The sequence below is a fragment of the Neoarius graeffei genome, chromosome 10 (assembly GCF_027579695.1).
Source record: "Neoarius graeffei isolate fNeoGra1 chromosome 10, fNeoGra1.pri, whole genome shotgun sequence".
Lineage (NCBI taxonomy): Eukaryota > Metazoa > Chordata > Actinopteri > Siluriformes > Ariidae > Neoarius > Neoarius graeffei.
This window is the reverse complement of record NC_083578.1, coordinates 56,663,533-56,807,711: the sequence shown is the minus strand read 5'-3', so window position 1 is coordinate 56,807,711 and position 144,179 is coordinate 56,663,533. Positions and strand designations below refer to the sequence as shown.

At 42.3% G+C, this 144,179-nt stretch overlaps 2 protein-coding genes across 9 annotated transcripts; one reads left to right on the top strand and one right to left on the bottom strand.

Moving 5' to 3' along the window:
• The first annotated feature begins 34,552 nt into the window (after positions 1-34,552).
• ercc6l2 (excision repair cross-complementation group 6-like 2) lies at positions 34,553-60,138 on the top strand. 5 transcript variants are annotated; one of them, XM_060931916.1, is made up of 18 exons: positions 34,553-34,668; positions 35,037-35,374; positions 35,477-35,593; positions 36,244-36,437; positions 39,987-40,148; positions 40,247-40,454; positions 42,203-42,460; positions 44,786-44,905; positions 45,403-45,474; positions 45,686-45,831; positions 47,302-47,397; positions 47,837-47,936; positions 48,177-48,329; positions 50,380-50,451; positions 54,126-54,888; positions 55,040-55,194; positions 56,271-56,443; positions 58,527-60,138. In XM_060931916.1, exons 2-18 carry the CDS (start codon positions 35,147-35,149, stop codon positions 59,383-59,385), a joined length of 3,876 nt encoding a protein of 1,291 aa, XP_060787899.1. In that variant the 5' UTR covers positions 34,553-34,668; positions 35,037-35,146; the 3' UTR covers positions 59,386-60,138. The 5 variants fall into 5 exon arrangements, 3 of the variants coding, with proteins under 3 accessions (XP_060787899.1, XP_060787900.1, XP_060787897.1); XM_060931917.1 differs by having other exon boundaries at positions 34,553-34,734; positions 54,129-54,888; XM_060931914.1 differs by having other exon boundaries at positions 34,553-34,734.
• An 11,915-nt stretch (positions 60,139-72,053) lies between these two features.
• On the bottom strand, positions 72,054-139,839 carry hsd17b3 (hydroxysteroid (17-beta) dehydrogenase 3). 4 transcript variants are annotated; one of them, XR_009655521.1, is made up of 13 exons: positions 139,624-139,839; positions 120,448-120,494; positions 120,295-120,370; positions 119,980-120,087; positions 119,781-119,848; positions 118,743-118,787; positions 118,562-118,596; positions 118,387-118,468; positions 85,445-85,510; positions 85,103-85,252; positions 84,692-84,890; positions 83,892-84,007; positions 72,054-72,898 (listed from the first exon to the last, which is right to left on the bottom strand). XR_009655521.1 is itself a non-coding variant. In XM_060931913.1 (11 exons), the coding sequence occupies exons 1-11, from the start codon at positions 139,763-139,765 to the stop codon at positions 84,854-84,856; spliced, it is 873 nt and encodes a 290-aa protein (XP_060787896.1). In that variant the 5' UTR covers positions 139,766-139,839; the 3' UTR covers positions 84,406-84,853. The 4 variants fall into 4 exon arrangements, 2 of the variants coding, with proteins under 2 accessions (XP_060787896.1, XP_060787895.1); XR_009655520.1 differs by lacking the exon at positions 72,054-72,898 and having other exon boundaries at positions 81,519-84,007; XM_060931913.1 differs by lacking the exons at positions 72,054-72,898; positions 83,892-84,007 and having other exon boundaries at positions 84,406-84,907.
• Between the last annotated feature and the right edge of the window lie 4,340 nt (positions 139,840-144,179).

Below are 144,179 nucleotides of genomic sequence, written 5' to 3'. Positions count from 1 at the left end.
TGGATAGAGCAACATGGTGAAGCATAGTTAAAAGCTCAGTGTCTGCAATTGAAGATTTGATAAGATTTCATAGTTAAAAGCTCAGTGTCCGCAACATCAAAGGGAGTATATAAGCTCTCACAAAACCAGACATTCCATAGCAGCTCAACCAGCCCATTCATGCCACCGCTGCGGGCAACTCTGTCGCTCTAGTGCGGGCCTGGCGGCCCATCTGCATTTCTGCACATCCTAATGAAGCAGTCGTCATCGCTAATGATGGACAGCCGATGACAATGACTATACTAGTATATTAAGTATAACCTATTTAAAGGTAAGAAGCGCTACTTTTCTTACTGTTGATGCTGTGAGCAGCAATGTTGATTTGACGGCACTTGCTGCACTTGGGGTTGAACAGACTGTCCCGAGTTTCCCAGTAGGAATTCCCAGTTGAGGGGGTAGGTTTTTGTTTTGTTTTATCTTAGTTGGAGGCCAGAGTTATGACTTTTAGTTGATTGAAGCACAAGATTGAAGTGGGGACCCTGTAGCTGAGAGTTGGCAAAGCTACCTGCTGTGGCACCAACCTGCCCTGGTTCATTCATTCATTCATTCATTCATTCATTCAAATCAGGTTCAGATTTGGGCAAAGAAGAGGCCCATCAAGACTTATGACTACAATGTTATAGTGGATGCCTGATGAGCTCAACATAAAAAAGCTCATTCTCTATGCGGTTTCTAAACAATGTTCTGTAGCAAACATGCTTTCTTTCCCCTCTCTGTGTTTCCATCTCAGTGCAGGACAAAGGTAAGGGCCCTCGCAAGCCAGGGCAGGCTTGAATTCATCGTTGTAGCTCACTGAGCTAAATAATTTGTCACCAAGGGTATTTCAAATACTCTGTCAAGTAGAGAATAATTAAAGCTGTATTACATGCTGTCCAAATTCTGAGATTTTTGTAATACCTCATTCCCAACAATTCAGAGTTTTGTGCTTTTCCATGACAAAGCTCACTTTGATGTGCTCTGTGACCGCTTTTCCAATGCATGCTTGTGGCTGTATAATTGAGAGTGGAGCTGGATGAAATTCAAAGCTGCTGGGAAAACATTCAAGAATTGTACAACTTAATTAAAAGGCATGTTTGCACCCTATTTGTCTTTGTCCTTGCTGAGGATGGTCACAGTAACAAATTTGCTAAATGAACTGCTAAATGTGTGTACTTAAATTTACTGTTAATCACCTCAGGCTCCATCTGGTCAGCATTACATCTATATACACTCACTGGCCACTTTATTAGGTACACCCACACACCTGCTGTTTTATGCAGTTATTGAATCAGCCAATCCCTTGACAGCAGCACAATGCATAAAATCATGCAGATACAAATCAAGAGCTTCAGTAAAAGTTCACTTCAAACATCAGAATGGGGAAAATTGTGATCTGTGACTTTCACTGTGGCATGGGTGTTGATGCCAGATGGGCTGGTTTGCGTATTTCAGAAACTGCTGATCTTCTAGGGTTTTCACACACAACAGTCTCTAGAGTTTACACAGAATGGTGTGAAAATCAAACAAAAAAAAAAAACTGAATGAGCGACAGTTCTGTGGGTGGAAAAGTTTTGTTGATAAGAGAGGTTAGAGAAAAATGGCCAGATTTGGTTTGAGCTGCCAGGAAGGATATAGCAATTCATAGCAACTCTTTACAACCGTGGTGAGCAGAAAAAGCATCTCAGCATGCAAGAGCAGAAGACCACATTGGGTTCCATTTCTGCCAGCCAACAACAGAAATCTTAGAATCAAGAACAAGTTCCTATTAAAATGGCCAGTGAGTGTAAGTGTCATTGTGGTGTACAGAACCATAATATTAAATAATATTTTGAATGTAATTTTATAAAATAATTTGAAGATATGGATGCAAAATGAACTTATTTATAAAATTTCAGTCTTGCAAACTGTCATAATATATAACCAAATTGAAAAAGCAATCAGTTTTATCAGTTTTAACAATCTTCTCCCATAAAATGCTGTTTAAGTTGACAACTTTCTGTCTAGCAGCCTAACAAAGCGTATTTGCATTGGGGTCAAGAAAGAGATTGTGATCCTACCAGGATAGGGTGACCAGACGTCCTGGTTTTACCGGGACAGTCCCAGTTTGGGGTTGTGTGTCCCGAGTCCCGACAAAAGTCTGTCGGGACACGGATATGTCCTGGTTTTCGCCACTCGCGACGTTTGCGACTGAGCAGCATGGGAATCATTAGCGGAGAAATGTCTGCATTTACTATTTAGATGAATTGACAGGAATCGCAAACTTTCCTGGTTACTGCCCCCTGGCCCTGTGGCATGCGTGTTTATTTAGCCACATTATTCCAGACAACAGAATGTGTTGCCATGCAACAATAAAATAAACATTAACTGGCGCGAATGTTTTTTTGTGTAGCAGCTAGCAGCAGTAATGCTGCAGCAATTATGCCGAAAAGAAAATGTACCTTTTCCAAAGATTTACAGGGCACCTACCCCTTCCTCCGAGAGGTGCAGAACAATGCGCACGAAGCCTACTGCACACACTGTAAGTGCTTTGTTCTTGTACTGAGTTGGGTAGCCTATGCTGCAAATGCTGCGCTCCTGTGGGGGCTTTCCTCGGGCTGTCGCCCCTCTCCTCCTTTACTGCTGTTTTGTTTGAGTGTATATTTACAGAAGCCGCGAGAGGCCCTTCATATAATCTTTTTTATTCACCTTGTTATCCCGAGATAACAACATAATTAATTCAGGATCTCGAGAAAGCAACACAACTAATTCGAGATCTCGAGAAAACAAAACCATTATTCCGAGATCTCGAGAAAACAAAACAATTATTTCATGATCTCAGCTGGATCACTGTATCTCCGTCGGCAGAGACGAAGCCGGGCCAGTCTTTTGCGGAGGTGCTGTGGACTAATTTTGAAATTATCCCTTATTAAAAGACTTAATGCAATCTCTCCCTGTGTCAACCCCTGATCAAAATATTGCCTTATTAGGTGATCGATTATTCCAGACATTCTAATGACCAAAGTTGCGTCTATACAGAATGAGAAATAGCCCCAAAGTCAGCATATCACAAGTCTCTTGGCGTATCTGAATGAACCATTTCTCAGCTGTTTACTCAAGATCTCGGAATAACGGTTTTGTTTTCTCGAGATCTCGAATTAGTTGTGTTGTTTTCTCGAGATCCTGAATTAATTATGTCGTTATCTCGGGATAACAAGGTGAATAAAAAAAAGGATTATATGAAGGGTCTCTCTTGGCTTCCGTAGTATATATTCTCAAATCACTTGTCTCTTTTTTGTTTCTGTTTAACATACCATTCTGACAGCAATATGGCCAAACTGTGTTGAACAGCTTGTTGCACCTTCCATTAAAGTGTTCACTTTTGTACACATCTTCTTGCTTTATTCATTCAGTTGTGGGGAATGGTTAGTAAGGTTGATTCTGACCTAGGCTATGTTGAGGTCACATATCTACTTTTTAAGTTCATGCTATAGTGCATACAATTTTAGAGATATAGCCTACATGTGCATATGCATTCTTCTTGGTGTTCTCACAAACAGGTGAAATAAATCAGTTTAAATTTGGCCTATGGACATAGCCTGGCCTATTCTCAGCCATTACAAAATCTGTTGCCTGACCATAATGTAACTGATCTGTATACCACTATGCTACTAGATAACAAAATGCCTGTTTGTTTTATTTCATGTGAGATGTTGATAAATGTGAGCTTCAACAAAATGATAAGAGCACCTCTCTGAGTGTCATGTTTACTTAAAAAAAAGGTGTGCGTGCACGAGCATGGTTGCGCGCAAAAATGTCCCGGTTTCAGACTAGGGAAATCTGGTCACCCTATACCAGGAGCATCACTTAGCACTGGATGTGGAACATTCATTTGAGTGGTTATGTTGCAGACCACACATACAGGGAATTAATGGCGGTATATAACTCATAAGTACGGTCAATTTAAGTACCAATTTATTAATGGAATATTTTCAGTGGTGTTTCTCATATAACCCAGTTTTAAAGTACTCTTTAGGGAATAAAATTATTTTCACACAGATTTCTCCTGTTATTGTGAAGAATAAATGTGATGTAATGCAATTTTAGTATAAATGTAGTGATGGGGCAAATTAATAGTCATTTTAAAGAAATTTTCTTGCTCAAATAGCACTTATCGGTTGTTATTACTGGATTGATAAATTGGCAGGAGACAAAAACAATGAGAGAGTGGCTTGTATTAATGCTCCAGCAAGCCATTCCACCAACACTGTTGGCTAAAAGAAGGTTGAAAAAGCAACACAAGAAATATCATCCTCATTTTCCATTTCTGCAATCGATGCTTATGAAGCTGAAACTGTCATTTTTGGCATGGCTGTAATTGGTTTTGGCTCCTTATGTTCGGGTGACTCATGGGAGAAAGTCTGTGGAACACATATGGAACGTTTCCTAAACTCGGGGAGGAGAAGACAAATCTCCCATTCAGCACGAATGAAGAAGCTTCAGCCGTTCATGCTCCATCCGCCACTGCCTGGAATCCTAAATGCCCCTTGTGCATTCTGTTATGCTTATACCCAGAGACATTTGGGGTGAGTTGGGATCAGTCATATAGACTGTGATACTCACAAGAATGTAAGAATTCAACTTCCAGGACAACCAGAAAGCCACTGCTGGGCCTGTAACCCTCAACTCCTCAGCTACATGCTTGGATAGCATTCCGCCTTACTTGTAAGTTGCTTTGGATAAAAAAATGTAATGAAATACATTATAATTGTAGCTTGTAGAATTACAAAACATCACAAATACAAATGACCATTGAGATACCAGTGGTGTAGGACCATAACAATACAGTATATCCCATCGTTCTGTTTGAAATAAGTCTCTTGAGTGGATATGTATGCGTATCAAACAATACATTCAACAAGCTGCAAAACAAAGTAGGTTATTTGTCATAAAATACCAATTACAGTATATTACAAACACCTACATGACTGGGAGCACAACTATCGAACAACATAATAAAAAAAAAAAGCCCTATGCTTTAGACACGTCACATAATAAATGCACACTGGTGAAAGCTTGCCCTGGTTAATTTTATTCCATTTTAATGTACAACCTATTTTCTGCTACATATTGCTAAGATGGGGCCTCAGATTTTAAGAAGTTAAATGTAGCCTATAGCAAATCTGCTGAAGTTCTGCTATCTGAGAACTAGACCACGCTGACAAAACAGGCCTGCTTTATTTGAAAGCTACTTCATAAACACACAGTTTACTGGCATAAACTTTAAGGCCCCGTCACACTTATTCAGAATTAGTAGGAATCAAGCAGAACCAGCCAGAATGAAAAATTTTTCAAAATTCGTGCCACATTCGGGCGGGAATTTCAAACTGACCAAAATTCTTACAGCTTTGTAAGAATGCCATTCGAATACTTTGCGCTTTGAACCTGCCTCGAATGATTCTTGCACAGTCCGGGTGTATTAGCTTTCGAATGCAGTTCAAATGTAGTTGGAACACAGTAGGAATACCTAAAATGCTGTTAGAATGCAGTAAGAATATTAAGAATGCACTTCGAATGTCGTACAAGTGCGGTTCGATTGCTGCCCGAATCCCACCCGAAGTCTGGTCGGAAGGTGCCTTGAATGCTGTACGAATTTGCCTCAAATACAGTCAGAACGCTCCCAGAATAGCCGCCGAATATGTTTCGAACGTCTAAGAATTCAAAGAGAATGTAGCTCGAATACTTAGAATGTACTTCGAATATCCCGGAATATACAAAGAATTTTCATTCCGGCTCATTCGAGACATTCTGGCAGGATTTGAAATGGCTTGCCATTTCGATTTTTCCCTCAAACACGATCAGAATGTTTCGAATGCTGTTGGAATGCCATAAGAATATTTAGAATGCAGTTAGAATACACTTCGAATGCCGTTCGATATTTCTCCTCTTCGAAATGCACCTTGAATGTTTTGAGCATGAGCAAAACATTTGGGCTGGCCACAAGAATGGGCCTGAATGTTTGGAATGCACTCAGAATGCAGTCAGAATTTTTAGAATGCACTTCGAATATCCCGGAATATACGAAGAATTTTTTTCTGATGGCAGAATGAGACGGAATGCCATCAGAAAGAAAATTCTTCGTATATTCCGGGATATTCAAAGTGCATTCTAAAAATTCTGACTGCATTCTGAGTGCATTCCAAACATTCGGGCCCATTCTTGTGGCCAGCCCAAATGTTTTGCTCATGCTCAAAACATTCAAGGTGCATTCGAAGAGGAGAAATATCGAACGGCATTCGAAGTGTATTCTAAATGCATTCGAAATATTCTGATCACGTTTGAGGGAAAAATCGAAATGGTAAGCCACTTCAAATCCTGCCAGAATGTCCCGAATGTGCCTCGAATGAGCCAGAATGCTGCCAGAATGAAAATTCTTTGTATATTCCGGGATATTCAAAGTGCATTCTAAGTATTCGAGCTGCATTCTCTTTGAATTCTTAGACGTTCGAAACATATTCAGCGGCTATTCCGGGAGCGTTCTGACTGCATTTGAGGTGAATTCGTACAGCATTCGAGGCACCTTCCGACCAGACTTTGGGTGGTATTTGGGCAGCAATCGAACCGCACTTGTATGGCATTCGAAGTGCATTCTTAATATTCTTACTGCATTCTAACAGCATTCTAGGTATTCCTACTGTGTTCCAACTACATTTGAAAGCTAATACACCCAGACTGTGCAAGAATCATTCGAGGCGGGTTCAAAGCGCATTCTAAGTATTTGAATGGCATTCTTACAAAGCTGCAAGAATGTTGGTCAGTTTGAAATTCCCGCCCGAATGTAGCACGAATTTTGAAAAATTTTTCATTCTGGCTGGTTCTGCTTGATTCCTGCTAATTCTGAATAAGTGTGACGGGGCCTTTAGAAAGGCTGTATATGAAAAGAATGCAAGCACAGCAATGCATGCTGTTTCTACTTAATATCAAGCTTTGGCTTTGATACAGAGCTGCCATTTTAGAAAATCCCTGTCTTTGTAATTTTTCCTTCTCTTACAAACAAACACCCTCTTTCCCTCCAATGCACCCCTCACCCTCCACCCCCGGAACAAAAAAAAAAGAAAAAAGATCTGGAGTGACCTGGAGGTTGCTTGAGATGTCTGTTCCGCCATGGTACACTGCAATACAAAAATGAAACTTTCTGCCTCTGCTCTCTCAACACTGGGAATTTATAGGGCAGCTGCTGCAGATGTTCCTATAAAGCAGCCCAAACATTCATGTCAGACCATTTACATAGAGCACTAGGCTACACACAACACTTGCTTCTTCACTGAATGGCAAGGGTCAGTGCTGGTCCCTGAAGGAAAAAGAATGACCCAAGATGGGTGGCAATAGTGAGGTCAGTCTAAATGAATGCATGGACCACCCAAGCTTTCAACAGTTAAAACCCAGATTCTTTGTTTTGTCATTATGCTATGAGAGCATTTCTGTTTGAAAGGTTGACATTTTTGCTCGGATGTTTCCCAGTAACACCCTCATTATCCAACTGCAAAAATGTGTGTGTGTGTGTGTGTGTGTGTGTGTGTGTGTGTGTGTGTGTGTGTGTGAGAGAGAGAGAGAGAGAGAGAGAGAGAGAGAGAAAATGAGAGAGAGAGAGAGAGAGAGAGAGAGAGAGAGAGAGAGAATGAGAGAGAGAGAGAAAATGAGAGAGAGAGTCATCTCTGGGTCTTTGTAGTTTCTGAATCATATCTGAAAACACAATGATAATAGTCAGCCACTTTAAGGAATGTCCTGAATGCAGGAAATCCAATGTTGGTAGGGTTTTTTTAACAGCAATTTTTTTATAGTAATTACAAATTTTATGAATTTACAATAAATGACAACAACATTTTTATTGATTTGGAGATGTTTTAGTTGTTTCCAGCAAATTACTGAATGGAAAGTCTTTTCCTAAAAAATTGGGAGATGGATTTTCAACTGTTTTCCCTCATTTACGCTGATGCCAAGCTGGACACAGTTTTACAACTGATGATATAAGTTACAGTAATATACATACAATTATACATCCATTCATTATCTATATCACTTATCCATCAAGCCAATGGCGGCAGTCCCAGCTGACTTCAGGCGAGAGGCAGAGTACACCCTGGACAGGTCGCCAATCTATCGCAGGACTAATACAGAGACGAACAACCATTCACACTCACATTCATGCCTATGGGCAATTTAGAGTAACCATTTGACTTAGGTGGGGTTTACATTAGACCGTATCAGCGGATCATCAGATTAATGTTTTTAAAACGATTAGCGTGCACACAGCAACACCAATACACGATTCGCGTGCACATAGCAACACCAATACACAGATACGCTCGGCTCCGCAGGCATCCTGTGCTCCAAATCACTCTGCCCTGAACAGCGAGTGCCCTCTGGAGGGTGCGCACTCCGGCCCTGCGCAGCTCACAGAGCGCGCGAGTATAGCGCACGAGCAGTGATTCGGGACTGAGCCGCTGTGTGTGTGATCCCAGTGCATATCACTTACCACTTGCAAGTGGAAGGATGGCAAGCCTAAAGACAATCATAACTACACAATGGGCAGTATTTGCATCAGTATTTGCAGTATTTTCATACTTTTATACTCTTTAATGAAAGGTGATACAAGGCGGAAGTCCGTGCCGTTTTTCAGCAGTCGCGTCACATGACCAACACCAGCGAATCAGGAAGGTGGATGTCACAGTGAAGTTGTCCAATGACGACGCCAGCTAGAGCTCAGCACAGCGTATCCGCGTATTCTCAATGTTTACACAGCACCGGACCAGACACGATCTAGATTGAATACGTGGACCCTGGCGGATTCCCGTTTCCCGGCGTTTCCAGGCGTTTTAATGTAAACGGACAGTGCATCCGCGAAGAAAAGGAGACAGATACGGTCTAATGTAAACTTGGCCTTAATCCACATGTCTTTGGACTATTGGAGGAAACCCATGCTCCAGGGAGAACATGCAAACTCCACACAGAAAGGGGCCCCAGTCGGCTGAGAAGACAGTCCTAACCACTGCACCGCTGTGCAACCCTACATAAAATTATGTGCTCAGTTATTGGCTTAACCCAGTCACTGGGCTGCATAGGTTGGGTCATTTAGCTGGGTTATTTCATACCATCATGGAGGAACTACTTAATAATAAAAAAAAAAATAATAATAATAATAATAATAATAATAATAATATTTTAAGGCACCATTTTTAATACAATGGTATGTACATGCATATTCATTATTACTAACTGGATAACCTGAGCTAACAAGATAACACAAACTGTCAGTAATAGCACGGAAGATCTCAGTTCACAGCGGCCTCCAAACATGGCCATGATGGACTACAATTCCCAAGTGCCACAGCACCCCTCCTCCCCTGAGTACTGACAACACACCTGTTCCTAGTTTCCCAGTAATCAACCCATCTAAGCATGACTCTGACAGACAGACTATGCAAAGTATCGCTCAGCATTCTACACCTGATCATACCGAGCCGTTTATTCCAGTGATAGTTTCCAGTGTATCTGACCTTGTTAGGGTCCGAGCACCGTAGGTGCAAAGCCTTATTGTTTTCGGCATGTTTTTTCTTATTAGGGCCCGAGCACCAAGGTGCAGGCCTATGGCCTGCACTATATATGAAAATTAGGCATACATCACACCATTAAGAAAAAAAAACATTAAAAAAAGCTGCTACTGTTATTGCACTTTATAAACTATGGAGGTGCATACACGACCAATTGCTGTCATAATAATCAAAAGAAAAAAGTAATTTGGAGAAAATTGAAGCTTATCTGGCATCTGAAGAGGGTGACCACAGTTTGAAACCTTTTTTTGAAAAATAAAATAGTACGGCCAGGGGTGCTCATCATCAGGTTCCTCTTCATTTGTAGCCGAAGTAGCTGCTGTCTCCGTCTCCTCTTCCATCAGGGCTGTTGATTGCGAAGCTAGCTTTCTGCTTACTGCATGAAGCCAACAGGTGTAGCCTATTGGTTGTCATGCGCAAGTGGTGAACAAGCCCAGGAACGTCCTGACTTCGTTGCAGTCAGTGGGGTTAAAACACTTTTTTTTTCCTTTCTTTTTTTGTAACGAGTAACTAAACGGCTCTTTGAAAATGTATCGGAGTAAAAGTATGCAATTAAGTTAAAAAATATAGTGAAGTAAAAGTGAAAGTTCTCAAAAATTTGAAAACTCAAGTAAAGTACAAAATCGCCCAAAATGTACTTAAGTACAGTAGTGAAGTATTTTTACTTCGTTACTATACAACACTGTTCGAGAGGCATTGAAACAAGGTTATATCCACCCATCCATTTCTCCAGCATCCACAAGCTTTTTCTTTATAGAAAAGAAAGGAGCAGGTCTGTGTCCATGCATTGATTACCGAGGATTAAATCGAGTCACCATTAAATGCCCCATTTACTTCCACTTGTACTGTCTGCCCTAGAGCAGCTTAGAGAAGCCTGCATCTTCACCAAACTGGACCTGAGGAGTGCCTATAACCTGGTCAGAATTCATGAAGGTGATGAGTGGAAGACTGCCTTCAGCACCACCTCAGGGCACTTCGAATATTTGGTAATGCCATATGGGCTTTCTTGTGCTCCCAGTGTATTCCAGTGTTTAATCAATGATGTCTTCTGTGACATGTTGGGACGATATGTTATAGCATACATTAATGACATCCTCATCTATTCCCCCGATGAAGTAACTCACTGCCAACATGTCACCTCAGTGCTCGCTTGGCTCCTTGAGAACCAACTCTATGTAAAAGCAGAGAAGTGTGAGTTTCATGTAGCTCGAATTTTTTTCCTTGGGTACATCATCAGTGCCAAAGGAGTAAGCATGGATGTCAATAAGGTGACAGCAGTCACTTCCTGGCCTACACCCTCCACCATCAAGGAGTTACAATATTTCCTGGGGTTCGCAAACTTCTACCGTAGATTCATCAGAGGGTTTAGTGCCATCGCAGCTCATCTAACCTCCCTATTGAAAAAGGGACCTAGACACCTACAGTAGAACCAAACTGCAGAGGAAGCTTTCAAGCATCTCAAGGCCAAGTTCATCTCCGTACACCGCAGACTTATGCTACAACTCAGAGCTGTGTCACATTCAGAAGTTTGCTGATGACACAGCCATCGTTGGGTGTATCAGTGATGACAGAGAGGAGGAGTATAGGAGCCTGGTGAGGGACTTTGCTCTGTGGTGCAACAGGAACCATCTGCAGCTCAACACCTCGAAGACCAAGGAGCTGGTCATTGACTTTGGGAGGTCCAGACCAAGGTCACGACCAGTTCTGATCGAGGGAGTCGAGGTGGAGGCTGTTGATTCCTACAAGTATCTCGGGCTGTGGCTGGACAGCAAGCTGGACTGGACTTGCAACACCAATCACTTATACAGGAAGGGACAGAGCAGGCTATACTTCCTTAGGAGGCTGTGGTCCTTTAACATCTGCAGGAAACGCCTGTGGATGTTCTATCAGTCTGTGGTCACCAGTGTCCTGTTTTACACCATGGTGTGCTGGGGGGGCAGCACATCCAAGAAGGACACATCCAAGCTGGACAAACTGATCAGGCGGGCCGGCTCATTGGTCGGCATGAAGCTGGACTCTCTGGTGACGGTGGTGGAGAAGAGGACTATGGATAAACTATTGAACATCATGGACGATGCCAGTCACCCTCTGCACACCGTCATCAGCAACCAGAGGAGCCTGTTCAGTGACAGAATGCTCCTTCCCAAGTACAGGATGAACAGACTCAAAAACTCCTTTGTCCCTCATGCCATCATGTACATCATCATGTACATCATGTACATGCCATCATGTACATCATCATGTACAACTCCTCTCTGGGGCGGAGGAGGGGTAACAGGAGGACAGAGGATGGGAAGGAGCAATAGCCTAGCCTAACAATAAGCAATACTGGACAATGTGCAATATAATGTGCAATATAAAGTGCAATATCTCCCTTTTTCCCCTCCTCTCTCTCCCCCTTCCTCTCTTCCCCATATCTTATTCTTTTTATATTTGTATATGTAAATACTTAATTTATTTTAATTTATCTCAAAGTTTTTCTCTATTTCTTTTTTCTGTTTATCTGTAATGATGCTGCTGGAATCTTAATTTCCCTGAGGGAACCCTCCCAAAGGGATCAGTAAAGTTTTATCTAATCTAATCTAATCTAATCTAATCTAATCTAATCTAATCTAATCTAATCTAATCTAATCTAATCTAATCTAATCTAATCTAATCTAATCTAATCTCAGCGCCCATCTCCCGACACCCTGATCCCAACAAACCTTTCATTGTTGAAGTGGATGCTTCGGAGACTGGAGTAGGAGGAGTATTATCCCAGTGCTTTGGGGAAAAACCTAAGCTGCACCCCATAGCCGCCTTCTCCAAAAAAAATGTCACTGGCACAACAAAATTATGACATTGGCAACAGAAAACTTCTTGCTATCAAGCTGGCCCTAGAGGGTGCCAACCATCCTTTCACTATCCTTATGGACCATAAAAATTTAGAGTACTTCAAGACTGCCAAATGACTGAATTCCTGTCAAGCCAGATGGGCACTGTTCTTCATTTGATTTCAGTTCACCATCTCCTACCACCCTGAGTCAAAGAATACTAAGGCCGACACACCCACAGAGAACCTACTCCCATCTTAGCCGCCAACTGTTCTGTCAGTGTTATCACCTGGGAGATAGATAAAGCTCAGGCCCAGCCCCGTGGCCTCCCAGACACCTGCCCTCCGGGTCTCATGTATAGTGCTCAGTGTAAATGAGTACACCCCTTTTGAAAAGTAATATTTTAAACAATATCTCAATGAACACAAACAATTTCCAAAATGTTGACAAGAAAAAGTTTAATATAACATCTGTTTAACTTATAACGTGAAAGTAAGGTTAATAATATAACTTAGATTACACATTTTTCAGTTTTACTCAAATTAGGGTGGTGCAAAAAGGAGTACACCCCACTGAAAGTCTCTGGAGCAAAGCTAAATTGTAGACTACAAATGTCTAATTTAACAAGAATATAATCACATGTGAGTCTAATTAGTCATTACACAGGTGTCCAGCAGACAGTTGACTATAAAAGGGTGTTACTTAAAGAAAACCCCTTCTCATTTCATGCTGTCAGCAATGGCACCACATGGAAGAGAAATGACACAAGACCTGAGAAAGAAAATAATTTCTTTACAATACAAAGGTGAAGGCTACAAGAAGATCACCAAAGCTTTACTTATCAGTCAGAATACTGTAGCAAAAGTGGTACAAAAATTTAAGAAAGATGGAACTTCAACCATCACACAGAGACATCCAGGTTGTCCACGGAAGTTAACACACCTTCTCTGATGAGAAGGGTTGAAGAAAATCGGCATGCAAGTTCATTGCAGTTATCTAAAGAAGTAGAAAGCCAAACTGGGGTGACTATTTCCCGTGACACAATACGGCGTACACTGCAGAGGAATGGCATGCATGGATGCCGTCCACGAAAGAAGCCTCTCCTAAAGCCCAGGCACAAAAAAGCCCGCCTAGAGTTTGCCAGAGCCCATGCTGACAAAGATGAAGACTACTGGGACACTATAGTCTGGAGTGATGAGACCAAGATAAATGTTTTTGGAACTGATGGCTTCAAAACTGTATGGCGTCGCAAAGGTGAGGAATACAAAGAAAAATGCATGGTGCCTACAGTGAAACATGGTGGTGGCAGTGTCCTTATGTGGGGCTGCATGAGTGCTGCTGGTGTCGGGGAGCTGATGGCATCATGAATTCACAGATGTATTGCTCTATACTGAAAGAGAAGATGCTACCATCACTCCGTGCCCTTGGTCGTTGTGCACTTTTCCAACATGACAATGATCCTAAACACACATCTAAGGCCACTGTTGGATTTCTGAAGAAGAACAGGGTGAAAGTGATTCAGTGGCCAAGTATGTCTCCTGATCTGAACCCAATCGAACACCTATGGGGAATTCTGAAGAGACAAGTTGAGCATCACTCTCCATCCAGCATCCAGTCTCTAAAAGAGGTCATTGTTGAAGAATGGAAAAAGGTTGATGTTGCAAAATGTCGCCAACTTGTTCATTCCATGCCTAGAACACTTGGTGTCGTCATTAAAAATCATGGAGGCCATACAAAGTACTAGATGTAGTAGTTTTTGTTCTGGGGTGTACTCATTTTTGCACCACCCTAATTTGAGTAAAACTGAAAAAATGTGTAATCTAATTTATATTATTAACCTTACTTTCACATTATAAGTTAAACAGATGTTATATTAAACTTTGTCTTGTCAACATTTTGGAAATTGTTTGTGTTCATTGAGATATTGTTTAAAATGTTACTTTTCAAAGGGGGTGTACTCATTTATGCTGAGCACTGTATGTACCTCCACAGTTCTGAGGACAGCTCATTACCTGGGACCATTCATCCCCAGCAACAGGACACCCAGGTAGTCAGTGGACTCATCATCTCTTGCAAAATAAATATTGGTGGGAAAATGATAACTGACATCAACCAGTTTCCTCCTGTTCTGCCTGTGCCCAAGCTAAGGTGCCTAAAGCTCCACCTGCTGGCAAACTCTGTCCTCTGCCTACATCTCAAAGTCCATGGTCTCACATTGCCCTAGACTTTATCACTGACCTACCCAAGTCACAGAACAATACCATAATCATGGTAACCATTGATCAATCAATCAATGATTCTCCAAGGCAATCAAACTCATTCCCCTGCCTGGATTACCCACAGCATTTGAGACCACAGAACTCCTCTTCTCCCATGTCTTCCAGTACTATGGCATCCCAGAGTTAGTGACATAGTTAGTGACAGGGGCCCTCAGTTCACATTCAGGGTATGGACCGGCTTCATGAATAAACTTGGGATCTGAGGAAGTCTGACCTCGGGATACCATCCACAATCCAATGGCCAGGTGGAATGAGTGAATCAGGAGATTGGGTGTTTCTTGAGAGTGTATTATATGGAAAATCCCAAGGACTGGTCACGACTCTGCCCGTGGGCCGAGTATACCCAAAACTCAATCAAGCACACAGCCACCCAGCTCACACCTTTCCAGTGTATCCTTGGTTATCAGCCCCCACTGTTCCTGTGGGAGGACTCACCCACACAGACTCTGGCCACTGACTCCTGGTTCTGGTGGAGTGAGCAGATTTGGGAAGGAGTTCACCAATGCCTAGAACTGGTAGCCAGCAGGTACAAGTGCTGTGCAGACAAACACAGAAGGGACACACCTGTGTACTCACCTGGTGACCAGGTCTGGGTGTCCACCAAAGACTTACCTAATCCCGGTGCATGCCATAAGCTCCAAGCCCATTACATTGGTCCCTTCAAGATACTCAGCAGAATCAATGAAGTGTCCTACAAAGTGGAACTTCCTCCATGTTGCCACATAGCGCCCAACTGCCATGTATCATTCCTCAAACCCACCATCCAAGGTCCATTTGCCACCAACATACCAGCCAGTGAACCTCCACCCCGAGAGTCAGCAGGAAAACCAATCTACCAAGTCCACAAGATCCTTAACTCCCATCGCAGACAGGGTGGCTGGGAATATCTGGTGGACTAGGAGGGGTATCGCCCAGAGGAACAAAGCTGGGTACCTGCAAAGGACATTTTGGACCTGCACCTTACACAGGAGTTTCACAGCCAACATCCAAAAAAACCAGCTTCTAGGAAGAGAGGTTGCCCTAGGAAGGAGATTGCTCCCAGAGTGAGCGCCTCGAGGAGGGATGTTTTGTCAGTAATAGCACAGAAGATCTTAGTTCAGAGTGGCCTCCAAACATGGTTGCAATGGATTACAATTCCCAAGTGCCACAGCACCCCTCCTGCCCTGAGTACTGGTGACACACCTGTTCCTAGTTTCCCAGTAATCAACCCATCTATATAAGCAAGACTCTGACAGACAGACTTTGCGAGGTATCGCTCAGCATTCTACACCTGATCATACCGAGCCGTTTATTCCAGTGATAGTTTCCAGTGTATCTGACCTTGTTAGGGTCCGAGCACCGTAGGTGCAAAGCCTTATTGTTTTCGGCATGTTTTTTCTTATTAGGGCCCGAGCACCAAGGTGCAGGCCTATGGCCTGCACTATATGTGCAAAGCCCTATTGTTTTCATCCTGTTTTTCCTTCTTCTTCTTCTTCTTCTTCTTCTTAGGGCCCGAGCACTGAGGTGCAGGCCTATGGCCTGTCCTACTGTTTTCGTCCTGTTGTTTCTTCTTCTTCTTCTTCTTCTCTTATTATTATTATTATTATTATTTTTTTCTCTGTGGAAAAATTTGTTTTTGAGGCACTTGCGATGCTCAAAAACACACAAATTTTGGCACATTGATCAAATGTGCATAAAATCACAAAGTTACACTGAGCAAAGGACTGGGTATAGTCCGAGAGCTCTATAGCACCCCCGAGAACAAGCTATGGTTGAGACGAAGTTGCTTGGATCAGCACAAAATTTGGTGTGATCGATATTCTTGTGATACAGGACAAAGTTCACTCCGCCTAACAGGAAGTCAGCCATGTTGGAAGGAATGTGGGATTTTGAAATTTTCCTGCACTGTTTTGAGGGGCTTACGATGGCTAAAAACTCATGAAATGTTACATATACATTTGTCTTATGATACAATTTGAGGTGATATGGTAAAATAGTCTAGGTGGACTTCATTAACTCCATAGCGCTACCTAGTTCAAAAACACAGATTTGACACCTTGTACATGCTCAAAAACTCATGAAATTTCTTACACACATCAGTAATGCCCACCGAAAGTCATCCATAGGGGTTTGACCCCAGGACTCCATAGCACCCCCATATGTCATGGAGACTCCTGCCCGGTATATAGTTTCACCTGTCTGTGTAAAATTTGGTAGGTGTGTGGAGTGCCCCGACATGAACAAAATTGCATATACATTGCGTCAGCCATACTCAACAGAATGTGAAATATTTTTGGCTTTGTGCGTTTTGACACGTGTTACGTTTTAACGAATTCCTCCTAGGCGGTTTGTTGGATCCATGTCATATTTGGTATACATCATGTCAAGATGCTGCTGATGGTAAATTGCAAAGGGATTTGCAATATGTCACAAGATGTTGAAATGGGAAACTAATAAATTTATACGTTACGCCACGCAAATAGGAAGTGAGTCATAAATTTACCATGTATTGCCTGATACAGCTCAAACTTCACAGGTTATAGGATATCATGGTTCTGAAGATATCCACATGTCCAAAGACACCCTCTGGTATAGCGTCACCATTTGGACATGGACAGTAATGACTCTATTGCCAAAACATGTTACATTTTGATGTACTCTTCCTAGGCGGTTTGTTGGATTCACGACATATTTGGTATATGACCTGTCAAAATGTTGCTGATTTTAAGTTGTGAAAGGATTTGTGATATCTTGCAAGATGTTCAAATGGCGAACCAATAAATTTATGTTATGCCACACGAACAGGAAGCATGTCATAAATTCACCATGCATTGCCTGATATGGCTAAAAATTCACAGGTTATAGGATACAATGGTTCTGATGATATCCACATGCCCAATTTGACCCTCTGGTACAGTGCCTCCATTTGGACCTGGACAGTAATGATTCCATTGCCTAAAAACTTTCATGAAATTTGGTATTCACATCAGTCCTGGCCACCGCTACTCAGGGATAGAGGCTTGACCCTGGGGGTGTCCACTGGACTCCATAGCGCCCCCATGTCACTGAGACTTCTGCCCGGTATATCGTTTGACCTATCAGTGTCAAAATTGGTAGGTGTTTGGGGTGCCCCAAGATGAACAAAACTGAAATGCACATTGTTTTAGTCAATTGACTTGTGACAGGATTTGCGATATCTTGCATGAGGTTGAAATGGCGAACCAATAAATTTGTATGCTTCACCATGCAAACAGGAAGTGTGTTATAAATTCACCATGCATTGCCTGATAGAGCTAAAACCTCACAGGTTATAAGACATCAGGGTTCTGATGATATCCCCATTCCCAAAGTGAGCCTCTTTTGTAGTGTCACCATTTGGACCTGGACAGTAATGATTTCATTGCCAAAAAACACTGACTCATGAAATTTGGTACACACATCAGTCCTGGCCACTGCTACTCAGGGATAGAGGCTTGGCCCCAGGTGCAATACCCTATTGTTTTTGGCATGTTCTCATGTGCAAGGGACCTTTATTGCCGCTAGCGGCTATATTTTCTGTTTGTTTCCGACCTCAACTTTTGTTGACCCTCTGTCACGTTAGCACATCAGTTGACCCTTGCCTGACACTGACTACGACTTTCGGATCACGATTTGGATTTGGCTGCCAGTTTGCGACACATCTGCTCTCCCCTGCACATGAATCAGTAACTGCCTACACTCTGATAGGATACTTCACCATTATGGATGCAGCAGAGGAAGTGAAGCAAATTGCTCTGAATGCACAGGGACGACTGTTGGGAGAACACCAGCAGATGTGAAGTGAACTAAATACCTGAATGTCACAATTAACTGCTGTTGTCTCGCAGGCCCTCCTGACATATTCCACGTCATCAGCCAGTGCCGCAATGATGGTTGCTCAGCCAGATTGCGATGCACCCACTGTCTCCTGTGCATGCATCAGTAAGTGCCTGCATTCTGACACAAACTAGCTAAAAGTTATTATGATTGAAATTTACATTTTCTAGCTAAAAAGCCAATCAACAATCCTGTCAAGTTCGTTTATGTTTAATATCAGGCTAGCAGACTGCACTACCCTGACTTGAGTGTGCTGTGGCAATATACACTATATGACCAAATGTTTGTGGACACCTGAACATCACACCCATATATGGCTCTTCCCCAAACTGTTGCCACAAAGTTGGGATAACACAATTGTCTCAAATATCTTGTATACTGTAGCATTAAGATTTCCTTTCACTGGCACAAAGTGTCCAACCCAAACACGAAAGCATGGTTTGCCAAAGTTGATGTGGAAGAACACAATTAGCCTGCACAGAGCCCTGACCTCAACCCCACTGAACACCTCTGGGATAAATTGGAATGCCACCTGCACCCCAGGTCTCTTTTCATGACATCAGTTTCTGACCTCACTAATGGTCTTGCAGCAGAATGAGTACACCTCTACAGCCTCACTCCAAAATCTAGTGGAAAGCCTTTCCAGAAGAGTGGATGTTATTTTAACAGCATAGGGAGGAATTAAATTTTGAATGGAACATTCAAAAAGCATATATGGGTGTGATAAATAGGTGTCAGCAAACTTTATCTACATAGTGTATAACAGTTGTTGTGTCTACATTGTTATGATGTTATTAATAGTTTTTAACATTTTTTGTGTAAAAATGGTGATACTAACCAAAATCTCTTGAAATTTGAAAGCATTTAAATAAGGATTTCTGCAGTTAAAGTATAAAAGTATAAAGTATAAAAGTGCCTGCATCAATTTTGGGAGAAGAAAAGACTGTGGCAGAAAACAATAAAAGTAAACAAACAAACAAACAAACAAACAAACAAACAAATTTATTCATCATTATTGTCATTATCACTGAACAATTTCCCATCTACAGTGGTGCTTGAAAGTATTATACTTGGTCATTTATTTATTGAGGAAAATGATCCAATATTACATATCTGTGAATGGCAAAAGTATGTGAACGTCTAGAATTAGCAGTTAATTTGAAGGTGAAATAAGAGTCAGGTGTTTTCAATCAATGGGATGGCAATCAGGTGTGAGTGGGCACCCTGTTTTATTTAAAGAACAGGGATCTATCAAAGTCTGATCTTCACAACACATGTTTGTGGAAGTGTATCATGGCATGAACAAAGGAGATTTCTGAGGACCTCAGAAAAAGCGTTGTTGATGCTCATCAGGCTGGAAAAGGTTACAAAACCATCTCTAAAGAATTTGGACTCCACCAATCCACAGTCAGTCAGATTGTGTACAAATGGAGGAAATTCAAGACCATTGTTACCCTCCCCAGGAGTGGTCGACCAACAAAGATCACTCCAAGAGCAAGGCGTGTAATAGTCGGCGAGGTCACAAAGGACCCCAGGGTAACTTCTAAGCAACTGAAGGCCTCTCTCACATTGGCTAATGTTCATGAGTCCACCATCAGGAGAACACTGAACAACAATGGTGTGCATGGCAGGGTTGTAAGGAGAAAGCCACTGCTCTCCAAATAGAACATTGCTACCCATCTGCAGTTTGCTAAAGATCACATGGACAAGCCAGAAGGTTATTGAAAAAATGTTTTGTGGACGAATGAGACCAAAATAGAACTTTTTGATTTAAATGAGAAGCGTTATGTTTGGAGAAAGGAAAACACTGCATTTCAGCATAAGAACCTTATCCCATCTGTGAAACATGGTGGTGGTCGTATCATGGTTTGGGCCTGTTTTGCTGCATCTGAGCCAGGACGGCTTGCCATCATTGATGGAACAATGAATTCTGAAGTATACTAGCAAATTCTAAAGGAAAATGTCAGGACATCTGTCCATGAACTGAATCTCAAGAGAAGGTGGGTCATGAAGCAAGACAACGACCCTAAACACACAAGTCGTTCTACCAAAGAATGGTTAAAGAAGAATAAAGTTAATGTTTTGGAATGGCCAAGTCAAAGTCCTGACCTTAATCCAATCAAAATGCTGTGGAAGCACCTGAAACGAGCAGTTCATGTGAGGAAACCCACCAACATCCCAGAGTTGAAGCTGTTCTGTATGGAGGAATGGGCTAAAATTCCTCCAAGCCGGTGTGCAGGACTGATCAACAGTTACCAGAAATGTTTAGTTGCAGTTATTGCTGCACAAGGGGGCCACACCAGATACTGAAAGCAAAGGTTCACATACTTTTGCCACTCACAGATATGTAATATTGGATCATTTTCCTCAATAAATAAATGACCAAGTATAATATTTTTGTCTCATTTGTTTAACTGGGTTCTCTTTATCTACTTTTAGGACTTGTGTGAAAATCTGATGATGTTTTAGGTCATATTTATGCAGAAATATAGAAAATTCTAAAGGGTTCGCAAACTTTCAAGCACCACTATAAGATTTCCTCTTTGTTCATTCCTTCATGTTCATCACTGCTGTGCTCTGTGATGGTTTTGAATTCATCAGGAGTTAGCTTCCTCCTCTACCTTATAGATTCTGAACAAAAGAATAGTTTCAGCAGTATAACAGTGGATAAAAAAACACCCTAGCATCAGTTCATCATTTTGACATAACTTCTGATTACTTTATATATACTATTTTCTACATTGTAGAACAATACTGAAGACATCAAAACTATGAAATAACATATGCAACATAAATTGAATTATGAGGTAAACAAAAAAGTGTTTGTGGCAGCAGGGGCATGGTCAAGCGCCGGTCTGTGACAGGAGGGCGGAGTCAGGGAAGGTAAGTGGCAGAATCACTACACCTGACGGCAATTAACCTGTGTTTGTGTGTGTCTTCCCAGTGACCGCGCCCTATTTAGGTAGGGAGAGCGAGAGCAGAGGAGCTCATCCCCGAATTAGACGCCGGTTGTGTGTGTGTCTGTTGGGTGTTCCGATTGTTCACTGAAAAGTGTGGCAATAAAGCCTATTTTGAACCTGATCTCTGTCCTGCCGTCCTCTGTGCTCCACCCACGCATACTGAACTGAAGGTGGGCGTGGTGGTTCGGATCCCCGACGCGCCAGGAGCCGCCCTCGATCGGGCCGGAGCGTATCGCATACCGGTGAGTATTCAAGGGGATACATATCAGGCGTTGGTGGATTCTGGTTGTAATCAGACCTCAATTCACCAAAGCCTAGTGCAAAACGAGGCATTGGGGGGAGCACAGTGGGTGAAGGTGGTGTGTGTGCACGGGGACGTTCACAGCTACCCTTTGGTGTCGGTCCACATTTTTTTCCGAGGGGAAAAATTTATAGTGAAGGCGGCGGTTAATCCTCGCCTTACCCACTCTTTAATTTTGGGGACTGTTTGGCCGGGATTTCGGAATTTAATGACACACTTAATAAAGAGTGGGTCCTGGCATTTAACAGGGGGAGGTCCCGGTGTTGCTTTGGCGGGAGCAGCTGTCACAGAGCCGTCTACGTCATCTCCGCATCAGAATGAGGAGCCGCCGGCCCCTCCTCTCTCTGTTGGGGAATCCCTCGCAGATTTCCCATTAGAGCAGTCGCGAGATGAGACTCTGAGGCATGCGTTTGACCAAGTGAGAGTAATCGATGGTCAAACGCTCCAGCCGAACGCCACCCCGTCCTTCCCCTACTTCGCGATTATGAAGGATAGGTTATACCAAGTGATGCAGGACACTCAAACTAAAGAGTGAGTCACGCAACTTTTAATTCCGAAGAGCCGCCGTGAATTGGTATTCCAGGCGGCTCACTTTAATCCCATGGCTGGACACTTAGGGCAGGATAAGACACTAGCCCGAATAATGGCCCGATTCTATTGGCCGGGGATTCGCGGCAATGTTCGTAGGTGGTGTACGGCGTGCCGTGAATGCCAGTTAGTAAATTCAGCGGCCATTCCAAAAGCGCCTTTGCGCCCTCTACCATTAATCGAGACCCCGTTCGAAAGAATTGGGATGGATCTCGTCGGGCCATTAGATCAGTCAGCACGAGGGTACCGCTTTATATTAGTTCTGGTGGACTATGCAACGCGATACCTGGAAACAGTGCCTCTGCGCAGTATCTCAGCATGCAGTATTGCGGAGGCGCTCTTCCGCGTTATCTCCCGAGTTGGAATCCCAGAAGAGATTCTGACTGATCAAGGCACCACGTTTATGTCACGGACACTGCACGAACTGTATGGGTTATTGGGGATTAAGCCGATCCGCACCAGCGTGTGTCACCCACAAATGGACGGTTTAGTGGAACGGTTCAATCGCACCCTCAAGAATATCATTAAAAAATTTGTAAGTGAGGACACTCGTAATTGGGATAAGTGGCTCGACCCCTTGTTGTTTTCAGTACGAGAGGTCCCCCAAGCCTCCACGGGGTTCTCCCCATTCAAATTATTATATGGGCGTAAGCCGCATGGCGTTCTAGACGTGCTGCGGGAAAACTGGGAAGAGGGACCTTCACAAAGTAAAAACGAGATTCAATACGTTATGGACCTGCGCGTAAAACTCCACACGCTCACCCACCTAACCCAGGAGAATTTGCGGCAGGCCCAAGAACGGCAAGCCCGCCTGTACAACAAGGGTACGAGCCTTAGGGAGTTCACACCGGGAGATAAGGTACTCGTACTGTTGCCCACATCAAGCTCCAAATTGCTCGCCAAGTGGCAAGGACCCTTTGAGGTCACACGGCAAGTCGGGGACGTCGACTACGAGGTGAGGCGAACGGACAGGGGTGGGGCGCTACAGATTTACCACCTCAATCTGCTTAAACTCTGGAATGAGGAGGTCCCCGTGGCGCTGGTGTAGGTGGTTCCGGAGAAGGCGGAGCTGGGGCCAGAGGTTCAAAAAGGGGCATTGGCATCACGTACCTCTCCGGTCCCCTGTGGAGACCACCTCTCCCCGACCCAACTCACGGAGGTCGCCCAGTTGCAGACCGAGTTTTTGGACATGTTCTCGCCCCTGCCCAGTCGCACCAACCTCATAGAGCACCACATTGAGATGCCCCCAGGGGTGGTAGTGCGTAGCCGCCCTTACAGGCTACCCGAACACAAAAAAAAAGTGGTTCGGGAAGAACTCGAGGCCATGCTCGAAATGGGCATCGTCGAGGAGTCCCACAGTGACTGGAGCAGCCCGGTGGTCTTGGTACCCAAGGCCGACGGGTCGGTCCGGTTCTGTGTGGACTATAGAAAAGTCAACGCGGTGTCTAAATTCAACGCATACCCAATGCCTTGTATTGATGACTTGCTCGATCGACTCAGCACTGCTCGCTTTTATTCGACACTGGATTTGATGAAGGGATATTGGCAGATCCCCTTGACTCCACTATCCCGAGAAAAAAATGGCCTTTTCCACATCGTTTGGTTTACACCAATTCATCACACTTCCATTTGGGCTGTTTGGGGTGCCCGCTACGTTTCAGCGGCTGATGGACAGAGTCCTCCGCCCCCACGCCACTTATGTGGCCGCTTATCTAGATGATATCATCGTCTATAGTAATGACTGGCCGAGGCACCTCGAACATCTGAGGGCCGTCCTTAGGTCGCTGAGGTGAGCGGGGCTCACAGCCAACCCAAAGAAGTGTGCGATTGGGCGGGTGGAAGTACGGTATCTGGGCTTCCACTTGGGCAATGGGCAGGTGTGTCCCCAAATTAATAAGACCGCAGCAATTGCAGCCTGCCCGAGGCCCAAGACCAAAAAGGGGGTGAGACAGTTCCTGGGGCTGGCTGGCTATTACCGTAGGTTTATACCTAATTATTCAGACGTCACCAGCCCGCTGACTGATCTCACTAGAAAGGGGGCACCAGATCCGGTCCAGTGGACGGAGCAATGCCAGCGGGCTTTTTCTGAGGTAAAGGCTGCACTGTGTGGGGGGCCACTTTTACACTCCCCTGACTTTTCTCTCCCCTTTGTGTTGCAGACCGATGCGTCGGACAGAGGGCTGGGGGCGGTTTTGTCCCAGGAGGTGGAGGGGGGAGACCGCCCCGTCCTGTACATCAGTAGGAAGCTGTCGGTGCGGGAGGGGCGCTACAGCACCATAGTAAAAGAGTGTCTGGCGATCAAGTGGGAGGTCCTCGCCCTCCGTTACTACCTGCTGGGGCGCCCTTTCACCCTCTGTTCAGACCACGCACCCCTCCAGTGGCTCCACCGCATGAAAGATGCCAAAGCGCGGATCACCCGTTGGTATCTGGCACTCTAACCCTTCAATTTTAAGGTGGTCCACAGGCCGGGGGCGCAGATGGTCGTGGCGGACTTCCTCTCCCGTCGGGGGGGGGAGTCGGCTGCAGGCCGGACGGCCGCCCGGCCTGAGTCGGGTAGTGGGGTTATGTGGCAGCGGGGGCGTGGTCAAGCGCCGGTCTGTGACAGGAGGGCGGAGTCAGGGAAGGTAAGTGGCAGAATCACTACACCTGACGGCAATTAAACTGTGTTTGTGCGTGTCTTCCCAGTGACCGCGCCCTATTTAGGTAGGGAGAGTGAGAGCAGAGGAGCTCATCCCCGAACTAGACGCCGGTTGTGTGTATGTGTCTGTTGGGTGTTCTGATTGTTCACTGAAAAGTGTGGCAATAAAGCCTATTTTGAACCTGATCTCTGTCCTGCCGTCCTCTGTGCTCCACCCACGCATACTGAACTGCCACAGTGTTCAAAAACAAAAAAAGTTTCATAATTTAGATTCTTCAAAATAGCCACTGTTTACCTTGATGGCGCTTTGCACACCATTGGCATTATCTTAACCAGCTTCAAGGTGGGCGGCACGATGGTGGTAGCATTATTGCCTCACAGCAAGAAGATTCTGGGTTTAAGCCTGGCGGCTGACGGGGGCCTTTCTATGTGGAGTTCTCCCTCTGTTTGCGTGGGTTTCCTAAGGGTGCTCCAGTTTCCCCCACAGTTCAAAGACATGTGGTTAGGTTAGCATGGGGTGGTCTTGGGCTGAAGTGCCCTTGAGCAAGGCACCTAACCCCCAGCTACTCCACGGGTGCTGTAGCATTTCTGCCCACTGCTCTCTATGTGTGTGTGCTCATTGCTCACATGTGTGTGTTCACTGCTTCAGATGGGTTAAATGCAGAGAGGAATTTCACTGTGCTTAAGTGTACGTGTGATAAATAAAGTTCTTTTTCTTCATGAGGTAGTCACCTGGAATGCTTTTCAATTAACAGGTGTGCCTGGTTAAAAGTTAATTAGTGCAATTTATTGCCTTCTTAATGTATTTGAGATCAAACTGTAAACAGTAAATAATAAAAATACAGTAAATAGCCATATTCTACAACTGTAGTAATCCATATTATTTCAAGAACAGCTTAACTAAGTAAAGAGAAACGATAGTCCATCATTACTTTAAGACATGAATTGTCTTTTAATTAATAAAAATAAAGAAAAACATTGAATTAGAATTGACTGATGCTGTAATATATACAGTACATAACAGATTTTGCACACTGCCACTGTAATGTGTTGCACTCAGAAAATTATGATCAGATTCTGATTAAAATCAGAGTCGAAAATAAACCTAACAATTCAGTCATTATCTAAAATCTAGCCAGGTAGTTCTTCTTATCCAGAAATAAACGATAAAATGTTCCAGTTTTTTTCTTTTAATTCTGCCACAGTATCAGTGGTAAAAAACACATAATAAATAATCTTTTCATCCACCACCAGCTACTTAACCAAAAACATAGAATTTTCAGAAATGAAATCAGTGAGTGGACAGCTGAGAAATATCAGCTCTTTTTTTCTCTATAGGATGAAGTTTGGACTGCTTCCTGATTCCCACACTCAGAGACAGGCTTCAGATGCTTTTTGAAAAGTCACCCAATTAATGCTCACATGTAAACAGGGACGGACCCAGCCCAAGAATCTGACAGATGCACATTTGCAGAAATATTTTCACAAATTTTACAAGATCGCGATGGATTTTTTTAAGATAGGCTAATGTACATTATCAAGTCAAGACACTATGTTCGACAATGTTTCATTTATTAATATCATACTGTTTGAGCAATGTTTTTGTATTGCACACATAAGTCACATTTAATAACAATGGAACAAGCTCATATGAATTTTAAAAGTTTTTTGTTGAATTGTTAATTGTTAAACAATTAAAAAATATACTGACAAACTGGACTAGCGCTGGTGAGTAACATGAGTGTTTTTACCACAGAAATAAGAAAATCTACAAAAGACTAGGCACAACTACTTGATTATTCTACAGTATGCACCAGGAAGATACGTACACACAAATTCTCAGGTCATGCTATTCTTTGTGTGCAACCATGTGACAAAAACAGTGTGATGATATATAATGTTGGATGATATACAAATCCAGAATGCAAGGACATGTATATATACAGTATATTTTATTAACATATTTTGGTATTCTAATTATTCTTGTTTTTATATATTAACCCAACAAACCTTTACATTTTAAACAATAAAGATCTTTGACAGAGTACAAACACAGCCTAAAAGCATGCAATAAAGACATCACGAAGCAAGTAGTACTATTTTATGCTAATTCTATTTCCTTTTCATAGACAAAGTAAAATCGCTCTAATCAAAAGGAACAATTGATGGAGATTGCCAAAGTATGCTATGCCTTGTGTAATCTTATCAAGTTAAATCAGCTTTCAATATTTTTTCTTAAGTTCCACCAATTCACAAGTCATATCTCTACTGCACTGCTCCATTTGAGATATTTGTAACCCAGTGAGTTCTGTCTGGCAACCACTTTCAATATGCGTCTCTGCTGGGAGGGTTCCAGGCACAATTTCATTTGACTCTGGTATGTCTGTAAAACAAAAAGTACTTAAAAGAGATCCTTGATCTCAATGGGATTAACCTGGTTAAATAAAGGGTAAATAAATATAATTTTAAAAATAAGTAAAATGAAGGTACTGGGTTACTGGAGCGGCATTGCTAATCTCTCACCTGGCAAAGTTGACCCACACTGTTTTCCTTGTGTATCCAAATTTGCTAAGGTTTGCGCTGCTTCTAATCTGGCTTTCTTGGCAGATCTTTCATTTATCCTGTTTCTTCTTGATACTGTGAGACGAGTTTTCATCTTGATCTTATCGTGTCCTAATTTGAGTTTTGGTGCCCAATCTGGATTTGTTTTATTGGGTAGGTTTGCTGGTACTCCTGCAAAGTGAGAAGCAAAGTACAGTATTCGTGCTAAAGCTCAAAAGTTCAATTTAATCAGCAGAAAACATTGCTTTAATTAGCAATAAGCTCTTATATCTGGTCACCAAACATGTGGGTGTAATTGGCTCAGTTAAGTCCTTACGATGTATGTTTTTGAACCACAGTGCACGGTGTTCTCTGGACAGTTCTGTTTTGTCGCTGTTTTTAATTATTTGGGGAATTCCGAAGAACCGTTTCTCTTTGCCACAAATAGCATTATTACCACAATTATATCCTGCACACAAAGTTGCACTGTCTTTCTTCGAAGGCAGAGAAATCAAAAGAAAAATCACGAAGCGTTGCAGCAGCTCACATGTGAAGCGCTGGTTCCTGATTGTTGTTTATCATCCAACATGGCAGACTTCCGGGTTGGGATATCAAGCGTGACGTCACTTGCATGCTAAGAATACAAAGCATTGTGAGAATACAGGTAATTAGGTGAGGTAAGCATCACCGCTTTTCACAGGTGATCGGATCCAGAACCACTGGTCTGTTGGTTGAGCGTGGCTATAGTCCATGTAGCCGGCTAGCGGTAAACAAACGTCCCATGACTGATGCCAATGGTGCACATATATTTCTGACCAATGCACGTACATCGGTTGCATCGGTCTGGATCCATCCCTGCAGGTAAACACTTTCTATGGTGTGCCATATGTGCTCCACATGTGGCCCGCACCTGTGTGCTTGTCTGAGCCATATACGTCAATGGCAGTGGTGATCCAAAAGACAAGTTTTGTGGGTATAGTAGGATGACCAGATGTTCCCGTTTTCTGGAGACAGTCCCTGTTTTTGGTGGCCTGTCCCTGGCTGGAGTTGTCCCCAGAAATGTCCCCGTTTTTAACCATGACCAAAAAAACAAACAAACAAAACTAACCCAACCAGACCGAAACATTTATCAGATTTCAGCAGACGCCTCGTGTATTGTTTTGTGGATCACTTTAAGATAGGCTCAGGCCAACAGCAGAGATGTTCTAGAACTGTGTTTCTCAACCACTGCACCGCGGCCCAGCTTGAGTTTGGAGACCAGCAGGCGGTAGTCTGTCCAGCATTCTACACCACACATAGCTTTTGTGATCCTGATGTCTCTTCTGTCTCGTGAGGACGTAATCCAGCAGGTGCCAATGCTTCAATCATGGATGTTTCTAAGATGTTCTGTTGCGATGTGGGAGCTGCAAAAGTGAGTTTGTAATCATGAGTTGGTGTGTTGAGCATGTCTCCAGCAGAAGTTCACCATTACTGCTGAACTTTCCTATGCCGTGTTTGCCAATAATGCCAGGCCCGATTTCATGGTCAGATCCAGCATGTGCGTTGAAGTGTTGGATGACACTAAGACGATGAGTTTGTCTCTCTTGGGCACTGCAGCAATGGTAGCATTCAGTTCTTCATAGAACTTCTCTTTCACGTCATCAGGATTAGTCAAAGTTGGTGCGTAGATGTTTATGATGGTAGCAAAGCATTTGCTCTTCCAGGTTTTCATCTGTTTGTCTGTGTAGAATGATGTCTGCAGTACCAGGAAGTTTGAGATGTTGGGAAACTCAACGGATGGATAATTTTCCAACTCATAATGAATGAATGAATGAATGAATGAATGACTTTATTTAAACACGATAAGTTGATCAGCAGAGCTGGTGGGGTCATGCATGTACAGATACAAATAATTACAACTACAAGAGACTAAAAATATACACAATCTTTAAAAAAACCCTTAAAATCTGTTGATTATCTGTTAATTATCTTCACATTACGTTAATTAATAGTATGCATAACTATTGTCTTTGCATTTAGTTACAGCTACAATAAGATCAAAATTTATTCTACTAATGTCAAATTTAGCTAGTAAATTTTTCTTTCATAGGGAAAATCCTTCTTTGTTAATGTGTAAGGATCTATCCCACTGAGTGGTTTCTATATCCACTTCTTTTGAGTGTACTTCTTGGTTTTAATAACTTGTTTGTTTGCTGTATACAAACATGGCAATAAGTTCTTGTGTTAATTGACCAGACTCCACTTTTGGATCATTAACCCCTTTTGACTGAGAATGCCCTGCATGCAAGGTTTGGCTTCTGGTACATCCATACAGTTTTAAATACAATACCTACAATTAAAAAAAAAAATGTTTTTATTGCATTTATTTAATTCCCGGGCTCCCATCTCTAACAGGGACTGATGTTGCATTCCATTAATAGACTTAACAATAGATTATTAGATTCTAATAGATCCTCCAAAATAATTGGGGATCTTTTTTAATGGGCCCTGACTCTTTACAACTATGAATAGGTGGGCCTTAAAGTAGAAAAGGTTGAGAGCCCCTGTTCTAGAACACCTCTGCAGGCCTAGAAATTCATATTTTTTTTCACCAGCCAGCCGGACTAGTTACCTTCCAAAGTAACTAGCCAAACAGAAAATCAACTAGCCAAAATTTGTTCATGTATGAATTTTACTTCTGTCAAAAATAACACAAAAGAGAGTAGTTACCATTGTTCATGACTAATGTGCATTTATTTCAAGACCCGAGTATTTTGATACTGTTGTTAAATACATAAATGAGAACAACACAGAGCACCATAATATAATATCAACAAATAATAATATATTGGAAAACTTGGCAACTTGGTGTATGAGTATTGAAAACAAATATACTTACTATCATGACTATAGCACCCAAAATATGTCTAACATGCTTTCTGTATTTAACCATTTATGAGAAAGAAAGCATTAGGAGCTTCATACTGACTAGGAATCAACTTGAAAAAAATTAATTATTCCATAAAAATCGTATCGCAGCCAAGGCCTATCCTGCTCCCACGTTTGCTTATAAGTCCTTTGTCGTTTCTCCTTCTCGTACACTTTATCGGCAGCCTTTTTCTCCTCTTCAGACCGAGGTCGCTTTGTCCCTGTCTCTGGCGGTTTCTGTACACCTTTCAGAAAATTCCACATCGCAACGTAGCTTTGGCAGATGTAGATGTAAACAACAAAAACGTGTTTAAATGAGCGATAATGTGATATTCAACGAGACGCGTTAAATGCATGCGCAGTAGTGAAAAAAACGACAGCCTGACTCGTACACGATATGATTCAGAATTCTTCGGTATTTTCCGTCCTGCCGATAAACACATTGATTAACACAGACACGGCACATGCTTAATATGTGGCGGCTTTAGTTGACGGTGTGTCTGAATCTTCGCTTCATATATATTTTTTATTTTCAGCTAGCCAGCCAGGCTGGCTAGTGACAGGAATTACCTGCCAAATGACAAATTAAGTCGCCTCGGGCGACCGGACCACCGCGAATTTCGAGCCATGCCTCTGGCAATAGCCTTTCCAGTATTTTGACTGGTGGAGCTGAGGAACAATTTTTTAGTGGAATGCTAGAATCTTTGCCTAAACTAAAGTCATTCATTCATCTTTGACAGATCGCTTCATCCACTCCTGGACAGGTGAACCATAGTCTTTTCTTGTAGACCTAAGTGACATTGTTTGTCATCTATGTTATTTAGCCTTTAAAGTGAATATTCTGGACCAATTTCTTTTTTTTTATATGAAAGTATGTCCCTTTACACACTCATCCAGAAAGGTAATTTTGCACAAGGCCATCGGTCTACAGCAGAAAAAAATAAAATAACAAAACGCGTCTGGAAAAATCCCAAGGGAGTCTGGAGCCAGATTCGTGACGTTACCTGCCGAAGCGCCAGCAGGCTGCGCGAGCTTGCATGGTTTCAGTGCACAGCCTGTGTAGACCAAGCGCTCCCATTTCTCTCTCATTGTCCGGTCTTTTGGAAAATGATGAGTACTAATCCCATCCAGATTGGTGTTGCTACACCCTCCTACAATACATCTGTTAACCATTTTAATAATTACGTGATAACGTTGAAGAAATTTGCAGAAAACCACCAGGTCGTTTTCTCATAAACAAACTGGCGCTGATGTAGGATTCAGAGGGAGGCGTCCCGCACTTGACGTCACGAAAATCAATGTTTCCAGGGAAATCCAAATGACAAGTTTTTTCAGAGGCGGACCAATTCGCCTCAAATGGCTTGATTTCAACTGAATTTTTCTGGTATTGCGCAAGGTAAAAAAATTGCACAAAATGCAAAATGTGACAGATATTTGACCAAAGTTTAATATAAAATAGAATTACATTGATCTTGCTCCTGAATTTACCTGTGATATGCACTTTAAATGTGTAAGCTAAATTTTGCAATGTTGTATATGACATAACATTGCTTGTCACACTGCATTGACCTAACAAACCATAGCCTACTGCGGCCAATGCTAGCAGGAGAAAGCATAGTGCAGCACCAATCAGTCAGCTGAAGTTGTTGCTAGATGTAGCGTAGCTGTAACAAAAATCCAGCTGAGATAAAATTGTAACAATTCAATGGCATAAGCTAAATTACACACAAATTGGTGTGTAGCTGACTCTGGCCGCAGAGTAGCTGGCTATGTAAAGCTGTAGGATTATGGTAATGTTACCAAAGTGTCAGTAATTTGTATAATTTGTTGTGATGTGTAGCAGACTACACATTTTGATTAAGGCTACTCATTTAAGCTACAGTTGGTCATCAATTCAGCTATGGCTACAATTTAGGCTATGAGAGATCGGGAATCATTTGTATCCTCAATAATAATAACAATAATAATAATAATAATAATAATAATAATAATAATAATAATAATTGAAGTAAACTGTTAATTTAAATTGTGTGTTTTGTATATTCTTAAATACATTGTCCATTACTAGTGGCATATGTGGTAATTAGTTTAATATATTTACTTTCATGGGTCTAAAACATCTATTTCAGCTAGCCTACAATTTAAGAGTCTATAAATCTAAACTATGTACCCATACCAGAGATTTTCACATTGTCTTTAATTAATGTGAACCTAAAGCAGTTGCAGAATCGGCCTACAGTGCACTCAGTGAGGAAAATCCCACTTTTTATGCAATGCATGATCAAAATACATGAAAACCAGAAATGTCCCCCTTTTTTATTCCAAAGATGAAAATATTAGATGTTTTAATGATATTTTCACCGCTGAACCAAAAATGTCCCCAGTTTTCGTCTCAGAAATCTGATTACCTTAGTGTATAGCAAAACATATGTGGAGTGTACCAGATATCAGCCACACATGGCCCAAATGTGTATTCTAGGCTGGGTTCAGACTTTTATGTTATTCATTTAGTCTATTTAAAATTTTGCCTTATTTATTTTTGATTGTCTCATCTTCGACTTGTTCAACATCATGCTAGCTGAATGGAATATATCTGATAGACCATGAAAAAAAGCCAACCAATATTATTATTATACATACTCTCTTCATATCAGCATACTCGAAGGCCAATGCTAGCTTACCCACGACTCGGTACTGTTAGTGTGGCAGTCTGGTTACCTTCCAGCCAATGTAGTGTTAGCAAAGACCAATGCTAGTGCAGTCAAGCTGAATATTATTATTATTATTTTCCCTGTGTAATTTACTTATTTACTTTTAAAATCAACATTGATAACTACACACAACGGAGCGATCTGGCAACCAAAATTCTCTCAAAATCTTCCGCTTCTAACAAAGCAAACCTCGCGGCCATGTTTGTTTACAAATTGTCACAGTCGCTCGCTAGTGCGGAAGTTTTACATCTCCAACGTCTCTTTTCCAGTTTTTCGATATCTGTTGGTATGTTTTTCTCTTGTAAATATGCGTGAAGAATATATAATGAAGTTTTGGTAGCCTTTCGGGTGTTTAGCACATTTTCAGTTTATTTATTTGGTGCTTAATCCTAGCAGTAGCGCGGGATTAGCCTCATCTTCTCTTTCCCGGCAGACAAAAAAATGATTCTGCGCATGCACAGCAGAAAAGTTTTGCCATTTGATATTCGCATGAGCTCTGATATGGGATGTCTTGACAATGTACAATATTGTAACAATACTGCACACTCATTCTCCATTGGGGAGAGTGGCATAATACATGTAGGATAAGCAATATGATAACAATATTGCATGCTATCAGTAAACCCACTAGAAAAGAATAAAATACATGTTTCTATTCCATGGAAAAGTGGCCTGTATGTATAATAATTCTCGATAATCACCTTGAGCAACTCAGCAAAATGGTGGCCAATCGCTTTGTCACCGTGAGGAAGAATTACAAATATTATGAAAGAAAATGCTGTTCCTAAAAGCAATAAAGATGCTATGAAGTTTGGTCTAAAACTATTTAAACGTAAGGTGGAATTGTGATTTGTTTTATCTATTTCAAAACAAAGTATTTTATGTGAGTCGACATAGATAAGTGACACAAGTCTGCGCCACGCCGTTATTACATTTGAAAGACGCTTTTGAAGATTGAAATAAATTATATTACCGATATATTTATACTAAAACAATTATCCGCCTCAGGCTCAGTGAATATTCACCGATATTCATCTTACTTCCGGTGAATAACTGTTAAATATTCAGTCTTTTACTATATCGCTGGTCCACCATACAAGTCATTATGAATGAACTGTACTGCTGCGATAGAAAACTAATCAACAATTAGGACCAGTCAGATTCGAGAAAGCAGCTTTGCGGGATAATATAATTATAACTAAAATCTAATATACTTTTGTCTTTAAATATCTTTAAGTGTGTTGTCTTTAACTGTGCTTCGTTAAATGCAGTGGATTATTTTACTTTAAAACATGACATTGGAAATGGCAGTTGTAATAGTTATGGACTTTCAGGATCAGATTTTGGTGAAAGTGCTGCTCCGGTTGCACAGATGCACAAACAAACTGCAGGTTCCTGTCTTCGGTGCCCCTTATAATGATCTTTCATGTTAAATGCTAACCAGAAAACTGGATTCTGTTCTTCAAAACGCATTGGACCGATGCTTAAACGGTGAATATGAGGAGCGATATATCCTCTCGACCTGCATCGTATTTAATGTTCTAGCAGGAAGCTGCTGTAAGTTATTGAACATTAGCGAGCTAGCTTGTTCCCAAGTGTTAGTGCTAGATGCTATCCAGCTAAAACTGACAAGAGTTACTAAACGTTATGCTGTACATTTAATACTTGTTAACTGAATTCTAGCTTTACATAATTGAATAAACATGTCTGTCTCAAATCATGTGCTTGCTACGTCAGTGCGGTTTGATGCCTCGGTAACACCTAGCTATCTGACCAGAAGTTGTGTCACTTGCATTCTTATCTAGCTAACTAGCAAATCTTATATTAAGAGCTGTTTCTTTCTCTTGTATGTAAAATAGCTTGCACTGTATTCACCTCTGTATGAAGAAGAATCCACCTCTGTGTTTCCTTGTCTACTCTTGTGAAACCGGAAGATATTGGATTAATCCCTGTACCCCGAAAGCACAGAATGTTTAAGGTCCCATTTGAAGATGAGAAACCCGCCTTCCATACGAACCAGAATTCTCCTGGTCCCTCAGAACCATTTGTTTTGTCAGGAACTATTCAAGTGCCATACACTATTAACAGGTACCTACGAGACTACCAGCGAGAGGGAGTTAAATTTATCTATGACAGCTATTTGAAGTCCAGAGGTTGCATCCTGGGCGATGACATGGGCCTAGGAAAGACTATTCAGGTAGGCTTATACATATGTTTATTTATATCCACAGAGTTTGTGGATGAAAGGCAACCAGGAATGAATGTTGCCTGTATGATTGTAGCTCTTTTTGTTTGACAGGTTATCAGCTGCCTGGCTGCCATTTTGCAGAAAACAGGGACATGGCAGGATGTTGAAAATAACAGGCCAGAGTTTTTGCAGTCTCAGATGCCATCCAAACTATCCAAAGTTAAGAAGGTACTGTGATATAACTTCTTGTCATTAGGCATGCTGTAATTATCATATATGTAATTGCAACCAGTGCCGTGTCTTATTGTAATAACACGCGTCCACAGTTAAGTTTTTAACATTAAACATATAAATTAGTTAAAATTCTGTTTGCCTGTTAAGCTGTAAAAGCTTCAAAGGGGAGACCTCAGAAAATACATTATATTCATGAATAATAAACTGGATAATAAACAATGTAGGACAAATTATGTAAATAAATTATGTATTATTCTGTAATGATTCACTAAATGTCACCTGCAGTACAATTTAGTGATGGTGACTTTTAAGCTCTGAATTATTGTGTTCTAAGGAAAAACGTTATTACAAACCTTTTTTTTTTTTTAAGAGAAACTGAGAACTGTGATCATGTAATGGTTTGGCTATACTGTATCATGATCTGATATTAATTGAGAGTAAATTGTGTATGTACTGATATATTTATTTGAAATCTGTGATTGTGGACTCTAAAGCTCTGTTACAATCACCTCAGACACTCATGATCATGTCAAATAATTAATAGACCATTTTTTTTATAGCTGTGACAGGCCTCCTTATCATTTAATAATTTGTTCCATTGTCTCACTGTAAATCTGATAATTCTTTTTTAACTTAATGAATAGGTTTTCCTTATTGTGGCTCCCTTGTCTGTGCTCTACAACTGGAAAGACGAGTTGGACACATGGGGCCATTTCAAAACAGTGGTTGTCCACGGTGGGAGGAAGGAGGAGGAACTGGCCCGTGCAAACAGAGGAAGATATGAGATTGTCCTCACAACGTTTGAGACACTAAGACTCTGTGTAGATGAGTTCAACAGGTACACTATTACAGAGATCAGATTTATTTTTATTTGCTTCCAGAATGGTCACAAAGATTATATAGTACCAATCAAAAGTTTGGACACACTGACTCATTCATAGTAGTGCTATATCTTATTTTAAAAACTGGTCTGACCTGGTTTTTTGATAAAGTTGTGAATCGTACAACACTGCTCTATACAAAATACACTGCCTGGCCAAAAAAAAGTTGCCATTTGGATTTAAATAAGCAAATACTTAAAGGTGCTGACTAAAATTTTCAATTTTTTAAAAATTGTGCATGGCATTTTCCTATGTCTCACAAGAACAATATCATGCAGACGAGATGTGATCATTTTGATGTGCTGAGGGTCGCTTTTCTCCCTTTTGGGACCATTTTCCTACCTCTTGAAGTAAACAGTATGGCCCTACAGAAACAGCCGAATGTGAGGAGCTTTAACTAATTAACATAAATATGGAACTGTATCACATCAAGATGGCAACGCGTAGAAATCATCGTGACTGTGCATTGACCTCAGACAGTTTTGAGTCACAGGTCTGTAATTTGTGGTTGACATTCGTGAATAGATCTGTGAAACAAAAGACGAAGAGATCTTTTCTCTGTTACTGCTTTTGTGTTATTGTTTCTTTCTCTGTAAGATCAAAACATTTTGTGTATAACTCCATACTTGCTACTGTGGAGTCGAGGCCATGCATTCTAAGGCTAAGATAGCTAAACGCTAGCTAGATTGATTTAGTTATCTGTCCAGAAAAATGACATGCCATCTAACCTTGCGCTATCTTGTAGTTACACTCACTCGGCAGGCTTTCCTTTTCTTTTCTTCTAGCTTTTAGCTGGGAGGAGAGTGGAGTTCACCATATTTGCCCATGCCGACTTGTTTTGGTTAAAAGTAGGTCAAACACCCCACGATGGTCACGTGATATTGTTGCACACTTGCTTTGGCAATCTCCGGAATCGTAAAATGCGGGACGCTTTTTATCTTGGTAAAACGTTTACATGCAGGATACACAGTGTGTACAGCAGTGAAACATCTCGAAACTTCAACAACAATAGAAATAGAACATTTTGCCCAGAATTAAACTTTGCAATTAGAACCTTTTAAGAGCCTTTGATTGAATAATTACTACAGTGATGATTATGTACCACGTCAGAAGACGTATCCCATGGTTCCACAGTAAAAGATGTTACCGTGTTTCAGAAGGGTAAAATTATTGGCCTGCATCAAGCAAAGAAAACAACTAAGGAGATTCCTGAAGTGACTGGAATTGGGTTAAGAACGGTCCAACACATTATTAAAGCTTGGAAGGAGAGTGAGTGGTGAGCTGTCAACTTCATGGAAGAAATGTGGTCGGAAAAAATCTTGACTGACCGTGATCGGAGAGCACTTAAACACTTGAAGTCAAATTGTAAAAAAATTGACATTAAAACTCATGGCTATGTTCAATAGTGAAAAAAGGATTATTTCCACACAGACAATGCAATGAGAACTCACAGGTTGGGACTAAATAGCTGTGTGGCCATAAGAAAACCATTTATTACTGAGGCTAGTCAGAAGAAAAGGTTTTAATTTGCTAGGGAGCATAAAGATTGGACTCTGGAGTGATGGAAAAATGGCATGTGGTTTGATGAGTCCAGATTTACAGTGTTGCTTGAAAGTTTGTGAACCCTTTAGAATTTTCTATATTTCTGCATAAATATGAGCTAAAACATCAGATTTTTACTCAAGTCCTAAAAGTAGATAAAGAGAACCCGGTTAAACATATGAGACAAAAAAATTGTTTTACTGTATATTTATTTATTGAGGGAAAAAGATCCAATATTACATATCTGTGAGTGATAGAAAAAGTATGTGAACCTTTGCTTTGAGTATCTGGTGTGACCCTTTGTGCAGCAATAACTGCAACTAAAGATTTCTGGTAATTGTGGATCAGTCCTGCACACCGGCTTGGAGGAACTTTAGCCCATTCCTCTGTACAGAACAGCTTCAACTCTGGCATGTTGATGGGTTTCCTTACATGAACTGCTCACACAACATTTCTATTGGATTAAGGTCAGGACTTTGACTTGATCATTCCAAAACTTTAAAAAAAACAAAAAAACTGTTCTTTGGTAGAACGACTTGTGTGCTTTGGGTTGTTGTTTTGCATGTGCCACTTTCTCTTGAGATTCAGTTCACTGACAGATGTACTGATATTTTCCTTTAAAATTCACTTGTATAATTCAGAATTCATTGTTCATTCAATGATGGCAAGCCATCCTGGCCCAGATGCAGTGAAGCAGACCTAAACCATGATACTTCCACTGCCATGTTTCACAGTTGGGATAAAGTTCTTATTCTCCAAACATAACACTTCTCGTTTAAACCAAAAAAATCTGTTTTGATCTCATCTGTTCACATAATTTTTCCAGTAGCCTTCTGGCTTATGCAGGTGATCTTCAGCAAAGTGGAGATGGGCAGCAATAATGGTTTAGGTCCATCCATCATCCATAACCGCTTATCCTGTGCGGAGTCACGGGCAAGCTGCAGCCTATCCCAGCTGACTGTGGACGAGAGGCAGGGTACACCCTGGATAAGTACACCAGATCGTCGCAGGGCTGACAAATAGAGACAAACAATAATTCACATTCACACTTGCGGTCAATTTAGAGCCACCAATTAACCTAACCTGCATGTCTTTGGACTTTGGGGGAAACCAGAGCACCCGGAGGAAACCCACGCAGACACAGGGAGAACATGTAAACTCCACACAGAAAGGCCCCCGTCGGCTACTGGGCTCGAACCCAGAACCTTCTTGCTATCAGGCGACAGTGCTAACCACTACACCACCATGCCTCCCCTATGGTTTAGTTTATATTTATAAAATAGAAATACAGAAAATTCTAAAGGGTTCACAAACTTTCAAGTACTAATGCTCCCTGTTCCAGAGCAATGGGAGCGCCAATGTACGAAGGGAAGCACATGAAGCGATGCAGCCATCATTCATAGTGGCCAGTGTCCAAGCCTCTGGAAGCAGTGTTATGGTCTGAGGTTGCTTCAGTTGGCCAGGTTGAGGCTCAGCAACATTATGGGGCAATAAAATTAAGTCAGCAGGCTACCCTGAATGACCAGGTTATCTCATCAATTGATTTTTTTTTTCTTCCCTGATAGCACAGACATACCAGGATTCACTGATCTCAAATTGTGAAAGAGTGGTTCAGGGAGCATGAGGAATCGTTTTCACACATGAATTGGCCACCAAAGTGTCCCCATTGAAAGTCTTTGGGATGTGCTGGTTCAACTCTCCCATCACCTATACAAGCTCTTGGCAAAAAATTAATGCAACTCTGGATGGAAATAAATGTTGTTATTTTGCACAAGGTTGTTGAAACAATGCCACAGTGAATGCGCACTGTAATCAGAGCTAAAGGCAGTCCAATGAAATATCATTGTGTGACTTTTTTTTGGCCAGGCAGTGTATGTTAGCTGTTTGAGCTTTCTGCAGAAGAGATTATTGATTTCATATCCACTGATATTTCATCTGCATTTTGATTTCTAATCTCACCACAGTCTTGACTGGGCTGCTGTCATTGTGGATGAAGTTCACAAGCTAAAGAATTTCAAATCTCAGATCACTCAAGCAATGAAAGAGCTGAAATGCAAAGTGCGTGTGGGACTGACTGGTACAATCCTGCAGAACAACCTGGAGGAACTCTGGTGTGTCATGGATTGGTGAGTCATGGGTAGAACATCTCTTTTTGACCATTATTTACCTACTGTTTAGTTTTAAAATGTGTTCACATGTTTATTGCTTTGTTTTGTGGTTTCAGGGCCAACCCTGGATGCCTCGGGTCACTGGGTAGTTTTAAGAACAGGTTCTCAGAACCTATTGAACAGGGACAGAAACACAGTGCAACCAAGAGGGCACTGGCTGAGGGCCGCAAGGCCGCCCAGGCCCTGGCTAAAATTCTGTGCCGCTGGTTTCTCAGGAGAACCAAAGCACTCATTAGTGACCAGTTACCAAAGAAAGATGACAGGGTGAGTCTGTCAGTCCAGCTGAGATTTCTCGCATATTTTCAGATGTCTGTTCCCTTTGAAAACATGCAAAGACAACAACTAAAGCTTAAGCTTGATTTAACTTTAGTGTGCGCTCAAAAACTCAAAAGGCCTTCATGTATGTACATGCTAATCTGTAGTGCTTTTATGTATATAAAATGCTAGTGCATTTATTTCCATTATGTTGGAATTTTTTTATTTATTTATTTTTTATTTTTTTATGGATGACACCATATACCCTTATGGTAAAACCCCTGTTGGATTTGTAAATATTGTTTCAAATGCATGAGGTATTATTATGCATTTTGTTGTGAAATGGCTAAAATATATTTGCTGTCATAAAGAAAGTTCTGTATATGTTATACCTGGGCAAAAGCAGTTCATATGTAATTAATATGTAATTCAAGCAGTTCATAATCATTCATATAAATAATTATTGAATTGTATCTAAAACATATAACATCTTAATGTACAAAATGTGATATCTCCCAAATAGAACTGGGTCATATGACAATATAATAACATTGTGGTAAATTACACTCACTGGCCACTTTAATAGAAACACCTGTACAACTGCACATGCATGCAATTATTTGTCAATCATATAGCATAGCTCAATGCATAAAACCATGCAGATAAAGATCAAAAGTTTCACTGAATGACTTGTTGATGATCAAGGTCAGAGGAGAATGGCCAGACTGGTTTGAGGTGACGGTATGGTAACTACACTAACCATTCTTTATAGCCGTGGTGAGTGGAACAATGCATTGAGCCTTGAGGTGGATAGCTTACAACGGCAGACCAGGAATCTGAAGTTGCATGGGCATAGGTTCATTAAAACTGGACAGTTTAAGATTGGAAAAAAAACACCACCAGGTAATTTTTCAATCTTCAACTGTCTGCTCAAACCAGCCCTTCTAGCATCAACAATCATGTCATGGACAAAGTCACAGTTTTTCTCCATTCCTCATGTTTGATGTGATTTTAATTTAATTTATTTAGCTTTGCCATAGTGAGAAACATGCATTATGGCTGGGAAACAACTACAGCTTGTGCCAGTTACAGTGGTCCCATTGTACCTAATCTGCATGTTTTTGAACTGTGGGGGAAACCCACACAGACACAGGGAGAACATGCAGACTCCACACAGAAAGGCCCCTGGCCGTGAGGTTCAAACCCGGAAATTTCTTACTGTGAGGTGATAGTGATAACCACGACACCACTTGCCGCCCTGAACGTTAACTAAAGCTCTTGATATGTATCTGTATGATGTTATTTATTGCCCTGCTGCCCCATGATTGGCTCATTGGATGATTGCATAAATGTACAGGTGTTCCTATTAAAGTGGCTGGGGAGTCTATATCACAGTGCAATTTTCAGAGATATTGCTGGTATTGTCATATTACTTAACATGTAAAATGATTTTAATAACAATTACAAACTTTTAAGTTAATTTGTTAAATTTAAAATTTTCTCCTTTTCACTATTAAATACTTTATTTTTGAAGACATTTAATTTATAAAACTTTATACTCAGTTTTATAAAATGTAACATTGCTGTATTGCTGGCAGTTTGGTGACAAACCTGTATATCTGTCAATTTGCTAGCAATTCTGTATATCATGATACATATTGTTTATTGTAAAAATATTGTCTATTATCGAGATGATCTAATATTTTCATATCCCTCACCTCTACTATCAACGTCTTCACTTTTTTGTGCTTGCGTAGGTGGTGTACTGTTCCATGACGGATTTCCAGCAGGCAGTATACCGTGCTGTACTGGACACAGATGATGTGAAGTTGCTGTTGCAGAGCTCCGAGAAGTGTCCATGCAGCAGCAGACGCTCCAGGAAAAAGTGCTGCTACAAGCTCAATTCAGACGGTGTTCCTGTCAGACGCATGTACTTCACTTATCTGGCTATCCTGAGGAAGGTTGCCAATCATGTAGCCCTGCTGCAGTGTAAAGAAGGAACCAGTAAACAACAGGCATGTGTTTGTGTGTGCTGGAGAAGTGCTGATGCCATATTCTACCAAAACCTATTTGTTATACCTCCGGTACTAAGTGGTGGAGGCTTTATATTTTTGGGCTGTCCATGAGAAAGATTGGGTTGTAGGATTTAAACGAAATTATCGTTGTAACCAGCAAATGAATCAATCACATTCTGGAATCGATCCAAACAGAGTCAAAGTTACAGCACGGTCAAAATATCTACAGTAGTTTACCCTCAATAACTTTCTTCCTGTTTGAAGTACAGTACTGTGCAAAAGTTTTAGGCATTTTATATTTTTCATACAAACTTTGTTATAGATTTCTGTTTTATGACTTCTACATTATCGAGTCAGTACAAAACATTTTAGTGTTCCAAATGTTCATTTTCCAGCACAAAATTAAATGTTACAGAAAAAAAATTTTTGTAGTTGAGCAGCATATTACATAAGAGACCACTTTGCAGATTAAAAAAGAAAACATAACGAAGGCTACTGGGTTTTGCTGAAAAATTAAGAAGCAAGTGTGACCATCAAAGTGTCCAGAAGAACTGTGGCTGGTTCTGCAAGATGCTCAGTGAAACCTACAGCTCATTTCCTTATAAAACTGCACTAATTGTACCTGAGACTACTTTTTCTCTCGCTCTTTTTTTTTTTTTTAAAGCAAAGAGTCGTCTCACACCAAATATCGACTTACTTTCATTTATTATGGCTTACTGCTGTTTATAGTATTTTTATGCCTCCGCCACCTTAAGGTGCAGGAGGCATTATGTTTTCGGGTTGTCCGTCTGTCCATCCGTGCATGCATTCGTCCCGAAACCTTGTGAACGCAATATCTCAAAGGCTAATGAAAGGAATTTCACCAAACTTTCACCATTTGTGCGCTTTGGGACAAACATGAACTGATTAGATTTTGAGGTTAAAAGGTCACAGGTCAAGATTACTGTGAGGTCAAATGTCCATTCCCAAGCTTTGTGAACACCTTATCTCAAAGACTAATGAAAGTAATTTCACCAAACTTTCACCATTTGTGCACTTTGTGACAAAGATGAAATGATTAGATTTTGAGATCAAAAGGTCTAAGATCAAGGCCACTGTGAGGTCAAATGTCTGTCCGAAAACCTTGTGAACACTATACCTCCAGGGCAAATCAAAGGAATTTCACCAAACTTTCACCATTTGTGCACTTTGGGACAAACATGAACTGATTAGATTTTGAGGTTAAAAGGTCACAGGTCAAGATTACTGTGAGGTCAAACGTCCATCCCCAAATCACAACTTAATAAGGCGTGTAGTCTACCAGGCGGGAGTTCTATCTAGTTTTTAATGTTGAAACATTTAATTTCATTACTTTTAAGCCATTTTTGTCTACAGCATTTCTTTACATGTGCCTAAGACTTTTGCAAACTGCTGTATATTTTAAGGATATTTGAAGCTCTATGAAGTTGGTGATATGTTGCATTGCAAAAAAATATCTTAGCAAGTGAAAATATCTTGAAAATAGTTGAAACGATCTAGCATTTCCTATTAGAAGAATACAAGGCACCAATTCTGAGGTTATTAAACCTAGTTCTAGATTGCAACCAACTTATTCTAAGATGTCTTATCAAGTATAAACATCTGTCCATGCAGCAAGATAATTTCAGTAGTATTAAGTAATTTTCTCTTCAAATTCAGTTTTCAATTTTTTGCAGTGTGGTGATGGAAGCATCAAGTTCTACTTGTTTTCTAATTATTTTAACCCCACAAATGACATTTTTGTGGTGCAAAAATAGAATATCAAAACCAAAGCAGAAGCGATCTCTAGAAATCAGCAGCAAAATAAAATCAGTATATTAACATTTGAACAGAGCTATATAAATGTATAAAATTAAAAATGAAGTTATACAAGATCAAAATTATGCTGTTGTGCTCCTCAGAAAATGACCGACCTTCAGGAAATAGCTTTGAGTACGAGTCTGCTGAGTCATGGAGTCACATGAGATCTTATTAGCCTTAAAAGCATTAAAATCAAACCATTACCTGCATTGTATTCAATCTGTTATCTTCCAAGACTGAAATGGTATCATCATGTTATCCCTTTGCATTTTCAGAATGAAAATCTAGGTTGTTAGTGAAATGAATCACTTTTGCATGCAAGGCCTCTTTCCTTTATTATTATTATTATTATTATTATTATTATTATTATTGCTGCACAATGCACAATACTATTGTTATTTGTTATTATTATTTTGATTGCAGTCCTGATTATGAAACCATTCTGAAATAATCACCATGGGTTTTTCTCTGAGATTATTCTCTTATAATCTCCATCCTCTTTATCAGGAGAAATATGTCACTGCTATCTGTGAACAAGTCTTCAAGAAGTTTCCAGACTTCACAGAAAAATGCAAGCAAGCTGCATTTGAGGCCATGTCAAACCCCATCTACAGTGGAAAAATGAAGGTTAGGCATGTATATTTTGCTTATTATTTAATATGCCAGAGTTGTGCATGTTTTATAACCCTCACCAACCCATCCACTAAACCACAGAACTGTAAATCTGAGTTCTCATGCACTCCAGATTTTGTTCTGGTGTTAAGGGTGGGAATAATCCAGCCTTTGGCCCGGTGTGGCTTTGCCTCGCTTGCTATGGACACACTTCTTTGGGAAATAACAAGGGCGGTATTTAGTCGTTCTTAAAGTCTATCCAAAGAGTCTTCTTCCCCCATGTGCAGAGCCTTACTGGTGCTGTTATTGGCAGATGCCGCGTTTCTGGTGCTTTCAGTACAGTAAATACTTTGCACATTTTCCCATGTCAGATACCAAATGAAGAATATCAATAGAGCCAGTGTTTAATGTGACTCGCTTCATCCACCTTTTTCTTACTGCTTAACTGAGAAAGCTATTTAATTTGTCATTCTTGTTTGAAGCCACATTTAGGGTCATCTTTTGTGTTACAGATCTTGCAAAGGCTGCTTGGTCACTTCAACACAAGGAAAGACAAAGTTCTCCTTTTTTCACTTTCTACAAAGGTGAAGTGTTTATAATGTGTTTTATTAATGCATTCTTTTGTGTCTGTTTTATTTTGGAGGGCTGGTACTTTAGACTGTTTTGCTGAAGTTTTTGTAAAAAATGAAGCAACGATATAGGCAGTTACTGATTTAGTCATATCAAACCTGTGGCAGTTAAACACACTTTAGATTTTTCTTTGCTGATATGGAGAATAATCTGAATATTTCCTAGCTCCTGGATGTTTTGGAGAGCTATTGCATGGCTGAGGGTCTGGAGTACCGTAGGCTGGATGGAAACACCAAGTCGAAAGATCGCATCCACATTGTCAAGGAATTCAACCGTGCCTGTGATATTAACTTGTGCCTTGTGTCTACCATGTGAGTGCTGCTACTGCATGATAAGATCTATAATTTCACATTTTATTTGATTTTCTGCATGTGGTAATTGAGTATTTGTATTGTTTATTTTAGTATTTTGGTGTTAGGTTTTGATCAAGTGAAAGCATTCTGTTCTTTATTCATCACTCTGAGTCTGCTGACTTCAGTGCCATGGTCAGTGTCACGGTGAATAGAGACTATCCAGATTTTTCCAGAATTAAAGCTACTACTTTGTCTCTTGGCATAAAAAAACCTCATCTCATTATCTCTAGCCGCTTTATCCTGTTCTACAGGGTCGCAGGCAAGCTGGAGCCTATCCCAGCTGACTACGGGCGAAAGGTGGGGTACACCCTGGACAAGTCGCCAGGTCATTACAGGGCTGACACATAGACACAGACAACCATTCACACTCTCATTCACACCTACGGTCAATTTAGAGTCACCAGTTAACCTAACCTGCATGTCTTTGGACTATGGGGGAAACCAGAGCACCTGGAGGAAACCCACGGGGAGAACATGCAAACTCCGCACAGAAAGGCCCTCACTGGCAATGGGGCTCGAACCTGGACCTTCTTGCTGTGAAGCGACAGCGCTAACCACTACACCACCGTGCCGCCCCATAAAAAAAAATAATGATCATAAAGTTTCTTTTAATTTTCTGGCCTTTTCTCTCAAACTCACATGTGGCAAAATTATTAATACCCCTAAAATAGTTAAACTGAAAGACAATTTTGAATAAATTGTATTTTTAATTGCTCTCAGTATCAGCTCTGTTGCTGCCTTTGCCCCAGTTGAAATGGTCAGGAAGCTGAACGCTGATCACAGTTTCAAAATTGCAAGGTTTAATTGATTCCTGGTGTAGACAAGTTTCAAAATTAGTTCTTAGACTAAATCGCCATAACAATAACATAAGCTGTTCTTGAGAGCATAGGACAAAAGGCATCATCAGAACTTCACCAGGAGTCACTGGAAATAAAATTGGAATCATTTTTTACGGTCAGATGAGACCAAAATCAAACTTCTTGGCAATGCGCGTCATTGGCATCTTTGGTGAAAAATCTGGAGTGGATACTTGGAAATCCACATATCCAGTGTGAGTTCTGGTGGATCATTGATACTTTGGAGCTGTTATGTAGCTGCTTCTCTGGGCGTGTTTGAAAAATGAATGACATAATGAATTCTGCTAAATGCCTATATATATATATATATTCATGCATTATATACATATTCATACATTCATTTAGCAAAATATATTCTGCTAAATGCTAGGATATTTCAGTCCTAAACTTGATCGCCAAGGCCAAAGATCCATCTACAAAGGGAAAAAAACAGAAAAATTACACTATTTAAGAAAATGTTTTATGTTTGAAAAAAAGAATGTAATGCCACATATGTTTAAGTATAAAATATGTGACGATATCATTACACATGATATTGAATGTAATTGTAATTGAATTAATTTTCCTCAAGGGCTGGTGGTCTTGGACTCAATTTTATTGGGGCTAATGTTGTTATCCTGTTTGATCCAACATGGAATCCAACAAATGACCTTCAGGCTATCGACAGGTGAGGCAGCACATCTACAGGAGAGGGTTTTTTTTTTCCCCTTCCTTTCTTCAAAAATGTAAAATCTGTAAGGAATCCTGTGTGTTCCTCTGTATCCTGATATCATCCAAGTAGGCTCTCTCTGTTACAAGCATTGGCACTCTTCAGGCCTGAGATGCAGCTATGCAGTGTGCTCTCTATGGCTGTGAGTCCTTTATAATGCAGCTCCCAAACCATCACTTCCTCACTGCCGTATAACAAACCATCCAGCTGGCATTTTTAGTCTTCTCCTGCAAAATAAATTGAATCACTTGGCAATCCTGCTGGCCAGTGTTGGCAGACTTCATATTATAACTGGGATCTGATTCAGCTAAACTGGGAGTAAACAGTTCTGATCATAATATTTGTGTCATGCATTGTTCTGTTTAAGTACTTCACGCTTTTATTGTTCAATTTGCAGAGCATATCGCATTGGACAGTGTAAGGATGTGAAAGTTTTTCGGCTCATCTCTCTGGGCACAGTAGAGGAGATCATCTATTTGCGCCAGGTTTACAAACAGGTACATCACTCGTAAAAAATGGAGAAGTGCTGAGGTCCTAACCAGTTTCTACTAACCAATCAAAGTCATTTTCACTCACTTTTACATTCTCAGAAGTCCTTTGTTTGAAACCTTCTTGTACATGTACTAATATTTGATATGATGCAACATGTTAAACTGTAATGAATGAATACCAATTTAAATACCAGTGTAAAATGAGTTGGACCTGATTGGCATTCCTTGTTTCACTGGGTGATATAGCAATTGCAGTCCTCAGTGATTGGAAATGAAAATGCAAGACGCTACTTTGAGGCAGTGCAAGGTGTTGATGGCCAAACAGGAGAGTTATTTGGGATCAGAAACCTCTTCCGTCTCCAGACTGATGGAACTTGTCTTACACGCCACATCCTGGAAGTTAGTGCACTGAATCTCTTCATCTGTTACAACGTGATGTTATTGTCTTGGGCAAGAAATTCACAGCTAAGTCCATCAGTCACTTGTCTGTTCAGCTGTCCTAGTTATATTGAAATGTCTAGTAGTCAGTCAACACAACTGGACTTGTAGTGTGATCTTGACTATATCTCACTCAGCTGTGGGCGTAAAAGTGAAAAGTGCCTGGGACAAGTATGATGATTTTAAAAAAAAAAACCTTGAGAATCGGGCCAATTTGTACCAAAAATCTATCTGAAGGGCTTTTTCTCATCTGCATCAAGCACAATTCCATTTAAACCACTATTTAAATCTATACGGCCTTTCGATTTCATAAAATCAGTGAAATTTAGTTCCCTCTGAAATTTGGTCTTTGTGATATATTTATTTCTGCAATATCTCAGTAAAAAAAAACCCAGACCATTCTGTGGTCCGGAACTTATAAAATTTGAGGGGATTCCCTCGCAAATAATGTGTATGAAATTGCTCACTTTGTGCGGTCAAGCAGACAGATCAAGTCCAGTGTGCGCATGCGCAGGTTTACCCGCTGCTTCTTCTTTATCTTCTTCTTTAGGGTTTTATGGCAGCTGGCATACAGTGTTGCATTACTGCCATCTACAGGTTTACCCTTATCGTGCACTGACAGTTACATCATTCTGTCGCTAAACGAACAGCTGATCACACCGAGGCACTCACTGACTGCCGATATTTACTAGTTTGGTCCTGTGTTTCCTTTCCTTCACAACATAACCTCTTTTCTTCTCGCTTTTCGTTACTGTAGTCTGTCTTTCATGTTTCTTTCATGTCCTCCATTTTCCTCTCCTGTTTCAAATTTGTATCCCATAATGCCTTGTGTGAATGGGGGAAGCCCACACCTCGTGATGCATGACGTAGTATCTTGAATTGGATCACAGTGAAGCAAGAAAAAATAGCGGAGAATTTAGGGTCACGTGTCCCTAAATTCATTAATTGTTCTCTTAAAAAAAACATTGTTAAACTATTAAAATTGGAAGTCTGTGATTCAAATTCAGTAGCTTTCGGTCCACTAAACAAGAATGTAATGCCACATTACATGTTTTTTTTTAAATAATTGGGTGTCAAGATAATTGGGTGTCAAGGAAAATTCTTTTTATGACATAAATTTGAAAAATCTGAAAGGCAGTGCACCTTTAAACATTTCCAGTAATCGTGGAATCATGGATGCTTTCGGAAAGTCTTTTGAAAACGTATATGGTGTACATAACTGGTATTGTCTTCACTTGAAGTTGGTTAGAATAAAAACAGGAAATAAAGAGCACTATCATGCACGCTGATTAAATTGTCCACCTACACATATGCTTTCACATATTCCACAATATCTTAATAGTGGTTTTGTAACACTGGTGAATAATAGTAGCACGGGCACCCAGGACAAGCAGATGAGATCGAGTGTCTGAGTAATTTTTATTTTTATTCTTAGTTGCCCAACAGACACACAGGTTTAAAAAAAAAAAAACTAAACAAGAAAAAGGGGAAAAAAAAACAACTCCTTGTTGATGGTCACAAAATAATGTTTCATTTGGTTTGTATGTAATGATGAATAAGACAGAGAAAATTATTTAATTTATTGAGAAAATAATACCATGAGTAGGGCTAAACTGAGATATATAATTTTTTTTTTTTAGAAAGCGTCTGGCTCAGTATCTAGTGCAGGCTAAAAATGTGGACCTTCAATTTTTCAATTCAATTTCATATAAGGTCAAAATGACTGCACAATATACTGGAGTTTCTAGAATGTGCTGACATTTTTTAATTTGGCAGACACTTTGATGCAAAATGATAAGCAAACTATAGCTGCTGTTTAAGTTTTACTTATAATGTTTTTTAATTAAACCTTGTGGTGTGTATAACCTGCTTATGTATGGTATGTCTACTAGATTGCAGCTTGAACTTTTCACAGCTGTATACTGAAGAAGTCAGATGTTTGATGTCCTCAATGAGCCATGACTATAAATTCTTTCTCACTGAGTTGATGGAAAATGCATGTATGTCACAGAGGGAGGGCCATGTTGAGGCGGGGATCATGACAGCCAGCACACAGGCAACAGATGAGAGGGTGCAAGAGCTGGTGAGTAGCCGCCCTTCCCTAGAGCCGTCACGGGAATGCTCCTATTCTCCATCTATCTCTCCTCTCCTCTTTCTGAGACATCTCCCCATCCATTCATTCCCACGGTAAAGATGGGTACGAAGGCCAACACATGGCTGTAATTAACCCCCTCCCCAGCCCACGGGTGAAGACCACACGGAAGCATGTGTTATCTTTCGTGAGTTTATTTACTCAGCAGCACTTATCTAACTGTCTTTTCTTGAGAAGCTTCTCACATGTAGGTCCCATTAGAAGCTAAAAACAAAAAATTCTCAGTTTAAAACTTGACGTTAACTGATCATAAACAAAGTGTTGGTGGGCAAGTCATGTCATAAAGAAGTGACTTTTGTTTTTAAACAGGGTGGTTATAGAGCTGGGGTTGACAAATCAGTAGCTCAGGCTCCTAAGACAAGCTGGTTTTGTGTCCAGTTTATTTATTTATTTATTAAAGGACATGGATTTTTTTCTGGGTATAATTATGTATAAAGGACATAAGAAATGCCATCTAAATCACTGCAGGGCGTCAAAAATGTGAAAATCATCACATTATTCAACTTTTTTATACATCAGCGTAAAACAATGATTCGTTAATTAGTTAGGTGGTCACGTGACCCTGACGTCACAAAAACTTTCCAAGGAGCCAGCGCTTGGGAATCTAATGTAAACAGGTTACCGAAATGGACACCATCGACAGTGACATTCCCGATGTTTCACAGAGATGTGACGTTAGACCCTATCAATTCGAACCGATAGCTGGAAATTCACATGAACATAGATCTTGTCTTTACTCTGACGGGTCAGATGATTCTGAGAGTGAGAGTTCATTCAATCCCCATGAAACTGAAAGCGGTCGGCTCGATAACACTTCCTGGTAAGTTAAAAACAATTCTGCTCAAAGGCTAATGATCTGTTGAAAGAAGTATTATTTTTGTATCATACATTGAAAGTTCATCATAGATCTAGCTAAAGTCCGTTGCAAGCTAGGTTTTTTTTGCTGATATTTTTCGAGATTGATTGAGATACAATGCTTCCAGAGTCCGAGATGAAAACATTCAAAATGGCGAAACGAGTCAGAATTATGATAATCAATAATTGATACACCCAAAATTATAATACTAATCCTTACCTCGGCTTTCAGTCGCTTAGTGAATGCACCTCAGCATTTTTCCGCCTAAGGCCCATGGTAAAACCACACTTCCAGGAGGGGCTGCCGTCTGCCTCCCAAGCCGGCCGAGAGCGCTCCTCGTCGGGCACGGCCAGGCAGGCGAATGCCCTGGTCCGTCCGCCCTGTCTAAAAAATAATGGTACAACTCCGAGTGAAGGTATCAATGCGCTGTCGAAGCGCACAGAAGGTGTAGTACGCCTGTCATTATAGTGCGGACTTTCCATAGCATAGAAAATTGCTACGTTTCAATTTGTGTAACTGAACTTGTTTCATATCACTGGTCATATAAACCTATGTAAACAGGAAAAACGCGGAAGAGTTTGGTCGCATCTAACTACAGCCCCAAAAAATACCGTTGGCCATACTGAGCCTAGCTACATTGCTAACAGGAGTGACAGCGCGTCTGACTGACTGGGAGGTCGCACAAAGCTCGGAGAGGTACGGAGCAGCTCGTCTCAATTCAGATAAGAGCATATTTCATTATGGAAATACGGTGGACTGTTCCTATTTAAATGTCCATTAATGTTACAGGATTTCTTGACTGTCTCTACAGTTGTAGGAATGTTAGGCCCTGTATATTATGGCGCTATCACTGCCTCCATGAACCCGGCTATACGGCCTCTTAAATTTGGCTTGGCAATTAATATCGCTCAGTACCTGAGTATTTAATGTTGAAAGAATCCTCAGTGAAATGGTCCGAACACAGTTTGTGGGAAACAGTAGGTGCAAAGTTTTTTCTACGGCAGTAGTGAGCCCACACTTTCCTCAGCTTCGGGTCCTTGGGGAATGCAAAAAAACTTACTCCAGGGCATTTCTCATTGGAATTATTGCAACCATAAGCAGCACAATACACCATGATGTTCAATGTACATTAAAGACTATAAAAACAAATTTCTTGTCATTCACTTCTCCATTCATCTACCCGCTTGTGCTGTGCCCGAAAGTTTTTGTGACGTATGATCACGTGACAGCGGCTCTTCCGGTTGTAAAATATGCATATCGGAGCTCGAGCAGAAATGCCATATAATCATCACGAATATAACGATTTTGCTGAATTTAATAGATGATTTTGTATTTGTTGATGCAATTAATTCATATTTTTAATGGAAAGAAACTGATATAGCGTGCATTTATGTTTCATGTCCCATGTCCTTTAAGCCCAGTTTCCAAATGCATTTAACAACCAGAGAAGGAAAATAAATCTTACTTCCTATTGGCTTTGCAAAACAAAAGTTTTGATTTGGTATGTACACTCACTGGTCACTTTATTAGGTACACCCATACACCTGCTGTTTTATGCAGTTATCTCATGAGCCAATCCCTTGGCAGCAGCACAATGCATAAAATCATGCAGATACAAATCAAGAGATTCAGTTAATGGTCACTTCAGACATCAGAATGGGAAAAATTGGGATCTCTGTGACTTTCACTGTGGCATGGGTATTGGTGCCAGATGGACTGGTTTGAGTATTTTAAAAACCTCCTGGGGTTTTCGCACACAACATTTTCTGGAGTTTACACAGAATGGTGTGAAAAACAAAAAACACTGAGTGAGCAACAGTTCTGTGGCTGGAAACGTCTTGGCGAGATTGTTTCGAGCTGCCAGGAAGGATATAGCAACTCTTTACAACTGTGGTGAGCAGAAAAGCATCTTCTGCAACAGCTGAAGACCACATTGGGTTCCACTCCTCCCAGCCAAGAACAGAAATCTTAGAATCAAAAACAGGTTCCTATTAAAGTGGCCAGTGAGTGTATGTTTAAATGTAATCCACTTCACAGTGGTATGAAACAACTTGATGCTATGAATATACCATGTGTTAATCACTATGAAGCCCACCATCTGCTGCGCTACACTATCTGACTGACAATAGAATGACATTTACTTAGTGGATTAATTAGCATGCATGTATGACGGACAATCTTTTCCGAATCAGAAACGCACGGCTATGTAGGGAAAACAAAGCCAAGCAAATTAAAGTACAGTGCAAAGCTTGTCGACTCTTCTGCTAGTACAGCATGTCACCACCTAGTTAAACTTAGAAAAAGGAAGAACTTAGACATTTTGAGCCAGGGTCAAAAATATTTGTACATATGAAGACTAAACTCTTTCAACTACTTGGTGATTTTTATTTATTTAATTTTTTTGTCTAAGTGCTACAGCAAACTTTATTAGGAGAGACTTCTAGGAGTGGCTACACAATCGTCCTCTCCACAGGAACTCATATACTCAGTCATTTCCTTAGTCTGTATTAATTCACTTCACTGGCCAGCTTTAGCTTAGTCAGTTAGGTTTCTGGGAAATGAAAACATGAAGCTAGCCAGCACATTGGAGCTTTTAATTGCCTGGTAGGCTAGCTACTGAATTTATCCTTACCCACCCTCTGCAAAGTCATTTTCATGTGTAGTTTCCATGATAGTTGATGTTGCTATTGCATAAATTTGCAGTGTTATTAAAAACTTTGTTATAATCTGTGTTACCCATGTGCCACAGCAGGAACCAGTGTTTGTATCAGCAGATACCTCTGCACAACAGGAAAATGAACCAGCAGCAGCATATGGTACCCGTGCCTGGCTCCCTAATGCAGACGTCCTGGACTTTAGCAGCGCTAGTGAGGATGAGGATCCATGCAGCTCCAGACCAAAAGCCACATACCCAAATGCAAGAGAGGAGTTTGGACCCAGCACCAGCTCTGCTGCAAATATGGATCTATCTGCTCTGCTGATGAAGCATATGACTAGTGGGATCCAAAGGAGCTCAGAGAGCAGTGAGGACAGCCAGTCTGATACAGACTCAAAGGACTTGAACCTAGAGGTGGCCAAGATAGCGAAGGGAAAAACAGAATGTTTCCTATCTAGTGACTCAGATGAAGAAAAGACTGAAGCTCCAGCCATAAGCCCTCATGGATCTCCAGTAAAAATGGCCTGTGACCATCTTTTCATAGAAGACATTCTTCACCACCACAATACTAAAGCACAACAGAGAGATAGAGACAGTTCTAATAGGGAACAGAGGATGGATTGGGCAGAATTGGCAGTACAGAGACGGAGATGTACTGAGGAGGTTGAGAGTTGTGACTCCTCAGAAGATGAAGCTCCAGTGAGAAGGGTGACCTTTAAGAAAAGTCTTCGACACCCCTTGAGTGCACAGAATTCAGCTCAAAAATCGGTTCAGTTTACAGGTTTAAAATGTCCAACCATGCATTCCAGAAAGCCACAAATCATAGAGGGCACCGGCACCATAGACACATTATTAGGTATATTTTCAATAAAGCACATCGTGAATTGTAGTGACTGAATTTGAAGTAATTTCAAAATGGCTGTACAGTAGACTGGTGTGTCTAGAACATGCTGTGATTTTGCAAAACAAGAAGCCTTTTATTTTCGTTCTTTGTTTTGTACTTGCAGGTGGGCTTCAGGAAGTGAGTTACACACACTCCAATCAGAAAGTGGTCGGGTCAAGCAGGGCAGAGAACCACCTAAGTCGTGCTGCAGTACAGGATGTGTTTGAACTGAACAAGCATTCACAGCTCCCAGCAAACTACCTCCATGACGTATCTCAAGTATTTACAGTTACAACAATGAAATGTTATGTTAGACAGTACATATTTGGGTTTATGTAGTATTTCACTCGTTGAATTTTCAGAATATGGATTCATCACCAGCTCATAGTTCATTTTCTTGATTGAAACATAGCTATATTTAAGCAATATATTGCACAAGCAAGAGTGTGGTTACACTGTGGCATTGGTTAAATATAGCTGGATTTTCAGTCAAGAAAATGAAATCATTTGAGCCCTGAACTGCTGATAAATCCATACTTTGAAAATTAAATCATTGGCTTCTCTTCTTCCTATGAGCTTTCATATTTTAAACTTAGTTATATTCCTGGAAATATCATTTGCTATGTCCACTTACAATGTCTCTAACATCGTCATCAAGATTTAAAATTAGGAAGTCTCATCTCATTATCTCTAGCCGCTTTATCCTGTTCTACAGGGTCGCAGGCAAGCTGGAGCCTATCCCAGCTGACTATGGGCGAAAGGCGGGGTACACCCTGGACAAGTCTCCAGGTCATCACAGGGCTGACACATAGACACAGACAACCATTCACACTCACATTCACACCTACGGTCAATTTAGAGTTACCAATTAGCCTAACCTGCATGTCTTTGGACTGTGGGGGAAACCGGAGCACCTGGAGGAAACCCACGCAGACACGGGGAGAACATGCAAACTCCGCACAGAAAGACCCTCGCTGGCCACAGGGCTCGAACCCGGACCTTCTTGCTGTGAGGTGACAGCGCTAACCACTACACCACCGTGCCGCCCAAATTAGGAAGTGTGATTTTTTTTTTTTTTTGTGGGAAAAAAACAGACAAGCAGAGTGATACACATAATGAAATGTCCTAGTTATAGAAGATATATGCACTCTTGGAATGCCACTCGACCAATAAAATGAGTAGACCGGAACTAACTGTTGTATAACAGCATTTTGAGCACAGGATATTTCTGGGGTCATCAGTATGGTTATGCAATTCCTTCATACAGTTTATATTCCCAGATTAACGCAATAGCACAGATGGTTATGTATTGTGATTTTTTTTTTTTTGTATGTGTGTGTGTGTTTTTGTTGTAGACCCAATCTGGAATCCCCCAGTTATCTAAGCCCATAAACGGTAGAGAGGAAGATATGCCAGAAGGTCATGATAAGACTTGTCTGAAACCTCAGGTCACCCACACCATAGAAACTTTCCTCCATACCAAAAGTGCAGCCATTAGTGTTGGCGAGACTCCAGTTGCTGTCCGCAGGTAAGGCTGAGCTACCTTTTTTGTTCCTTTTGTATTCACTCATTTATATATAAAATTTTCCCATTTGCTGTTTTACTTTTGTCACACTGTGACAAAAAACTTCATAAAAGTATACAGTAGGGGGAATGCAGTGACATTTTGCCCTTTCCAACAGATAAAAGTAGGATGTTTTATAATCTGTTATATAATTAATGGTGTACTATATAAATAGGTTACACAATAAGACAATAAAACAGTTTTTAGAACTCAAAAGATTCCAGTTTTGCACCTCAGAAGGTTTTTAAAAGCAGGCTTCTCTATAGCAGTTAATGGTGTTGGTTAGGCTGAAAAAACACCAGAAGCAGTGAGAGGAAAGTCCTTATAGCATGGGGCTGTGTGCCAGTTCTGGCCACAGCTATGGCGTTCTGCGCCCTCACATAGCCTCTGTGGGAGGGGTAAGACCACCCCAGAGCCCTTTCACCCACCCCTTTCCCATGCAGAGCCAAAGCACATTGAGCTATGAGCAAAACTCCTCTTTGAAAGCCTTAGATTTAACCACTAGTCCAAGGACACACCCACCCAACTCCAAAACCATATAGTGTTTGCCTCTGTAATAAGGGAAAATGTGTTTATTTATACAGATTTTCCCCTCAATTTAGTCTCCTAATGATTTAATTCAAAGCTTTTTTTTTTAATCTTCCAATGGTTGCAGATTCTCATAAGAAGCCATGCCACCGACAGCTTTTTAAAACTGTATATACGTGTTTCTAAATGCTTCTTTCTTTTGAAAATTGATTTGAAATATACATCCATCCATCCATTATCCGTAACCACTTATCCTGTGCAGGGTCGCGGGCAAGCTGGAGCCTATCCCAGCTGACTATGGGTGAGAGGCAGGGTACACCCTGGACAAGTCATCAGATCATCACAGGGCTGAAACATAGGCTACGTTTACATTAGACCGTATCTATCTCGTTTTCTTCGCGGATGCACTGTCCGTTTACATTAAACCGCCTGGAAACGCAGGGAAACGGGAATCCGCCAGCGTCCACGTATTCAATCCAGATCTTGTCAGCTCCGGTGCTGTGTAAACATTCAGAATGCGCGGATACGCTGTGCTGAGTTCTAGCTGGCGTCTCATTGGACAACGTCACTGTGACATCCACCTTCCTGATTCGCTGCCGTTGGTCATGTGATGCGACTGCTGAAAAACGGCGCGGACTTCCGCCTTGTATCACCTTTCATTAAAGAGTATAAAAGTATGAAAATACTGCAAATACTGCCCATTGTGTAGTTATGATTGTCTTTAGGCTTGCCATCCTTCCACTTGCAAGTAGTAAGTGATATGCGCTGGGATCACACACACAGCGGCTCAGTCCCGAATCGTGGCTTGTGCACTTCACTCGTGCGCTGTGTGAGCTGCGCAAGGCTGGAGTGCGCACCCTCCAGAGGGCACTCGCTGTTCAGGGCGGAGTGATTTGGAGCGCAGGATGCCTGTGGAGCCGAGAGTATCCGTGTATTGGCGTTGCTGTGTGCACACTAATCGTTTTAAAAACGTTAATCTGATGACCCGCTGATACGGTCTAATGTAAACATGGGCATAGAGACAAACAACCATTCACACTCTCATTCATACCTACAGCCAATTTAGAGCCACCAATTAGCCTAACTTGCATGTCTTTGAACTGCGGGGGAAACCGGAGCACCCAGAGGAAACTCACGCAGACACCACACAGAAAGGCCCTCATTGGCCACTGGGTTCGAACCCAGAACCTTCTTGCTGTGAGGTGACAGTGCTAACCACTACACCACCTTGCCACCCTTGAAATATACAGTGAAGAGTAATAGATTTCGCAAGGGAGGTTGATAAAACGTCTGCAATGCAATGTAGTATTTTGAATATCACTTCAAATTAGTTTTTAATGCTGAATGTAACTTTCCTAAAACAGCACCTCAAATATTTACAATTTTAAATAGTATTAAACAAATTACCCCCCCCCCCCCCCCCCAAAAAAAAAATAAAAAAGAAATTTAGAATTATATGTAGTATGTCACACAGTATCTCTGGTATGCCCTTTCCTAATTTTTATTTTTACACACACAGGCAACAGCTGGAAGAAATGGCAAAGTTCTTCAGAGTGAAGTCTGTGCAAGAGTTTGCAGAAGAGCTTGTGAAGAGCAGCTCAGCACAGCGACTGAGCAAGCTATGCGAGTTCTATAGCCACAGAAACCCTGAGCTTACTGACATTATCCAAAACACCTTCCCTAAACCTGTCCCTGAGCTGAAACCGAGTATTTCACCTGTCACTGCTGCATGCAGTATGTCTGGACAAAAGCCTTCCTCAAAAAGAACCCTCTTAAACTCAGTTCACATACCTCACCATGAAGCAGAAACAGGAAATTCACAAAAGAAGAGAAGAACGAAGGTACAAAGTGGTAAAGATCTCCATCATCACTGTGTTGGTCAGACTGAGCTTAAAAATAACTCCTTGTCTTTGCCAGACTCAGGACGAAATCCAAGAGAGAAATCTTTTAGAAATTCTACAAACATTTATCCCCACTCCCAAAAAAACACTAATACATGCAATTCTTCCACTACGGAATTGTCACTTTTCTCTAGAGATGACCAAGCAGACAAAAACTCAAACACAACCCTTATAAGTGACCTCATAGGTGACACCTCCATTCTAGATGACCTCTTCAAGCAAAAGAGAAGTGCAGACCGGCCAAAGCCAGCAAAAACACCCATCCCTTCACTCACTGAGAGGACAAAGAACAGGGGTAAAGACTTCTGGGACATTTTGAATGAGGGGAACGAGGAGAGCATCAATAAACTAACAGATCTTTCTCAGGTAGAGAAGCTGTGCAGGACTGTTAATGTGTATACAAAGTCCAAAAGTGAAAGCCAACTTGAAAGCTCTCAACTCTGGAAGAAGAATGAGAAATTCCTTTGGAAAAGATAGAAGCTAGAAGTGTTTTAGTGAAATTACAAACAATGGTTTACAGAATATTTTCATTTTTGCACTGTAAAATTTTATTTAATTGCATTTGGTTTTATTTGATTTAATTATTTTAGAACTGTTACTAGTGTTTTAACTGATGTCTTAACATTTTACCTGGTTTTCTAAATCATTGCTGTTAATATGTGAGAATACACTACAGCCCATTTGAATGGTCTGAAAGACTTGTTTCTGTCTCTCTTCTCATTCTGGATTTATATTACAAGCCTCTGTAATTGTTATATTGCTATTCAAACACAAGTGTGATCAAAACATGCACCCTATGTGATCCCCAAGTCTCAAAGAAAGGTTTTTTTTGTGTGTAGTTGGTTTAACTCTCTGCTTATTGTTTTACTTTTTTAAGCACTGTTTAGCTTTTGATGCTTTTCTCTTGGCACATAATAGCCTTTTTAACGTATCCGCATATAACCTTCACTTTAGTAGAAGATGCCCACAAAGTCATGGTAGCGTGAATAGTGTATTAAGTGTCAAAGCAGTAATGTGTTTGTCGTACCGTAGATGGATTCTCATCTATACATGCACAGACCCCCATTTGAACAGCCTAAATAATGATCATTAATAACTGATGACTAATATGTGAATCAAACCTCCCTCCATAACACCACACACCCCACCACAGCCAATGTAAAAAGCTTATTAAAAATGGCAGGCAGCCATGTGGATCTTTCAGTGTGGCTCTGGTCCAGCCTGACTGAACTTGATATTGTGCTATGTATGTGATGGTGTTTCTGGGAATTATTCCATTACCACGCTGTAAGAGAGTGCTGCAAAAAAAAGTAAGTTAAGATTGACTTGGATAAAGACCCTTTTTGCACAATTTTACTTTGTATATTTGCCCATTCTGGGTGGGGACTGAGTGTGTGTGTGTGTGTGTGTCAGTTTGGCGACACAGCTGTGCCTAATGTTAGGCTGAAGTAAGCAAAGCGCCTGAGGAGGAGGAGGACAAGCTGATCTTTTTTTCATCTCCCAACATGGAATGGGAAAGTGTTGATAGCTATCAATAAACAGGAAAATAGTGCATGCTGTGACACGATTCCCCAACCATGCAATTTGGGTGGTAGAATGTGTCTCTGTTTCTAATATACCTGTTCACGAGGCAGCTCACAAACTGGAGACCACATTCACTATTGTGCAAAACACAGAAACATCAGAATCTGTTGGTTATCAAGAGATTTAAAAGATTGAAGTCACCAAGGCAGAATTAACCACTTATTTTCTGATGAACTCGTTTCCTTCTATAAACAAAGAAGTGATAGAAGGAATGTGATAAATTGCTGTACCCAGTATTTCCTCTGGAATGAAAATTATCCAGGGTCAGCATTGGCAGGATATTTCTCAAAAGGTTATTTTAAAAGGCTGGATATATAAATTTGCCTTACACAAGGATAATTTTAAAGTGAGACAAAAATAAACTTCTCTTCATCCTGAAAAGGGCTGAACGACATGAGTTTCTACAGGCTGTCCGAAAAGTCCGGAACTGATGAGAATAAGTCAAGCAAAATCTGCATAAACATAATACAGTGGCTGAGAAAATGCATAGAACGTAACAGTGAACATGTAGCGCATATGTTGTAAATAATAAATATAAAGTTAAGTATAATTTTATTCTCATTGGTTCCTGACTTTTCAGACACCCTGTACTTTTAAATCTACTTGTATAGCAGGTTTAACTTTGTCTAATGTTCTAATGTGTGCTCTAGTCCAGAATGTATAAACAATGTATTATTTCCAGATGATTCATTTGATGTTTTTAATTTTAAATTTGTGAATAATAATGTACACTTTGGATTAAGACAATGCCAGAGGGAACGAATTAAGTCTTAAAAGCACTTAAAAGCTCCAAATATGTGTTTGTCATCTAGTATGTGTATGACTAGACAGAATTGTTCTGTAGGATGAGTTTCTTTTGTAATCCTCCAAGTAGTAAATCTGTAGGCCATAGTAGAGCTGAGTTGATTAGTTTTGTTGGCCTATATTAATAAATGAATGTCATGGCCAGAGAAAGGCTTGCTGTTTCTTGTACTCCATGTATCACCAAGTAACTAAGAGGAGTGGTGGTACAAAAAAAATGAATAGATAAAAATGGATTTGTTTTGAAACTTCAGATTTACTTGAAAAAAAAAAACAACTTACAATCATGGCTGAATTGATGGAAGTAAGTACAGGGCAATGACATTCACTTCACCGTCTACCAGAAAGTTTAAAGTGCTACAGTTCAAACTGAGCAATTAATCCAAAACAGTACAAATTGGAAAATGACCAGGCGATGTTTTTCCAGTCTTCATCTGCTGAGTTTTGGTGAACTTGTGCCCACTCCAGCCTCAGATTCTACTTCTTGGCTGACAAGTGTGTAACCCAATATGGTCTTCTGCTGTTGTTGCCCATCCACCTCAAGGTTCAATATTTTGTGTGCTCTGGGATGCCTTAGTGGTTATTGCAGGGCCTGAGCCTGTTGATGCTGGCAGCCTCCTGTACTGTCTATCTGAGGGTAGGTAAACAGTCCATGGCTCGTGTCCTTTTCGACGTTCCATGCTCTGAAGGCATCGCTTGTGCTGAATGTCCTTAATGCTAGGGAATTGAGTGCTGATAATTCGCTGGCCAAGTTTCACAACTCATTACAAGACCTTCTGATCAAAGATAGAGCAGCTGCCATACCACAGTGTGATGCTGTTTGTCAGTTTGTGCTCAATTACACACATGGAGAGATTTACCCAAATTTGAGGATACAGATTAATTTTCCAGTCTCCTCAGGCTACATCATACATGAGTAGCAATGAAAAAGCATATGAATTAATGTCATTAGAAAGAACTATTGCATCACATTTTTATATGTATAATTATTTTGTCACCAAGACATACAGTAAGCAAAAAAAAAAAAGACAATAAATCAGGTGAAATAAACAAGCTATATACACAGCAATTGGTATCGTTTGAAAATGCAAATTAAAAAAAGAAAGCAGTGATTTCTAAATTTACTTTGACTTGTATTTCATTGCAGACAGTATAAACCCAGGATATTTCATTTCATTGGTTAATATACATCCATTCCTGTGTTTCAGATCTGCTATTCATTCCAAAACAAAGTTGGGACAGTGCAATTTAGGGCTAGTTATGAGGTAAAACAATTAAATAATGATGTGATTTGAAACAGGTGATGTCACCAGGTGATGCAATCATGATTTGGTGCAAAATCACTATCCAAGAAAGGCCTAGTCTTTGAGGAGAAAAGATGGGCTGAGGATCTCTACTTTGACAACAAACGTGTGAGAAAATTATTGAAGTGTTTAAAAATGATGTTCCTCAAAGAAAGATAGGAAGGGATTTGGATAGTTCACCTTCTACGGTGCATATCCTCATTAAAGGACTCAAGGAATCTGTAGGAATTTCGGTGCATAAAGGGCAAGGGCACAAGCCTAATCTGAACACCTGTGATCTCTGATCCCTCAGGTGGCACTGCATCAAGAACTGTCATTCATCTATAGCTGATATAACCACATGGACTTGGGATTACTTTGGCAAACCTTTGTCACTACAATATGGAGCGCTACAATATGAAGTTACAGCCACAAATGGCAGTTAAAATTTTACTGTGCAAAAAGAAAGCCTTATGTTAACTATGTCCTGTAGTGCTGCCGACTTCTCTGGGCTTGGAGACATTTGGGATGGACCATCACAGTGAAATGTGTATTGTGCTCAGATGAATCAGTATTCCAGGTCTATTTTGTAAGAAACATGTGCTTCAGAACAAAGATGAAAAGGATCATCCAGACTGTTAACAGTGACACATCCAAAAGTCGGGGTCTGTCATGGTATGGAGTTGTCAGTGTCCTTGGCAAAGATAACTTACACTTCTGTGATGGCAGCATTAATGCAGAAAAATACACTGAGATATTGGAGCAACATATGCTGCCTTCAAGATGACATCTTTTTCAGGGATATTTCAACAAGACAGTGCAAAACCACATTCTGCACACATTACAAAGGCATGGTTGTGGAAGAAGAGGGTGTCTGTCCCCTCTGTCCCCAATAGAGAATGTGTGGTGATTTTGAAACGAAAAATATGACAACGACGACCCTGTACTGTTGCACACCTCAAGACCTGTTTGCAGGAAGAATGGGACAAAATAACACCTGAAACGCTTCATCACTTGGTGTCTTAAGTCCCTAAACATCTTTTAAGTGTTATGAGAAGGAATGACAACATTATAAAGTGTTCAAAGATTACTTACAAATCATTGTTTTCAGTTTTAATTTCAATTTCAAGATACCATCCCGACTTTTTCTGATTTGGGGTTGCAAATCAATCAGAATTAGCAAAAGTGTATTAATTGAATGAAAAATCGCAAAAATAAAATGTCAATTCTACAACCATTTTCAAAAGATTACCTTTTAAATCACAGGCCTTATGATGGTCTTTCTGTTTATCAAAGAATATTTGCTACATCCATCTTTATACATGACTAAATTGCATGTTAATAGTAGCTTCATTGTAATAGTTATACATGAATAATAGCACAGTGAAAATCAAAACAACCTAATATTTTATATAAAAAATTGTCCATTTGAATTTGTCAAATCAAGAAAAACTCAGTAATTGTGTATGTACATTTTTACTATATATATTTTTAATCATTCATTTTTGTAGATTCTGACCTGACCACTAATGTTTTTTTAATTTAATTAACTAAATAATTAAGTTTAGGATTTTTTGATTGTTTAGCACACCTAGGGTAATACAATGGTCTTCATTTGCTTATGTAAACATATATTTTCTTCAATACATAAGGTAATAGAATATTAGTAAATAATAAAGGCTAATAAATAATAAAGTAAGAATAGTTGGATGTGTTGGGTTTACATGTACAATTACTGGGAAAAAAGGACCTTCTGAGTAGAATATTAATAAATAATAAAGGCTAATAAATAATAGAGTAAGAATAGTTGGATGTGCTGGGTTTACATGTACAATTACTGGGAAAAAAGGACCTTCTGAGTAATCCTCCACTCCAGTATATGGAAAAGAAAATCATGAGCTTGTCATGCAAATAACCTCACACTTAAATCAACAACAAAAAAATTAAGCATAGAAATTCCAAGGAAGTAAGGGTGACTCATTTAGCGTGTGTGTGGGAGAGGAGTGTATTGATGGTTCACAATTGTAACACTTTTAGACAAATTGGAAAATATCTGTTTTTCTTTTGTTAGGAAATTACAGGCATGGTTCTTGAGAGAGTAGCTTAATTAAGAAAGGCTCTCAGACCCAGGTTGCACTGACTGACTTCTTAGTGCAAAATGTGAAAACTTCCCCATTCAGTCTTATACCACACAAAAGTATTCGGATCAGGCCATCATGGTTAATTCTCCTTCTGCCTGCCAAAAAACCATGACCTCCAGGCTGAGATCACTTTTCCAGTTGCTCATTTAGCCTTAAATAATTACCACAAGTCTGACAATAAACCTCTCTTGCCCACTGCCGATAGTTGTGTATCCTCAGTTCTTAGCTGGACGGTTACAATTACCAAATGAAGGCAAAGCTCGTTTATTTTTTTTCTCAACTCTCATGCTGTAACAGCTTGCTTACGCTCCTCTAGGCTCAAACTCAATTTATGTAGATGGTACATTTATTCATTTGGCTGAGGATTTTAAGACAAAGTACAGTCCAAGCACAGAGCTGCTAAAGGAGCCAACAGTAATAGAAGTGTTATGAGTGTAAATTCCATCAAAAACAATTGTATTTCAGTTACAGGAAGAACAGACAGAGCCACAGGTGAACCTAAGGCCTGAGATGGTGCTAGTGTTCAGGAGTGCTTGCAAATGTTTATGCATAACTGTGAGGAAGGCATGTCATTAAATGAATCACCTTAAAAGGTATCACCATCAAGAAAAAGAGAAGAAATAAATATGTAACATATGCTTTTATGGAAAAATAACACCCGATCATATGTTTTAATAAATAAATTGTGTAGAAATCGCATGTGGAGATAAATGAATTGTGTGTAGAAATCATGTGATTGTGAGATGATGTGAAAATAAATAAATCATGAGAAAAAAATGAATAATGTGCAGAAGTCATATGAAAACATTTTCATGGTGTGCAGAAAAAGGTGAAGATAAATGAAAACAAATGAGTCGTGTGTTGAAATCAGCCAATCCTGTGAAAAATCACATATGGAAAATATAAATATATGAACTACATATGAAAAGTCTGCATGTGACAAATGTGTGAGACGTAACATGAAGTGAAGCGTGTAAACCATATGTTTAACTGTCACATGTGAAAGTTGTGACTTTTCTTTAATGGTCTACTTAGAGACGGCGTGAGGGTGTTTCTAAGTATTTCTTGAAGGTTGTGAAACAATTTGTATTTATATTTCTCCATTTAGTGCTTGAAAGCATTTTTGATAGCCAAACAGATAGCAGGACAAATGGATAAATGGACAGCAAAAGGCTCATTTGATTCCTGATTGTGTATGTCTTTGTCTACTAGAAAAACAACCATGACTTTTTTTTATTAGGCTAAATATTTACCAGTGCGAGAGCAAAATAATCTGTGTGTTAGGTTGCCAGAGTTCAGTGTCATTTGAGCAGTTGTTTAAGGAATTGAAGGTTCAGTAAACAATAATTCCTTCCCCATCTGTCTGCTGTTTATATGTGTAAGGATTTGCACTCCTTGAAGTCAGGCCACACAAGCAAAGCTTGTTGAGATTGTAAGCAGTCTGATGCAAGCAAAGTCAAGGCAAGTTTCAGACTACTCTATTCTTTTTTGAGACAAAAACATGAAGGATTGCATTCATGTTTCAAAAAAGTACTTGATAGCTTCATTGTATAAAATAGTTGTTGCCCACAGTATAATCACCAATTCAGCAACTTCTTACATTAAACAAAAGAAAATTCGACAAAAGGCTTTAATGCTTAGTAATGCAAAAATCATTCGTATCTATCAAGATATGACCCCATTACTTATAATGTTACCTGTTTTTGATGATGTTTTTCTTCATGGTTTCATATATTACTATAGTGCAAAATATAATTATTTAGAAGCCTTCTTCTATTCACAGGATTGTATAATTTCTAATTTTGCTGAATTTTAAAAAGTACTTTTTACATGGAACCTTACATTTACTGCAGGCATGTAATGCAAGTTTAACCCTTTTGTAGTCTTTGACCTAAGACAACCTACACTGTCAGTTTTACAGAAGAAGAAGCCTTTATTTGTCACATGCACACTCAAGCACACTGAAATTTGTTCTCTGCAATTAACCCATCTGAAGCAGTGAACACATACACGCACGCACACACACACACACACACACACACACACACACACACACACACACACACACAAGTGAGCAATGAGCACACATATACTCAGAGCAGTGGGCAGCTATGCTACAGCGCCCAGGGAGCAGTTGGGGGTTTGGTGCCTTGCTCAAGGGCACTTCAGCCCAAGGCTGCCCCATGTTAACCTAACCGCATGTCTTTGAACAGGTCAAAATTATGCTGAAAAGAGAAATAATTAATTATTACAGCATCAATGTAGATGAGTGTTTCTGTAGCAAACACCTTATTTCTGATCCTTGTTTCATGGAAAAAGAACATTGCTGAAATAGTGGAGCACTTGAAATTCCCTGTTGTAAAACCCAAACCTCTTTCAGTTAAAGGCAGTACTTTTCTTATCAAATAAATTAACTACTCAACAATGAGCAGCTTTACATACAGCGAACAGAGGTGAAATGTCTGCTTTAGAAATCCCCCAAACAGATTAATGGTTTGAAGTGTTTTGAAGAATTACAAATGTGCAGCTGATGGGTGTCCTCTACAGGACAAATGCTCACAAAGCAAGCTTTAATCTTCTGCTTGATGACTCATTTACTTATTTCAAGTTATGAGTCAAAATTTCATTTATAGTCTTTTAATAAACACCAAAATCTTAATCACTCTACTATTTTTTGCTTATTGAATTTTAATGAGTATGTGCATAGACTGCTAGTATACTTTTTTGGTATAAAAAGGACATATTATTTTAAAAAACCCTCACTTTTTCAGTGATTGTACACATACATAATCTGGAGGGTGTATCTGGAGTGCCTACCAGCCAGCAAACTCTGAAATAGGACAACCCAGTCAGTTTCTTTTGTCCTGTCTATTTCTGAAAATGTGCTTCAACAAGCTGTTCAAATTTGGCTCCCCTTTCTATGTCACAAGGGGAGCTCATTAGAATTATGCCACCCCCTTCATCTGAGTATCTCCACTCATGGTTTGAGAACTGACTTTGTGAATGAATATTCATGAGGAAAGTGCTACCTGATTAGGCAGCAGAAGAGGGGGTGGGGTGAGCAGTGGCTTATTATCATTTAAAGGAACAGGCACTCAAATCAGCCATTTTGAACAGGACTGTTTAGACAGGGTGAGAAGGGATCTGTGGTGCTTTATCCTTGTGGTATTTTGACCAAACCATGTCACAGACATTTCATTAAGACCTCAGGGGACTGTGTCAACTTGTGGAAAAGGGGTATGTCACTTTTAAGTCACATTCCTCACAGGTCTGAGGGAAAACAAGTTTTCTGCATACTGGGATACATAGAAAATGATTGATTCTTTTCACTTGATGTCTATTGAAGATTACTATCTGGTACATTAAGATGGTTTCTATAGATTCTAGATGATATCAATGAACATAGCTCTGCTTGAGTTTAGAGCAGGGGCTCTCAACCTTTTCTACTTTAAGGCCCACCTATTCATACTTGTAACGAGTGGGGACCCATTAAAAAAACATCAATTATTTTGGCTCATCTATTCTATTAGAATCTAATAATCTATTGTAAAGTGTATTAATGGGATGCCACATCACTCCCTGTTACAGATGGGAGCCCAGGAATTAAATAAATGCAATAAAAACAATAGGTATTTCATTTAAAACTGTATGGATGTGCCAGAAACCAACATAAAACCATGCATGCAGGGCATTCTCAGTCTAAAGGGATGAAGGATCCTAAAACAGAGTCTGGTCGATTAACACAAGAACTTATTGCCATGTTTGTGTACAACAAACAAAGAAGCTATTAAAACCAAGAAGTACACTCAAGCAGTGGATATAGAAACCATTCAATGGGATAGATCCTAAAGCTCATGACCATAGGTGAGAGTCGGAACGTAGATTGACCGGTAAATTGAGAGCTTCGCCTTTTGGCTCAGCTCCTTCACCACGACGGACCGGTAAAGCGACCGCATCACTGTGGAGGCTGCACCGATCTCACGCTCCATCCTTCCCTCACTCGTGAACAAGATCCCGAGATACTTAAACTCCTCCACTTGAGGCAGGACTTCTCCACCAACCTGGAGAGGGCAAGCCACCCTTTTCCGGTCGAGAACCATGGCCTCGGACTTGGAGGTGCTGATTCTCATCCCAGCCGCTTCACACTCGACTGCAAACCGCCCCAGTGCATGCTGAAGGTCCTGGTTTGAAGTAGCCAACAGGACAACATCATCCGCAAAAAGCAGAGATGAAATCCTGTGGTTCCCAAACAGGATTCCTTCCGGCCCCTGGCTGCGCCTAGAAATTCTGTCCATAAAAATTATGAACAGAACCGGTGACAAAGGGCAGCCCTGCCGGAGTCCAACATGCACTGGGAACAGGTCTGACTTACTGCCGGCAATGCGAACCAGACTCCTGCTCCGTTCGTACAGGGACCGGACGGCCCTTAGCAAAGAGCCCCGAACCCCATACTCCTGAAGCACCCCCCACAGAATACCACGGGGGACACGGTCGAATGCCTTCTCCAGATCCACAAAGCACATGTGGACTGGTTGGGCAAACTCCCATGAACCCTCGAGCACCCTATGAAGGGTATAGAGCTGGTCCAGTGTTCCGCGACCAGGACGAAAACCGCATTGTTCCTCCTGGATCCGAGGTTCGACTATTGGTCGAATTCTCCTCTCCAGTACCCTGGAGTAAACTTTCCCTGGGAGGCTGAGAAGTGTGATTCCCCTATAATTGGAGCACACTCTCCGGTCCCCTTTCTTAAAAAGAGGGACCACCACCCCAGTCTGCCACTCCAGAGGCACTGTCCCCGACCGCCACGCGATGTTGCAGAGGCGTGTCAACCAAGACAGCCCCACAACATCCAGAGACTTGAGATACTCAGGGCGGATCTCATCCACCCCCGGTGCCTTGCCACCGAGGAGCTTGCAAACCACCTCAGTGACTTCGGCTTGGGTAATGGACGAGTCCACCTCTGAGTCATCAGCCTCAGTCTCCTCAGTGGAAGACATGACGGTGGGATTGAGGAGATCCTCAAAGTATTCCTTCCACCGCCCGACAATGTCCCCAGTCGAGGTCAACAGCTCCCCACCCGCACTGTAAACAGTGTTGGCAGAGTACTGCTTCCCCCTCCTGAGGCGCCGGACGGTTTGCCAGAATTTCTTCGAGGCCGACCGATAGTCCTTCTCCATGGCCTCCCCGAACTCCTCCCAGTTCCGAGTTTTTGCCTCCACAACTGCCCGAGCTGCAGCACGCCTGGCCTGCCGATACCCGTCGGCTGCCTCAGGAGTCCCGGAGGTCAACATGGCCCGATAGGACTCCTTCTTCAGCTTGACGGCATCCCTTACTTCCGGTGTCCACCACCGGGTTCGGGGATTGCCGCCACGACAGGCACCGGAGACCTTGCGGCCACAGCTCCGAACAGCTGCGTCCACAATGGAGGTAGAGAACATGGTCCACTCAGACTCAATGTCCCCCGCCTCCCTCGGAAGCTGGGAAAAGCTCTCCCGGAGGTGGGAGTTAAAGACCTCCCCAACAGAGTGCTCGGCCAGACGTTCCCAGCAGACCCTCACCATACGTTTGGGCCTGCCAGGTCTGTCCAGCTTCCTCCTCCGCCAGCGGATCCAACTCACCACCAGGTGGTGATCAGTTGACAGCTCAGCCCCTCTCTTCACCCGAGTGTCCAAGACATAGGGCCGGAGATCAGATGAAACGACTACAAAGTCGATCATCGACCTCCGACCTAAGGTGTCCTGGTGCCACGTGCACTTATGGACACCCCTATGCTCGAACATGGTGTTCGTTATGGACAAACCGTGACTAGCACAGAAGTCCAATAACAAAACACCACTCGGGTTCAGATCGGGGAGGCCGTTCCTCCCAACCACGCCCCTCCAGGTGTCACTGTCGTCGCCCACGTGAGCATTGAAGTCCCCCAGTAGCACAATGGAGTCCCCAGTCTGAGCACCCCTCAGTACCTCTCCCAGGGACTCCAAGAAGGCCGGATACTCTATACTGCTATTTGGCCCGTAGGCACAAACAACAGCAAGAGCCTATGGTCATGAGCTTTGGGTAATGACAGAAAGAACAAGATCGCGGATACAAGCGGCTGAAATGAGTTTCCTTCGCAGGGTGGCTGGGCGCTCCCTTAGAGATAGGGTGAGGAGCACAGTCACTCGGGAGGAGCTCGGAGTAGAGCCGCTGCTCCTCCACATCGAGAGGAACCAGCTGAGGTGGCTCGGGCATCTTTTTCGGATGCCTCCTGGACGCCTCCCTGGGGAGGTGTTCCAGGCATGTCCCCCTGGGAGGAGGCCCCGGGGAAGACCCAGGACACGCTGGAGGGACTATGTCTCTCGGCTGGCCTGGGAACACCTCGGTGTTCTTCCCGAGGAGCTGGCCGAGGTGTCTGGGGGAAGGGAAGTTTGGGGTTCCATGCTTAGACTGCTGCCTCCGCGACCCGGTCCCGGATAAGCGGAAGAAGACGAGACGAGACGAGACGGGATAGATCCTTACATGTTAAGGATTTTTCCTACGAGTTGGAAAATTATCCATCCATTGAGTTCCCTAACATCTCAAACTACCTGGTGCTGCAGACATCGTTCTATATGGACAAACACATGAAAACCTGGAAAAGCATGGATGTGTACAACTTTTTATATGTGGCTGGGTTAAAGATCTGGGTATCAGGACACTATAAGGTAGACGGATCTAAGTGCAGGAAGAGTATTTATTAGCAGGCGAGATATTTACAAAAACAAAACACAAATGAAAGTAAAGCAGAATCAAAAAGTAGAGTATTTAACCAGTGTTATAAACATGGCTAGAAACAAGTGTGATAATGATAATACTTCGTAAAGCCTCTGTGAAAACAGCATCCGCATCTGTGCATGCTGATTGTGCTCAAATCAGTATCAGGTGTTTCCCATAACGACTGGGTCCCAAGAGCATGCACAATGCACTCCATGAGCGCACACAGCTGCTCAAGCTGTGCCAGACTTAAGCGCACAAAGGTGTGACAGTCAGATGTTCACCTGCTGTGTGACCACAAGTTTTAGCTCATGTGTATATTGCCAAGCATCGCCACCAAAATGCCTCATTTTCATAGATAACCCATCGCAAAGCATCACGAGCTGTAGTGTGACCATAGCTTAATGAAGTAGATGTGATGTCGGATGCAACCCAGCAATTGTACGTGACTACAAGTAAAAATTAGCTTCAACTTGAAAAAAAATTATGGCCCACTAGATGGCGCTAAGTGGGCCACGGCCCAGTGATTGAGAAACACTGGTTTAGAGGGATGAAGGTTTTCAATAAAAACTATTGAAAATTACAGGTTATTACAGGTCTGTACAGTTTATTACAGGTTATTACAGGTAATTACAAGCCACTATAGGTTATTACAGATCATTACAGGCCATTACAGGTTGTTACAGGATATAAAGGGTTATTACATGTTATTACAGGTCATTACAATTCATTGCAGATTGTTACAGATTATAAATGGTCATTATAGGTTGTTACAGATCATTGTAGGTTATTATAAGTGATAAGTACTGTGATGCTACTGTCATTAGAAACTAGCTGTAATTTTTTTGCCAATACATTATTACTAGTGTAACACATCAATAGTCAACATATTTGTAATTTCACCCAGCAAAAATATCCATATACTATCTTTTTTTCATTTGATGAAAGTAAATTGTAGAGAGTTCATATAAAATATTTACATTCATTCCAAACTGATTTTCTGCAAATGGATGGGTGGAAGTGTACCATTTACAAAATGCATATATATATCACAGTGGTGTAGTGGTTAGTACTTTCACCTCACAGCAAGAAGGTCCTGGGTTCGAGCCCAGTGGCCGACAAGGGCCTTTCTGTGTGGAGTTTGTATGTTCTTCCCATGTCTGTGTGGGTTTCCTCCAGGTGCTCCGGTTTCCCCCACAGTCCAAAGACATGCAGGTTAGGCTAACTGGTGGCTCTAAATTGACCAGAAGTGTGAATGGTTGTTTGTCTCTATGTGTCAGCCCTGCGATGACCTGGCGATTTGTCCAGGGTGTACCCCGCCTTTCGCACATGGTCAGCTGGGATAGGCTCAAGCTTGTCTGTGACCCTACACAGGATAAGCGGCTACAGATAATGGATGGATGTTCTCCTCTGGCCCCATCTTGATCTGCACATCTAATCTTGTCAATTCTTGAGTATATAACAGAGGAAGCCCAAAGTTGCTTAGAATATTATTAGGATTTCCATTTCTAAGCTTCAGTGCATATGCAAGGATGAGCAAATAGGAGTCAACAGATAAAACCTTTATTAATAACTTTTACTAATTAAACATGCCTTAGCTGGCTTCTTGAAATAACTGCTAGCTACTTTCTGTAGCTAGCTTTAGCCAGTTGTTAGAATCCAAACTTATTTAGACACCAAACAGGAGGGTTGAATATTAATATTCACCTACTTACTAGCTTTGTTAATATTCACCTACTTCTTCTTAAGTATGTGTGACATAGTTATACAGTGAAATAAATACAGTAAGAGCTGATCAAAACATTCTGTAAAATTACAGTATTTGCAATATCTGCCTGAAAACGTTCATTCAAATGTCTGGTTTTTTTCCATAGGTTATCTTAGCTAGGCTGATCTCACTGAATGAATTAATGAATTACGTTCACCATATTTTCAGTATGCAAGACTTTAGTTCAGCCATGTTCAGTTATTGGAACTCCCCCCAGTTATTGGAAACACCCCCCGTCCCAATTTTAGCATTGAAGGATGGCATGGTGGTCCTCGCACCTCCCAAAAACATATAGTGGTGCTTGAAAGTTTATAAACCCTTTAGAATTTTCTATATTTCTGCATAAATATGACCTAAAACATCGTCAGATTTTCACACAAATCCTAAAAGTAGATAAAGAGAACCCAGTTAAACAAATTAGACAAAAATATTATACTTGCTCAATTATTTACTGAGGAAAATGATCCAATATTACATACAGTTAGGTCCATATATATTTGGACACTGACACAAATTTTGTTTTTTGTTTTTACCTGTTTACTGAAACATATTCAAGTTATAGTTATATAATGGACATGGACATAAAGTCCAGACTTTCAGCTTTCATTTGAGGGTATCCACATTAAAATTGGATGAAGGGTTTAGGAGTTTCATCTCCTTAACATGTGCCACCCTGTTTTTAAAGGGACCAAAAGTAATTGGACAATTGGCTCCAAGGCTATTACATGGGCTGGTGTGGGCAATTCCTTCATTATGTCATTCTCAATTAAGCAAATTAAAGGCCTGGAGTTGATTTGAGGTGTGGTGCTTGCATTTGGAAGATTTTGCTGTGAAGAAAACATGCGGTCAAAGGAGCTCTCCATGCAGGTGAAACAAGCCATCCTTAAGCTGCGAAAACAGAAAAAACCCATCCGAGAAATTGCTACAATATTAGGAGTGGCAAAATCTACAGTTTGGTACATCCTGAGAGAGAGAGAGAGAGAGAGAGAGAGAGAGAGAGAGAGAAAGAAAGAAAGAAAGAAAGAAAGAAAGAAAGAAAGAAAGAAAGCACTGGTGAACTCATCAATGCAAAAAGACCTGGACGCCCACAGAAGACAACAGTGGTGGATGATCGCAGAATAATTTCCATGGTGAAGAGAAACCCCTTCACAACAGCCAACCAAGTGAACAACACTCTCCAGGAGGTAGGCATATCAATATCCAAATCTACCATAAAGAGAAGACTGCATGAAAGTAAATACAGAGGGTTCACTGCATGGTGCAAGCCACTCATAAGCCTCAAGAATAAAAAGGCTAGATTGGGCTTTGCTAAAAAAACATCTAAAAAAGCCAGCACAGTTCTGGAAGAACATTCTTTGGACAGATGAAACCAAGATCACATCACATCACTCTACCAGAATGATGGAAAGAAAAAAGTATGGTGAAGGCGTGGTACAGTTCATGATCCAAAGCATACCACATCATCTGTAAAACACGGCGGAGGCAGTGTGATGGCTTGGGCATGCATGGCTGCCAGTGGCACTGGGTCACTCGTGTTTATTGATGATGTGACACAGGACAGAAGCAGCCGGATGAATTCTGAGGTATTCAGAGACATACTGTGTGCTCAAATCCAGCCAAATGCAGCCAAACTGATTGGTCAGCATTTCATAATACAGATGGACAATGACCCAAAACATAAAGCAAAAGCAACCCAGAAGTTTATTAAAGCAAAGAAGTGGAATATTCTTGAATGGACAAGTCAGTCACCTGATCTCAACCCAATTGAGCATGCATTTCACTTGTTAAAGACTAAAGTTCAGACAGAAAGGCCCACAAACAAACAGCAACTGAAAACCGCTGCAGTAAAGGCCTGGCAGAGCATTAAAAAGGAGGAACCACAGCGTCTGGTGATGTGCATGAGTTCAAGACTTCAGGCAGTCATTGCCAACAAAGGGTTTTCAACCAAGTATTAGAAATGAACATTTTATTTACAATTATTTAATTTGTCTAATTACTTTTGAGCCCCTGAAATGAAGGGATTGTGTTTAAAAAATGCTTTAGTTCCTTACACTTTTATGCAATCATTTTGTTCAACCCACTGAATTAAAGCTGAAAGTCTGAACTTCAACTGCATCTGAGTTGTTTTGTTCAAAATTCATTGTGGTAATGTACAGAACCAAAATTAAAAAAATGTTGTCTCTGTCCAAATATTTATGGACCTAACTGTATCTGTGAGTGGCAAAAGTATGTGAACCTTTAGGATTAGCAGTTAATTTGAAGGTGAAATTAGAGTCAGGTGTTTTCAATCAATGGGATGACAATCAGGTGTGAGTGGGCACCCTGTTTTATTTAAAGAACAGGGATCTATCAAAGTCTGATCTTCACAACACAACACAACACATGTTTGTGGAAGTGTATCATGGCACGAACGAAGGAGATTTCTGAGGACATCAGAAAAAGAATTGCTGATGCTCATCAGGCTGGAAAAGGTTACAAAACCATCTCTAAAGAGTTTGGACTCCACCAATCCACAGTCAGACAGACTGTATACAAATGGAAGAAATTCAGGACCATTGTTACTCTCCCCAGGAGTGGTCAACCAACAAAGATCACTCCAAGAGCAAGGCGTGTAATAGTTGGCGAGGTCACAAAGGACCCCAGGGTAACTTCTAAGCAACTGAAAGCTTCTCTCACATTGGCTAATGTTAATGTTCATGAGTCCACCATCAGGAGAACACTGAACAACAATGGTGTGCATGGCAAGGTTGCAAGGAGAAAGCCACTGCTCTCTAAAAAGAACATTACTGCTTGTCTCTAGTTTGCTAAAGATGACGTGGACAAGCCAGAAGGCTATTGGAAAAATGAGACCAAAATAGAACTTTTTGGTTTAAATGAGAAGCGTTATGTTTGGAGAAAGGAAAACACTGCATTCCAGCATAAGAACCTTATCCCATCTGTGAAACATGGTGGTAGTAGTATCATACAGTACGTTTACATGCACATCCAAATCGAGCTGCTGTCGGTAATCGAGCAAAGGGTCCCAGCAGGGGTGCCAGAGAAATCCAATCCTACATGCACACAAGGAAATCGAGTTATTGCGTGAGGTACATTGTGCACCCGAGCCACAGGTGGCGCTACATGCCCCATCGTGTTGGTACACTTCCGGTTGTCGTCATGAAGAAGAGCTATTCAAGAGTATAAACAAAGTTATCAGTTCCGTGTTCACAAGAAGAGTGTTTGTAGTTTGTATGTACGAACAGAAGTGTTCCTAATAAATTGGGCGGCTAAGGTGAAGTGTCCTGCCGACCGAGGCTGTTTTTTTTTTTTTCTACCGAGGCTGTTGTGTTTCCCGCTTGTGGTCTCGTCACTCGTCACTTCTGGAAGGGGCAGTGCTGAAGTAAGTAGCTGGACTACGTAGCTCGACAGGGTTTACATGCACTAAGTAGCTCGGCAAAAATCACAATCTAGGTCGTGCAGCTCGATTACGAGAAATCAAGTTCGGTTCAATTTCAGCCTAGCTAAGGTGTTTCCATGCCATTTAGAACTTCGATTTCAGTCGAGCAACGGCAGAAATTCGATTTTCTCTATGTGCATGTAAACGCACTGACAGTTTGGGCCTGTTTTGCTGCATCTGAGCCAGGACTGCTTGCCATCATTGATGGAACAATGAATTCTGAATTATACCAGCGAATTATAAAGGAAAATATCAGGACATCTGTCCATGAACTGGATCTCAAGAGAAGGTGGGTCATGCAGCAAGACAACAATCCTAAGCACACAAGTCGTTCTACCAAAGAATGGTTAAAGAAGAATAAAGTTGATGTTTTGGAATGGCCAAGTCAAAGTCCTGACCTTAATTCAATCGAAATGTTGTGGAAGGACCTGAAGTGAGCAGTTCATGTGAGGAAACCCACCAACATCTCAGAGTTGAAACTGTTCTATGTGGAGGAATGGGCTAAAATTCACACCAGATACTGGTGTCACACCAGATACTGAAAGCAAAAGGTTCACATACTTTTGCCACTCACAGATATGTAATATTGGATCATTTTCCTCAATAAATGAATGATCATGTCTAATATTTGTCTCATTTGTTTAACTGGGTTCTCTTTATCTACTTGTAGGACTTGTGTTAAAATCTGATGATGTTTTAGGTCATATTTATGCAGAAATATAGAAAATTCTAAAGGGTTCACAAACTTTCAAGCACCACTGTATCAGTGGGTGAATTGGCTATGCTGAAATAACATGAATGTGTTAATGTATGTGCATAATGCTCTGTGACTCAGGGCATTGACGGTGTATTCTTAGATCATATCCATGGACTATAAATTGTAACATGAAATTGAAGATATTTTGTCATAGACAGTACCAGTCAAAAGTTCGGACACACCTCCTAATTTAATAGTTTTTCTTTACTTTTGTTAATTAAATGACATGGCATGTCTTAAAGTAATGATGAATGTTGTTTCTCTTTACTTAGTTGAGTGGTTCTTGATATAATATGGATTATTACAGTGTGGAATCGGGCTATTTGTTGTATTTATTATTTACTATTTGATCTTAAATGCATTAAGAAGGAAATAAATTGCACTAAATAATTTTTGACTAGGCACACCTGTTAACTGAAAATAATTCCAGGTGAGTACCTTGTGAATCTGGTTAAGTGTGGCAGCAGGGGTGTCGTTGAATGTCAGCTGTGAACGGCAAGGAGGCAGGTTGAACCAGCAGGTGTCATGTGATGAGATGCACCTGTGTTGAATTACTGGCTGTCTATTGATCTGTGTCTGTGTGTGTCTTGCAGACGGCCAGGTACAAGAGAGAGAGCTGTGTCACCCCACGTGTGTGTTTGTGCGAAAGCATATATATTAGTTGTCACTGAAAAATGTAAAAATAAAAAGAACTCGCCTATTCTGAAGCCTGTTTCCAGTTCCTCTGTTTCCCACAAGTTAAAGAGGTGTTACAAAGATGGCGAAGCTTGGGACTGAGGAATGAATGCAGCCATGGAGTCTGAACCAGTCAGAGAGCTCCTCCAAATGCTCACCAATGACCTCCAGCACCAGCAGCACACCCTCGTCGCACTGTCAGTAGATAAGGGCTGGCACTTCCAGGATCTGCTCAAAGCCCAAACAAAAGACTGACAGGTGATTCGGAGCTGGATCCAGTTCATGGATGCTCCAGCCGTCATCCCTGCGGCCTGTGTGCCTGTCCAGCTGGTCATGATGGGGCCACAGGACGACCGTGGCACCTTCCTTAAACTATTCGAGCACGTTGTGGAGGTGAGCTCATGGCCAACCTCACAGTGGATAGCTCACCTATTGCCGATCCTGTTGGAGGAAGCCCATTTCATAGCTCGGCAGCTCCCTGCCACCAACATGCTGAAGTACTCCCACTTGAAGTGAGCCATCCTACAGCAAGTCGGTCGCAGCCCAGAACAGTAGTGCCAGTGCTTCTGCTCACTGGCATACGGTGAAGTGGGCCAGCCATTTGCATTCACACAACAGCTCCGGGATGCCTGCCGACAGTGGCTGCTGGCTGGCGAGTGCGACATCGAGTCCATCATCGAGCGACTGACACTGGAGCAGTTTGTTGCCCAGCTTCCGAGTGAGATGTTAGCGTGGATCCAGTATCACCAGACAGCATCACTGGAGGAGGCAGTCCGGCTGGCTGAGGACCAGTGTTGTTTTCGTTAACGATGACGAAATTATTTCGTTAATGCACCTTTTTTCATGACTAAAACGAGACAGTGACGAGCTAAACATAACTCTTTGATCATGAAAATATGACGAGACGTATCTGCTGTTTTTGTTGATGAGACGAGGCGAAAATGTTAGTGGGTTGGCTATAGGACTATCAAAATGCATGGCGTTTCCTCTAACGGTGTGTGCAACCTGTCTGCCAAATGCTGAAAACATCAGCAATGCACCTGCATCCTGTCCTTGTTTGGTCACGCCCACCACCAGGCATGTCCGGGCACAGTGCACACTGGGGCAGCCGCACACAGTTCATGGACTATCGGCAACGCCAGCACAAGGGCTTGGTGGGCGGAAAAGATGCGATGATTTATGGAAATACTTTACACATAATCCAGCATAAAATAAAATGGAATGCCTTGTAGTGGGAGACAGAGGTACACGCTGTGGCTATAAACTACGTGGCAAGAATACGACCGACCTCAAGAGGCATCTAAAGGCTCACCATGCTGCTATTTCTGCGACGGTAAGTCAACGTTACAAGAAGTCCTTAACAGATCATGTATACGTTTGCTAGCTTTGGTTAATGTCACTCAACAATCGGTCTGTGATGAATTTCCTATGAAGTTTTCCAAAACACCGTGACCTGGCGAAAATGAATGGGACCACTAGCTTCATGCTAAAGTTGGCTTGGTTAAGCTAACTTACATTCAATTAACATGTCATGAGTAAAACTTGTCCTGCAGAGATTTTTGGTGGGACAGCAACTGAATGCTTTGTCATATACTGACCCATATTTGAGTTACTGTGAAACATATGGAGGGAAATGTAGCTTTTCAGACCTGTTGCTGTGCCTTAATATGTCTAAATGAGCAGCAGCACACCTGGCTACTCTAACGTTAGCAGCATGTTTAGCCATCATATTTACATTAACGGACAGCGTGGTCATCTTCTAGTTGTGTGTTCATCATGACATGTTTGTGCTCTATCAGCGCATTGTGACATGTTAAACAGAGGCAGAAACACGAGTCTGTGAACAATGGAGTATACACACTAGCAGACATCCCAACCTGCAGAAACTCATTTCAGGGAGGTGTCGTGACGCATGACTTTTTTCCCATCAGCTGGGGGGGTCACGACACCTTCCTGAAATAAGTTTGGATGTCTTTAAACCAATCAGGATGCTCTTTGTCTAGCATGCGCTACATGAACAGGCATACACACAGTCTCTCTCGCTCTCCCTCGTGCACTCCGTCATATGCGCGATGCAGACATTAATGTTTTGCGTGCACGCTCTTGCTCACTTGCTCTAGATTCCGGGAGATATTATCCAATTTGCAGGCATCAGGGAGCCACTATCAATATGCGGGAGACTCCCGGAACTTCCGGGAGACTTGGGATGTCTGCATATTTTATGTAATTTTATTTTCTATTGTTTGCTGTTCTGCTTTTACTTCTGTAAAGCACATTGAACAGCCACTGTGTATGAAATGTGCTATATAAATAAACTTGCCTTGCCTAGACAGCGTTTATGTAGAGTGTATATACACTAGACAGCGTTTATGTAGAGAGTATGCACACTAGACAGCGTTTATGTAGAGAGCATGCACACTAGACAGCGTTTATGTAGAGAGCATGCACACTAGACAGCGTTTATGTAGAGAGCATGCACACTAGACAGCGTTTATGTAGAGAGCATGCACACTAGACAGCGTTTATGTAGAGAGCATGCACACTAGACAGCGTTTATGTAGAGAGCATGCACACTAGACAGCGTTTATGTAGAGAGCATGCACACTAGACAGCGTTTATGTAGAGAGCATGCACACTAGACAGCGTTTATGTAGAGAGTATGTTATGCACAACCTGTCAACCTCGATTACAATTTCTTATCTCTGTATTGGCCTAATTTAATGTTTTAAAGTAATTATTTTTTCGACTGGGGCGGCACGGTGGTGTAGTGGTTAGCGCTGTCGCCTCACAGCAAGAAGGTCCGGGTTCAAGCCCCATGGCCGGCGAGGGCCTTTCTGTGCGGAGTTTGCATGTTCTCCCCGTGTCCGCATGGGTTTCCTCCGGGTGCTCCGGTTTCCCCCACAGTCCAAAGACATGCAGGTTAGGTTAACTGGTGATTCTAAATTGACCGTAGGTGTGAATGTGAGTGTGAATGGTTGTCTGTGTCTGTCAGCCCTGTGATGACCTGGCGACTTGTCCAGGGTGTACCCCGCCTTTCGCCCGTAGTCAGCTGGGATAGGCTCCAGCTTGCCTGCGACCCTGTAGAAGGATAAAGCAGCTAGAAATAATGAGATGAGATGAGATTTTTTCGACTAAAATGAATGACTAAAACTGGACTAAAACCCTTTTAGCTTTCGTCGACTAAAACTAGACCAAAACTATCAAGGATGGAATTGACTAAAATGTGACTAAAACTAATAAGCATTTCATCCAAAAGACTAAGACTAAAACTAAATAAAAAATGGCTGCCAAAAACAACACTGCCGAGGACCACCTGATGGCATTTCCGGAAGCAAGTGCTGCTACAACTTCTCCACTTTCTCTCTCACTTTTGCTTTCTCCCCCCCCTCGCCCCTCCCCTATCTCAGCCCTGCAGAAATGGGAGCCAGTTCCCCCAAAGCCCACTCTCTGCACTCATGTCTGTCCTCATGTTTCTATGCTCCCTTCTTTTTCTGCGTCTGTGCCACCATTAACTCTCTCTCTCTCTCTCTCTCTCTCCATAGGTGAACTCATCCATGCCAACCAGAACTGAGAGCAAGCTTGGGCAGGTCTGTAGGCACGGAGGGAAGTCAGGGAATCAGTGCTTTGGCAAGGAGGTGAGGCTACTGATTCGCATCTCCGATGCACCACAGGCTTCCCCTGATTGAGCAAGGGCATACAGGATAGTTGTGAGTATTCAAGGGGGTACATAGCAGGCTTTGGTGGATTCAGGTTGTAATCCGACGTCTATACATCAAAGCCTGATTCAATGTAGGGCACTGGGAAATTAACGTTTGGTGAAGGTTAAGTGTGTGCACGGTGATATACACAAATATCCACTAATGCCCATCACTATTCAGTTCCATGGAAAAAGCATAGTGCGGAGGCAGTGGTTAGGCCGAGCCTCACCCACCCTCTGATCCTGGGAACCAATTCGCCAGGATTTAAAATGTTAATGAAACAGATAGTAGTGGGTGGTTCCTGCAGTAGCATGTCATGGGGGAATCCCGCTGCAACATTAGCTGGGGAGGTGGTCCCAGGGCCGTTCGCATCAGCACCGCATCATGATGACACAGAGTGGGGAGAGCCCTCCTCCCTCTCTGGGGAATCCCTTAGGGGACTTCCCATTGGAGCAGGTGTGTGACAAGTCTCTGAGACATGCTTTTGAACAAGTGAAAGTAATTGATGGCCAAATCCTCCAGCCCAACATTGAGCTTTCCTTCCCGTACTTTTGTATTATCAAGGATAGGCTATGTCAAGTGGAGCAGGACACTCAAAGGAAAGAAAAGATGACACAGCTGTTAGTCCCATGTGGTTTGAGATGAACTCCAGGCTATGTTTAAGATGGGAGTAATTGAGGAGTCACAGCACCTGGAGCAGTCTGGTAGTCTTGGTTCCCAAGACCGATGGGTCGGTCCGGTTCTGTGTGGACTATACAGTGTCTAAATTTGATGCATATCTGATGCCTCACATTGATGAACTGCTCAATCGGTTAGGCACGGCTCGGTTTTACTCAACACTGGATTTAACAAAGGGATATTGGCAGATCCCCTTGACTCCATGATCCCGCAAGAAAACAGCCTTTTCCACTCCGTTTGGCTTACACCAATTTGTCAATCTTCCTTTCGGGTTATTTGGGGCCCCAGCAATGTTTCAGCATCTCATGGACCAAATTCTCTGTCCCCACAATGCATATGCGGCGGCCTAATTACATAATCATTTATAGTAATGATTGGGAGCGGCATTTACAACATCTTAGGGCGGTCCTGAGGTCGCTGAGGCACGCTGGGCTCACAGCAAACCTGAAGAAGTGTGCAATTGGATGGGTGGAAGTACAGTATCTGGGCTTCCACTTGGGTCATGGGCAGGTGCATCCCCAAATTGAAAAGACTGCAGCAATTGCGGCCTGCCCGAGACCTAAGACCAAAAAGGTGGTGAGGCAGTTCCTGGGGCTGGCCAGCTATTATAGGTGGCTCATGCCTAACTTTTCAGACATCACCAGCCCTGCTGACTGACCTCACTAAAAAGGGGGCACCAGATCCGGTCCAGTGGATGGAGCAGTGTGAACAGGCTTTTGCTCAAGTAAAGACGGTTTTGTGTGGGGGGCCCGTGGTTGCATTCTCCTGACTTTTCTCTCCACTTTTTTTTTTACAGACTGATGTGTCAGACAGAGGGCTGGGGACTGTTTTGTCCCAGGTGGTGGAGGGAGAGGAGCATCCAGTGCTGTACATCAGCTGCAAGCTCTCCATGCAAAAGTAAAAAATATAGCACAAGAGAAAAGGAGTGTCTGGCCATCAAGTGGGCAGTCCTCACTCTCTGGTACTACCTGCTAGGATGCCCATTCACCCTCTGTTCTGACCATGCCCCGCTCCAGTGGCTCCACCACATGGAGGATCACTTGTTGGCATCTGGCCTTTCAGCCCTTTAAATTTGAGGTGGTTCACAGGCCAAGGGCACAGAGGGTGGTGGCGGATTACCTCTCCCGCCGGGGGGGGGAGTCAGCTACAGGCCAGATGGCTCCCTGGCCTGAGTCAGGCGGTGGGGGTGTGTGGCAATGGGGGCATGGTTGAGCATTGGCTGTGAACGGCGAGGAGGCAAGTTGAACCAGCAGGTAACATGTGATGAGGTGCACCTGTGTCAAATTACTGGCTGTCTATTAAACTACGTCTCTGTGTGTCTTGCAGATGGCCAGGAAAGAGAGCGAGAGCTGTGTCACCCCATGTGTGTATTTGTGTGAAAACATGCATATTAGTCATCACTGAACAGTGGAAAAATAAAAATAACTCACCTGTTCTGAAGCCTGCTTCCAGTTGCTCTGTTTCCCACAAGTTAAAGAGGTGTTACATTAAGATAATGCCAACAGTGTGCAAAGCATCAAGGTAAATGGTGGCTACTTTGAAGAATCTATAATATGAAATACGTTTTGGGGTTTTTAAAAGAATTTTTTGTTACCACATAATTCCATATCTGTTCCGTATGTTAATTCATAGTTATGATATCTTCAGTATTGTTCTACAATATAAAAAATAATCAAAATACAGAAAAACCTATGAATGGGTAGGCATGTCCTTTTGACTGGTACTTATATGGGCTTTTGCTCAAGTAAAGGCAGTTTTGTGTGGGGGCCTGCTGTTGCAATGTGTGTGTGTGTGTGTATGTGTGTTATATATATCCAGCTTGCCTGCGACCCTATAGAACAGGATAAAGCGGCTACAGATAATGAGATGAGATTTTATATATATATATATATATATATATATATATATATATATATATATATATATATATACACACACAGTGAATGTCAACAGATTTGTTTTGAGAAGTGTGGCCACTAGATGGAGCCAAATGATTTGTACTTGATAAATGTCTGATAATTCATTGAAAAGCAATTTGCCTTCAAATGGACATGGCATAAAAAATTCTGTTGTATATTTTTTTTTTATTGCTTTTCTCCTTTGTCTTGAGACCAATTAAGGAGAAGACTGACCCTGCTCTCATGGCTTTCATGGGAGATACAGTCAAGTACATTCTGAGATTCTGCTATTTTAGGGGGCTGATAAAGCGTTTATTAAGAGCCAGACTTACTTTCACTTCCCAAGCAGTGGTTTTCAGATGGTGACATACAAACAACAATTACAAGTGGCATCAAGATATGCACTCTCTCACTGCTAGATTATAAACACAGCACTCAGCTGCCCGCTTGCTTCTTTATATACTCCTGAAAGCTATTGTGAAATCCTTCTCTTCTCAGAAACCAGGTGGGGATTGCCTGGATGATCCAGCCCTGCAGGATAAAGGAAACTTGTCGAGATAAAGTTAGGACACAATACCAATTTGGCATGTCACTTCTTGTAAAAAAGTATGATTTAAATGGCATTAACTCTAAGCAGTTCAATAGAGCCACTATTTGGCTCATGAATGAGGCACAACCTTAGCTTTATTCTTGGACTATATTCTACCACACTTGTAGGCAATTTTTTTTTTTCATTTCATTACCAGGATTGCATGGTTGACACTGCCATATGTTTGCTCTCCAGCGTTCAGATACATCAGGGAGCTCCTCACAAACTCCTCAGGAGTGAATGTAATCATACTTGGTTTCTGATAGTCCGTCATTGCAGTGGAGATCCCAAAAGGAGACACACTCTGGAAGAGCCAGGTTCTTGATGAGAATACTATAGATTTAACATGGGATTCATTTGCTTGTAATACAGCTCTTGCCTTAAATATTACCAAAAAGAAAAGAAACAAAAATGTCGTCTTCTATGTCTAATTCTCTTGACATAATAGCTATTGGTGAGGAAATGCACTGTGACTTTCACTGATGTTGAACTCTACCTGAATAAGAATTCCACTGGATTTGTATTCAGCTTGAAGCCCTTGTGAGAACTGCTGAACAAACACCTGAGGGAGACGAAACCATTATTGAAATGATGGTAATCACAAATGCAAGTGCTGCAAAAATGAAAGCAACCTTCTTGTACCTGTTTTTATATAAACACAAGGAAACTCATCCTCCTCTGGTAAGAATAACTATTGCTTGAACTGTTTGTATTAACAGCAATTGGATCTTACAGATTTGTAACTTCAGAACAAATTTTAAAATGACATAGGGTCATTCCGTGCCAACTCACCTAGGGGTCCCCAGGTCACCCCCTCAGATTTTGCTGGAAAAATTCCTAAATGTAGATCTATATGTTTCTACACTCTCTGCAAAGTATTAGCTTTCAATTCCTCATAGTTTCCGAAAAACAGGCCTTTGAAATTTGACCCCCAAAAAGCTAAATTTGCAAAACGTGCTTTCTTCCAACTTCAGGAGCTTATAATTTTAAAATGGATTAAACCTGGAAGCCAATATTGCAGATATTTACTAAATGGCATCCATATTTTTCAATTATGCCATCAGTTAGCCTCTGGGATGCTTATCACTCTATAAGAAGCCAAAAATGAAAAATGTTTCTCCTCATAACACAGTAATTATATGGTCATTATCTGTTCATAGATACATTTTTTCCAGGATAACACTGTTAGGTGATGAATTACAAAAGTTTTAACATAAGCCCATCTCTCCGAGGGCCCAAAAATAGCCCATTTTTGCCCCCCGGTTTGACCATGTGGCTAGGGGTTCAGGATCTTCATTTTTTTTCTAAATATTGTCTCTTATAGGATGTATCTACTGACCAAATTATTTTAACGAACACCCATGGCTTCATATTTAAATCAATTTTTATGTACACAAACTTTATTTTATGATTATTCCATTTTTCTCATATTTATCAGCTTATAGGCCTGAAATGGAACTATCCTGGACAGAGGTACTACAGAGTTTTATAAGCTGCCATAAAACAGTTTAGATTGTTGTATCAGAATACCTCTAGAAAATGTTTATTTGAGTAGCATCTCATTTCTTTACTACATACAGATACAGTACACACATGTACACTCTATATAATATGCATGTATACAAAGACAAAGTCATTTTTACCACTTTTAGAAAACTCCTTAATGCCATTTTCATCTGTCCGACTCTTAATATCTAGTATTAAAAGGTGCATAATGTTACATCTTAGAAAACACATCTTGAACATGATTAAAGTCATGCTGTAACAGTTGATACTGACGTCCTCCAGATTTTATGTCGGGGGCTTCAACCACACAAATGCCGCTTTTCCACTACCAACGCGGCTGAGTTGGGCTGAGCCGTGCCGTGCTGAGTTGGGCTGAGTTGAGCTGAGTGGGGCTGTTGGAGTTGCATTTCGACTACAACCGTGCTGAACCGTGCTGACTGGAAGTGGGTGGACACATTGGGTGGAGTTAGCGAAAGTGGGTGGACGTCACGTGATGTCGTTAGGCGGCGCAAACAGTGACATCAGTGACCTTTTAAGCGGTAGTCTCACGACCCGGATAGTAAACAATAAACATGGAGGACATGGAGTCGTTAGTGTTGCTGGTCTTGGTGCTGTGGCTTGTTGTCACCGACAACGCCAACAGATACTGGCAAGAGCGTATAGATGAGGCGAGGCGCATAAGGCTTCAGAAATTCTCGTAATTCTTCTTCTTCCGGGTTTACGGTGTTTACAGATCCCAGCATGCTCGCGGGGCGTGTGGGCATGTGAGGACACTCCTCCTCACCAATCAGTGCACAGGGGAGTGTCTCCTCATGCCCCTAGCCCCACTCGGCTCGGTTTGGCTCGCTTCAGCCCTACTCCAAAACCGTGCGAGTTTTGGGTGCTGAGTAGGGCTGAAGCGAGCTGAGTCGTGCTGCTCTGAGGTAGTCGAAACGCGAGCCGTGTCGGGCTGAAGTGAGCTGAAAAAGGGTAGTGGAAAAGGGCCAAAAGAATGTCCAGACAGACAGGCTGACTCTGCTGTCCCTAGACTGTCACTCCATCTGGTGGTGTGTGCCATAACTAACATGACTTCAGTAAACTGTTAAAGTACTGTTGGACAGGTTTTTAAATAAAACTCCAAACATGTATGGATCATGATTGAAACAATATATTTATGAATAGCAAAAGTACCTAACATTATTACCAGTACTTTATGAGTAGAATAATCAATGTTGTCACATAACCTCACTTAAGGACCTCTTCATAAATAATTACCAGTTTGGGCCAAATTACCATTTTCAGTTTCCCATAGATAGAAAACTAAGCATTCTTCAGGCATTCTCATTCCAGAATATGAAAACGTGTATGCCAGTTTATAGATCTGTGCAGTATCACTTTTCTATATAGTTCTGTTTCAGATTTATAAGGTCCTGAATATGACAAAACAGTGATTTATGAAAAAACGTTCATTTACATAAAAATTGATTCTATTTCCTTCACTCCAGACCGCCAGGGTGGTGCTGAAAGCACTAGTGGAAGGATCTTTGCATCCGCGCGTTTCGAGAGTTGCATACAAAAGTTGTCATCTCATGACGTATGATGTGCCTGCCTATATAAGGCAACATCCCACGTCATTTGGCCTCTTCTTTTTCCTCGTGTTGGAATCGCATCTCTTCTATTGGAATTCTGTGTGTGTTATCAGTTCACTGTGGGAATACCTGCGACAATCTACAGTGCAGCTCGTGACTGAAGAGGACTTCAGTGGGACTCGACTCCACGCGAGCTGTTTGGTCGCTAAGGTAACTTGTTTTATGTATTGATAGTCACTGAATCTTGGCTGCCAAGTTTTCAGGGGCGGCTATTATATCGGTCTTGTCACAAACTGTTCGGTTGCCGGCAGGTTTGTCAGTGTTGAGTGAGTTAGCGAATTGGTTGCCAATAACGTTAACGTGTACTTACAACTTTACGTGAGCATCGGTTTCTGGTTGCTAGTAAATCGTTGTCTGTAGTGGTAAAGTTGCGCTTGCGAACTCGCTAGCCTTGGTTGCCAGGCTAGCAAGCAGTGCTACACCTTGCTTCTTTTCTAAAAAAAAAAAAATCATGGGTGAGTAGACTCTGAAATGGATTCAGTGAGGTGTTCCACTTGCCCCAATCTAATGGAGGTGCTGGATGCACATGATCGCTGCGCGGAGTGCCTTGGCATGCAACATCTAAGGGAGGCAATGTATGATCCATGCCCTTCCTGTGCGTTAATGCCGCTTACTGTTAGACAGGCGTGGTTGGCTGGTGTGGAACGTGCGTCTAGCAGTTTTCTGCTCTCGGATTCTCAGACACAGCGTAAGCGTAAGCTTTCACCACCAGTGCATGCAAAACAGCGCAAAAAATCTAAGTCTTCTGAGTTAGAGCGTAAAGTGGAACTGCTCTCATCTACAGTGGAGCGTCTGCTGCCTCTGCTTGCAAGGCCCCCCCCCCACAGCAGGGGCACATGTAGGTACTGTAGAGGAACAGCCTGCACCGCCTGCCTCCTTGTCACCCGTTGGCTCATGTTCTTAGCCACCTGACCAAGAGGAAGTGATGTCTGTGGCTGCCTCAGACACCTTTTTCAGTCAGCCTTCTTCCTCGGCACAGCCACCAAGTGAAGTCCTGCCAGGTGTTGAGCCCCGTGATTCAGGCAGTGATGTTACCTCTGGGCAATCTGGGGAGTCTGCCTCAGTGGTGGGTTCGGTGGAGGCCACACTGAAGGCTTTGCTTGCATGTTTGCAGTTGGACACCCCAGCGCCTCCTACCGGATCTGAGAACATGTTCCTGCGCCGTGTTCAGCGTGCCTCTCTGGTAATTCCACAGTGTCGTGACTTTACTTCTGTGGTGGCCTCTGCCCTGGAGGCTGCTACGAAACCTGCCCGTCCAGACCTGATGTCTTGCATGCTTGCGGCGATGCAGGACCCCAATGCTGTTGGTTTGGGTAGCATGCCAGTAGTCGAATCAAGCATTGCTTCGCTCATTGTGTCTCCTGATGAAGCACTTCGGGAGCAGGTGTGTTGCCCTAATGCTGAGTGCCGCCGCACAGACGAGCTACTTTCTCGTGCTTACAACTCTACTGCCTTTCTTGGCAGGGTGTCTAACACGCTGGCACACATGCTTGTTATGCTGCACTCAACATCATCGGCAGACCCACTGGCAGCTGAGGTACTGGAACTTGCACTGCAGGCTATGGGTGTCATTGCCAACCAGTGTGGCACTACCTTGGGCACCTTGCTGCAAGCCCGTCGACAAGTGTGGCTGGCTCAATCGCCTCTGCCAGAAGTATGCAGGAACAACCTGAGGCACCTCCCACTGGCACCTGGACAGGTCTTTGGGCCAGCAGCACAAGAGGCCCTTGACAGACGTGTGTCTGTTACAGAGTATCGCTCCCGTCATGTGGGCATAGCACCCACCTTCAGAACTCCGCCAAACCCTTCTGCCTCACGCTTTAGGCATGTGGCCCCTAGAGCTGCACAAAGGTCTCCTCATCGACCCCAGCAGCAGGCCCCCAATCCCCCATCTCCCTCGGCCAGGCAGGGTGGCACTCAGCCACACGTGAGTTTTTGCCCTTTTCGACAGACGGGCCCTCCCCGCCGTCGTCGCCCCCCCATCCCTTCCGAAAAACGTAGACAGGACCACTGACGGGTCAGGGCCAGTGGCAGGAATTTTTACAGGCAGCCAGCTAGCGCGTTGGCGTGAAATAACAACCAACCAATGGCAATGATTTTTCAGTTCAGAGTTCTCCCCTTTGGACCTTCTCTGGCACCAAGGGTGTTCTCGAAATGCATCCAAGTAGCACTAGAACCCCTTCAGAAGGAGGGCATAAGAGTGCTCCCTTACTTGGACGACTGGCTTCTTTGTGCGGCATTGCCCGAACAGGCCAGGGAACATGCTCACCGGTTGCTACTACACATTACGGCTCTGGGGTTCAGGGTGAACCAGAGGAAGTGCAAACTGGTCCCAGTCCAGGCAACACGTTTCATCGGCCTTGCCCTGGATTCGAACACTATGCTGGCCAGTCCCACGCCAGACAGAATAAGTTCAATTCTCACTGGAGTGAACCACCTTCATGTCGGGGGAACTTAGCGTTACGTTTCTCTCCTTCAGCTGTTGGGGAAACTCACAGCGGCCTCAGTAGTCATTCCTCTGGGTCTTCTGTGGCTAAGGGCTTTTCAGAGATGGCTTCTTCAACTGTGCCTGTGTCCAGTGTGAGACAGGCACATGAGGGTGAGAATAACACGCCGTTGCATGCTCACGCTAAGACCTTGGTCCCAGGCACACTTTCTCACTCGTGGAGTTCCACTTGGTCCCCCACCGGAACGGTGGGAGGTTATCCGGACAGATGCTTCCCTCATGGGTTGGGGTGGAGTCTGGCGTTGGCAAGGTGTGAACGGCACCTGGCCTGCTCCGTGGCGCACGTCCCACATCAACACACTGGTGTTGATGGTGGTGTTTCTGACATTGCACCACTTTCAGGAAGTGCTGTGGGGCAAACATGTATTGGTACGTACAGACAATGTGGCAACTGTTTTCTATATCAATCATCAGGGGGGCACAAGGTCTGTAGCTGCGCTTCAGGTGGCTCACAGTCTCCTAGTATGGGCTCAGGACAACCTCCTTTCCATAAGGGCATCTTATCTACCTGGATGCCTAAACAGTGTGGCAGATGCTCTGTCACGTGGCAAAGTGTCTCAAGGAGATTGGAAACTACATCCAGACACGGTGGAACAGATCTGGAAAACCTATGGGAGAGCAACTGTGGACCTGTTTGCGAGCAGTCAGACAACTCATTGTCCAACATGGTTTTCCCTGGGAGAAGAAACGGCAGCGTTGGGCCAGGATGCTCTGGCCCACGACTGGCCGAGGGCCATCCTTTATGCCTTTCCCCCTCTACCACTGTTGTGGAGGATTCTCTGCCGTGTGCACGATCACGGTCACCATGTGCTATTGATAGCTCCTCATTGGCTATCCAGGCCATGGGTCCAGCTCCTGCTGTCACTACTAGTGGGACCCCCTTGTCAGCTGCCCAGCAGGCCCGACTTGCTGACGCAGATGGAGGGCAGGATTCAACACCCATGTCCCGAACGTCTGAAGCTCTGGGTGTGGCCCTTGGGGCCCCGGGGCTACTACTGGAGTGTTCAGAAGGGACCAGGAACACTGTGGTGAACGCACGTGCAGAATCTACCCGACGCTTGTATGCAGGCAAGTGGAAGGTGTTCTGTGATTGGTGTGCGGAATGCAACATCGACCCCCTAAGCTGCTCTGTTCCACAGATTTTAGATTTCCTGCAGCACCTTTTAGAGCTTGGCAGGGCTGCATCTACACTTAAGGTGTATGTTGCAGCACTAACAGCCCACCGTTCAGAGGTTGGAGGTGTTTCACTTGGGTCCCACCGGCTGGTGGTAGCCTTTTTGAGAGGGGCAGTTCGTCTTAATCCTCCTCATTTTGTGCGGAGTCCGTCATGGGATCTGAACACTGTGCTCGAATCCCTTTGCTTGCCTCCTTATGAGCCCCTGTCAGCAGCTGACATTAAGTGGCTATCTGTTAAAACAGTTTTTCTCCTTGCCATCACAACAGCCCGGCCTGTGAGTGAGCTACATGCCCTCTCAGTGAGTACTGTTTGTCTTCGTTGGGGCCCCATGTTTGACAGTGTTTCATTGTGGCCTAACCCAGCTTTCCTCCCGAAAGTCTTATCTCCCCAGTTTAGCAACCAGCCGATTTTGCTGACTGCTATACCAGTGGACAGGATGGACTTGCGTGCTGAGTTGTGCCCTGTCAGGGCTCTGAGGTTTTATTTTGATAGGACGGCAGCCTTTCGTACGACAGGCCAATTGTTTGTTTTGGTGGCGCTCCGAGAGGAAGGCCTCTGTCCAAGCAGTGGCTCTCTCGTTGGGTTGTGGAGGCAATCACCCATGCCTATGAATCTATGGGACGTACTGTGCCCTCTCCTGTCCACTGCCATTCGACGCGTGCTCAGGCAACATCATGGGCAGCTCTCCGGGGTGTACCACTCTCTGACATTTGTGCTGCTGCAACTTGGTCCAATACATGTACATTTGCCCGGTACTACAGGCCATGCCATTGCTGTGTGCAGCTGTTCTTCCAGAAGGTGGTGATGCTCTTCTGAATTCCTCATGACTGGGTTGGTATTCGTCTTCCACTAGTGCTTTCAGCACCGCCCTGGCGGTCTGGAGTGAAGGAAATAGAACGCTGGTTATGAATGTAACCGTGGTTCTATGACTAAGTGGAAGACCGCCAGGGTCTTTGGTCACTCAGATTGCGCGAGAATGATCTTGAGGCCAAATGACATGGGATGTTGCCTTATATAGGCAGGCACGTCATACGTCATGAGATGACAACTTTTGTATGCGACTCTCGAAACGCACGGATGCAAAGATCCTTCCACTAGTGCTTTCAGCACCGCCCTGGCGGTCTTCCACTTAGTCATAGAACCACGGTTACATTCATAACCAGCGTTTAAATGTGAAGCCATAGGTGTTCGCTAAAATAACTTGGTCAGTTGATACATCTTATAGGAGACAATATCAAGAAAAAATTAGAAGATCCTAAACCCCTAGCCACATGGTCAAACTGGGGGGCAAAAATGGGCTATTTTTGGGCCCTCGGAGAGATGCACTGTAAAAAAAAATCTTGTCAAATTTACAGTGAAAAACTGGCAGCTGTGGTTGCCATTTTTTCACCATAAAAAATACAGTGACAGTGTATATGGCTTTACGGTAAGGTATATCAACACTTGTAAAAACAACAGTTTGAAAATGTTCAATTTTACAGGTATTCAATGTACAATAATCAATACATAACTGTTAATTTTACAGATATTCATTGTACAATAAACAATGATTCAAAATGATGGTTACAAGCAATGATCTACTAGACAGACAGATATATATATATATATTTTTTTACCTTTATTGGATAGGACAGTGCAGAGACAGGAAATGAGCTGGAGAGAGAGACAGGGAGGGATCTGGAAATGACCTCAGGTCAGAATTGAACCCGGGTCCCCGGATTCATGGTATGACGCCTTAGTCGACTGAGCCACGACGGTGGGCATGTTTTTATTTTTTTAATAGGGCAATGATGTAATTTTAACTATCACATTCTGTTTTAGTATTACAGTTTGTCTGTGTTTAAACTACAACAATTTGTAAATTCTACAAAAAAATATGATCAATTCAACATATTCTTACTGTTAAATTAACAGTGGTATTTGGTGAGGAGTTTTACAGTATATTGATGTAAATTACACACTGCTTCATTGTTTTTGTATTTACAGTTTTTTTATGTCATGATTTTACATAAATTCACTTAATTCTACAGACATTTTTTACAGTGTGGGCTTATGTTAAAACTTTTGTAATTCATCACCTAACAGTGTTATCCTGGAAAAAATGTACCTATGAACAGATAATGACCATATAATTACTGTGTTATGAGGAGAAAAGTCTGAGTTGATCCATTTTTCCAGAATGGCTCCTATAGTTACACCCTATTTTAGCTCATTTTGGCCGAAAAGCCATTTTTGGCTTCCTATAGAGTGATAAATAAGCATCCCAGAGGCTAACTGATGGCATAATTGAAAAATTTGGATGCCATTTAGTAAATATCTGCAATATTGGCTTCCAGGTTTAATCCATTTTAAAATTATTAGCTCCTGAAGTTGGAAGAAAGCACGTTTTGCAAATGTAGCTTTTTGGGGGTCAAATTTCAAAGCCCTGTTTTTCAGAAGAGGAATTGAAAGCTAATAATTTGCAGTGGTTGTAGAAACATATAGATCTACATGTAAGATTTTTTTTCAGCAAAATCCTAGAGGGTGATCTGGGGAGTTTCCAGAAATTTAGGTGAGTTGTCACGGAATGACCCCATATCTATATTATGATTTGAAATTCTGATTACCATTGTAGGGACTGTAAACACTGCATTGTGGACTTTCTTTAATTGAGTGCTCTATTATGCCTAGCTGAACCCAAATCAACATGACATGCTAACAGTTTTGTGGGCTCAATACAGTAATGTTGATATAAATGTGTTTCCTTAGTTAGAGGTTATAAAGTGCTTTGACTACATCTTGCAAATATAAAACTCATCATCTATAAATCCATAAGTGTACTAAACTGCTGTCTAAATATAATTTATTAATAGGGAAATAAATAAGATATAATTCATATTTAAAATTTCGATAAAATAAGAGACTACATATCTATAAAATATACTTAAATGCTATGAAGTGTATAACCAATATAATAAACAGTTTATTATCCAATTACCAGAGAATAAAGATTACAACCTCCTTTTCAAAAAAGTTGAGATGCTGTATGAAATAAAAACAGAATGCAATGATTTACAAACTCTATATTTCATTAAAATAGTACAAAGTTGATCTCCAATCAACTCAATTCCCTGCATTTCCGGTTGAGTGAACGCTGTGCACGTCTGACTGCCGCTACTCTCCGGTGTTTTTCGCAACTGTTTTCTGTTTTGGGGAACTCCTAGGACACTATCGGATTACTTTCACCTTTACTATCTGGTGTTTTGCTGAACTTTTGTTGGTACTTTGGACTAAATTGCTGCTGTTTACTGGACTGTACACTCGCTCTGCCAGTTTACTACTGCCTGTCTCCTAGCACATCTGCTTTTCCTTCACAGTGACTACATCTGTGGTGAGTGTGTCTTTACCCTCTTGCCTCGTTGTTGTTGCCAGTGTGTTTCTGTGGTAAGCGTATTAAACTTGTGTTGATCATAGTTCTTGCTGGGTTGTGTTGGGAGTTTGGTTGGCTAACATACAGCATTAGCATGGTGGTATTATGTATGTGACAGTTCTACTGTCTGGCGTTTGCTGGTGTTTGGATTAAAGCCTTCTCAGTCCACCTTTTCATGCTCTGGTGTTGTGCTGTGCATGTGTACTTTTTTTTTTTTTTAACCATCTGGTAACGCAGCCTTCATATTCCTCGGCTGATCTCAAACTACTCCATCACCACGCCCCTCTGGGCTCGGCGTCTTACAACCTATGCCACTCACTCGGAATTACTCGTCGCCGGGGTGTCAGAAGCATTTTTAATGTGTGGGGTGGGGGGTCTGGGGCTTCTCCCCCAGAAAATTTTTAATTAATTAGATGCCATTTCCTACATTCTGGTGCATTTTTAACAGGTTGTTAAACACCTAATTTTACCTACAAAAGTCACTTAATTCAATGACTATTTTAGAGACTCAACAATAAATCCTCATTCAACAACTAGTCCATATATTCATCAGCCTGTTTTTAAACCCACTGCTCTGCCTAAGATAATGAGATGAATGTGACAATTTATCACCAACAATGACTTTATGGGTGCATTTTACTTTTTATTTTGTGTTTTCTTTTTTAATTTTGTTTTAGATGCAACACAACATGCCACTGGGCCAAGCAATAGTGACACTCAACTGTATGTTTAAAAATAAGAATATTCATAATTTCACACAATCAACAGGCATGACATGGCATCATGCAAACTTCATAACACACAATCACACTGTGTCAAGCAACGGTGACACATAAACAACTTCACACAATGAACAGGTGCAATTTTGTTAACCACCAAGTGACTTTAGTGGGTGCATTTTACTTTTTTCCGATTTAGTGGTACACATAACAAAAATGACATGGCATCATGCAGTCTTCATAACAAAATTAGTGTCAAGCAATGACACATAGATAACTTCACACAATGAACAAGTGTAGTTTTGTCAACCTACATGCAATGGTGGTACTACAGTAACATTTACAGATTAGTATAACAAATAGATTTATAGATATAACTCCTTCTTACATTGATGCCACCACAATTTCTACCACTTCATAACTTTTATCCCCCTTTCCTTCATAATCCACCTGGAATAACATCCATCTCTCTCCATTGCTTTCCTTTCTACTATTCCTTCCCCATACACTGATTTCCCATGTTACTTTCCAGAAAACTGGCAAAGACCAGACAAAACAAGGAATCAATAAATATATATTATCAGAGCAGACTTGACCTCATTCTTGGCATTACAGTAAGGCAGGCCTACTGGGTTTGAATTAAATGATAGCTAACATTAAGCTAGCTGATACAGCTAACATTGACTAGCCAGCTAACTGCACTAACATTTCCATTGGGACAAAAAAAAAACCCTGTCCTGTGGGGAAGTTTTGACTTACTTTCTGCTTCTTTGTAAAGAATTTCCTTATGTCCATTGTGTTTGGGGAGGGAGCAAATACTGCAAACAATTCATCATCAACCAAGAATACCCCATTAGGCTAAGCTTATTTCATTGTTTAGTTGAACATTAATTTAACGTGGCCTAGGGTTAATTTTGAGGGCATATAACAAAAGAATAAGGTTTTAGCAAAAGCTAGACATTGTGAGGTGGCAATGGGGCTGATGTCACCTCCTCCACTTTCGAGCAGCTGCACCAAAATGTCTCTGCTCAAGCTGAGATTCACTCGCATGCGGTGAGTTGCTGTAGGTAACGCCCGGAAAACCTGGAGTGGATTTTCAGTGGTATGTGTATTCGCTTATTGATTAAGTGGAATGGATTCTTTCACAAAGCAATAGAAACGGTGCTGGGTGAACTAATATATGTTACATGTGGGGGGGTCCAAATGAAGAATTATGAAATGTGAAGGGGACAGACTTATGCCTGTCGACCCCTGAAAAAAGCCAGCAGAGGAAGAAATCATGATCATCTTTGTCGAATTCCTATACTGACTGCTCCTTCCTTTTCAATTCATCGTTACTTTAACATTGCCCACTTGAATGCATGATCCATTGCTAATAAAACCTCATTAATCAATGACCTCATCCTCCAGAAGAAAATGAGCATCTTTTGTCTCTCTGAAACCTGGCAACAACCTGGTGAATGCATACACTTAAACTTGCTGACTCCCCCTGATTATTCCTACTTATCTAAACCCAGATCAGTAGGGAGAGGGGGTGGGTTGGCTGTTGTATCGCTCGGATCTGACTGTTAAAGAACTAACACTGTTCAGTGTGACATCTTTTGAATACATTGCTTTAAAGATTGTTTCAACCCCTCCCCTCATGCCGAGTTTATCGGCCCCCTAAACCATCTGCCAATTTTTTGTCTGAATTGAATGAACTGCTTACAGTTATCTCACCTCTTTGTCCTGCTGTAATTATGCTTGGTGACTAACATCCATATTGATACCAAATGTTCTTACACCTCTGAGTTCATTTCTGTTTTGGATTGTTTTAACCTGACGCAGCATGTTGACTTCCCCACCCACAATCAAGGTCACACTCTTGACCTGCTTTGTTCCACTGGTCTAAATGACATTTCTGTCTCTGGTATCTCTGATCATAAGCTCAGTGTATGCAGCTTCCATACTACCATTCCTCCTCCCACCTTTAAGAAAACATCAGTCACCTACCGGAATATTAAGTCTATTAACCACAACCTCTTTGCTGCTTCTATACAGGCATCGTCCTTGTTTGATCTACATGATGAGCTCTCCTCCCCTGACAATTTGATTGCCATTTATAATTACACTCTTTCTAGCTTGTTGGATGACTTGGCCCCTGTAAAGAATAGACTTGTCCTTGTCACCTGCACCTGTCCCTGGTTCAACCCTGAGCTCAGAGTAATGAAGGCTACTGGCCGATGTCTTGAGTGCTTATGTAAGAAAACCAGTCATACTGTCCACTTGTGGCTCTACACTGAGCACATTCATAAGTATAGAGATGCCTTAAATGCTGCCCATTCTAACTACTGCTCATTAATCATAAGTGGTTCTAAGTCTAGGCTGAAAACACTGTTTAGGACTGTTGATAAACTTCTCAAACCTCCTCTGGCAGCCTGCCCCAAGACAGCTGAACAGTGTCAGGCTTTCTTAAATTTCTTTGAAGACAAAATTAACCAAATTTACTAGTGCTTTCAACCTACTGCTCTATTTTTCTCACCTTATTCTCCTTCTCTGGGCCCTAAACTCACCCACTTGACTGTTGACTCCCTTTGTCTCTAATATCATCGCTAAGTCTAACTCCTCATGTCAGCTTGACCCTGCCCCAACTCCTGTACTCAAGGCATGCTCCACAATCATCTGTGAACAGTTGCATTGTTGGTTAATTCATGCTTCAATTCTGGTATTGTTCCCACTGCCCTCAAAACGGCTGCAGTTAGGCCATCCTTAAAAAAAAAAAAAATCTGTTTCCTGTCCACCGGGTGAGCAAAAAAATTTTCAGTCGGGAAGGAGGGATTTTTTTTTATATGGATGGATAAGAAATCGCAATGCTGTGTTTGCTTTTTCTTTCAGTACTTTTTTATTACAAAAGCAAACACATTTAATAAAATATGACGGTTTAATCAACTGAAACTTGTACAAAAACTTTAAGTTAGCATTTTAAATGCTGACTGCAACATTTGCAAAACTTTTACAAAGGTACTCAAAATGTCCGACACATGGACTTTTTGTAGTTCTAAATCGACTGTTAGGCCTAGTTCGGATGAAATTACACTATTAAAATGATCACTGAATGATTTGTTTTTCTGAATCTTTACTATTTTGTTGTTCGCTAGAATACCATTTTGCGATTTCACACTTAAGCAAATGTTTGAAAACTCCGGCTCTCCTTCCTTCATGGTGGCTGCCATTTTTTTGTGCCGCACGGCGCATGCGCAGAGCTGATTCAATTCTATATTCTGCGCGGAATGCAGGGCTTTCCACAAGGGCCGGCTGCCGGCCATACAGCCAACTACACAATTAAGTCCAGCCAGCTACTTCAATGACTTATTTTTGTAGCCCACAGGCTCTAAATATTTAATTTTATTAAAATCGAAAATGTAATGTTTATCTAACAGACTGACAATAATGTCAAACTGAATCGCACTCATTTAAGTTGTGATTCGCGCTGTTTGTACCGATAATAACCACAAATTCCCCGCCGACTTCGTTGATCAAGGGAGAGTAACTCATCCGCGGCCCCGACATGCGGTGTGTGCGCACGCACTCAGAGGAGGCAGTAGTGTGTCGGGGCCATCGGAGGCGACATCGGAGGGAACAGAAGCAGAGATAACGCTTATTTTGTCTCTGGTAAACCAGTCTTCTCTTGTTCAATTACGTGCTGGCATCAAAAGACACTGTTGGTTGTAAATGAAACCTAACTGAGTTGCTGGAGTGTATTTTCATACACAAATGGAGAAATGTTCGCTGAGTGTTTAATTGTGTAGCCACCACTGCAGACCGTTGTCGTTGTTAATTCATAGCATGCTCAGTTGCGTGAATGTGTCATGCACCGAAAATAAGAGATTTACAAGCCAGGAATGCCTCATGATGCAATACGCAAGAAAAGAAAGAAGATTTACTGCCATTTTACTTTGTATTTGAGTAAAAAGTGAATAAATAAATGGTCTGTGGAAAATACATTTAATCCTGGGAACTGCGTGCACAGGAGTTTATTTTGTGTTTACTCCCCCCGGCTGGCTACTTATTTGTCATGGCAGGCTAGTATGAGCCTTAGTGGAAAGCTTTGGGAATGCGTAAATGTCAAGTTCGATTTTAGATTTACGAACCCAAAAACAATGTTGAAAAACTGGCGTTAAAAAAAAAATTTCAGCCGCACAAACGGCACTCACCCGGCCGGTGGACCGGAAACAGAACATTTTTTAATAATGGCCTTACTCCCATTTTAAAGAAGCCTGATTTAGATCCAACCTCTCTATCGACCGATCTCCAACCTCCCCTTTTTAGCAAAAATACTGGAAAGAGTGTCTGCTTCACAACTTCATTCCTTTCTCATTGAAAACTATCTGGCTTCCGCACACATCACAATACAGAGACTGCTTTCCTGCAAGTGGTAAATGACCTCCTCCTGTCTGCTGATAGTGGTTCACTTAACATTCTCATTCTCCTTAACTTATCTGCAGCATTTGACACCATCAGTCATGATGCACTCATCTCCCGTCTGTCAGATACTGCTATCACAGACATAGCCCTCCAATGGTTTTGGTCCTACCTCACCAACAGACGGCAGTTTGTCACACTGGGTTTACATAAGTCCTCCATGTCCCCTATTACTCATGGTGTCCCCCAGGGGTCTGTTCTTGGGCCCCTCCTTTTCCGTATATACCATACATCCTGGCCCTTTGCCAAAATATTCGTAACCATGGTCTTAACTTCCATTGCTATGCTGATGACATCCAATTATATCTCACTACATCCTCCCCCACTGACCCCAGTTCCCTCAATGACTGTCTATCAGACCTAAAGTTGTGGATGCAGTATAATTTTCTAAAACTTAACACAGATAAAACAGAAATCATGCTTATCGGCTCCAAATTTTCATTGTCCAAATCCTCCAGTTTCAGTCTTAATATTGACAGTGCACTTGTTAAATCTTCACCTGTTAGAAACCTTGGAATATTGCTTGACCCCTCGCTCAGCTTTGATCCCCACATTAAATCCCTCACCAAGACTGCTTTCTTCCATCTCCGGAACATTGCCCACCTTCACCCCTTTCTTTCCACTAGTGATGTTCAAATATTGGCCCATTCCTTCCTTATGTCCCACCTAGATTATTGTAACTCCCTTCTTATTTGCCTCCCTACTAAATCCCTTCAAAGATTACAGTACATCCAGAACTCTGCAGTGAGACTCCTCACCCATACCAAACCATCTGCTCGTATCACCCCCATTCTTTCTCAGCTTCACTGGCTACCTGTTCTGTCCAGAATTAAATATAAAATCATACTGCTCACCTTCAAGCTCTCCATAACCTTGCTCCTTCTTACATCTGTGATCTCCTGACCCCTTATACTCCATCTCACTCTCTCAGATCCTCTAGCTATAATCTCCTTGTGTCAGGAGTGGCGAGCTGAGGTGAGGACCCAAGAGCAGACTCAGAAGACAGGCAGTGTAAAGAGAAAACTTCTTTAATGAAGATGACAGAAAGGCAAAAGGTACAGTAGAGCTCAGGCAAGAATCAGTAGTAAAAAATAAATAAATAAATAACAGGTCAGGAGGTCAAAAACACAGAGGAGCAGGCAGACACGATCAGGGACAAAAAACAAGACAGAAAAATCTTCACAAAAACGAACACAGGGACAAGGGAAATCCAGGCAGAGGTAGCAAAAGACACAATTCAAAAGAACAGGCAGGCAAAAACAGGGACAAAAAACTGGACAGAAAAACTTGACAAAAAAACAAGGAGAAATTCAGGCAGGGGACTCAAGAAGCCACAATACCAATGAGCTGTAGTGAGGCAAGGAAAGTCTACAAGAAACAGTCTGGCAAATGGAGTAGCTCCAAACAGTTCTTAAAAAGCCCTGGCTGATGGGAGAGGCGTGGTAGCAGGTGTGGAAGTGCCGCTTCAGGAAATGGCCTTCAGCAAGGCAGGACTGAATTCCTGTCCTGGATCCGGCCTGGAGCTGGCATGGAAGTCCCACAATCTAAGGCATGGATGGACTGGACCGGACTGTGACACCTTGCTGTTCCTCGCACTAGACTCTCTACCCTGGGTGGCAGGTCCTTCAGTGCCATGGCTCCCAAGCTCTGGAATTCCCTTCCTCAACCCCTCCATGACTGCTCTTCTCTTCCTTTCTTCAAATCTCATCTCAAAACCTTTCTGTTTCATGAGCATTTCTCCACCAGTGCATAAACTCACCACTCTTTAGCATCTTTTTTTTTTGTGTGCATGTTTTCTCTGACCTTGAGTTTGAGAAAGGCGCTATATAAATGTAACTTATTATTGTAACTTATTATTAAAGACCACATATCACACGTTGAAACTGTGAAATGTTAGATGCTCGTTTTGAATTTGATGTCAGCAACACAATTCAAAAAAGTTGGGGCGGGGCAACAAAAGACTGGAAAAGTTGTGTTATGCTTAAAAAAACTGGTGGAACTCACAACTAATTTGATTAATTGGCAAAAGGTCAGTAACATGATTGGGTATAAAAAGAGCATCCCAGAGAGGCTGAGTTTCTCAGAAGTAAATCTGGGGAGGGGTTCACTGCTCTGTTAAAGACCATGTGGGTAAATAATGCAACAATTTAAATTACAAAGAATTTGGGGATCACATCATCTATGGTACATAATATAATTAAAAGGTTTAGAGAATCCAGAGAAATTGCTGTACGCAAGAGACAAGGCCAAAAATCAATATTGGATATCCATGATCTTTGGGCCCTCAGGTGACACTGCATTAAAAACAGACACGATTCTATAGTGGAAATCACTGCATAGACTCATGAACACTTCTGAAAACCATAGACTGTGAATACAGTTCCTTGCTGCATCCATAAACACAAGTTAAAATTCTACTATGCAAAGAAGAAACCATATATAAATGATATCCAGAAACACTGCTGCCTTCTCTGGTCCTGAGCTCATTTATGATGGACTGAGGTGAAGTGGAAAATTGTCTTTTGGTCTGATGAATCGAAATTTAAAATTCTTTTTGGAAATCATGGACATCGCGAGCCCTGCGATGACCTGGCAACTTGTCCAGGGTGTACCCCGCCTCTCGCCCATAGTCAGCTGGGATAGGCTCCAGCTTGTCTGCGACCCTGTAGAACAGGATAAGCGGCTACAGATAATGGATGGATGAATGGATGGATGGATGGATGGATGGATGGATGGATGGACATCGCATCCTCCAAGCTAAAGAGGAGCGGTACCATCTGGCTTGTTAACAATGCACAGTTTAAAAGCCAGCATCCATGATGGTATCATGGATCACAGTTCTGGATGCCCATTTCCAGACAAAGAAAATGGTCAGAAAAATCCTTTACAAAAAAACTGGTTTCCAGTACAGGCCACCCACATTTTCATCATCTAAAAGATGATGCTTCCATTCAGGTCGCATATAGTGCTAACCTTGACTATCTGCCATCAGCTGAGTCATCAACACAAGCAGTTAACGAAATTGAAAAGTTAGTAACAAATGCCATACAACAGGACTCCAGGGAGGCAATTCCAATGCGAATTAAGGATGAAATCACAAAACCATGGGCAAGTATTGATTATCAAGCACTCTTAGTGCAATACCATGATGAAAACGACCCAATTTAAAAAAAAAGAAAGAAAGAAAAAGATATTAGCCTATGAGGTCAGGAAGCGTCACACAAAATTACAAAAAAGCCTATTTTGAATCAAAGGCAAACCAGCTGAATTTTGCGAGTGAACAAGGCAATACAGAGGAGGAGTTCAGATTGATGAAGAAACACGTCACTGTTGCGTGTGACTAGGCCAAGGATTCAGCCAAGGAAATGGACAGAACATTTCTCAAAACACTTTTCTGCATGTCCCTATGATCCACAGCCTGAATTAGAACACCCTAAGATTTATCCACATCTACTACCACTAGATGACCTTCCTACTACTGAGATATCTACACCTAGTCATATGGAAGTTGAAGCGAGCATGAGGAAGCTGAAAAATAGCACATGTCAGGGCACCAAGAAAGTACAGGGTGTTTCAAAAAATTTATATTATTTGAGATGTAAATATCCCAGAATGATATCAAATTTTTTGAAACACCCTGTATATTTAGAACAACTGAAATACTCAAGATCAGAAGGCTTGATAAAGTATATCCTACTACTTTGTAGGTATGATATGGTCCTGCCTGGAAATCCCCACCAAGTGGTTAACAGCATGCATAACCTGTTTGCATAAGAGAGAGCTGAAATCATTAGCTGAATATTATAGAGGCTTAAGTGTAATTGCCACAATTTCTAAAGTGCTATCAGGGAATATTACTGATAGGTTCAGAGAAATGTGTGAACAAATTTTACTCTCAATGCAGTTTGGATTTCGGGCAAATAAATCAACAAGCAATGCTATATTCATCTTACGCCGGGTACTTGAAATAGCGAGAAAATCAAGAACCCCAATTTTCATAGCCTTTATTGACCTTAAAGCTGCATATGACTGGGTCCCATGAGATACCTTATTCTGCTGTCTCAACATTCAACTCAGATGTCCACACTTGATAGCTATACTGTGTGCTCTGTACACTGGTACGAAGGCTTGTATTAAAGGAATGACTTGTTTCTTTGAAACTGGTGGGATGTCGTTAAGGTGCCTTGGAGTCCCCTCTTCTTTTTAACATCTTATATGGACTTTGTTGTGAGAGTGGCCTAACATGAAATACTGAAAAGATTCCCTGAGATCAGGATTCAGATTGGAGCACTGTATCCCCAATGAAGTATCTCCCAGAGAACTCCATCGTAAAGTGCCAGCATCTGGTCACAATCAAATCACTGAACTTCTTTATGCTGATGATCAAGCTGTATTTGCTAATTCGGCAGAAAAACTGCAGCGTGTATTTATGATTGATGATGAGGCATTCAAATTATTTGGAATGCAGATGTCATATGACAAAACTGAAACAATGGTATTCAATGTTGATGAAGGATTAATGAAATAGGTGAGTCTAATAAATCTTGGAGGAAACAAGATCAAAAACGTTAGGACCTTCAAGTACCTTGGATATACCATCACTAACTTTGAAAACAACTCATCTTCCCTTCACAAAGAATTGGTGCTACATTCCAGAAATGGAATGAGTTAAAACAAATCCCGACTGATAAGCGTATATGGCTCGTAACCCGAGTAAAATTTCTAAATACATGTATACGGTCACATCTTGTATATAGTGTTCAAGCGTGGGAACTTTCAGAATATGAACTTAACAAAGTTGAAGTGATATGGCATGGTTTCCTAAGGAAAATGGCCAGAGCAGGATTTGAACGCAAGAATGTTCCCAGTCAGAGAGGTCAAAGAAAGAATATAGACCCTAAAACACAAGTTGAGGGTGACCTGGACTGGAGCTTTAAGATTTCTAATGAATAACTACGTTGCATAATGAAGACTCTCCCGATTTGTGACTTCTGTTACTTACAACCTTTAAAATATGTAGGTCACATATGTAGGCTTGACAATAGCAAACTTCTGAAACAAGTTTTATTTGATCTGAGAACTCCTAAAAAGATTTGGAATAAGATTGAGAGGCTGCTGGATATTGATGTCCAGCAGGCCAGGAGGACGATGCTTAGGAGAACAGACTACTTGCGACTGCTGGATCAACAATTCAGGCAGGAGCGTCCCAAGGCCACTACTGAGCCAAGTGGGTAGTGATGATGATGATGATGATGATGATCAGGGTGCATTAGTGCACATGGCATGGGTAGCTTGCACATCTGGGAAGACACCATTAATGCTGAATAATATATACAGGTTTTGGAGCAACATGCTGCCATCCAGATGACATCTTTTTCAAGGAAGGCCTTGCTTATTTCAGCAAGACAATACCAAACTGCAAACTGCATTCTGCAACTGCATGGCTCCATAGTAAAAGTCTTCTTCTTTTTCTTTTTTTGTCTGTTCCCGTTAGGGGTTACTACAGTGGATAATGTCCCTCCATCTCCTCCTATCCTCTGTATCTTTTTCTGTCACACTAACCGTCCTCATGTCTTCCTTTTCACCATATCCTTAAAGGGCTGATGACACAAACATGACTCTATGCAATTTCTTAAATAAACTATACAACATGGCAAACATGTTAGATTTCTGTTATAATTATGTGAAAAGAAGCTGTTGTTACGCGAATATCCAACTTTTAATTGCACACCGCAAGAAAACTGGGTCCGTGGCTCGCAGCCATGCTGTGACGTCAGCGGAAGAACACGCTGCGGTTCACTGGCTGTTCTACTCAATGGAAATGGCGCATGAAAACGCCGGTGAACTTTCTAGTGCTAGCTCTTCAGCAACCAAATACTGGTACTTTAAGCAGTGATCATGATGGCATGATTTTATCTGATTTTAAATAAATGAGATTGATAATAATGTGAATGTTCACAACTAGTACATACAAACTCTGCAGCTTCTGATTCAGCAGCTGCGTCATACTCCACAAAAACATCAGCAAGAACCTACAATATAAATGGAAATGCAATACACTAAGCTCAAATGACTTTTAGAAAGTATGATTTCTAAATTTTTTCTACATATTCTTGAAGTCGGTCATGGGGGTACTTGCTACCGTTCCCTAACAACGCATGGCAAAGGGTAAAGTGTAGTGTTGCTACGAGTACTTGCTAAAGCCTCCAGTGGAAGATCCTCGATGTGCTGATAAGACATACAGTGGTGCTTGAAAGTTTGTGAACCCTTTAGAATTTTCTATATTTCTGCATAAATATGACCGAAAACATCATCAGATTTCCACACAAGTCCTAAAAGTAGATAAAGAGAACCCACTTAAACAAATGAGACAAAAATATTATACTTGGTCATTTACTTATTGAGGAAAATGATCCAATATTGCATATCTGTGAGTGGCAAAAGTATGTGAACCCCTAGGATTAGCAGTTAATTTGAAGGTGAAATTAGAGTCAGGTGTTTTCAATCAGTGGGATGACAATCAGGTGTGAGTAGGCACCCTGTTTTATTTAAAGAACAGGGATCTATCAACATCTGATCTTCACAACACATGTTTGTGGAAGTGTATCATGCCACGAACAAAGGAGATTTCTGAGGACCTCAGAAAAAGCTCATCAGGCTGGAAAAGGTTACAAAACCATCTCTAAAGAGTTTGGACTCCACCCATCCACAGTCAGACACATTGTGAATAAATGGAGGAAATTCAAGACCATTGTTACCCTCCCCAGGAGTGGTCGACCAACAAAGATCACTCCAAAAGCAAGGCGTGTAATAGTCGGCGAGGTCACAAAGGACCCCAGGGTAACTTCTAAGCAACTGAAGGCCTCTCTCACATTGGCTAATGTTAATGTTCATGAGTCCACCATCAGGAGAAGACTGAACAACAATGGTGTGCATGGCAGGGTTGCAAGGAGAAAGTCACTGCTCTCCAAAAAGAACATTGCTGCTCGTCTGCAGTTTGCTAAACATCACGTGGACAAGCCAGAAGGCTATTGAAAATGTTTTGTGGACAGATGAGACCAAAATAGAACTTTTTGGTTTAAATGAGAAGCATTATGTTTGGAGAAAAGAGAAACACTGCATTCCAGCATAAGAACCTTATCCCATCTGTGAAACATGGTGGTGGTAGTATCATGGTTTGGGCCTGTTTTGCTGCATCTGGGCCAGGACAGCTTGCCATCATTGCTGGAACAATGAATTCTGAATTATAGCAGCGAATTCTAAAGGAAAATGTCAGGACATCTGTCCATCTCAAGAGAAGGTGGGTCATGCAGCAAGACAACGACCCTAAGCACACAAGTCGTTCCACCAAAGAATGGTTAAAGAAGAATAAAGTTAATGTTTTGGAATGGCCAAGTCAAAGTCCTGACCTTAATCCAATCAAAATATTGTGGAAGGACCTGAAGCGAGCAGTTCATGTGAGGAAACCCACCAACATCCCAGAGTTGAAGCTGTTCTGTACAGAGGAATGGGCTAAAATTCCTCCAAGCCGGTGTGCAGGACTGATCAACAGTTACCGCAAACGTTTAGTTGCAGTTATTGCTGCACAAGAGGGTCACACCAGATACTGAAAGCAAAGGTTCACATACTTTTGCCACTCACAGATATGTAATATTGGATCATTTTCCTCAATAAATAAATGACCAGGTATAATATTTTTGCCTCATTTGTTTGACTGGGTTCTCTTTATCTACTTTTAGGACTTGTGTGAAAATCTGATGATGTTTTAGGTCATATTTATGCAGAAATATAGAAAATTCTAAAGGGTTCACAAACTTTCAAGCACCACTGTACAGTTCTATATAACACACAAGTGTCACGATAATCACAAAACAGATGCAAATTGTTAAAATACCTAATTTTTAAGCAATCATGTATTGATCTCTTCCAAATAGAATCTATGATAGCCTACCCTCTTTACCCTTTGCCTCTCATTGCTAGGCGGCAGTTACATGAAAGCCGCAAGCTTTCACAAGCAAATACATGACTGATATCACGCCGACTTTATGATTACATTTATGATTATCATGAATGTGTACTCTATGATGTGTACTCTATGAGTGCTCTGGAGCGAGTCACTTCCAAGATGGCCGCGCAGACCGCATGGTTACTATTTTTAGCATCATGTCGGAGCACTCTATAGCTCTACGTACCTTTATCTTATGTCGTTTCTCAACACATGTTCTGACAGGAGGACTGTCTTTGGAGGAGTCGCCTTGTCCCAGGTGACTGCTGGATCCGGCATAGCTACTAGTAGACCCTTCTGGAATACTGTAGGTACTGCTGATGGTAGCAACACACGTTTGTGCTGAACTGAACACCCAAGAGATTCTTTTAAGCTGGGAAGGGTGTCAAAACAATCCAAATCGAAGTGTTCAGAGCACAGGACGGATGTTGGTGAGGGCTCCCACTTGTCACGAGTGCACCTGACTTGCTTCACCCACTTCGCATGCAGCTCGGGATCTCTGGGAAACTTGAATAAACTTACCCCATCCTTGTGGGTTTTGGAGCAAAAGCCAGCAACACAACGCGAAGGCATAATAACTATATATATATATATATATATATATATATATATATATATATATATATATATATATATATAATGTATAATAATACTAATAATGATAAACTGAACACCTGTCACATCAACAACAAACTGGTAAGTTAGGAGGAAGATTCTTTCGCTGACGTCATATAGCCCCTCCTCCTCATTCGTCTCCTGGGTGCTGCAGCCCCGTCAAATTTGCCCAAATAGCCGCGTTTATCATAACTTGTAAAATAGGCGCCTTCGTGAATTAATATATGGATCATCGGGAATTACTTTTTGTTATAAAACATCGCCAAAGATGTCAAAAACGTGTCATCAGCCCTATAAGTCTCATCTTTGGTCTTCCTCCTTTGCTTCTACCTGGCAACTCCATCTCCAGCATTCTTTTCCCAATATACCCTGAATCTCTTCTCTGTACATGTCCAAACCATCTCAATCTTGTCTCTCTCACTTTGTTGCCAAGGAATCCTACATGTGCTGTGCCTCTAATATTCTCTTTTCTAATCCTGTCCAATTTTGTCACTCCCAATGAAAATCTTAGCATCTTCATCTCTGCTACCTCCAGTTCAGCCTCCTGTCTTTTTGTCAGTGCCAATGTCTCCAAATCATACATCATCACTGGTCTTACTACTGTCTTGTACACTTTCCCTTTCACTCTTACTGGCAACTTTCTGTCACAAATCACTCTTGACACTCTCCTCCATCCATTCCAACCTGCTTGCACTCTTGTTTTCACTTCTCTTCCGCACTCGCCATTGCTTTGTACAGTTGACCCAGATATTTGAACTCATCTCTTTGACCTCCTCTATTCCTTGTAGCTGTACCATTCCACTGTCCTCATCCTCATTCATGCACATGTACTCTGTCTTGCGCCTACTGACTTTCATTCCGTTTCTCTCTAGTGCATACCTCCATGCTTCTAAGTTCTCTTCCACTTGCTCCCTGTTCTCACTACAGATTACAATATCATCTGCAAACATCATTGTCCATGGGGCCTCTTGCTTGGTCTTTCGATTACGTTCATTATGTCTTATATTAAATATAGTTAGTTTTTTGTTTTTTTTCTTTTTTATCAGACATCTAATTTTTGGGTTTGTTTACCTGACATGTTTCGACATACAACTTCCGTCTTCCTCAGAGTGTCACCGGATGTTATTGGTGACGCATCTTTTATCAGCTGCTGTTTCTGAAGGCGTGGCCTTCCTGTCTGGTTTGACAGGTCGGTCACGCCTTCTACTGTCTGTTCGTCCCCTGCAAGATGTCACTCCAGGTATGGGAGAGCATGTATGCTCCCTCATCCCGGTTGATGGTCCTCGGGCTTCGCTTACGGATCTCCATGGCCTCCCTGATCCAGCGCTGATGTTTGTTATCTTCTGTGCGGATGACTCTGGCATTCCCCCAGTCCATAATGTGATTTTCCCTTTTGCAATGATCTGTTATAGCTGACTTATAATTTTCCTGTTGTGCCTTTTCTTTTATTGTTCGGGTTTGTCTTGTAGCTGTCTCCTTTTCGCACTCTTTCTTATGTTCATTTTTTCTTGTGTTGAAACTCCTTCCTGTCTCCCCAATATAAGTTTTATTGCATAATTGACATGGAATCTCATATATGGTGTTGCATCTGTTGTCCGGATGTATTCTGTCTTTGGGATGAACCAGGATCTGACGGAGTGTTGTGTATGGTTTGACAGGTGTGTTAATGTTGTGTTTCCTCATTACTCTTTGAATGCGTTCAGTTATTCCCCTGATGTATGGTAATGTAACTACTCCCCTGTGTTCTTGTTTGTTAGTTTGTTTTTTCTCTTTCTTCTGTGTTTTGTTGTTCTTAACCTGTTCCGCCCCTTTGGATATTGCCCATTGTGGATATTGACACACCTTCAGTGCGTGTTGTATATGTTGTTCCTCCTGTTCTTTGTCCTGTGGATCTGTAATTATTGCTGTGCGTTCATGTAATGTTCTAACTACGGATATTTTGTGCATTATGGGGTGTTCGGAAGTCCAGTTTAAATATTGGTCGGTATGTGTGGGTTTTCTGTGTACTTTTATTTTGATGTCCCCATCTTCTGTTTGATGTATTTTTAAATCCAAAAATGCTATTGACTGCTCTGTTTCTTCTTCATGTGTGAATTTTATATTGCCGGTATTGTCTATGGTGTTGAGATGGTCGGTGAGCTGTTGAGTGTGTCCCCTCTTTACTTTTTCCAATATGTCGTCCACATACCGTTTCCAGAGTGTTGGTCTGTATTCCGCTGGTATTGTGGTGAGTGCTTTTTGCTCCAGATCCTCCATGAAAAAGCCGCACATGATGGCTGATAGTGGGTCTCCCATGGCAAAACCTTCCTTCTGTCTGTAAATTGTATTCCTGAACTGAAAGTATGTGGATGTGGCGATGAATTCAAGGAGCTGAGTGATGTCTTGTACAGTGAGGTTTGTGCGTTTCTTGAGCGTCCTGTCTGTTTTTAGTTTGTCTTGTACTATCTGTATGGTGGCTTCCGTGGGTGTTCTGGTGAAAAGAGATATGACATCATGTGAAATGAAAACTTCGTCTTGCTGCATTTTGATGTTTTTTAGTTCTTCTGCCAGATGTTTTGAGTTTTTGCAGTGTTGGTCTGTGAGTCCTAGTAATGGTTTAATTATTTCGGTGAGTGCTTTTGATAAGTTGTATGTGACTGAAACAATGCTATCTACTATGGGGCGTAATGGTGTTCCTGGTTTATGTATTTTTGGTGTGCCGTAAATCCTGGGGATGACGTTGGCTGTGGGTACTAAATGATTGTAATCCTGCTTATCTATTTTATTTTCATCAAGTAGTGGTTTTAGTAGTGCTTTAAGTTTCTTTTTCTTGTCTTCTGTTGGGTCTTTTTTTAATATTTCAAATGCGTTGTCGCTGAGTAATTCATTCATTTTTCGTTCATATTCATCAGTGTCCATAATAACTGTTTTTCTGCCTTTATCTGCTGGGAGGATTGTGATATCTTTATTTTTAGCTAATGTTCTCATGGCTTTGGCTTCCTGTTTTGTGATGTTGCTAGGTGGTGGTTTGGCCGTTTTCAATATACCAGCTATTGCGTTTCTTAGTGCTGCTTTTTGTCCCTGATCCTGTATTTTCTCACATGCTAATTCAGTTGCCAGAATGAATTCATCGTGTGGTATGTTGTTCGGTGTGACAGCGTAGTTGAGTCCTTTTGCTAGTATACTGCGTTCTGCTTGTGAGAGTTTGTACCTTGATATGTTATGAATCCATTTGTCGTTGATGTGTGCGTGCTCCGGTTCTGCCTTCTTTTTCTGTGCGATGAGTTTGTCCAGTTTTCGGATTTGTCGGGTTTTTGTCTCTGTGAATTCCTGTTCGTGTATGTCTGCCAAGTGTCCGTGTATTGCCATTTCCATTTCCTTGTTTTGGGGAAACCGGCGTTTGAAAGTTTCCGTCTCCCTGTGTAGTTCGCTGTTGATGTTATTTAGTTTATCCGTTGTGCACCGTATCCGTTCTTTTACCAGAGTCATCCGCACTTTCCTGATCATCTTTTCCGCGTTTCTGGTTGGAATCGGGTTCTTGATGTTCAGGCTGGCCTGAACAGGAGGAACAACATATACAACACGCACTGAAGGTGTGTCAATATCCACAATGGGCAATATCCAAAGGGGCGGAACAGGTTAAGAACAACAAAACACAGAAGAAAGAGAAAAAACAAACTAACAAACAAGAACACAGGGGAGTAGTTACATTACCATACATCAGGGGAATAACTGAACGCATTCAAAGAGTAATGAGGAAACACAACATTAACACACCTGTCAAACCATACACAACACTCCGTCAGATCCTGGTTCATCCCAAAGACAGAATACATCCGGACAACAGATGCAACACCATATATGAGATTCCATGTCAATTATGCAATAAAACTTATATTGGGGAGACAGGAAGGAGTTTCAACACAAGAAAAAATGAACATAAGAAAGAGTGCGAAAAGGAGACAGCTACAAGACAAACCCGAACAATAAAAGAAAAGGCACAACAGGAAAATTATAAGTCAGCTATAACAGATCATTGCAAAAGGGAAAATCACATTATGGACTGGGGGAATGCCAGAGTCATCCGCACAGAAGATAACAAACATCAGCGCTGGATCAGGGAGGCCATGGAGATCCGTAAGCGAAGCCCGAGGACCATCAACCGGGATGAGGGAGCATACATGCTCTCCCATACCTGGAGTGACATCTTGCAGGGGACGAACAGACAGTAGAAGGCGTGACCGACCTGTCAAACCAGACAGGAAGGCCACGCCTTCAGAAACAGCAGCTGATAAAAGATGCGTCACCAATAACATCCGGTGACACTCTGAGGAAGACGGAAGTTGTACGTCGAAACATGTCAGGTAAACAAACCCAAAAATTAGATGTCTGATAAAAAAGAAAAAAAACAAAAAACCTCTTGCTTGGTGTTGTCTGTCAACCTGTCCATTACCACTGCAAACAGGAAAGGGCTTAGGGCTGAGCCCTGGTGCAATCCAACATCCATCTTAAATGCCTCTGTCATTCCCGCTGCACATCTCACTGCTGTCACACTGTCCTCATACATATCCTGCACCAATCTCACATACTTCTTCACCACTTCTGATTTCCTCAAGCCTAGCTTCTACTACTCTTTCCCATAACATCATGCTGTGGCTGGTCAGCTTTATGCCTCTATAGTTACTGCAGCACTGGACATCACTCTTGTTCTTGAATATTGGTAACAGTATACTTCTCCACTCTTCAGGCATCCTCTCACTTCCCAAGATTTTGTTAAACAATCTAGTCAAAAAGTCAATTGCCATCTCTCCTAAGCATTTCCATGCCTCCACTGGTATATCATCTGGGCCGACTGCCTTACCACTTTTCATTCTCTTTATAGCTCTCCTTATTTCCTATCCTTGCTAATCTGTTGTACTTCCTGATTAATTCACCTCAGCCAGCCTTCTCTCTCTTTCATTTTCTTCATTCATCAGCTTCTCAAAGTAATCCATCCACCATCTCAACACACACTCTTCACTTATCAGCACATTTACATCTGCATCCTTTATCAACCTAACCTGCTGCACATCCTTCCCAGATTGATAGTATAGCTATAACTATAGCACCATAGTAAAAGAGTATGGGTGCTAAACTTGCCTGCCTGCAGTCCAGACCTGTGGCCCAGTGAAAACATTTGGTGCATTACAAAATGAAAAATACAACAAAGGAGACCCTGAACTGTTGAGCAACTGAAATCCTATATCAGGCAAGAATAGGACAACATTTAACTTTCAATGCTACAGCAATTCGTCTCCTCAGTCGGCAAACATTTACAGAGTGTTGTTAAAAGTAGAGGTGATAGTAGTAAAGATGCCCCTGTCCCAACTTTTTTTAAACATGTTGCTGACATCAAATTCAAAATGAGTATATATTTTTCAAACAACAATAAAAAAAAATTCACTTTCAACATTTGATATGTTGTCTTTGTACAATGAGATATAGGGCTTCCATGATTTGCAAATCATTGCATTCTGTTTTTATTTATATTTTACCCAACATCCCAGCACGGTTTTTTAAACAGGGTTTTAAAATATTTCTGCTTTTTTCTTGCAATAATCTACATTTGTGCATTTTCTGTAGCCCAGAGTCTAATATTTAATGGTTCCAAATATATATATATTGAGCTGGAATCAAATAACGGCATCTCATTTGAACACCATTATGAATGCCATAAAAACACAGTAAGTTGGCATATGCAACGTAGATATTGTATTTATACTAGAGTTGAGCCGGATACTCGGCTGAAACGAGTATCCGGTACGGATAAAGCACTTTTGCCGAGTACGAGTATTATACAAGTAATACGAGTCAATATCTGTGCTCGGACTGAATGAAAATCCTCACACAGCGTCACAGCGCCCCTCCCTTACACACACATCGCTCTGCTCACTCACACAGAGAACAGCTCTCTATCTCTCCCTCAGTCACTCAGGTTCGCGGCTCTTTTCCGTTAACGTTTCGGGTTTCTTCAGCTTCAAGTTTGTTTTTATTTCAGTTTGTACTTACTTATAACCAGTAGAGTTCTGGTAAACGTGGGTTTGTTCAGATGTGGTGCTTGGTAGAAAGCGACTCGCGTTGCGTCTCTGCCTGTCGGAGATTTTTTTTTTCTTTTTTTAACCGTCGGTTAAAAACAGTTTTTTTTTTACTTCACGCATTGAGTGTCTGACACTTTCTTGCTGTAATTCATGTAAAAATAAAGGTAGTAGTGGTATAAGTATTACAAATTAAGCTACGCACACACACACTCTCTCTCTCTCTCTCTCTGCCAGTCGTCGGAGTTTTTTTTTAAACCGTCAGTTGGCTCTAACCAGTTTTATTTTACTTCACGCACTGAGTGTCTGACACTTTCTAGGTAGTAGTGGTATAATTAATATTACAAATTAAGCTACACACACACACACACACACACACACACACACACACACACACACACACTCCCCCCCCCCCCCCCCCATGATCAGTGATACAGAATAACGAGTGATATAGAGAGTACTTCAGCTGACACTGAACCACCAGTCAGAGTTTGCTTAACCTTGCAGGACAGTGAGGGTCAAATCAGTGGCAATGAAAACAGTGGAAGTAGCACCCACCTTTCCCCCACTGAGACCAATATTGCATCTGGTGATGGAGGTCCTCCTCCACCAAAGACCAAGAGGACTTCTGCAGTATGGGACTCTCTCACTGTTTCTGAAAATGATCCCTCCAAAGCCATTTGCAAGCTTTGGGCAAGTCCAAGCTAAGCAGAGGTAGAGATGCAAAACATTACAACACAACATCTCTACATAACCATCTGCTATATGCCCCTCACATTAGAAAGCCTACTGTATCAGCCACCTCCTCCTCCTCTCCTCTTCCTTCTCAGGTCACTGGTGTTCAGCTGGGTGCTGCTAAGGGCTCACATTTATCTTCCTCTTCACCAATACTCACTGCATTTGCAGCAAAGCAGCCATTCTCAGCAAACCATCCCCGGTCAAAACAAATTACAGAGATGATTGGTAAAATGATCTGCACTGATCTTGAACCTTTCTCTGTGGTGGAGAGGAGAGGCTTCAAGACACTTGTTGGCTTTTTAGAGCCCAAGTATAAGATCCCATCGAGGCACTATTTCAGTCGAACTGTAGTGCCTGAGCTGTATGAGGCAATGAGAGGGGAGTTGGTCCAGTCACTTAAGGCAGCTGAAGGAAGTGTCATCAACCTCACTACAGATCTCTGGACCAGCAATCACAATGCACATGCATATCTCTGTGTTACTGGGCACTGGTGTGAACGTGTAGGGGAAGCTTCAGTATAGAGGAAAGCAGGGCTGCTAAATGTTGGTGTGCTGGACATTGAGCACACATCAAACAACATTCTGTGCTGCCTTAAGGAAAAGATGAGAGAGTGGGAAGAGTCTGTTGGTCAGTCTGTCACAATATGGTTTGTTGTTTCAGATAATGCAGCCAACATGGTGAAAGCTTTGACTGAACATGGGCACATCCGTTGCATGTCCCATACGCTTCACTTGGTGGTGATCAAAGCACTGGAGAAGGACAGGGTTGTGGCATCCCTTTTCTCCAAAGCCAGGATCATATCTGGCCATGTTCATCGCGCAAGCAAAGCCAGCAACAGACTACATGAGCTGCAAACACAGTTGAACCTCCCCCAGCACACGCTCATAACAGATATAAAAACAAGGTGGAACTATACGTTCTACATGCTCCAGCAGCTGGTGGAGCAGCACAGGGCTGTGCAGATTATGACACAGGAGTCTAACATGGGTAGAGCTCCAACAATCATCTATCCAAATGAATGGAGGTTAGCATCAGACATGTTCACTGTTCTTAGTCCTTTTGAGGAGGTCACACGGGCGCTCTCAAAACACAGCGCCTCCATCTCTGAGGTCATCCCCCTCCTGCATGGCCTGTGCTCCATCATCAGGTCATTGCATGTGGGAGGTCTTGCGGCTGGTGAGGAATCTGAGGATGAATCTGATCAGTTCATGGCTGGTGATGATGATCAGGATGCCACAGTGGGGCTGGGCCAAGATGTTGCGGCTGAATCCAGGGAAAAGTTAGGCACAGCAGCAAGGAGACTGGCAGCCAATCTGAGCAAAGAACTAGAATGGCGTTTCAAACCAATTTTTGCAAACTCCACATTTCTGCTTGCCACTCTCCTTGACCCCAGATATAAGGCCAGCTGTTTTCCAAACAATGTTGATGTGGAGGCACTGAAGAGGACATTACTCCTCAGGATGGAACTCTGTGACCCTGTGGCTACACCTGCAAGAAACACAGAAGAGGGGAGCGTCGTGGCTCAGGTGGATAAGGCGCCATACCATAAATCCGGGGACCCGGGTTCGATTCCGACCTGAGGTCATTTCCTGTTCCCTCCCCGCCTCTCTCTCCCGCTCATTTCCTGTCTCTACAGTGTCCTATCCAATAAAGGTGAAAAAAGCCCAAAAAAAATCTTAAAAAAAAGAAACACAGAAGAGACACCTGCCACCAGCAGCACTTCAGTCTTGTCTTTCCTGCAGAAAAAGAAATCGGCTATTCCAATGAGGACACGTTTACCATCAGGTGATGTGGAGGCCTACCTGGCAGATGGGGACATCAGCCTTACCAATGACCCAGTGAAATACTGGTCAGGCAAGCTTCAGTGGTGGCCCAATCTTACAGGCTTTGCACTGCAGCTTCTCAGTTGTCCACCTACAAGTGTCCAGTCTGAGCATGCTTTTAGCACAGCTGGAAATGTGGTCAGTCCACAGCGTGCAAACTTAGACCCTAGCCATGTGGAACAACTGGTCTTCATTAAAGTCAATGCAGATCTGAAAAACAGCATCGGACTATTTGATCCGTAGAACACAGTCCCCCCCGCCCCCCTCTATTTCTCTCTTACTCACTCACTCTCTCTCTCTCTCTCTCTCTCTCTCACACACACACACACACACACCTGGTGTGGAAAAAAAAAAAAGAACCAAAAAAAAAAAAATCACACTGATCATAAAAAAATTAAAAGTTAAAAAAATAAAGTTATGTTGAGTATGAAAACTCTTGTTCATTACATTTCATTTCATAATTGCAATAACCGCATGTGTTGTATTCATTGTTGCAAAACTTGTTCTGTAAATAGTTCGTTTGCTATCATGATTAAAACCATTGATCTGAAGCTCAATGCTGATGCTGTCCTGTAAATAGTTTTCTAATCAGCAATTAAATATAACAATTTCTGATCAACCCATATCAATTGCATGCTTAAAATAACATACTGGTTAAAGCCCCGCCCGTTTCAAGACAACAAGACCCACTTCCGGGTTAGGCCCTGCCCACTCCGAGTACGAATACGGATACAGATAATTCATATGGTTAACAGATACAGATAATGCTGTACTCGCTCATCCCTAATTTATACTGACCTTTGAAGCGGAATATAAAGTGTACATAGGGAAAGGAATTTTAGACACGCCAGATGAAATGTTCAGGATGATGCCCCGTCGTCTGTGGAAACACAGACACAATAAAGCGGTCATTAATGCAGCACAGCAATAAATATAGATCTGAAGAACCTGTTACTACTTATAGTCCACTAACCTTTCTACCATTCCAGGAAGGACAATATGGCACATCTGTATTGAAAAAAATAATGGAAATTCAAAGTGTCATATGTCTTATAAATATGTAGTGCATGCAAAAAGTAATTTTCCTATTACTTATAATTATATGAACATATAGTTATAAAGGAAGTGACTTAAATTGACTTGAGTCATCATACCTTGACCATTGCTTTGACATTACAGTTGATCACTTCATGAATTTTCTATGAGAGAATGCTATATTTAAAATGTTAAATTAATTTTAACAGCTTTAGTTCTCTCTCTCTCTCTCTCTCTCTCTCTCTCTCTCTCTCGCTCTCTCTCACACACACACACACACACACACACACACACACACACATGCACAATGACCCTAAATTTTTATTTCACATCATTGCAGCTAACAAAAATAAATCAAGATGCTAAATCACTGTGCTAAATATCACCACAGTATTGGGCTTTCAATGAATTCTTTGAACTGTTCTTGATCTGGGGCAGAATGACTGGATAGCATACATCTTTAATAGGAAAAAACAATAATTTGGTGAACATGTTTTAATTTATTTTGGGTTTTCTAAAATCAGCCCAAGGTCAAAATTATACATACAGGATTGAAATTATACATACAGCACATTTACTATTTAGTTAAATGTCCTTTAACAAATTTGACCTTGACCAGACGCTTTTGGGAGCCATCAATAAGCTTCTGGCAGAATTATGGTTGGATATTTGACCGCTCTTCTTGGCGGAATTGGTAGAGTTCAGTTATATTTGTGCATTTCCTGTGTGTTTCCAAGTTTTAAGCACATTTAGTTTAATATTGTTCAATACTGAAAAACATTGAATCTCTTATATAATGCTATCAATATAGTTTATTTTGTGCATTTTAGATTTTCTTTCTGCCACTTTCAGCCTCAAATATTGTTATTTGACAATCTACTCTTCCTCAATCACAAAAGAAGGGTCACACAAAAATGTCTATATTATGCAATTTTAAACCTATTTCTCATATCTAACCAGTGGGTCAAAGTACCCAGACAACATCAATATAAAATAACTATTCTGTGTATGAACTATACAAGTTAAGACCAGAGTAAGTGGTGATTTAACATTCAATGCTACATATTTTCTGATTTATATGGAATATGTTGAAAATGTATGAAAAAGTGAGAATATACTATACTCCTAGTAAAGAACCTATAAAATACTGAGTTCACCTCTTCCAGATGAATAGTTTCAAGTAATCTGTTGGGTATTTTACTTGGCAGAATTCCCACATTGTTAACTGTAATACATAAAGAAAAATGTTACATCAAATCAAATTAGATTAGACCTCTGACTGTTTTACACTAACAATTCACACCATCAGACTCATCAATTTGATTTGCTTGTTAGTTTGCAGCTAAAAATACATACCTAAAATGGCGATATCCAAACCCTGAATACTTTCCTTTATGCCTCCATAAATATCATCCTTGGTAAAGTCAGCGACAATTACCATGACATTTCTGTTTGTTTTAACCTCTGTTGGGAAAAGGAAAGAAGTCAGTCTGAGGCCAGACAATAGCACAAATCACTCCATCTATGTGCACTAGATTGTAATGTCCTGAATCACTCATGAACTGGCAAAAGTCACAAAAAATATTCAAGATTTTGATCCAAGTCCAGTCACATTGGTTTATGAAAATAAAACATGACCTGAACATTTGGAAATATTCATAGGCACTCCACCTATGTCTGTTGCGGCTCTGTCAAGCTTCTCTTTACTCCTGCTAATGATCACCACATTCAGCCCACATCTTGCAAACTGGGAAGAAATTTATAACTGACATTAATAGAGCATTTAAACAAGCTGTACTGCAAAATTCAGAGTGGTTCAGATACCTCGTCTGCATAAGCTCTTCCTATTCCTTCTGATCCTCCAGTGATGACTACAATAGAGATCATTAAGATTATATAGTAAGAAGACAATACTAAACATTACATGCCAACATAAAACCAAGTGACATAAATAATACACTCAAATTTCCTCTCGTGGTACTGCATCATTGCATGTGCATGTGCACTAGTGCATCTCAGACAATTAGAATATCATGAAAAAGTTCAGTATTTTCCATCAGTTATTTAAGAAAGGGAAAACAATATATTCTTGACTCATTAAATGTAAATTAAAATGTTTCAAGCATTTTTACCTCTGCCAAGGAGGTTATGTTTTCGGTAGTGTTTGTTTGTTTGTTTGTTTGTTGGTTTGTCTGTTAGCAACATTACGGAAAAAGTAATGAACGGATTGCTCTGAAATTTTTTCCAGAGGTGTGACTGGGCACAAGTAACAATCCATTAAATTTTGGCGGTGATCCAGATCACCTTCTGGATCCCGGATTTTTTTAAAGGATTAATTTTTTCCCCATTGAAATGAATGGGCGCGCGATGCAAAAAACAGATTTTTCCTTCTGTAGGCCAAACCGTAAGGTGTAAAGTCATGAAACTTGGTACACTGATAGAGGAGTGGACCCTGATTGATTTCATCAAGTTTCATGTTGGTATGTCTCACGGTCTAGCGCCACCAACTGATCACAGCCTTACATGCGTTCATGCACGTAACTTTTGATCCGTATGCCCGATTTTCATAAGTCTGGTGCTGTTGGTATCCTTGGAGCTAGACGATTCCAACGCACCCTATGATGTCATTCTCCGCCTAATTAGATTTTCCGCCATTTTGAATTTTGTCCAAAGTGAAGGTAGAGTGACCCTGGCCGCATGTTTAATCCGATCATCACAAAACTTGGCAAACATGATCTCCAGTCCATGCCTAATGAATGATATTCATTTCACTCTCATACATTGAAACGTTCGCCCGTGGCAGCCAATCAAAATCGATGGCGAAGCCACCAAACAGGAAGCGAGCTCATATCACGGAAATGCTTTGACGTATCAAGACCATATTTAGTCGCATGACTTTGGACACCATCCAAACTACCCTCATCAAATATGGTGTCATTTGGCCACTAGGGGGCGTCACAATTAGCAAAAACATATTTTGGCTCATATCTCAGAAACGCTTTGACATATCAAGACCATATTTGTTAAGATGACTTTCGGCACCAGTTCATGTACCCTCATCACATTTGGTGTCATTTGGCCTCTAGGTGGCACCACAATGAGCAAAAACATGTTTTGGGTCATATCTCTTTACGGATTTAGAATTACATCTACATTTTCATGTTAGTGATGCTCTGGGATGTCCCTGTAAAGAACCTTGCCAGCCTGTCATCTCTGTATGAGAATCCGCCTTGTGTCTTGGCCAAACTTTCGCGTGTTGACACAAAACTTGTCGTGTGGGCATGCGGTCGCCTCTCTTGCTGGGTCGCCATGGCAGCGCACCTGAGCAAGCACACTTTCGCATTTTCTCCAGAAATGCATTAGAGTTATTATTATTACCTCCGCCAAGGAGGTTATGTTTTCGGTAGCGTTGGTTTGTTTGTTTGTTTGTTTGTTGGTTGGTTTGTCTGTTAACAACATTACGGAAAAAGTAATGAACAGATTGTCAAGTCAAGTCAAGTTTATTTGTATAGCGCTTTTAACAATAAACATTGTCGCAAAGTAGCTTTACAGAATTTGAACGACTTAAAACATGAGCTAATTTTATCCCTAATCTATCCCCAATGAGCAAGCCTGTGGCGACGGTGGCAAGGAAAACTCCCTCAGACGACATGAGGAAGAAACCTTGAGAGGAACCAGACTCAAAAGGGAACCCATCCTCATTTGGGCAACAACAGACAGCATGACTATAATATTAACAGTTTTAACATGAAGACAGTTTCGTTGATGTTGTAACTCTTCATTGATGGAAACTTGAGTGCAAAACTGTTCATGACAACTGCAGTCCGAAAGTTAGCAAGTCAACTGTAGTCCTCAGCCATAAAAGCATTACTGTAAGAGTCCAGAGCATCCTCCAGGTGTGACTTTCAACTGTCCTCATGGGGCCATCCTCCACAGGAGCGATGCGATGAGACTCCAACCAGACACAGGGCACCAGGATAGATCAAGCAGGTCCGAGGAGCAGAAGAGGTCAGAATCTCGATCCCAGGACTGACATGTAACTCAGAGGGACAGATTTTTTTTTTGGGGGGGGGGGGGGTGAGAGGGAGAAAAAACATAGGTTGTTAGGTATGCCCAATGTCACCTGAATAAGTGTAGGCAACAGGTGTCAATGACTAAAAATAACACAAGTATTAAGTCTGTGTGGTAGGCTTGCAGAGACGAGAGTCCTGACATCAGGCATAATACACAACAATGGCATGTTAATATGGTTAAAAAATATCATGACCTGCTCTGGCTGGATGCTTGATTGGGTGATGGGAGCACACTCCTCAGCAATGAGACAGTTGGAATTATGGATCAGAGTGAGTGCAGGCAGATGCAGATGGGACCCTTAGGGCTGGCCAAGACAATTCAGTTACATTTCACCGGGTCTGGGACATGCGACAGAATGTCTGATGGCTGATTCCCTGCAGGCTACGAGAGCCAGTCGAGGTCTCCACCCTCTCCACCAAAAGATTTCCTGTTGACTCCATGTAACTCAGAGGGACAGATTTGGGGGGAGGGGGGAGAGAGAGACGGAGAGAAAACACAGGTTGTTAGGTATGCCCAATGTCACCTGAATAAGTAGGAACAGTATACATATTGCACTGAGTACAAGCAGGGACTCCGGCAACTAACTATAACAGCATAACTAAAAGGGGAGAGCTAGAAGGTAACACAGGCATGAGGGAGCCCCGGGACATAAAGCAGCAGCCACTACACCGTCAACAAACTCAAGTGAGCAAGCGAGTGGGGCCTGGCAGCATCCATACATCCAAGTTTACCAAAACACTCTATGTCTGAGGACCCTCCAGATCTACACCTTTACCTCATAAACACCATTAACAAAAGGCTTGACTAAACAGATATGTTTTCAGCCTAGACTTAAATGCTGAGACTGTGTCTGATTCCCGAACATTACTTGGAAGGCTGTTCCATAACTGTGGGGCTTTGTAAGAAAAGGCTCTGCCCCCTGATGTAGCCTTCACTATACGAGGTACCAGCAGATAGCCTGCACCTTTTGATCTAAGTAGGTGTGGCGGGTCATAGAAGAGCAGAAGTTAACTCAGATACTGTGGTGCGAGACCATTTAGTGCTTTAAAGGTTAATAGTAGTATTTTATAATCAATACGAAATTTGATTGGGACCCAATGCAGTGTGGATAAGACAGGGGTGATGTGGTCATATTTTCTAGTTCTAGTAAGGACTCTTGCTGCTGCATTTTGAACTAACTGGAGCTTGTTTATGCACTTATTGGAACATCCAGACAGTAAGGCATTACAATAATCCAACCTGGAGATAACGAAAGCATGAAGTTTTTCCGCGTCATGTAGTGACATTAAATTTCTTATCTTAGCAATATTTCTGAGATGAAAGAAAGCTATCCCGGTAATTTTATCAATGTGAGTTTCGAATGAAAGACTGGGGTCAATAATCACCCCAAGGTCTTTTACTGCTGCACGTGAAGAAACAAAGGCCATCCAGAGTTACTGTGTAATCAGAAAACTTACTTCTAGCTATATGTGGTCCTAGTACAAGTACTTCAGTCTTGTCAGAGTTAAGCAGAAGGAAATTAATAAGCATCCAGTGTCTAATGTCCTTAACACATTCCTCAATTCTATTAAGCTGGTGTCTCTCATCAGGTTTTGCAGAAACATACAACTGTGTATCATCAGCATAACAGTGGAAACTGATACAATGCTTACGAATAATATCACCCAGAGGTAACATATATAAAGAAAAAAGCAGTGGACCCAAGACAGAACCTTGTGGAACACCAAACTTTACGTCAGTACGTCTAGAAATATCACCATTTATATCAACATACTGATAACGATCAGTTACTGTAAATAAGAGCTGAGCCAGGAGAGGGCCGTTCCCTTAACTCCCACAACATTTTCTAGTCTATCCAGAAGAATGGAATGATCAATGGTATCAAATGCTGCACTAAGGTCAAGCAACACAAGTAGCGAGACACAGCCCTGATCAGATGCCAACAGTAGGTCGTTTACTACTTTAACCAAAGCAGTCTCTGTGCTATGATTAGGTCTAAATCCTGACTGATACATTTCATGGATGTTATTCCTATGTAAATATGAGCATAACTGCTGTGCCAAAACTTTTTCAAGGATTTTGGAGATAAAGGGGAGGTTTGATATTGGCCTATAATTGGACAGCTGACAGGGATCAAGGTCAGGTTTTTTAATCAGGGGTTTGATAACTGCTAGTTTAAAGGATTTGAGTACATAGCCAATCCTAAGACAAGAATTTATTATTTTTAGAAGCGGTTCAATTACTTCAGGTATTATCTGTTTGAATAGACATGTAGGTAAGGGATCTAGTACGCAAGTTGAGGCTTTTGATGCCGAGATTAATGAAAGTAATTCAGTTTCTTTAAAGGTCCCATGGCATGAAATTTTCACTTTCTGAGGTTTTTTAACATTAAAATGAGTTCCTCTGACCTTCTTAAGTCACCCCAGTGGCTAGAAATTTCATAATGTGTAAACCAAGCTATGCCCAATATTTGAGAATGGCGCGTCAAAACGGCGCGTTGAGAAGCTCTTCCCTTGCTGACATCAGCAAGGGAGATGATCCCCACGCCCCCCCTCTGGATTCCCACCCACTGTATGGATTGCCCGCCCAGCTCAAAAGTTGCCACCAAACATGGAAGTTGCGGTGTACATGGATGTGACAACACAGAAAAGAGTCTGTTTTTACTGCCGACGGGAGAGCCCCTGAAGACGCAGTGGCTTAATTTTATTTACTCCAATAATACGCCGTCGAGTCTACCTAAGACGGTGTATGTTTATCGGAAGCATTTTCCTGATGAATGTTTCCACAACTTGGGACAATACAGGGCAGGTTTTGCACATCAACTGTCACTGAAGCCTGGGTCCGTACCAAGCATCCCTGCCGCATCAGCCACAAACAGGGAACAAGTAAGTGTATAACTGTTAAGTCGTTTTGCCGTGTTTTAAAATCGGTGCGTTAGCCTTGCAATGGCTACATTAGCTGTGCAGCTAACCGCTTCCTGCAGTTAGCCAGGTACTCTGCGCTACAAAACCAAAAAGCATGCAGCATGCTCTGTTAAACTGAGTTTAGTCTGGAAATTGACTGTAACTTATGAGCTTATGTTTTGCCGTGTTTTAAAATCGGTGCCACGTTAGCCTTGCAATGGCTACATTAGCTGTGCAGCTAACCGCTTCCTGCAGTTAGCCAGGTACTCTGCGCTACAAAACCAAAAAGCATGCAGCATGCTCTGTTATAATAGCCAATCAAAACAGTTTTTACAAAGACACCCACATTCTTTTTTTTAAGTCACTCGTTCATTTTATTTGTTTGTTTGTTCAGTAAAAACCCAAACATTTGTTGAATTTATTTTATTTCCTCGCGTCGCACCTTAATGACGTCAGCGCGCGGTATTTTTCCCTTCGCGGTTTGTTCCTTCTCTCTCGCCATAGTAAGACACCCACATCCGCTTGTTCTGACCCACTGGAGGTAGCGGCACAGTGCTGTTAGCCAATCAGAGGTAACACGTTTACATGTCATGAATATTAATGATAAGACCCGCCCCCACCCTCTACCCTTCCCCACCTCCTGCTTCTCATTAGCAAAACGACACACTGGGAAAAGCGCTGAAATGGGGCTTTCTCCCAGGAGGCTATATCTATGTGCCAAGGGTTCATTTCAAGAAAGGCTGCGGATATAACATCCGGAAACCTCCACGAGCCCGTTTAAAGCATCAACAAACCACCATGCCATGGGACCTTTAAGGGGAGTAAAACATTCTAATTGATGATCTGATACAGTTATATGGTTAACTACAAGGTCACTTACATTGTCTGACCTTAAATTAGTAGTTTGAATTTTTTGTTGGATATTCTCAATTTTGTCATTAAAAAATTCATGAAATCGTTGCTATTACATACTGCAGGTGTGCATGTGTCTATAGTGGATTTATTCCTGGTTAATTTTGCTACAGTATTAAATAGGAATCTAGGATTATTTTTGTTATCTTCTATTAGGGAGGAGAGATATGTTGATCTCGCAGCACTAAGAGCTTTTCTATATTTCAGGAAGCTCTCCTTCCATGCTAATTTGAACACTACCAATTTTGTTTGACGCCATTTACGTTCCAATTTTTGAGTGGTCTGTTTTAATGTGCGAGTGTCATCATTATACCAGGGTGCTAATTTTTTGTCTCTGACCATTTTCCTTTTAAGAGGAGCTACATTATCTAAGGTATGGCGGAATGTTGACTCTAAGCATTCAGTTGCCTGATCAAGTTCTGCAGGGGCTGACAGTGACCCAATCAAAGTTGATAACTCTGGGAGATCATTTATAAAGCTCTGTGCAGTAGTTGACACGAATGTACGTTAGCATGGTGAGGTGCATATATTATTACCCAGACATAGTTTGAATGAGGAGATCATGATCTGAGATAACTTCAGATTGTGGAAGTATGACTATATTGTCTATGTTTAACCTGAATGTTAGTATTAGATCAAGGGTGTGACCACCATTATGGGTCGGTCCTATGACATTCTGATTAATCCCTACTGCATCTAAAATGGACACAAATGCTGTTTTTAAAGGGTCTTCTGGGTTATCGAAGTGAATATTAAAATCTCTGACAACGAAAGCTTTGTCTAAGGAAATAACCAGATCTGAGATAAAATCTGCAAATTCAGGAAGAAACTCAGAATATGGCTCCGGGGGCCTGTAAATAATAAGCAATGGAATTAACTGGGTAGACTTATTTTTCGAGGCTACATGCATTATATGAGTATGAAGAACTTCAAATGTATTAAATTTATAACCAGGTTTTTGTGTTACACCTAGATAATCATTATAAATAACCACAACGCCTCTTCCTCTGCCAGTTTGACAAGGCTGGTGTATATAACTGTGTGGCAGCAGGGGCGTGGTCAAGCGTCAGTCTGTGAATGGAGGGCGGAGTCAGGGAAGGTACCATACTGTAAGTGGCGGAATCACTGCACCTGACAGGAATTAACCTGTGTTTGTGTGTCTTCCCCAGTGACCGCGCCCTATAAGAGGAGAGGGAGGGTGGAGGAAGAGAGCTACTCCCCAACCTGGATACTTGTGTGCGTGCGTGTGTGTATAATTAAAGGCTGAAAAGCTACAATAAATGAGTTTTTGAGAACTCAGTTCTGGCCTGCCGTGCTTCTGTGCTCCACCCACCTAGAACACTTGTAACAGTGGTGCCGAAACCCGGGAACGGAGCGCAGGAGAGAACAGCCCCATGGAGTCCTCCCCCTTCAAGGACCTGATCCATGCCCTTGCCACGGCTCAACAGAGCCAGCACCAGGCGCTGGTCGCCCTCTGGAAGGAACAGGAGCAAAGGTTCGAGGCCCTGGTGCTGGTGCAGCAGGAATATCGCCAGGCATTCTGGCACCTACTCATGTCGGCAGGGGTGGGGGCCGGCACCTACTTGCATCGGCGGGGTCCACCACCTCCACCGCCGCAGGCCTTCCCCACCTCACCCTAACGAAGATGGGCCCGCACGACGACCCCAAGGCCTTCCTCGCTCTCTTTGAGCAGGCAGCAGAGGCGTGGGGTTGGCCGGTGGAACAGCGCATGGCGCGCCTCCTCCCCCTGTTCATGGGTGAGGTGTAGCTGGCCGTGCTGCAGCTCCCCACCGACAGCCGGCTGGTCTACGCGAACCTCTGCAGGGCCATCCTCCAGCGCGTGGGTCGTACTCTGGAGCAGCAGTGGCAGCGCTTCCGCGTGCTGCGCCTGGAGGAGGTCAGCCAGCCGTTTGCGTTTGGCCAGCAACTCTGGGATGCCTGCCGCCGGTGGCTGAGGGCCAACAACCGCGACGCTGAGGAAATAATCGATCTGGTGGCGCTGGAGCAGTTCGTCGCTCGACTTCCGGAAGGAACCGCGGAGTGGTCCAGTGCTATCGCCCTGCATCGCTGGATCAGGCCATCAAGCTGGTGGAGGACCATATGGCAGCCGTTCCAATGGCAGGACAGCGTGTCTCCCCTTCTCCCCTCCCCTCTCTCTCTCTCTCTCTCTCTCTCTCTCCCTTTCTGTTTCTTGTCCTCACCCCATTCCCCCACCGCGGAGGTGGGGGCCGGCTCCACCCCAGCTGGCCCGTCGCACCCGCGGTGTCCTACCATTACCTACTTCCATGTCTGTGTCTTCCCCCCCTCAGGTGAGTGATATCCAGAACACCGGTGCAGAGAGAGAGCCTGGGCCAGTGTGCTGGCGCTGCGGGGAGCCGGGGCACCTCCAGCATCAGTGCTCGGCGATGGAGGTGGGCGAGGTGGTCCGGATCCCTGACGCGCCAAGAACCGCCCTCGAACGGGCCGGAGTGTTTCGCATAGTGGTGAGTATCCAAGGGGATACGTATCAGGCTTTGGTGGACTCCAGCTGTAATCAGACCTCAATCCACCAAAGCCTGGTGCAAGACGAGGCATTGGGAAGAACACAGTTGGTGAAGGTGTTGTGTTGTGTGTGCACGGGGATGTTCACAACTACCCTTTGGTGTCGGTCCACATTCTGTTTCAAGGGAAGAAATTTAGTGTAAAGGCGGCGGTTAATCCTCGCCTTATCCACTCGATAATTTTGGGGACTGATTGGCCGGGATTTCAGGATTTATTGACGCACTTAGTGAAGAGTGGGTCCTGCCGTAGTTCAGGGGGGGAGGTGTGGCATTGGCGGGAGCAGCTGTCACAGAGCCGTCTACGTCATCACCGCGTCAGAGTGAGGAGCAGCAGGCCCCTCCTCCCTCTCTCGGGGAATCCCTCACGGATTTTCCGTTAGAGCAGTTGCGAGACGAGTCTCTGTGGCATGCGTTTGACCAAGTGAGAGTAATCGATGGTCAAACGCTCCAGCCAAACGCCACCCCATCCTTCCCCTATTTTTCCATTATTAAGGATAGGTTATACCGAGTGACACAGGACACTCAGACTAAGGAACAAATAACCCAACTTTTGATTCCAAAGAGCCACCGGGAATTGGTACTCCAGGCGGCTCACTTTAATCCCATGGCTGGACACTTAGGGCAGGATAAGACACTAGCCCGAATAATGGCCCAGTTCTATTGGCCAGGGATTCATGGCAATGTCCGTAGGTGGTGTACGGCATGCCGCGAATGCCAGTTGGTAAATCCAGTGGCCATCCCAAAAGCATCTTTGCACCCTCTACCATTAATTGAGACCCCATTCGAAAGAATTGGGATGGATCTTTTCGGGCCATCAGATCGGTCAACACGAGGGTATTGCTTTATTTTAGTTCTGGTGGACTATGCAACGCGATATCCGGAAGCAGTGCCGCTTTGCAATTTCTCCGCACGTAGTATTGCAGAAGCACTCTTCCACGCCATCTCCTGAGTTGGAAGCCCCAAAGAGATTCTGACTGATCAGGGCACTACGTTTATGTCACGCACACTGCGTGAACTGTATGGGTTACTGGGAATCAAGCCAATCCGCACCAGCGTTTATCACCCACAAACGGACGGCTAAGTCGAACGGTTTAATCGCACCCTCAAAAACATTCTCATTCTCATTATCTCTAGCCGCTTTATCCTTCTACAGGGTCGCAGGCAAGCTGGAGCCTATCGCAGCTGACTACGGGCAAAAGGCGGGGTACACCCTGGACAAGTGGCCAGGTCATCAGAGGGCTGACACATAGACACAGACAACCATTCACACTCACACCTACAGTCAATTTAGAGTCACCAGTTAACCTAACCTGCATGTCTTTGGACTGTGGGGGAAACCGGAGCACCCGGAGGAAACCCACGCGGACACGGGGAGAACATGCAAACTCCACACAGAAAGGCCCTCGCCGGCCACGGGGCTTGAACCCGGACCTTCTTGCTGTGAGGCAACAGCGCTAACCACTACACCACCGTGCCGCCACCCTCAAAAAACATAATTAAAAAATTTGTAAGTGAGGACGCACGTAACTGGGATAAATGGCTCGAGCCCCTGCTTTTTGCAGTGCGAGAGCTCCCACAAGCCTCCACGGGGTTCTCCCCATTCGAATTATTATATGGGCATAAGCTGCGTGGCATCCTAGATGTGCTGCGGGAAAATTGGGAGGAGGGACCTTCCCCGAGCAAAAATGAAATTCAATACATTATTGACCTGCACGCAAAACTCCACACCCTCACACACTTAACCCAGGAGAATTTGCGGCAGGCTCAAGAATGTCATGTCCGCCTGTACAACAGGGGCACGTGCCTTAGGGAATTCACACCGGGAGACAAAGTACTCATGTTGTTGCCCACGTCGAGTTCTAAATTAATCGCCAGGTGGCAAGGACCCTTTGAGGTCACATGGCGAGTCGGGGATGTTGACTATGAGGTGAGATGAATGGACAGGGGTGGGGCATTACAGATATACCACCTCAATGTGTTAAAATGCTTATGGATAGGGTCCTCTGCCCCCACGCCACCTATGCGGCCGCATACCTAGATGACATTATTATTTATAGTAATGACTTGCCGCAGGCACCTAAAACACCTGAGGGCCATCCTGGGGTCACTGAGGCAAGCGGGTCTCACAGCCAACCCGAAGAAGTGTGCGATTGGGCGGGTGGAAGTACAGTATCTGGGCTTCCACTTGGGCAATGGGCAGGTGCGTCCCCAAATCAATAAGACAGCAGCGATTGCGGCCTGCCCGAGGCCCAAGACCAAAAAGGGGGTGAGACAGTTCTTAGGGCTGGCTGGCTACTATCGTAGGTTTATACCTAATTATTCAGACGTCACCAGCCCACTGACTGATCTCACTAAAAAGGGGACACCAGATCCGGTCCAGTGGACGGAGCAATGCCAGCGGGCTTTCTCTAAGGTAAAGGCTGCACTGTGTGGGGGGGCCACTGTTACACTCCCCTGACTTTTCTCTCCCCTTTGTTTTACAGACGAACGCATTGGACAGAGAGCTGGGGGCTGTTCTGTCCCAGGAGGTGGAGGGGGAGGACCATCCAGTGCTGCACATCAGCCACAAGCTGTTGGTGCGCGAGGGCAGGTACAGCACCATAGAGAAGGAATGCCTCGCCATCAAGTGGGCGGTCCTCACCCTCCACTACTATCTGCTGGGGCGCCCTTTCACCCTCTGGTTGGATCACGCGCCCCTGCAGTGGCTCCACCGCATGAAGGATGCCAACGCGTGGATCACCCGTTGGTATCTGGCACTCCAGCCGTTTAAGTTCGAGGTGGTCCACAGGCCGGGGGCACAGATGGTTGTGGCAGACTTCCTCTCCCGTCAAGGGGTGGGGGGGCGGGGGAGTCGGCTGCAGGCCGGACGGCTCCCCTGCCTGAGTCGGGCGGTGGGGGTATGTGGCAGCGGGGGCGTGGTCAAGTGTCTGTCTGTGAATGGAGGGTGGAGTCAGGGAAGGTAAGTGGTGGAATCATTGCACCTGACAAGAATTAACCTGTGTTTGTGTGTCTTCCCCAGTGACCGTGCCCTATAAGAGGAGAGGGAGGGTGGAGGAAGAGAGCTACTCCCCAACCTGGATACTTGTGTGCGTGCGTGTGTGTATAGTTAAAAGCTGAAAAGCTACAATAAACGAGTTTTTGAGAACTCAGTTCTGGTCTGCCGTGCTTCTGTGCTCCACCCACCTAGAACACTTGCTACAAACTGTATCCAGGAGGACTCGCTTCATTTAATGCTATATATTCATTTGGCTTAATCCATGTTTCAGTTAAACAAAGTACATTAAACTTCTGATCAGTAATGAGTTCATTAACCATTAGCGCTTTAGATGTCAGAGATCTAATATTTAATAGCCCCACCTTTAGATCAAAGGTGCTGGCAGCAGCTGTACAGTCAGTATGATCTAATTTTATATTGATTAGGTTACTGGAGCAAACTCTCTGAAAATTTCTACCTTTTTGTTTAGCCCGGGGAACAGACACAGTCTCAATGTAGTGGACCCTGAGTGACGACTCTGTGCAGCTAGCAGACAGTTGGTTTAGCCTGTTCGTCTGCTCCCTGGTCTTGGCTCTGGATTGTCAGGCATTAACTAGGCCTGTCCTGAGACTATGACCTATGCTGCAGGAAATGAGAACAGCACCTTCCCGAGTGGGATGGATACCGTCCCGCCCTAACAGGCCAGCAGTGCCCTCGAAATTAGCCCAATTATCTATAAAGTCCACACTGTTTTCAGAGCACCACCTGGACAGCCAGCAGTTCAGCGACCATAACCTGCTGTAAGCTATATCGCCACGCCGCATTGGGATGGGGCCAGAACATACTACAGCATTGGACATTGCCTTCGCTAATTTAAACACCTCTACAAAGTTACTCTTAGTAACCTCAGACTGACGAAGGCGTATATCATTAGCTCCTGCATGGATAACTATCTTTGAGAACCTGTGCTTGCCTAGGACCCTAAGATTACCTGCTATGTCTGGCACCCTGGCTCCCGGTATACACCTGACTAAAGCTGCTGGTGCCCCTAAAGGCTGAGCTAATTTCACGTGCCATATGATAGAGTCCCCTATAACCAGAGCTCTTTCAGGTTTCTCAGTGGGTGCGTCATTAAGGAGAGCAAACCTGTTCGGCATGTGACGCGGAGAGGAGTGGTGCTCCCATGGGCGAGCCTCAGCAGTAGCTTTGGCTCTACACTTATGCTGCTGAGTCGTCACCCATTCACCCCACTGTAAGGGCTCTAATACCAGAGTTGGGGGATTGCTCTGAAATTTTTTCCAGAGGTGTGACTGGGCACAAGTAACAATCCATTAAATTTTGGCAGTGATCCGGATCACCTTCTGGATCCCGGATTTTTTTAAAGGATTCTTGGCGGAGGTCTACGCTCTCCGAGTGCTTTTCTAGTTCTATTTTAATTTTGATAATTATGGGATAGGCTCCAGCTTGCCTGCAACCCTGTAGAACAGGATAAAGCGGCTAGAGATAATGAGATGAGCTGTCCTATAGTGCAAAAAATAAAAAACATAAAACATATCCAAAAATATTAGAATATTTTATTTTGAGTTTGAGTAAAACAGTATAAATACTGTTTATCTGTCGGTCTAGTTCAGTACACGCAACCACAATCATGGGGAAGACTGCTGACTTGACAATTGTCCAGAAGATGATCATCGACACCCTCCACAAGGAGGGCAAGCCACAGAAGGTCAGTGCTGAAAAGCCTGGCTAGAAAAGGTGCACAAGCAACAGGGATGACTGCAGCCTTGAGAGGATTGTCAAGAAAAGTAAACTCAAGAGCTTGGGAGAGCTTCACAAGGAGTGGATTGAGGCTGGTGTCAGTGTATCATGAGCCACCACACACAGATGTCTTCAGGAAGGGGTTACAACTGTCGCATTCCTCATATCAAGCCACTCCTGACCCAGAGACAACATCAGAAGCATCTTACCTGGGCTTAGAAAAGAAAGAACTGGACTGTTACTAAGTGGTCCAAAGTCCTCTTTTCAGATGAAAGTAAATTTTGCATTTCATTTGGAAATCAAGCTCCTAGAGACTGGAGGAAGAGTGGAGAGGCACAGAATCCAAGGTTTTTGAAGTCCAGTGTGAAGTTTCCACAGTGTGTGATGATTTGGGGTGCCATGTCATCTGCTGCTGTTGGTCCACTGTGTTTTATCAAGTCCAAAGTCAATACAGCTGCTGACCAGGAGATTTTAGAGCACTTCATGGTTTCATCTGCTAATAAGATTTATGGAGATGCTGATTTCTTTTTCCAGCAGGACTTAGCATCTGCCTACAGCGCCAAAACTACTACCAAATAGTTTGCTGACCATGATATTACTGTGCTTGATTGGCCAGCCAACTCACCTGACCTGAACCCCATAGAGAATCTATGAGGTTCAGGTTCAAGAGGAAGATGAGAAACACCTGAGCCAAAAATACAGACGAGCTGAAGGTTGCTATCAAAGCAACCTGGGCTTCAATAACACTTCAGCAGTGGCACTGCTGAAGTGTTATTGAAGCCCAAGTTGCTTTGATAGCAACCTTCAGCTCGTCTGTATTTTTGGCTCAGGTGTTTCTGAGCCAAAAATACAGATTACCTAAGACCTAAGAAATTACCTAAGATCAATCAAAAAAAGGATTTACAATACACAAATCTCCAGCTTCTGAAAAGTATGTTCATTTATACACTCAATAATTGATTGGGGCAATCAGTTATTGAGTGTATAAATGAACATACTTTTCAGAAGTTGGACATTTGTGTATTGTAAATCCTTTTTTTGATTGATCTTAGGTAATATTCTAATAATTTGAAATACTGAATTTCTGATTTTCATGAACTATAAGCCATAATCATCAAAATGAAAACAAAACAAAACTTTATATATTTCATTTTGTCTGTAATGAATATGGAATACCATATTCATTAAAGGAAAGCTTACCTTTTTGGATTAAATTACAAAAAAACAAACTTTTTCACAATGTTGTAATTGTTTGAGATGCACTGGTATTGTGTTGTCAGACAATTATGTCGAAGTAGTAACCAAACCACAAAAAATATTGATAACCATAATTTATTATAAGTTTCCAAATATACTAGCCAATGACTTGTATTAGTATGTGTTCATATTTATACAAGTAGCTTAGCAGTTAAATGACTTTGCTTGTAATTAGTTTAAATCCCAGGACTACAACAAAATTATTGGTCCCTTGAGCAATGCCATTAACACTGAAATGCTCAGATTTTTACTTCCATTTAAATTTGCTTAATTTGGTGGATGCTTATCCAAAAGTGACTTGCAATGGAAATAGGATGCAACTGAGCAGTTGAGGGTTAAGGGTCTTGTTCAAGGATATAACTGTGTTCTGTGGGTGGTAGAAATGGGCAACTGGACTTGCTTGAAGATTCTTGAAAATGTTTCACCTCTCGTCCAAAAGGCTTCCTCAGTTCCGTCTGACTAATAGGGAGTATCAGATATTTATCCTCTCCTGGCTCAGAATCAGAATCAGAATTCTGATGACCAGCTCATCTAAGGTGTCATTGAGGCATCATGTTGGTGTGGGTCGCTGGAGGCTGGGTGTGAACGGCGAGTCATTAGGGTGATCAAAGGATTGCCCGTTAGGGTGACCAGTGGCAATCTGACTCTCTCTGTCCTCCTGTGAGTCCCCGAAAACAGCTGGGCCCTGGCGCACACCCAGCCATCTGGGAAGAGTGTCCAAGACCACCTTGTAGATGGTTGACAAATGATGTCTTAGACCCCCACCTCTGTTCAGTGATGGCTGTTCCAGGTTGACAAAAATGGTTTCTTTGACTCCTCGCTCATACCAACGATCCTCTCTGGCTAAAATGTGTATGTCACAATCCCGAAATGAGTGTCCTTCATTGTTAAGATGAATGTAGACAGCCGAGTCCTGGCCTGAGGAGCTGGCTCTCTGACGTCACAGGGTCACGTGACGCCCCGGTGTCCGCCATTTTGAAGGTCAAGCTAGCTAATGTCAACAACATAGTAGCTGGTATGTTACTGCAGCAATGTTTACGTTCAGTCATTTGGATGACTGTTAAAACCTTTCAGTCTCAAGTTTTTCCTTTACTGTATTTACTAGTTTACTGTAATTATGATTATGTTCCAGTGGGTGGTGAGAGTCGAAAAGTAGGTACTGGTCTGTGTGTGTGGGTTTCCGGTAGACCTCGATACTAAGGCTTCTGTCTTGTCTAATGTGTACATCACAATCCAAGAAGGCTAGATTATTCCCACTGACATCCTCCCGAGTGAAGTTGATGTTGCTATCCACTGCATTGATGTGTTTCGAGAAAGCTTCCACCTCCTGGATTTTGATTTTAACCCAAAATCCAGGAGGTTTAGATACGTGGATGATACTTGGGTTAAAATCAAAATCCAGGAGGTGGAAGCTTTCTCGAAACACATCAATGCAGTGGATAGCAACATCAACTTCACTCGGGAGGATGTCAGTGGGAATAATCTAGCCTTCTTGGATTGTGATGTACACATTAGACAAGACAGAAGCCTTAGTATTGAGGTCTACTGGAAACCCACACACACAGACCAGTACCTACTTTTCGACTCTCACCACCCACTGGAACATAAATTGGAGGTCATTAGGACCTTGCAACACAGGGCTCAGAACATTCCTACAACATTAGAGGGAAAAGAGAAGGAGCAGAATCATATCAAGAAAGCACTTCAGAATTGTGGTTATCCCAACTGGGCTTTCCTAAAGAGCATAAAAAGGAACATAACTGACAAGGATGATAACAGGAAAAAACGCAAGAACATTGTCATTCCCTACATTTCTGGTTTATCTGAGAAACTCAGGAGGATCTTCTACAAACACAACATTCCGGTACATTTCAGACCCAATAACACCCTGAAGCAGAAACTGGTCCACCCTAAGGACAGAATACCCAGACACAAACAGGACAACGTAGTGTATGCAATTCAGTGCAGTGAGAATTGCACAAATTTGTATATTGGGGAGACGAAACAACCGCTATACAGGCGCTTGGCCCAACACAGGAGAGCCAGCTCCTCAGGCCAGGACTCGGCTGTCTACATTCATCTTAACAACGAAGGACACTCATTTCGGGATTGTGACGTACGCATTTTAGCCAGAGAGGATCGTTGGTATGAGTGAGGAGTCAAAGAAACCATTTTTGTCAACCTGGAACGGCCATCACTGAACAGAGGTGGGGGTCTAAGACATCATTTGTCAACCATCTACAAGGTGGTCTTGGACACTCTTCCCAGACGGCTGGGTGTGCGCCAGGGCCCAGCTGTTTTCGGGGACTCACAGGAGGACAGAGAGAGTCAGATTGCCACTGGTCACCCTAACGGGCAATCCTTTGATCACGCTAATGACTCGCCGTTCACACCCAGCCTCCAGCGACCCACACCAACATGATGCCTCAATGACACCTTAGATGAGCTGGTCATCAGAATTCTGATTCTGATTCTGAGCCAGGAGAGGATAAATATCTGATACTCCCTATTAGTCAGACAGAACTGAGGAAGCCTTTTGGACGAGAGGTGAAACGTTTTCAAGAATCTTCAAGCAAGTCCAGTTGCCCATTTCTACCACCCACAGTTTACTATGACCTGGATGATTGAGAATCTTCACAGACATATAACTGTGTTAGCTAGCTGGTATTTGAAATTACAGCCTTGCAATCAGTACCCCAAAACTTCAACCACAGAGCCACTGCTTCCTACCACAATTCCACTTGCATTGTGTGTGCCTCAAATGCAAGTTGTTTTGGATAAAAGATTGTCAAGTAAATGTGAATCACATTATATTCTATATGAAAACAGGGTGGTACAATCAGAAACAAATGAAGTATATATTTTTTCAAGCCCACTAGTATTGTCGATGCCACATGTCAGTGTTTGACATGGTTTAATGATTATCTGATTAGTATACTTCAATAAGTATTCAGAAGATGATAAACATGACATCACATTGACAAACACACATTCAGGCAGAACAGGATAGTTGTGTGTGTGTGTGTGTTTGTTTTAACAGTGTGTACCGTACTTGAGAAGCAACTGTGTGCCCAGATGCTTGATAAAGGGAATGCTAGAGCCAGGAGCTGTTCAGCATATTCTCCAAAAGCATGGTGTTTTTTTTGTTTGTTTGTTTGTTTGTTTGTTTGTTTGTTTGTTTGTTTGTTTGTTTGTTTGTTTGTTTGAGTCTGACAATCATCACTGCTTGTTTTTATTTCAGTGGGCTTCTCCCATTGTCCAGTAACTATTTATGCAAGTGGGGAAAAATTAAATCAGAGTGGTGTATTAAAATGGGTAGGAACACACACACACACACACACACACACACACACACACATAAAATGACATTTCAGGCAGTTCGTGAATGGCCATTCATTCATGCATGCCAAATTGATCTTGTCAAACTCAAGGGGAAGGAAATCGTGTAATACACCCTGGAACATAGTGTTCTAATTGCCTTTTTCCTTTGTCTCTCGTACATTAAAGAATGGCAAATAGACAAAGCTTGGGAACAAGTTTTGCATTTTCGATGTGGTATCCCACATCAGTTGAGGGTTTCTCTTTTGGAAATAATGCAAGTGTAATTACAGACCTTATTATGGAGGGAGGGAGGCATGGGGGGATGGTGAAAAGTTCCTAAATTCAGAATGAGTCACAGGGCATGTAAGGTGACTGACTACTTTTTGGTTTCTCTCATGTATCATATAGTGAGTTATTTAGACAGTAGATTATAATTAATGTAAGACATTGCAAAGAATAAGTCTTGTGCTATACTCCCTTATAATTAATTGTTTTTATTTCCCTGCCAACTTTTTTCCAGTTTCACTGAAGTCTCACTTTGGTTTCTCTATTATGGCTTCAGGGGTTCTGTTGACCAGTGCCAAGAGCCAACACCTACAATACTAGTCAAACATTTGGACAAGTCTACACATTCATAGGTTTTTATTTATTTTGACCATTTTATACATTGTTAAACAAAAAGGAAGACACTAAAGCTATGAAATAACATATATGGAATGATATGGTAAACAAAAAAGTGTTTAACCCCCCCAAAAAAAAACATTTCATATTTTAGATCCTTCAAAGTAGCCAGCGTTTACCTTGATGACACATTGCACATTGTCATTATTTTAACCACCTTCATGAAGAAGTCACATAGAATGCTTTTCAGTTAAAAGGTGTGCCTCATCAAAAGTTAATTATTGGAATTTTTTGCCTTCTTAATCAAACAGTAAATAGTAAAACAGTAAATAGTAAATAATATAAATACAGTAAATAGTCCTATTCCACAACTGTAGTAATCCATATTATGTCAGGAATCACTCCTCTAAGTAAAGAAAAATGACAGTCCATCATTACTTTAAAACTTGAAGTGTATTTAAATTAATAAAAATAAAGAAAAAAAAACTTGAATTAGAAGTCATGTCCAAACTTTTGACTGGTACTGTATGCAAACACTTAAAATGAAGCATATACAGACAGAAATATGAAAACATCACCATATAAACATGATACATAAAGATTGGTGTGCACTGATTTTATTGAGTAAAGAATACCTCACCTGCCCATTTTCCCATGGAGGTAAAGAAATTCCCAGGAATTGGCCAACAGACCCTTGTAGCAAGCATCATAAACATGTGTGCCAGCCAAAAGAGGACAACACAGGCACCACTCACGACAAAGATAAGCTCAATCAGTGCCATTCCAGAAACATAGGCTTCCTTTAGGACAGGAGCTGAGCATATCCTGACAGCAAGCCTGGTCTCTTTTGCACTGCTTTTCTCCTCTGTTGGCTTCTCAAACACAATCCTCAAGCTCACACGCACTCCCACTGACTGATGCCAGACTCACCCAATCAGACCCAACAAGTTTTCCACTGCAATTACATTGGTTTGTGGGAATTTGTGCAGGTAATTTGATTGTTCTCTTGACTATCAACAGTTAAAGGCAAAGTGAGGCATGAAATATTGGCAAAGATCTGAGAACAGTGCTACCATGTCTCTTGCCTTATGCAAGTGATATTCAAAGGACATGCCAAGTTCAGTGAACTCATGTTTGCAAGCACATTATGACAACTCTGTTATTCTTCATTTTATTTGTATGCATGTCCTTGTTTTTCTGTCCTTGGCAGGATCCAAAACACTGATCGTGTGGACTTGTGTGGGTATTTTTCAGGGTCCTGTCAGATAATTTGTATTTTTCCAAAAACAAATCTACTTTTTTATTTCAACCTTGGATTTGAGTTCCTGAGCTTTATGGATAAAGAATGTATGATTATTGTTATAGTTAAGCATTGTGTTAAGTGAGTCTTACAATTAAGTCTAAGTTCTTAAAGCATTCAAAGCTTAAAATCTGCAGTGGGAGTAATTGGAATTATTCTTTTGTGTGGAATATATTTCTATTGCTTATACAGTGCCCTTCATGATTATTGGACCCCTTGTAAAGATCCATCCATCCATTATCTGTAGCCACTTATCCTGTGTAGGGTCGCAGGCAAGCTGGAGCCTATCCCAGCTGACCATAGGCGGGGTACACCCTGGACAAGTCGCCAGGTCATCACAGGGCTGACACATAGAGACAAACAACCATTCACACTCCCATTCACACTTACTTATTTTTAATTTAGAGCCACCAATTAGCCTAACCTGCATGTTTTTGGACTGTGGTGGAAACCGGAGCACCCGGAAAAAACCCACGCAGACACAGGGAGAACATGCAAACTCCACACAGAAAGGCCCTCATTGGCCACTGGGCTCAAACCCAGAACCTTCTTGCTGTGAGGCGACAGTACTAACCACTACACCACCATGCCAATCCCCTTGTAAAGATTAGTAAAAAATAAATTAATTAAAATAAAAAGTTAGAAAAAAATCCACCTTTTGGTGAAGTAGCTTCATCTCACTGAAATAAATTTATTGAGAGAAAAACAAATCCCTAATCAAGAAATAATTATTTTAAAAAAACCACATGCCACTATTATTGGCACCCCTACATTTATCTTTTCCTTTAACATTTATCTTGAGTATATTTCCTTTTCAATATGGTGAGATATTTTGGACAATTATTTAAAAAATAAATGACATTCCAAGTATTCAGGATTTGTTTTTAGAAGTAACTATAGGTGAGCAACATTGATGCCTCTGGTTACAGACTTTATCTTGGTAGCAGGGCAGTCAAAATAGATAGTTTTGATTTTATCTTGACTGAACACTTAACTGCTTAACACTCTATAATACTCATTATGATGTAAAGATTTTATAAACATAAAATAGGTCAATTAAACAGTATTAAAGGAAATGTTCAGAAATATATTGTTAGGAATCCCGGGTCGCTGGTGTAGTGATCCAGCAAACCCCCACTAGGCCACTGACTCAAGTGCAGAGGAGTGAGGCGAAAGTAGAGTAGAAAAAACAGTTTATTTACAATATTAAAAATCCAAGGCAAAAAACAAAAGTATAATCCAAATGCTCAGAAGATAACCGGGAAAAAAACAAAAAGTTCAAAATCAAAACAAAGAGTCAAAAAACCAGAAAAGAAGAGGCAAAAATTCAAACGCTCAGAAGATCCAAAAAATGGTAAATACAAAGTCCCAAAAAGTCCAAAAGAAAGCAAAGTACAAAAACCACAAAGACATAGGCAAGGAACACGGAACAGAGGTTACTGGAGCTAAACATAACAGCACAAAGACTCCGTGACAAGAGGTTAAATTGAGGAAGTATATATACACACAAACTAAATAGGACACAGGTGACAATAATGAGGACTAGGCGGGGCACAAGGCACATGGAAAAACAAAGGCACATGGCTGTCAAAACAAAAACACAAAACACAGAAACAGTGGCGGCCTCTAGAGGCCAAAACAAACATGACGACAAGATAAGGAAATAACAGCGGCCTCTAGAGGCCAAAACAGTCCCAGTCCTAACAGGACCCCCCCCCCCCCCCCCCAAGGAGCGTCTCCTGATGTTCCCAGGGTGATCCAGATGGGCCGAATGGAAGTCCCGACACAGATCCTTGTCTAATACGTCCCTAGCGGGAACCCAGCAGTGCTCCTCAGGGCCACAGCCCTCCCAGTCCACTAGATATTGGAGCCGCCACGGACCCAGCGGGAGTCCAGCAGACGGCGCACAGTGAACACGGTCTGACCCTGGAAGATGCAGGGGAGTGGGGGATTCCTAGGGGCAGGGGCATACGTGGATGACAATACGGGCCACAACAGGGAAACATGGAATGTGGGGTTGATCCTTAGAGTCCGGGGCAACTGGAGCCGGTAGGCGACAGGGTTCACCCTGCACACAACCTTGAAGGGGCCACTGTAGCGAGGAGCAAGCTTGCGGTTCTCCACCCACAGCGGAAGGTCCTTGGTGGACAGCCAAACCTGCTGCCCAGGGCGGAAAACGTGGGCAGGCCTTCTATGGCGGTTGGCCTGAGTCTGGTTGGACCTGGAAGTCTGGATGAGGGTCCTCCTGACCTTGTTCCAGGTCTTGCGACACCGTCTCATGTACTGGTTGACCGAGGGCACCTCAGCGTCCTCCTCCTGGTCTGGAAACAGAGGTGGCTGGAACCCAAACTGGCACTGGAATGGCGACAACCTGGTGGCAGATGACTGCAGGGTGTTGTGGGTGTACTCTGCCCATGGCAGCCAGGTGCTCCAAGATGTCAGGTTATCCATCGCCAGGCCTCGCAGGGTGGTTTCCAGGTCCTGGTTGAGCCTCTTGGTCTGGCCGTTGGACTGGGGGTGGAACCCAGAAGAGAGGCTGGCAGTGGCCCTGATGAGTTTGCAGAACCCCCGCCACACTCGGGAGGAGAACTGGGGCCCCTGGTCTGAGACGATGTCCTGCGGGAGACCAAAGACTCGGAAGACATGAGTAAATATACTTTTGGCTGTTTCAAGAGCAGAAGGAAGTTTGCACAGTGGTATGAAGCGGCAGGCTTTGGAGAATCTGTTGACAATGACCAAAATGACAGTGTTACCTTGTGAGTCGGGAAGACCCGTGATGAAGTCGACTGCCACATGGGACCAGGGACGCCGGGGAATGGGCAGAGGATGCAGGAGGCCCTGGGGATGCTGTCGTGGGTTCTTGCTTCTGGTGCACACCTCACAGGACAGGATGAATGACCTCACTTCCTTCTCCATGCTTGGCCACCAGAAGCATCTTTTCAAGAAGTCCAGGGTCCTCCGAGCTCCCGGGTGGGCGGTGAGAGGGGACGAATGACCCCACTGAAGAACCTTGGCCCGGGCTTGACGAGGGATGTACAGGAGGCCCGGTGGCCCCGTCCCAGGGCCGGGGTCCTGGCGTTGAGCTTGTCAGACGGCCTCCTCAACACCCCAGCGGACAGGGGCCACAATCCGAGACACAGGGATAATAGGCCCAACTTCACTCTCGCTGTTGTTGGGTGAGAATAGCCTGGAGAGCGCGTCCGGTTTGGTGTTCTTAGAGCCAGGGCGGTACGATAGGGTGAAGTTGAACCGGCTAAAGAACAAGGCCCACCTAGCCTGTCGTGGATTCAGTCTCTTGGCTTGCAGGAGGTACTCCAGGTTCTTGTGGTCCGTCCAAACCAGGAATGGATGTTGTGCTCCCTCCAACCAGTGTCTCCACTCCTCAAGGGCCAGTTTGACTGCGAGCAGTTCCCGATCCCCCACATCATACCGGGACTCCGCATGGCTCAGGCGGTGGGAGAAGTATGCGCAGGGGTGCAACTTTCCCTCCGAAAGTTGAGAGAGGACCGCGCCGACGCCACTGTCCGAGGCGTCCACCTCCAAGACGAATGGTTGCGATGTGTCTGGGAGGACCAAGATGGGTGCCGTGCAGAAGCGGTGCTTGAGGTCCCTGAACGCCTTTTCCGCCTGAGGAGACCAGACAAAAGATCCACCTGTCTTCTTGGTGAGGTCCGATATGGGTGCTGCTACAGAACTGAAATTCCTGACAAACTTGCGGTAGAAGTTAGCAAACCCTAAGAACCACTGAACTTCTTTAATGGACTTGGGAATGGGCCAGTCCCGGACGGCCAGGGTCTTGGCTGGATCCATCTGGAATTGTCCTGTTCGTACAATAAAACCCAGAAAGGAGACCTCGGGGACATGAAACTCACATTTCTGGGCTTTGGCAAACAGAT

What these genes read in the sequence shown, in the direction of transcription:
- ercc6l2 (XM_060931916.1), top strand. Translation starts at nt 35,147, where the DNA reads ATGTTTAAGGTCCCATTTGAAGATGAGAAACCCGCCTTCCATACGAAC. An exon ending in TTACACGCCACATCCTGGAA is followed by an intron (nt 48,330 to 50,379) that starts GTTAGTGCACTG and finishes TGTATGTCACAG; the next exon opens with AGGGAGGGCCATGTTGAGGC. An exon ending in ATGAGAGGGTGCAAGAGCTG is followed by an intron (nt 50,452 to 54,125) that starts GTGAGTAGCCGC and finishes CATGTGCCACAG; the next exon opens with CAGGAACCAGTGTTTGTATC.
- hsd17b3 (XM_060931912.1), bottom strand. Translation starts at nt 139,765, where the DNA reads ATGGCACTGATTGAGCTTATCTTTGTCGTGAGTGGTGCCTGTGTTGTC. An exon ending in CTCCATGGGAAAATGGGCAG is followed by an intron (nt 120,495 to 139,623) that starts GTGAGGTATTCT and finishes TCTCTATTGTAG; the next exon opens with TCATCACTGGAGGATCAGAA. An exon ending in TTTGGATATCGCCATTTTAG is followed by an intron (nt 119,849 to 119,979) that starts GTATGTATTTTT and finishes TATGTATTACAG; the next exon opens with TTAACAATGTGGGAATTCTG.